This window comes from Anolis sagrei, chromosome 6 (assembly GCF_037176765.1).
Source record: "Anolis sagrei isolate rAnoSag1 chromosome 6, rAnoSag1.mat, whole genome shotgun sequence".
NCBI lineage: Eukaryota > Metazoa > Chordata > Lepidosauria > Squamata > Dactyloidae > Anolis > Anolis sagrei.
In genome coordinates this window covers 87,155,741-87,289,317 of record NC_090026.1, presented here as the reverse complement: position 1 = coordinate 87,289,317, position 133,577 = coordinate 87,155,741, and the positions used below count along the sequence as shown (strand labels likewise).

Genomic DNA, 133,577 nt, shown 5'->3' with positions numbered 1-133,577 from the left:
AGAGGAAACCAATGGCCAATCTCTTTTGAACAAACCTTACCAAGGAAACTCTACAATAGACACATTAGAGATTGAAAACAACTTGAAGGCAACCAACAGCAGAATCCTGCTACACACATTAATGATAATTGTCAGTTGTTTTATTTCCAAGTTCTGAGCATACTGGGAATTCTGAATCAAACAAGTCATATAATAAAATATTTATCCAAAACATAAGATTTAACAAAATCTGTATGCATCTGGTCAAATCAAAAGAAAGAAAGAAAGAAAGAAAGAAAGAAAACCCTACTCAGTGCTATATTGCTATTTAAACAAGTGAAAGGTATATCTCTTTTTAAAAAGGTGTATGTATGTAAGCTTGTTAAAAAAGATACATACATAATGAAGGGGAAATACTTCAAGAAAAAGATTAGAAACATATAAGAGGAAATGAGGGGAAAGGGCTAACCAAACCAGTCAACCAGAACTGCAACAAATCATCAGTTTCATTATGTATTTCCATAATGTAACACTCTAAATTTATGGAGCACTTCAGCCCTCTTACCCCATCTGTAGTGGTAGTTATCAACTGATTTATGAATCTAGCAAAGGCTGTCCCAAGAATAAATTTCTTTTGAACAATCAGCTTATTCACATCCATGTCTGATCATGCTTTTCTGCAAAGCAATCCTGGTTTTATTTAATAATTCATAAACATGTACTGGGAAACTTCGATTTTCTCTCCCTTCCCCCAAATGTTTAATAGCACTAATTGCATTTTAAAATGAAAGTTAAAACATGTTCAGGGTTAGCCGATCCACTTCAATGAATTTTGATTGTACAGCTTCACTATGCAAAGTAACATGAGATATTATGTACACAAAGCTAGACTCTCAAGAGATAGCAAGATTATATGCATTTGTTTAGTATATACAAATAATTATATATAGCCTCACTCCCAGCTTGCAAAGAAATGCTCAAACTTATATTGATTTACAGGTATGGAAAACCCAAGAGCAGTGACATCTAAAACTTTTTAAGAGCTAGAAACCATTACAAAATAATAATATTTATCTTGATGCTGAGATATCAAGAATGATCACTCTGGAAGGAAAGGAAGGAAGGAATGTATGAACTTTTTCTAGATCAGTGTTTCTCAACCTGGGGGTCGGAACCACTGGGGGATTGTGAGGGGGTGTCAGAGGGGTTGCCAAGGACCATCAGAAAACACAGTATTTTCTATTGGTCGTGGGGGTTCTGTTTGGGAAGTTTGGCCCAATTCTATCGTTGGTGGGGTTCAGAATGCTCTTTGGTTGTAGGTGAACTATAAATCCCAGTAACTACAACTCCCAAATGTCAAGGTCTGTTTTCCCCAAACTCCACCAGTGTTCACATTTGGGCATATTGAGTATTCGTGCCAAGTTTGATCCAGATCCATCATTGTTTGAGTCCACAGTGCTCTCTCGATGAATGTGAACTAAAACTCGAAAGGTCAATGCATTGCCCACCAAATCCTTCCAGTATTTTTTGTTGGTCATGGGAGTTCTATGTGCCAAGTTTGGTTCAATTCCATCGTTGGTGGAGTTCAGAATGCTCTTTGTTTTAGGTTAACTATAAAACCCAGCAACTACAACTTCCAAATAACAAAATCAATCCTCCCTCAACCCCACCAGTATTCAAATTTGGGCATATCAGGTATTTGTGCCAAATTTGGTCCAGTGAATGAAAATACATCCTGCATATTAGATATTTATACTACGTGTCATAGCAAAATTACTGTTATGAAGTAGGAACAAAAATAATTTTATGGTTGGGGGGATCACCACAACATGAAGAACTGTGTCAAGAGGTTGCAGAATTAGGAAGGTTGAGAACCACTGTTCTAGATGATCACCAAATAATTCAGTCAAGTAACATCTTTTTTTTAAAAAAAAAATGAATAATGTAAAGTCTTTTCCTAAAGGGTAATCAGCTTTTGTAGGACTGGTAGCCCAATTTGCATCCTGTATCCACACGAATTGTACCTTGTCTCCCTAAAATCTATGCAGAATCAAAATGTAGAGTTTGAAACAGAAAATCACTGGACATTCACTTCTAATTTCGGGCTGAGAGAAAGACTTGATTTCAGGCTGGAAATTTCAGGCAGGGTACCAACTGAAACTTGTATAGGTCTCCAAGAACAAAACCCCAGTTTTGATTTTGGAGGGTGGTAGTTCACAAAAAAGGGACTAGGAGATCTTATTATATTCTTACAACTCAGTATAAGATAACCCCCACTGATTTTGGACCGAATTGCTTACTACAACGATGCGCACTAAATAACTTCTTCCCTATAGGTTTGGTCTCGGAAAATTGCCACATGGGGAAATAACATTCCACAACTTCTGCCAAAACATTTTTTTCATAGGTAATACTGAGCTTAGAGCTCTATCACACTACATAATCTACTTTGCGTTTCAGCTTGTCTGGACCTATGTTATGTTTCAACATATCTTCTCTCCACTAGATGGCCTCATTTTCTGCAAACTTCTCATGAAAATACTGAACATAAATGAAACAAGTAAGGTTGAGTAATCCATTATCTGAAATGAAATGGGATCAAAAGTGTTTGGGATTTAGGATTCCCCCTGATTTTGGGCTCTATTAGCACATATGTACAGAATAATCTATCTGGGAGATGAAATTCAAGTCTAAACATGAAATTCATTTGTTTCATATGCATCATATACACTTAGTCTGAAGGTGATTTTATACACAATAGTTTTAATAATTCTATGCATGAAACAAAATCTGTGTGCATTGAACTATCAGAAAACAAGGGTGCCACTATCTCAGTAATCTCTATGCACTATTTTGGAGTTCAGAATTCCAGATCACAGATGCTCAGCTTGTATTAGAAAATATTGTTAATAATAATAATAACGTTATTTTTATACCCTGCCTACATCTCTCCTAAGGGACTCGGAGCAGCTTATAAAGGGACAAGCCCAGGGAGCACAAAGTTAAAAACATAACACAATAAGATAGCATCAAAACAAAACCAAATGAAAACATATCACAATAAAACATAACATCATAAAAACAGTACCATACAGAACAATAAAAGTGCTGAGTTCAAAGGGCTCTGGGTTTGTGGAAATTCCTAGATAGAGCTGAGGGAAAGTGCAAAATTCAGAAAGGCAGGGCTGGGAGGATAATGTTCACGGGCATGAAAATGTCAGGATTGTAGAGCGGAGGGCCATGCTAAAGTGCTGAAACTTAGGTAACATTGGGCCAATTCTTTGGAACTGCCTAGTCAAAGGCACAGTGGAACATCCATGTTTTTAGGTTCTTGCGAAAGGTGGACAGATTAGGTGCCAGTCTGATCTCCATAGGAAGAGAGTTACAGAGGAACCACTGAGAAGGCCCTCTTCCTCGTCCCCACCAATCGCGCTTGAGACAGGCGGAAGTGAGAGAAGGGCCTCCCTGGATGATCTTAGGGCTCAGGTTAGTTCGTAGGGGAAGATGCAGTTGCAAAGATAGACAGGGCCTGAACCATTTAGGGCTTTGTAGGTAATCACCTGCACCTTGAATTGGGACCGGAAACTCATTGGTAGCCAGTGGAGCTGTTTGAACAGAAGGATTTACCGCTCCCTGGAGTTTGCTCCAGTTAGTAATCTGGCCACTGATCTTTGCACCAATTGCAATTTCCGGACCGTCTTCAGGGGCAGCCCCACAGAGACTGCATTGCAATAATCCAATCTGGAGATAACTAGGGCATGGACCACCATGGCCAAGTTGGACTTTACGAGCTACGGGCATTGAAAGTGAGGTTCTAATTGGGAAAAGGAATAGTAAAGAAGCTGACGTCAGATCATTCAAATCTATATCTAAAAATGTTTTGAATTCAGATGAAAATATATTAACCAATATTATACATTGGCACAGTGCTTCTCAGGCCCCTTCCACACAGCTGTATAAAATTCCACATTATCTGCTTTGAACTGGGTTATATGGCAGTGTGGATTCAGATATCCCGGTTCAAAACAGATATTGTGGATTATCTGCCTTGATATTCTAGGTTATATGGCTGTGTGGAAGGGCCGTGAGTTAGAAAATTATTTTTTTCCAGGGACCATTAGTTTGAGTAGCACTGCACTGGGAAGCACATCACTGTATATTCCATTTTATTTTATTTTTTAAAGATCGTCCCACTGATCCAAAGTTCATAGCTAAGCAGTCCCTATGTTTATAGTTGTCCAATTATTGTATTTACTCGAGTCTACTGCGTTGTAAAAAAAAAAAAAGAAGAAGAAGAATTTGCTAAAGAAGGAAGGAAAAGCAGTTATCTTCTGCCAGGTAGAGGCTAGAACGTTGACCAGCCTCGACTTTATGAAGGCAATGCCAGCTGAGAGGCAAAGAAGAATGGACTTGGGGAGGAAAATGAGGCTATTCCTCTGTCTCTCAGCTGAGAGGTGAAGGAAAATGGTCTTGGGGAGAGAAGGGGGAGGCATTCCTCCGTCTCTCAGCTGAGAGGTGAAGGAGAACGGTCTTGGGGAGGGAAGCAGCTGCTCCACCATCAGGTTGAGACTGGCGAGTTTGCTAGGTTCAGCCTGATGGAGGGACACAGGCACCTTTTGGCATGCAGCTGTAATGCGCCATCAAATGTAATGTGCATCTCTATTTTGGCTAAACAATTAAGCCAAAAAAGATGTGCATTGCATTAGAGTAAATACAGCAATACCTGTTTATAGATGGGCCATTGGCCTCCCCCCATTTCTGTCCAATGGGGGGGGGGGCTTCTTTGGTAAATGTCCACGGAGGTCTTGATTTGTACTTTTTCCATATTCTGTATAGGGTATAGCAGGTGGCTCTTAAAATTAGAGACAATTAATTTTTTTTCATATATTAAATATCCATGCCATCTTTATCACACAAACACTTTCTATCCATTTGCCACTGACCTGACCCATCTGTCAAAATTTAAAACACAATATATCAAAAAGTTTGTCCATGCCTGATATATACACATGATATATAATATAGAATATAACATAATATGTATATAAATGTTTTTGGGGCCTCATGAGAAACTTTTGTTTCAAAAAGCGCTGTGTAAATTCAAACTCTGTTTAATATCATAAATATGAGAACAAAAGAATGGTTGCAGAGAGTTCTCATGGGAATCGCTTTCCATTTAGCCACTGTGTGTCCATGGCTCCATCTGCTTACAGCCCTCATCAGCTGTTTCAGGATTTTAAAATGTGCACATGTGCCGGAACAGTTCACATGTGCTGGAACAGTTCGCAATGAAATTCCATGTTTCACTTGAGTGCAGGGATATATAGTAATGGGAATATGCACATTTTGGGAGCAATCTCGGATTTTAAGCGCATCTAATTCTTAACCCATGTTTTTCAGCCGATGATGCGATTCAGGGCAAAATTTGGGGAAGCGTCATCTAACACACACACACCTTATCCCAGTTTCTCTCAGGTTTTAGGGCTTGTGTAGAAGAGCCCTGAGTGAATTTCACATGTTTCACATAGCCAGTGTGTAAGTCATACTGAAGCCATACATTCTTGACAGGCATTTAAAAGTGCCAGTTGGATCTTGAAGCCTTGGGGTCTGTGCAGGAAAAGAGGAAGAGGACTACACTATAGAATTAATGCAGTTTCACATCACTTTAAGTGCCATGGCTCAATTCTGTAGAATCATGAAAGCTGAAATGTGGTGAAGTGCCAACATTCTTTGGTAGAAAAACTACAACTCCATGATTCCAGAGCATTGAGGTATGGCAGTTTATTTTATGTGGAACCATATTCATTCTACCATGTAAACGCAGCTCAGGACTAGATTCCAGGCCAAAGCCTGGAACCATGAAGAGGAACGAAGATGGCCCCATCTTCTGACACTCATCATTCCACAGTAGGTTAGTAAGTGGGAATCCACACCTATATTCTAATCCACAGAATGTGTGACTGACTATAAATGTATAACAACAATTTATTCTCCATTAAGCAGCATTAAATATTTCTAAATAACATTATCCAATCAAGGAACTAAGGTGTCATTAAGTCATTATTTTTTTCACAATGTAAAGCTTCTGCTTCATCTGGTTTACTCTACACATTGTTTCTAATAATAATAATAATGCATTGATGAATGTGATAGTGCAGTGTTGAGCAGGTAATTCCTGTTTTGCCTGCCAAGCTACTTCCACAGCCATCTCATATCTAGTCCATTGCTCAGCTCTTTATCTTTTGCACTGAGTTGTTAGCTTTTCTTTCTTTCCATCTTCTTGCTCGATCTTGATAAATATAACAACATTTGCTTCCATGTCAAAGTGTTACAAAGTCACCTTCAGTTTAGGCTCGACATGTTTACTTTAAAAAACTGCCATGGGTATATTTTTATTCGAAGATGATATCATTTTAATTATAGTTACTACAGTAATATAAATGGCACAATTCCAACCGAATGTTACCGCAAAGGCTATGCGTCACTATGTTGGTTGTTAATTGCTATGTTAATTGCTTACAGGAAGTATATCACTGAGTTAACTAGTTTGTTATTAATTTCTTCCTCTCCTCTGCAATCAGTATTGGGAATTTAATGTGTTGCTATGAAACAAACAGTGAAGAAAATATCTAGTATGCTGTGTATATACCAACATCCAAGGACAAATTGGATTGTAACAATGCAAAATGCAAATAATAATAATAATAATAATAATAATAATAAACCTTTATTTGTACCCCGCTACCATCTCCCGAAGGACTCGGTGCGGCTTACAAGAGGCTGAGCCCAAATACAATAGTAAAAACAATAACAACAACAGCAAAATAACTCAAAAACAAAGCAATAACATTAAAAACACACAATGACGCAATTAAAATCAGTGGCAGGACCAAATGTAAGAATTTAAGTTAAATGGCGGTATTATTTGAGATTATTTGTAATGCATATAGATAAAATATGCCTTTCATGGAAATTATATTTCATGGGAGTTGGACTGGATGTCCCTTGTGTTCTCTTCCAACTCTATGATTCTATGATTGATTGAGATACATGCAATTTAAAAACAAGATGACAGAGATGGTATAGATGTCAGAAGTTAGAAAAATAACATCAATTATAAGTATCTCATTGAATACATTAGTTGAAATATACATTGAATCTAGTTATAAGATATGTATACACACACACATATACTAGCTAACCCCTGCTGTGGCCCAGTCTGTGTATATGTGTTTTGTGTGTGTGTGTATGTGTTTATATATTTGTGTATATGTGTATATATGTGGTTATACGCATGTGTTGTAATGCATTTTTTTTCTTTTTTGGATTTTCAAGTCTCTTCCATTGTATTTTCCAGTGTTTTTATGAGTGATGGTCACTTGTTGGCCTGATAGGTGTGTTGTGTCCAAATTTGGTATCAATTTGCCCAGTGGTTTTTGAGTTATGTTAATCCCACAAATAAACATGACATTTTCATTTAGATAGATACACATACACACACACTGTTTTGAGGTACTTAAAGATGTCTTCACTTTTCAAAAGCAGAAAAATAAATAGGTCAACAACTTTACACATGTCAAAATTACTGGAACTATCAGAAGATATGTATGATCTTAACAATGGCCCATAACATGAAAGACCAAATGTAATTTCTGACCTAAAATGAAGTAGACTCTTTTAATCAACTTCTAAAAGTTACATCAGTACTTGACTTCATACTTGTCTCACTGTCCCAATGGATCTACTTAGTTGAAACTAACACCAGCATTTACATCAAGGAAATATTTAGCACTTGCCTTTATGGATTAGAACACATTTTCTAAAACAACAGATTCCAGACAGGTCCTTGTTCCAGAAGCATCCGCGTTAAAATAACACTGATATTTCTGGGGGCCTGTCCATAACCCCCCCCCCCCCCGAAAGAACGCACTTTCTGGAGTTGGTTGTTCACACGCTATCTCAGGACTAGCCCGAGAGAACATGTGGAGGCCCTACCTCCCTCCACCAAGCCCCCAGACTCCTTAGAAAACTAAGAAAAACTTAAGTGCCCTCCATTTGAAGCCCCGGCGGGCTCTCCCGGCACATAGAAATAGCGCGCCAAGAAAGGGAGAGGGGAGCGAATAAATCCACTATCAAATTAATTCATTACAAAACAGGATTTTCCTGGTTTGTAGTGAAATAATGTGGGACTGTCCAGATCATTGTCTGAACAGCCCCGCCTTTATTTCGGGAGTTCTTGCAATAAAGGCCTTGTCTGGACAGGCCCTGGGTTATTTAAATACACACTCAGTTAATGTGGGATTTTCCACCTTGATATTCTGGGTTATAGGGCTGTGTGGAAGGGCCCTGGAAGAAATATATTGTAATCTATGATAAAAGATACTTCATCCTATGCATCTGAGAAAGTAGACCAAGGCCTCTTCCACACAGCTGAATAAAATCCCTCATTATCTGCTTTGAACTGGAATATATGGCTGTGTGGACTCAGATAACCCAGTTCAAAGCAGATGTTTTGGGATTTCCTGCCTTGATATTCTGGAATATAGGGCTGTGTGGAATGGCCCCCTATCCCAGGATCTGATCCCAGGTTTTCTGTTTTTCCCAGATTATCTGGCAGTGCACTCATATAATCCAGTTTAAAGCAGAAAACCTAGGATAAAATCCTGGGATATAGGGCCTGTCAGGAAGAACCCTCCTGTATCATCTAATGCCCACTTCTACACAGCTGTATAAAATCCACAATGAAAAGGATTATATGGCAAGGTCGACTCTAATCCAGTTCAAACCAGATAATGTGGATCATCTGCCTTGATATTCTGGGTTATATGGCTGAGTGGAAGGGTCAGCACTTTGAATCAATTTGGACTTAAACTGACAATCTAATGCAGTGGATCCAGCATCAGTCCCTCATGGATGTCTTTGAATGCTGCCTCCATATGAAGCCATTGCGGTTTAGTGCTGGCGTTGGCCTATAAAGCCCTTAAAGGTTCTGGCCCAGTTTACCTGTCCGAACATATCTCCTGCTACGAACCACCTAGGACCTTAAGATTGTCCGGGGAGGCCCTGCTTGCTGTTCCCCCACCATTGCAATCGTGTTTGGTGGGGACAAGAGACAGGGCCTTCTCTGTGGTGGCCCCTCGGCTATGGAATTCCCTCCCAAGTGAAATCAGATCCGCTCCTTTCCTCCTGACCTTTCGGAGAAAGGTGAAATCCTTGCTATCTGATCAGGCCTTTGCAGACTAGACCGACGTGATAGTTGAGCTATGGTTTAATGGACTGTGGTGGATTATTGTTCTAATGTTTTACTGTTTTTTATGATGTTTTTATGTTTTATACTGTTTTTACCGAAGATGTATATTTATGCTTTTGTAGTCAGCTGCCCAGAGTCCCTCTGTGGAGATCGAGATAGGACGGTTTATAAATGTCCGAAAAATAAAAATGTAATGTTCGTTTGTAGGATTAACATAACTCAAAAACCACGGGACCAATTGACACCAAATTTGGACACAATATACCTATCAGGCCAGCAAGTGACCATCACTCATAAAAACACTGAAAAACACAGCAGAAGGGATTTAAAAAGCCAACCCCCCCCCAAAAAAATTGCATTACAACACATGCACAAAACCACACATATATATATACAAACACAGATATATACAGTGTTGTGTTAGGCGATCCCTCGTAGTCCGAGGGTGGTGGTCCTCCAAGAGTGGTAACCGGAGGGGGGTGGATTCGTAGGTGGCTGTGGAGCCCTATTGTTGATCTGCATCTTCTCCCGCAGTGAGGGCATCGGTTTCCAGGTGGGAGGTGGTCCCAGTCGGGGTTGGCTTGACGCGCCTTCCTCTTGGCACGTTTTTCTCTTTTGCCCTCCATTTGTGCCTCTTCAAATTCTGCAGCACTGCTGTTCACAGCTGACCTCCAGCTGGGGTGCTCAAGGGCCAGGGCTTCCCAGTTCTCAGTGTCTATACCAGAGTTTTTAAGGTTGGCTTTGAGCCCATCTTTTAATCTCTCATATATATATATATACACACACACACACACACACACATACACACACAAAACACATACAGACTGGGCCACAGCAACGCATGGCTGGGGGCGGCTAGCAAATAAATAAATAAATAGCGAAGCAGCAGTACACCTTGGAGAAAGCTTTGTTGTTCATTCGTTCAGTCGTCTCCAACTCTTCGTGACCTCATGGACTAGCCCACGCCATAGCTCCCTGTCGGCCATCACCACCCCCAGCTCCTTCAAGGTCAGTCCAGTCACTTCAAGGATGCCATCCATCCATCTTGCCCTTGGTCGGCCCCTCTTCCTTTTGCCTTCCATTTTCCCCATCATAATTGTCTTCTCTAGGCTTTGCTGTCTCCTCATGATGTGCCAAAGTACTTCAACTTTGTCTCTAGTATCCTTCCCTCCAATGAGCAGTCGGGCTTTATTTCCTGGAGGATGGACTGGTTGGATCTTCTCGCAGTCCAAGGCACTCTCAAAACTTTCCTCCAACACCACAGTTCGAAAGCATCAATCTTCCTTCGCTCAGCCTTCCCTAAGGTCTAGCTCTCACATCCGTAGGTTACTACAGGGAATACATTAATAATATTACAATATAATGGTATAGTGCAATATAGTAATATATACTGATATTGTACTATGCTAATAATATAATATATTGCATGTATATATACCTTGTAAGCCGCTCTGAGTCCCCTTCGGGATGAGAAGGGCGGCATATAAATGCCGTAAATAAAGAAATAATAAATAAATACCATGGCTTTGACTATGCGGATCTTTGTTGCTAGTGTGATGTCTCTACTCTTTGGAGAAAGTTAGAGACCTTGTAAATCTGCAATTCCCATAATTTCCATAGCATTGAGCCATGGCAGTTATAGCGGCATCAAACTGCATTTAATTCTACACTGTAGACGCGGGTGAGGAATGACTGCACTTCAAAGGCCGGCACTCGGAAGTGCGGGCCCTTTAAGAGGAGACCGGCTCCGAAATCCCAAAGGGAGGGGGAAGAGGTTGAGACGGGAAGCGACCGCACTCCAGACTCAAGCGTTGCCTCCCTTTGGGCCCCGCCCAGCCATCCCACAATCCGTAGCGCGAGCCGGGCGCTCCTTCGGGCAAACAACGGCCTGAGGACACGTGACCGCGTTCGAAGCGGAAGTGTTCGAAGGCGGGCACGGTGACGTGGCGAGAGGCGGCGGCGCCGGAAGTGACGTGATTGTGTTTTGGTCTGGGAAGAGGAGGAGGAGGAGGCAAAGACGGAAGTTGGAGGCCGCGTTCTTTCCCCCCTCCCCCCCGTGAGGTTCGGCAAAGGCCCGCTCCCTCTTCCCCGACCGGAGCAGACGAGCCGCGGGGGCTTCTTTCTTCGCTCCTTCCGGGAGAGGAAGTGGCCGTTTCCCCTCGCAGTCAGGTATCGAGAGGAGGCGGGAGAGAGGGGACTGGGATAGGCCTTTGGGAAGCGGGCGGGCGAGCGGGGCCCTCGGCTCCCGCCTGCTCTTTTCCGCGGAGGGTGCGGCGTCGGCCACGGCTAAGTGGGCCATGGGCCGGCTTCCTTTCCACCCTCAAAATGGCGCCCCGAATTCTCCCACTTCCTCTTCTTCCCGTGTCGGCGAGCGAGGCGGGGCCGCCGCTGGGTTGAGGGGGGCCAGCGAAGCCTGGGTTTGGGGCCCAGGCGAGGGCCAGGAAGGGGACGGCGGCAATTTCCTCCTTCCTTCCTTCCTTCCTCTCACCCTCCCTAAGCTTGACTCTCCTTTCTCCAAAGAAGGAGGTCAAAGGGGGCTGTCAGTTTCCGGGGGCCCTTCCACACAGCCTTATATCCCAGAATGTCAAGGCAGAAAATCCCACATTATCTGCTTTGAACTGGAATAGATGGCAGTGTGGGCTCAGATAACCTAGTTCAAAGCAGATATTGTGGGGTTTTCTGCCTTGATATTCTGAGCTATAGGGCTGTGTGGAAGGGCCCCAGGAGACCCCAGAGACAAGAGATCCACTTTCCTTTCAGGCCTCCTATTTTAGGCTTCTGTAAACCGAGGGCCAGGAAAGGCATGTGAGGCTCCGTGGAATGAAACATCGGTGGAAATAGGGCATGTGTTTAGGCAGGACTTGTGTTTAAATGTAAAAGTTTACAGCAGAGCTTTCCAAACATTTTGATGTTGGTGCCACACTTTTTAGAGACTTGTCAGTAATGAGGAGAAATGGTTTGTATTGGTTTTATTGCTTTTATGGTTGTTTTTGCCTTACAATAATTATTGTTTTCTGTTAATTGATGTTATTGCTAGAATTGTTGTTTTCTGTTAACTGATGTTATTTGTCTTATTGTTGTTATGTGATGCGGGCATCAAATTGTGCCTTGCTTTTGTAAGCTGCCCTGAGTCCCCTCCGCGGTGAGAAGGGCAGGGTAGAAGCAACCGAAATAAATAAATAAATAAATAATTCAGTTTTACTAGCAAACCCCTGATAAGGGATATTGACACATGCATACATTGTAATTATGAAATGTGTGGGAACGCAGCATATCTTATGACAACATGTCATTTCTTGTTTAAAAAATATATGATTTATTGCTCATGTCACATAGATTCAGAGGTTTCTTCTTACGTTCACCAAACACATCCACATGCTGCAGCTGGCACACTAATGTGTCTCAACTCAGAGTTTGGAAAGCTCTGGTCTAGGGATTCTTTCAGGATTTGGTATAAAAGAGTTGACATCATACTGTAACTCTGAACATGAAAAATGCATTTTCAGAGAGTTCATGAGGTTTAATTGGTAGCTTTGAATCAAAACCCATTCTTCAGTGGTTTTTTAGGCAGTAAGCAATACGAGGAATGATCAGAGTCATGTGCAATAGATATGGATATTTGGATCGCCCATGGGCTAGGATTGTTGGATTGTGTGATTTTAATATTAATATGTTTTAAACTCCATGTTTAAAAGTTATTGCGTTTTTATATTTAATTATGTAAAGAAATTAATTATGCATGTTATTACTGTTTTATGTTAGGTTTTTATGTATGTGAGACATTGAATTTTGCTGTATATATGTTGTAAATCGCTTTGAGTCCCCCACGAGTGAGAAAAGTGGTATACAAATGAAGTAATTGCATTCTGCCATAGGGTTATCATTGCTTCTGGATTGTACTGTCTCTTCTATAACTAGTGTGTTTCTTTATCGAGAGTACCAAATTGTAGGATGACTTTTTGCTACTTCTGAACTCATGCCTCCAAGGGCAGAGTTAAATCTATATCTTGCTGTACACCAGATCTAGTTCCACTTTGTATCTTATGTTAGAAGGTGAGCAAGGACAGCTCTACTTCATACTTGGAGGAGAGATCAACAACAAATACCTAGGTTCTACAGGCAATATTTTAGGAAAGGAACTAGCAAATAAAATCATTGCCTAGGAAAATCCTATGAAATTCACAGGGTCACATACACAGTTGAAATAGTCCATCATTCAAATCTGTAGAAATGCAAAAAGGCAATGTTGGATGTTTTTTATCTTCTAAATATGATTTTCACATTTATATTTTTGTTCCTTAAAGTGTTTGGTTTGTTCGGATTTTTTTTTAAAAAAAATTAAAATATGCTCATTTCTGTTTTTACACATTTGCTGCCATTTATTAGTTGAATAAAAGCAAAACTACTTAGGAATTAATTTTTAGTCCCTATTACTTCAGAATTTCCCTGAATTGATCCATCAGTGCTGTATTATAGATTCTATTTGCTTAGTTAAAATTGATTAAATAGGACTTTTTACCTTTCAAAGCCACTTTGTGGTTTTAGTCTATTACTTTGATTTTGTCCAGCAGTCATATTGTTCCTAAAAATGATGCATATATATGACATAATTTGCTGTTGAATAAACAATTATCTGTAAAGTATCCAAAAGCTGATGTGAATTGGAATGCACATTGTCTTGTAAATCAAATGATTTTAATTGTAGTGAAACTTAACATTTCTGAGTAAATATGGTTAATGTATTAGTCTGCTAAAACCATTAAGTCAGTAATTTAAATTTAACAAATTTGTTCAATAAGGACATTATCACCCGGGCTATGACTTCACTTGTAAATAAAAACAGTAAGTCACGTGAACGTACTGTATATGTTCATGTATAAGTCAACCTCAGTTATAAATTGAGGGTAGGTTTGGCACCAGAATTATGGATTTCGATATGACCCATGGATAAGTCACGAGTCATTCCACAAAAAGGGAAAGGCAACTGCCACCTCTTGCCAGTGCTGCCATCGCTGTCATTTCCCCACCTAGGTATTACTGCAATGTTCTATTCTTTCCCCCATGCTTTCCTACATTTACATGAAACTGCTGGGCGAGGTCATCTGGAATTTTGGAGTTGAATGTCATCTCTACACAGATGACACACAACTCTACTGCTCTTTTCCACCCCATTCCAAGGAATCTCCACAGATCATGGACTGGTGCCTGGCAGCTCTGATGGACTGAATGAGGGCCAACAAGCTGAGGCTTAATCCAGACAAGACAGGTTCTCCTAGTCAGTCACGAGGACAATTGGGTTATAGGATGGCAGTCTGAACTTGATGGCGTTACACTCCCCCTGAGGACACAGGTCCGCAGTCTGGGGGTTCTTCTGGATTCAGTGCTGATGCTTGAAGGTGTCGGCGGTGACTGGTAGGGCCTAAGCACAGTTAAAACTGGTGCGCCAGCTGTGACCGTACCTCGAAAAGACTGACTTGGCCACTGATCTACACCTTAGTTACATCTAGAATGGACTACTGCAGTGCACTCTACGTGGGGCTGCCTTTGAAGACGGATTGTAAACTGCGGTTAGTGCAAAGGTCGGCAGTCAGATTGCTAACTAGGACTAGGCATAGGGAGCATACGATCTCCCTATTAAAGCAGTGGCTGCCAATAAGTTTCTGGGCCCAATTCAAAGTACAGGTTATTATCTATAAAGCCCTATACGCTTCAAGTGCAACTTGTCTTCAAGGCTGCAACTCCTCCATGAACTGGCACGGGCTCTAATATCTACCAGGGAGGCCCTCCCCTTGGTCTCACCTCCGTCTCAAACGCGATTGGTGGGGATGAAAAGGGGAGCCTTCCTGGTGGTGGTACTCCGGCTTTGGAATGCCCTCCCGAAAGGGATTAGGTTAGCTCCCAAGTTGAAATCTGAAAACATGGCTTTTCTAACAGGCCTTCAACCATGATTAGAATCTTAACTTAAATTCGAGGTATTTTGTTTCACTTTGTTTGCACTTTATGGGATTGATACTTGAATATATCCTATTTTATATCCGCAGCCACTTATATGATATTTATGTAAAATTGTTATGTAAATTTACACTGTTATTGTCTTATAGGCTCATGTACTATTGTGTTTTATGTGTGTTGCACTTTTGAGTGCTTTTGTGAGCTGCCCCGAGTCCCTTTGAGGAGATGGTGGCATGATTTTTCAGTATAATAGAATTCAAAATAGTGTTAATTACATAGGAATCTGGACCTCACAACAGGCTAACCTGACAAATGAAAGATCATTACATGTTTACGCAAACAAATCTCAGTGCAGGAGACAATGACATTATTTATTGTTTTGCCTTTTTAAAATTTTCATAGCTCACCTTATTAAAAACTACTTGTGACCCCATTTGGGATAGCAACCCATAGGTTGGGAACCATTGGTCTAAAGCAACCAAGAATCTTGTATTTTGTTCTTAAATTACTAAAAAGTATATTGGGTATCCTAGAACCTATACCAGAAAGTTCAAGTTTCAGACACAACTCTTTTCTTTTTGCAGAGGGACTGCACTTAAAGGAGGTGTAAGTGGTAGTAATTCTGTTGCTGCTTTATTTTTTTGTGAACAGGCTAATTGGTTCATCTGGATCAAGGAGAATCCTTAGTTTTCAAAATCCAGATCTACAGATGCCAGAATCCTTTGTCAACAACTGTGCTGTACAGAGTGGCCGAGAGACATGCCACTTCATCACACTAGAGAAAAAATCCACTTAAAATCTAGTTTCTGCCTCCTGCAGAATTCTTGGGTTTGTAGTTTAGTGCAGCTGTTAAAGGCTCCTCCCTAAACTACAAACCCCAGAATTCTGCAGGAGGCAGAAACCAGATTTTAAGTGGATTTTTTCTCTAGTGTGATGATGGTTATAATCTATAAACATCTGGAATAATAAGAAATTGTATTGGCTATTTACTCCCTCATTACTAAAGGTGGGGTACAACATTGTTAAAGTACATAGATACAACATAAACTAGATATAGTAAAAAAAAGAACAAAGATTAAAATACCAATACTAACAAAATATAAATTTCAGATTGATTACAATTGAATCAGTAGGCCTACCAGAAGAGATAGGTCTTTAATTACGTCTTAAATTTTGAGATCTTGTTTTGCTATCAAATCACTTTTGACAGGTCCTCCAACAGTCTTGGAGCAGCTGATGAAATTGTTCTCAGGGTGACAGTTCTCATTCAGGTTCTGGCTGGTTGGTGTAAATATCCCCCTGAGGATCTAAGTGTCTGTGGTGAATTGTACAAAAGAAGGCAATCCAGTAGGTAGCCTGGACCCAAACAATGTAGGCTTTAAACATCAAAACCAACACTTTGTATTTTCCCAGGAACCAATTGGCCAGCAGTGGAATGATTTTAGTATAGGTGTAATATGCTCACTCCTAGATGTACTCAAAGTCAATCTGACAGACATGTTTTGAACTAACTCTGCATGGTAGAGAGGTAGTCTAATGTACAGAGCATCACAGAAGTCCAAACTTGAGGTTGCCAATGTGTGCACTACCATCTTTAGGTCTTCTAATTTTAGGAAGGGGCACAGTTGGAATATCAGTAAAAGCTGGTTATAAGAACTCCTGACATCTACCTGGGCTGACATTTGGAGAATCAGATCCAGGAGCACTCTCAAGCTGTGAACACAGCATTATGGTTGACATGTGTTCAATTTGAGATTAGGACCTTTAAAGTCTGTGTCTCTGTTTTATCTGGTTTAGCAACATTTGTTTCGTTTTTTTCCTCATCCAGCCCATTACCTCCTCCAGGCATTCATTCAGAGGAGGTGCACTATCCTTAGCTTAGGCTGTTTTTGAAGTAATTGAGAAAAATATTTAGATATCATCAGCAAATTGATAGCACTCTGCTCTATGCCTCTGGAGGGTGTTTAATGCCATCTTCCGGAAATTGCCATAAACTAATCAATTTATGGCATTTTCTGAAAGATGGCATTAAAATACCATTTCTCTGTCTAGCCCAGCATAGGAAATTCTAATAGTTTATGTTCACAATTCCATTTTTTCACAGTGTTCTCAATGGCAATTGTGTTATAAAATTCCATTATCTTCTGACCAACTTTGAAGCATTCTTTTATGAGACTGCAAATTTTATCCTTGAGATTTGTAACTTTTAAGTATTTTTATCAGTGACTTCCTCTTGTTATATATACCTGTGTTGCGATTTTGTTGTTGTATGCCAATAAAGGCTATTTGTATCCTCTTCTCTCAGGACATAAACATTTAACATTTCTGGGTTACTTATGTAGATGTTAAAAGAAAATGATATGTTTTGATGAGGAATGCCTCATCTTAAAACAGATTAAAATTGACTATCCAATACCAAATTTCAAATTCAATAAATTAAAGTACAGTAGGTAGATTTTTGTTGAGAATTGCTTAGTATTTGTGCATGCCCATTGGAATTTGACATTTTTCTCAGAAAGGGTGTCTTTATGTTTTATCACATTTTTGAAACTTCAATTGGTTTTTAAAGCTGTTTCGCTATATGATCTGGTAGGGGTCTTTTTAATATCCTAATAGAGTTAAAAGGCCAGTCATTTATGTGACTTTTTGTACCTCAGTGATGTTTTATGTTGTATCCATAGGTTACAAATGGAGTTATGATATTCTGATAATAGATATTAGCAAGAAAATGCTGATTATTCAGAATAGTAAATAAAAATGATACTTTATGATGCACTACAAAATAATGAGCCAGTTATCTGTTCAGAGAATATGTAAGGGTCAGTTTTGGCAATGGTCAACCTTTGCCAAAATTGAGCAAAGATTTTTAATCTCATTGATAATGCTGCTCTGTGTATTGTTCTGACTTGTTATGCTTGAGGTTAAGCTGTAATTGTGATCAAACAAATGAGAGAAGGCACTGATTAAGATACTTAGAATTCAAGTTCTGTATAATGTTTGAAGTTAAAATGATGGCTTGTACAAATGAACTTCCCTTCAAGGGAGATTGCTGTGAATTTTCTGAATGTTTTATTAAGGTCAACGTGTAGAGAATCGAGACAGTGTGATGTAGTGGTTTGAATGTTGGCTCATGATTGTAGAGATCAGAGCTTGAATCCCCATTCAGTCACGGAAACCCACTGGCTTACTTTGGGCAAGTCAAATTCTCTCAGCCTTAGAGGAAGACAAATTTCCTCTGAAGAAATCTTGCTAAGAAACCCCACAATAGATTTGCCATGGTTTCCCCATTTGCTGGCCATGACTTGAAGAGACATAAGAACAACAGAACTGTAGTAAATATGGAGATTTTCAAACAATCATTTCTCCACAACTTGTTCCCATATACGTTGCAAGGCAGAAATAGGGATTTGCTCTTTGGTTTTCCTGATACTAGTCCTATAGTCTCTACGACACTGAACAAATTATATATTAATTTTATCCCTCTCCATATCCTAGGAGACATTCTTTACTATCCGCGAGGCATAGCTGGAAAGGATCCAAACATCCTTGGACAAGCATGGACTGAAAAACACTGAAGTTTGAGAACCCATGTTACAGAAAACTTTGAATGCCATGGAATCTGAATTATGCCAATACTTGGAAGAACTGAAGTTCAGCCAGTACTGCAACCTGAATAGTTTGAATGGTACCACCCAGGTTGTGGTATTTGCAGAACATTAGTCCTTCCAAGTATAGGTTTGCTTTGAGCGATTTTGGAAAGAAAGAACAGTTAAGTCAACATGGAGTTCTTAGATCTGTAAAGGTCTTAATTCAAAGTCGTAGGCATGAACAATTGCTCTTTTGGTGCCAGACCACTGGGATTTTCCCATAGGTGTTCTTAGTTTTGAAGCAGTCATCTGACAAATCAGTTTAAGCCTGGATCCTTTTGGTTAGTCCCATTTAAAGTGAATCTGTTAAATTCATTGTTGAACATTATTTTGACACTGATTCGGTGGATTTACTGTATTTGACATTAGCAATAGGATTTCAGCCATATTTAGATTTCCATATTGGCTCTTCGATTATGTTTATTTTGGTGTAGTAGCCTGTAGTGTGGTCTTTGATTAGTCACAATCCAAATAGAGTTTTATAGTTATTGATGTGTTTCTTGGGAGAATATTTATGGTGTGAGAAGCAGGTGTTATCTAGATCATTGCTCCTTAAACTGGGTGTCTTGCCCCCAAGTGGGGTCGTCTAAGTTCCATGTTGGGGTCACAGAAAATTTGGCAGCAGTAAAAGTCTTCTGAATGCCACTCGTTTACATAAATCTGGTAGTAACAGCATGCAGTGTTTTATTGTACTTTGCAGAACATGCTTCAGTTGTACTCTCCGGAGTCGGAGAAGACCAGAATATAAAACTTCTAAATAAATAAATAAATACTCCACAAAAAAAGGAAAAGCAACTTTTTTGCAAGACTTACAAATACTGATTTATTATCAGTAAATGATTGATTTTTATACTTATTTTATATATCTACACATCTGGGGGCACCAAAAGGGATCACAAATGGAAAAAGTTTAAGGAGCCCCATTTAGATGAATTGGGTTTTGCAAACCTACTCAATAAGAATCTGATTTGGCAGATACTTTGTACAACAGAACCGTTTAGGCTATAGAAATAATTTCATTCTTTCACATTTCTAAATAGCAATTAGAATAAGTGGAGAAGCAGCCAGAGGCTTGTTAACACCGATGCATGCAATGTGATGTCAACTTTAGTTTACTCAGGATGTAGACAGGTGGTGCTGAGTTGAGTAAGAACAGATTAATGCAGAACAGGATGCTGATCCAGTAAACTATTCTGGGCAACTTATGACTAACATTTGAATTGGATCTGCACTGCATATTTGTTTGTGAGTAAGTTGTCCTGGTTTCATCCAGATTTCCTCCATGGTAAATATGTTGGAGATTGCAGGTTTGGCTGCAAACTGTACACATAACAAAAACAACAACTTTATTTATACCCTTCCACCATCTCCCCAAGGGGATTCCGGGCGGCTTACACGAGGCCAAGCCCAGCAATACAATACATCAATATACAACAGAACACAACAATAAAATATAAAGAAATAAAATACAATACAAAAATTATTATAAATAATACAATAACACAAAGTAGAAATGCAACATTTAAAACACAGAAATCAATCACAGTGGGCAGGGCCGGTTTCAGTAGATTAAAAAATTAAAAACACTGGGTGAGACAGCAGTGTAATGTATCTGGACAGGGGATCCAGAGGATAAAGTAGGGTTTGATTGCACTAACAGGTAAAATAAAGTGCTTCCAAAGGCATTTGCAGGAATTGGTCAGGTCAGGGAATTATTGTTCATTCCTTCATTGAAGGCACACTAGAACAGCCATTATACACATTCATTTTGTGAGCACACTTACTGTGTGTGTGTGTGTTTTAAATCAGCCCCTTGGTATCCCATCCAATATCTGGAACACACCACAACTGGAGTAAAATACACATAAAAATATTTTGTGATATGGTGATGGTGAGAGGAAAGAAAAAGGGAACAGAATGGCAAAATACTCTATGCATTGTAATAGTCAAGTATGTAGACTGCTGTGTGAAGATTTAGTTTATGGTAGTTGCAATATAAGGCAGGTAAAATTCTGAAGTTATTGTAATGAAGTAGCTACAGATCTGGAATTATTTGCCACAGAGTAGAAATGGTAAATTAAAAAGGAAAGAGATTTGTTACTTCTCTTCTTGTCAGATCTCTTCCTCAGAGAGGACTATTGATAAGGCCTTTTGAGAGGACCATAGTCCTCAGTTTACAGCCACTAGTATAAAGAGGTCCCAATGCAACCCACTGCTGTTGAGCAACTTGCAGAATCCTAACAGATACTGAACTGTGATAACTAAGATTTATCTGTGCATTTTGAGATTGCTTGGCAGGCAGTCTGTATTCTCTTAGTCACAGTCTTGCTCTGGAACATGATTTACAGAGATCTAGTGATTTATTTTATCAGAACTGAGTGAACTGATGTTAGCTTGTTAAAATCACACTCATTTGCTTATTCTTTTTTCTTGTAATAGAGCCCTGCTCCTGGTTATAGATACATGTATGCTAGTTGCAGTAATATAAACGGCTGTCACAATGGGGGGAAAAGTTTGTGGGTTATCCCATCCTCAAAGAGCAGCTGTTGCTATCCAAATAGGCATTCATGTCATGAATTGAATAACTAAAAGATTTCACTGGTTTACAAGAGCTTCCTGACTTAATAAGGATGCAACTGGATGCCTTGAACTGGTGAACCATGACTGCATCTACAATATTTGACTGCAGGGCTGATGAGGGTAGCATACAACAGCTAGTATAATTATTATGTTCGAATATTTGTGGGAGAGGGGATTCAGTCCTTTCAAAGGCTCCTAATAAGCCTTCAGTTTGTGGCATAGAAATGCATGCCAAATTCATTAATTTAATAGTATATGTTGATGTTATATTTTATTGTAATAGGAATGTCAGTGAGCATCTAAGATATCTGCAAGTGTCTTTAGTGGCTGGAACAAAAGTGACAACTATAAAATGTGAATGAAGCTTACATTCTTGTTAGTATATTGACAATAAAATAAAATAAACCAGTGTGCATCTTTTCTTCAAACTTGGTCTCATAGAACTGAAATCATTTTTCAGTCCTGTTAATTGCTATAAAAGTCTTCAAGGTGAAAGCAAGTTTTTGTATATGTGCTTGCTCAACAAGAACATTACTTCCATTTACCTTGCAGGCTGTATCATTACCAAACATACAGGATCTCTTTTGACCTCCAGAGGCACATAAAAGAACTTTGGCAATGCTGGGTCAAACTAGCAAGCCTTTTCTACCCTTTTCTAGCTCCAAATGTGATACTAATCTTACATAGAGAAGCTGGGAAAACAGGGCAAGGGGTAGGCGACAGGAGCTGTAAGATTGCACTAGGCAAGTTTATCACAGCCAGCAAGAAATTCCAGACTCCTGCTTGCAGGTGTGATATAAACGCTCTTTTATATGAAGCAAGAAAGATTTTTTTTTATTCTTCACAATGCAGTCTTTTGAGAAATAATGGAATGGAATAGTTTTGCTCTTAGTACATGGTTATGAAAGTGGTAGGTTTTATAAGCATCTTTGGGCCTTGGTTTAGAAAAATGGCAGGTTATAAATTAAATAGATAAATCTGTTACCAGTGTCTAAAATTGTGATATGTCTGTATTAAGAAAATCAGGCTGTTTTTATGGTCTTCAGTGCTTTTCAAATTTTTCCTAAAGTGCTTTGTCAGTACACACTGTAAAATTTAAACCTTGATGGACTAAATCTATACTAATTTCGGAAGATAAGTGGAAAGTTTGAATTAATACATTTATGCCTGCAATCCTATCTCTAATATCTGAATTCTTTTTTTTTAATACAGGTTGGTTTGAGGTGAAGTCACATTGTGGTTCGTATTCTGAAATTTTCATTTAAAGCATCTGAAACAAGGGACTCCTTTCTAGTTTGGACATGGCCAACCGAGGAGCAGCTAGACCCAATGGTCCCAATGCTGGGAATAAAATATGTCAGTTCAAGTTAGTTCTTCTGGGAGAATCCGCAGTTGGAAAGTCAAGTCTGGTACTTCGTTTTGTAAAAGGCCAGTTTCATGAGTTTCAGGAGAGCACAATTGGAGGTGAGACAATGTGGAGCATATGCCTATATAGCAGTTCATATTTTAGCAGTAATATAATTAATAGTAAATAAGTAAATCCGATTTTGTCAGGCTTATTGACTGATTTCATTGGCTTTTGTTTTTATTAATACTGTGGAATTAGGAGAAAATTAAGCATTCTGTCCACTGTGCAGATCACTGGAGATGTTTGTGATGTAAGGGTGTTTTAAATCCTTTGTCAGTATTAAACATAAAAAACTCCACACCCCAACATGAGGCACAGAGTGTATCTACACTGTAGAATTAATACAGTTTGACATCACTTTGATTGCCAGGGCTCAATACTATGGAATTGTGTGAGTTGTAGTTTTAGAAACCTTTTAGCCTTCCCTGCTGAAGAGTGCTGGTGCGTTACAATGCTACAATTCCTTGAATTCCATAGCATTGAGGCATAGAAGCAAAAGTGATGTCAACCTGCATTCGTTCTGGAATGTAACTGTGCCCACAGAGGGAACAATGGTCACAACTATCTTTGGATTCATGTAGCAGTGTGGCTAGAAATGTGACCATGAATAAAGAGCATTAAAGTTGCTGTAAGACAAATATAAACAGATTTTTGTAGAAGATAGTTCTTTGATAAGCAAAGAAGTCTCTTAATAAGGATGCTTATATTGTATAAAGAATGTGTGCTTTTATTGCAGCTTCAGTGTATTACAAAAGGGGTTGTCCCCCTTTAGTTTACTACTGTGCTCCTGTGCAGTGGCCAGTATCTTTGGGTAGGATTCATGGGATCCTAAGCTGCTAAAGTCATGTTCAACTCTTTTAAATAGAGAAATAAGTAAAGATGGCACAATGCCCATTGTCAGGTCCTGGAACTTCTAGGAATAAAAGCCACACACAATACAGAGACACTGGAAACTTAACTTTATTATTCCTTTTACCAGAGTAGAAGAAAGACAGTTCTGCTGAGGCAGACATAATGGTGCGTTATATAGTCTCCTTCCTGCACATCCCCCTCCAACCTCTCTCAGTTCTCATAACAAAGGCCGACTGGCCTTATCAGCTGAGTCTTTCCCACTTTCCCCTCCTTCTTGCATTCCATGTCAGGTTGACCGATTCGGCCTTTTTCACACGACTGGAGTTGGCATCCTGATACCCATATTAATATTGATTGCAAGCCATTGAACCGACGTATGTTGAATACACTATTTGTTTGCCCAAATTGTAGACAAAATGTCAGTTGGCACATGTAATGAGAGATGTGATTTTCATTTTTGTTTAGCAAAATCAAATGACTGCAGCTAGTATCCTACCAGAATACAAGAGATCACCAAGTAGAAATTTGTTTTGGGAGAAGAACACATATCTAAAAATAACCAGGAGCCAATTATAATTATTGTGCTAAAAAGTTCAAGAGTCTTTAGTTCTGCAAATGAATTGTTGCTTTTCTTAAACTAAAACCTTCCTTGTATTTCTTCTCACTCTCCCTCCAAAGCAGTTGCATTGATGTATTGGAAAGTGGCATTAGACTCAAAACAAGCAGGTTTGAAAATTGGGGGAAAGAACATGAACAGTTAAACATATGCGGATGACACCATATTAGTTGCAGAAACTAGCAACAATTTAGAATGACCACTGATGGGAGTTAAGAAAGAAAATCCAAAAGCAGTGTTACAGCTGATTATTAAGACAAAAGTAATGTTCATAAGTCATCTATATAACTTTAAATTAAGTAATGAAAGACATTGAAATAGTTAGGTTTTTTACACTTTGTTTTAATTTTTAATCAAAATAGAGATTGCAGTCAAGAAATTGATATATGACTAAGACTTTGAAGGCAGTCTTGAAGGAATCAAATTCAATCCTCAAGTATAGAAACATATCACTAAATACCCAAATCATAATTATCCATTCACATAGGGTTTTTTTTATTTCTCTGTGTGGTTATGCAAGCTAGATAGTGAATAAAATCAACTAATTTAAGTGTAGTGCTGGAGAATACCTTCTGTGGATATCATGGAGTGCTGAAAAAAAATATGATAAGGTCTTAGAGCAAATCAAGCCTGGAAGTAAAGATGACTAAACAGAGATTGTTGTACTTCAACTGTATCATGAAACAAAGTGGCTCATTGGGGAAAAAATGATAATGCTGGGTGAAGTGGAAGACAGTAATAAAAGAGGAAGGTTGCACTGCAGGTTGATTGATTCAGTCATGGAAATCATGGTTCTGAGTTCACAAGATCTGAGTTTAGGACCAGGATTCTTAAAATGCAGTCACCATGAGTCACTTGACATGATGGTGAATAACAACAGAAATTCACAGTTGCAACATAATAAGCAGTTAAGAGGTTGGCAAATTCCTGGAGTCAATTTTTAAACTCTGAAACCCACTGCAGGCCAAAGTGGTTCCCTGAACAACATTGAAAGACACCAGAAGTTAATTTCCAGATTTGTAAACCAGAATTTACAAGGTCCCGCTGCCCTAGAAGTAATTCCTAAGGAGTATAAACTCTTCAAGAAAAACTGGTCTACTGCCAAAGATGCAGCTTTGTTGCATTTTATGCTGAAATCATTTCCTTGTAATATACCGTGAAAAAGCAAGGCCCATCTACCTTTTCTTAGTTCTGCCTGTTTGTACCTAGAACACTATACTGAAACATTAAAACATTCATAATCTGGGCCTCTCAAGATGTTTAGAACTGTTACTATTTCATCCCTCGTGTTTCATAATGAATGGGACTCGTGGCCTTGAAATTGAAGTTTAATTCTACATTAAATAGCCAGGTTCCTCACTGGAGTGGGGTACAGGGAGAGTACAGCTCCTCTGTTACGCCAGCTCCACTGGCTGCCCATTAGCTTCCAAGCACAATTTGAAGTGCTGACTTTAGCCTATAAAGCCTTAAACGGTTCTGGCCCAGTTTACCTGTCCGAACACATCTCCCTCCACGAACCATCAAGGACCTTAAGATCGCCCAGAGAGACCCTGTTCTTGGTCCCACTGCCTTCGTGGTCACGTTTGGTGGGGACGAGAGACAGGGCCTTCTCCGTGGTGGCTTCTCAGCTGTGGAACTCCCTAATGAGATCAGATCCTCCCCCTTCTTCCTGACCTTCCGGAAGAAGCTCAAATCTTGGATGTGGGATCAAGTCTTTGCAGAATAGACTGATTTGCTGGGAAATACAATGTTTTAATGGACAACAATGGGCTGTTTTTAGGATGGTGATTTGAACTGGCGAACTGTTTTAATGCAATGTATATTTATATCTGTCTTAATTTGTAGTAACCATTTTATTCTATGTTTTATTTTCTGTTGGCATTGAATAGTGCCGGTTGGTAGCTGTCCTGAGTCCCTTTTCGGAGGTTGAGAAGGATGGGATATAACTGTTCCAAATAAATAAATAAATGAATGAATGAATGAATGAATGAATGACTGAACTGCTTAGCTAACACTTTTTCATACTTTTTCATTGATTGCTTTTGTGTTCGAATATTCTTGAATGTAAATAGTCTCCCTACATCCCAAACTCTCTCAGTTTAGATGTTCTACAAATTGTAGGGTTTTTCAAAAAATGTTTTGGCTGTATTTCATTGAATTGGATCCAGCCTCAATTATGTTTTGCTTTGACCTATTAAAAAACACTTTTTAGGGCAAGCTGCAATCTCTCAGCTTCAGAAGAAGCCAAATGCAGCCCCCATTTGAAGAACTCTTGCCAAGAAAACTCTGTGATAGGTTTGTGTTAATGTAAGTTAGACATAACTTTCAATAACAGCAAATATAAAAGTTAGCCATTGCCAAAATATCTTCCCATAGTCCTTAAGATGCTTAATATTTTGGAATTAATTGTACAGGTCTGTTTCTTATATTAATTGCGTTCTTGCTGATATATCCTAATAGAAACAAGAATCCTAAACATGTTAGACCATATACAGAACTACAAGTCTCGTTGTTTCTTCTCCTCTTTAGCTGCTTTTCTAACACAGACTGTATGTCTTGATGACACAACAGTAAAGTTTGAAATTTGGGATACAGCTGGTCAAGAAAGATACCACAGTTTGGCACCAATGTATTACAGAGGAGCACAAGCAGCTATAGTTGTTTATGATATTACCAATGAGGTAAGTAAAGTTAGTCATGGTATAACAGAAGAGGTACATGTTTTAAAAGCAGTATGTTGATAAGTAACCTTCAAAGTTATTTTCCTTGTAGCTAGTCCCAGTTAGCAATCTGCCTGCAGGATTTTAGACCCAGTGTAATTTCATGTAGAGATTACAGTTTTTAAAAAAGCATTTTATCAAGACATGTCACAATGGCTAGATCTGCCTCTGCAGGAACTAGTGCTGTTTCCATCCCAGTTTTGCTTTGCTGTAGACAGCAAGAAATACATTACCTAATAAAGCATTGTCTGAAGAATCCAAACTTTATTCAATTTCAAAAGGCTCTGAGAGAAGAATTTTGACATGTTTACATTGGAAGAGATGTACCTGGAAATCATGACAAAAAGGCTTTGTACAACTTGGCACAGAGGTAGACGGGATCATGTAAGAGCAGGGAATCTTTGAATCCCCCAGTATCAAGCTGTTTAATACTGAACTAGATTGGGGTTTGGGTTGGGTTCAGAAACACAAAGATTGAGTCCAGACCCAATTGCATAATGCTGCCTGCTTCAAATGAGGAACTTAATTAGCAACCTAGCAGCAACATTCTGAGCCTCTGCTCTTTTAAGAAGGTGACATACAAGACTAATGGAGATTCATGTCTCAACAGTCATCAGTGATTCCAAGCAAACCTCCACTGATGTGAAGATTTTCTTGTTCCAAGTAAATATATTTACAGTTCAGTGGTTTGTGAACTTAGGTGTTCCTGTATCAAAAGATAAATAATTATGTTGAAATGTAATTTGTGGGCAGTGGATTTTTAAAAAAATATATGAGTCTTGTTTTTTTTCTATTTAAACAATTGACAGGAATCTTTTGCAAGAGCAAAGAATTGGGTAAAAGAACTCCAGAGGCAAGCAAGTCCTAACATTGTAATAGCTTTAGCTGGAAATAAAGCTGATCTAGCTAACAAAAGGGCTGTAGATTTTCAGGTGAGTTTTGGATCTTATATTTGATTTCACACCCTACGTTTGCTAGAATATTACATAGATCTGTATAGTTTGCTTGTTATTGTTTTAAGACTTTGTCAGAATTGTTCTTTATGTTATAAATTAGTTTTCCTAAAAGTGCCACTTTTTTTTTTTAAAAAAAGTGAATTAAAGAAGCTGAAAAATGGGGTATTTTGAGAGTTCATTCTACCACACCCTCACTGTCTTATAAGCAGAATGACCCAGTTTCTGACTGCTGTGAGAAGCCTATTTTCAGCAAGTATCATCTACAGTATCTGACCACTGATTGAAGTTAGGGATGAAGAAAGACTTCTTTTATCCACACACTAGTTCTGTTTGGATCATTGCGTTCTACAGTTTAACTGACTAGTTGAGCTCTAAAGAGACATGGAAGGAAAGTATGTGGACTACAGCTTTTGCATTTTAGTTCAGTAAACAAGGAAGTATAAATTATTATTAAGAAAGTATACAGGAAATTGAGATGAACATGGTCATGGCCAAGTTGAATGTTTGTCAGATTTGCAGCAACTTGTGAACTTCCTTGAAGCTATTACTCTTCTGATTTGTTCCCTTCTTTATTTCTTATTAACTGGTATTAAACAAATTTGCTAAATTTTATGAAATTTTCAGCATGATAACCTTTTGCTCTCCTTGATCGTAAAATCCCTTAGCAGTCTAAATATTTGATGATTAAATTTATGATCCTATAAATCATTGCCACACATGCTGTATGCTTCTTTTTCTAAGTAGTAATTTTTAGTTCATGAGAACCATCAATGAGTGATTTATGAAATGTTTGTGTTGGTACTGACTTGCACATAAGGCTTTGCTAAATTTCCTGGAGGTTGGCTTTTATGTTGGATGGTCTTATCAAGTTTAAGGTTGTTAAACAGCGTCATTTGAAGTTACAAAGTGTTCTATAATCTAGTACTACAAGAAGCACAATAAATCAGTTTGCTTAACTTACAGGATGCGCAATCTTATGCAGATGACAACAGTTTATTGTTCATGGAGACATCAGCTAAAACATCAATGAATGTAAATGAAATATTCATGGCAATTGGTGAGTAAACCTTTTAAATAAAAAACAACAAAAAGCAACATATACTTTGCTTTTACTGTTGTGTCATTTATTAGGGCAATCAAAAAGCACAAAATACATCACGTCGACTTTCAGAGCACACTAATGTCTCCATCAGACATACAGTAAAATCATTTATTGGGAGGAGTGGTGATGTCAGTGTCATTGATATGCACTTTCCTTAGTATGTTTAATAGGTCTTAAGATAGTCTTTCCATTGGTGTCTTCTGAAGAACTGTGGGAAACACCTATATGCATTCTAACTGCATAGCAGTTAGCACAAGGCAGCCTTTCTGAGCACTTTGTGCAGATTAAAAGAGCAAGAAGATTAACTAGAAGAGTAAAGGATAAATTGATGTGTATGTATATAAAGTATACAGCCACAGCTCATTATTGAAGCTTCTGACAACAAAGCTTCTTTTCATAAAGGCCTTTGTGTACACATGACTAGAAATTGGTGTCTTCCCATTTGATGGGAGAGAAAAGCCTCCCAGTGGTGCCAGCCCACCCTCCAGGCTTGAAGCTGTAGTGATGAATGAACTGCTTATCGGTACTGACAGATTGGATGGGAGAACAACTCTTTAGGTTGCTTTTTTTTTAATGGTAGAGAAACAGACAGCAAGTGGCTGTGGCGTATTTTCAGAACCCCCTCATTTGGTTACAGGTTAACTATTTGTATGCATGTTTTCAGTGACTCAGCTTGAATCCTTTAAGAGAAGCTCTGGATAACTGTATTTCTTTATTAGATTACTATAGGGAAATCCTACGTGTAGTATCTAACTCATCAGATTTATGAAAATTAAATATGCACATATAGATATTGGATACTAATTTTAGACTTTTGTTTTCTTGTAGCTAAAAAGTTGCCGAAGAATGAACCACAGAATACAGGGGCCAATTCTGTTAGAGGACGAGGGGTAGACCTTACTGAACCAACACAACAAACCAAGAGTCAATGCTGTAGCAACTAAACTTTCAGCTGCTTTAAACTGTCTTGAATATTCTTCTGCTTCCTAACTTGTTAATAACAATGGAATTTGGAGTGTTTAACCTGGCCCAATACAGCTTCCAAAATCGAAGAGACTTATGAAATAGTCATTTCTAATACAGAATGATTTTGTCCTAATTTTTAATAACATGCATGTATCACTGGCTGTTAAGTTTCAGGCAAAGGAGGGAAGGGAAAGGAAGCTGGATAGACCTGGCTTCAGTTGAAAGGTTTATAAATTGTAATACATGTCATTAGGGATAGAGACTGAACTACTCCATGGATCTGCAGCTAACCAGTTAGTTCCTTAAGCTTGGTTACTGTTAAAGTATAATGAACAGAACTGGGATTCTCCATTTGTGGTATGGAAAAAAAACATAACTATAACACACCTGAAGATCCTATAAGCTTATTCACAGTATTTATGCAAACTGTTGTTTATGTGGGTATCTACCATTTAAATATACATTCCACATTTTCATAATTTAACTGAAATATGTGCAGCATTAACAATTTTATTGATCCTGTGCTTGCGGAAACAATTGGTTTTTAGTTGTTACACTATATGTAAATTTGTCAGCCCAGTTTAAAGTTAAAAAATCAAGTTTAATTCAATTTTTTGTTTATAATACAAGATGACCAATGAATTCAACTCGTAATGCAACAAAGATTCATTCTTTAGAAATTGTCAATCCATGTACAACAAAAACTACGTATCTGATTTTGTTTTTAATCACTGTTGATCATAACACAATTATATTTCCCCTAAGAATAAAACAAGTCAGTGCACTAACAATTATGTACATTCAACTTGATTTTAAATTGGAATATTAATGTACTGTAAATAGGGTACTGCATTGTAGTCTACATCTGTTTAATACTCTGTACTATTTAAGAGTTGCTTAAAAGTATACAATATGTACAGTTACTTTAAAGAGCTAACATTTCTTTTCCCCACAACTTGAGGGGATTAAGTTCTTCCTTCATGGCTAGAACAGTAATAAATGATGCTCCTGTACCTGTAACATAAGTACTACTGTCTGTCTGTAATGAATTCTGCAACTTTGTTTTCCAAAGTCCATTTTATTTTGATCTGTCCAGTATATTGCACTAATTCTTTAGTTATTTTCATTATATGAAATTTACCAAGTGTCAGAGAAGATGATTTAATCTATTTAAATGTTGAACTGCTAGCAGAAACTTACTTGTGCAGATTGTAAATTTGCAGTCATTTGGGCTTAGCAAGGAAAATGACAGTTCACCAGTGTTTAGTTTTATATTGAGGTGCTCAGGTTTGAATAAAGTGGTATAAAATGGAAACTATTGTAATTAGTCTTCTTAACATCATTTTAAAAAATATTGTCAGTTTTTTAAAGCATAAGGGAATTGACAGCGACTTTTCAATCTCATAAATATTATAAATTATAGGTAGGTATCTTATCACATCCATTTAAGAGTACAACAAAAACAGTAATATTATCTCTGGAACCTGCTTTTAGTGCAGCTGTTACAAGGTGCTTGCTAATATATTTCGCTGCAAGATCATAAAATGTCCTAGAATTTCCTTCCGAATCTTTTGATATTTGTGAAGATTCATCACTTTTGTCATCACGTATTTTACTTGGAGCTCCAGATCCTACTCCATTCCTTACTCTTTCTGTTGTATCTTCAGAAGATGATAGACTGATAGAAGGTGGTTCTAAAGAGCTTTCTGATTCTTCATCTTCTGAATTTGTTACATAAACTCTTGACTGAATTGGTGTTTTCTCTCTTGTGACACTGTTTATTGGGGGCAATGGCACATTATTTTGGCTGAATGTTTTATCTCTGTCTTCGAAAAAATCTTCATTTGAATACCATAAATAGAATTCATCCTCCATGTCCCTCAATGGAAACTTTGAAATTTTGGCCCTGCGGATTTTCTTTAGTTGTTGTTGGTGATACTTTTGCAAATAAGCTGAAAACATTGTTAAAGTTAACAGTACTACTTCCCTTCTATCTAGAACTTCCCAAAGTCCATTGGTAGCTAAAATAAGAAACTGACACGAGTCATCAACAGGAAAGGAGATTGTATGTGGTACAGGAATAACTGTTTTTTTCAACTGAGGGTTTCCATGGTGGCCCAGACCACGAGTATTTTTGGTAAGTCCCTCTATCAATCCCTTGGGTTCATTACTGCTGATTTGTCCATCATTCCGAATAACACGTATCTTTTCCTTTCTAGAGTAAGTGGTGTGTTCTTTAGTAAGCCAATAACTCTCCCCGTTTTTGCATAAAACTGCATGAACATTACCTAAATTTAAAAAAATGTAGAGTAACAATTTTAAGAATTTGTTCAAAGGGTTCAAATGATAAAACAGTTTTCCCCTGCTAGAAATAAAAAAATCCACATTTCATAAAAGAGCTCTTTTGCACATTCATGTGCAGAGCTACTATATTATATAATTCCTAAACATTCTTGTATAGATGTGTAGCTCTTACCTGACACTCTATATAATTTACTTACCTTTCTTTTGTGCTTCTAGATTATGTACTATATTAATTGTGCTTTGCAATATATTTATCCATAGGCTGGAACTAGAGTTTTGTGGGCATACTGAGCTATTGCCTGGAATGGGAGACCTGTTTGCCTTTTCCCCTTTCTTTCTCTCTGATTCTTTCTAACAGAACACATGAGGTTGACAACCACATAACTGGCACCAAAATGATCATTGAGAAAAAGGTGACTGTCTCTCCACCTGTTTTGTTTGCTTCACTCGATACAGTCCCCTGACGACTGAATATTCCCAGTGGCTATGAGAAAGCACAGAATTATTGCTGTGAAATTAGGACTTCATCACACACAATAAAATCAGTGTTCCTACACATTTAAGAAACTGCTACCGACAGCCCATCACATGACACAAGCCCATACTATGTGTTTCAGGTATTTCGCCATTCCTAAAGTGTGGTTTTTTTCTATGCTTCCTGAGTTGATTTGCAATAGATTTCTTTTTTAATTCCCTGCATAGAGATTTGTAAAAACATGAAATTTAACATGTGATGGGGATTCCCCATGGTCCGCTTGTAAAAACAGTGACGTCGTTCTGGAGGGAAGAGCTAAGATGGGCAGCATAGAATCCTTTCTTCCACCATAATTTTTAGAACCAAGGAGGAAGGAACGATAATTTATACCTTTTAACAATGTAAATTCAATAGTTACATTTTGAATTGAGAGGTATCTGCACTTACAAATTGTAATGCAGAATAATATAGAATCGAAGAAATCACGCTTAATGTTTTCACATTAAAAAGTACTTCTGCGAGAACAAACGCAGGACTTCTTCAAGTAAAAAAAATTGGGCTGGAGGACCTATAAACACCTAGAGAACATATATCATAACATCGATCTCAAGCAAGTTGTATGGACAAAATTGGTCAAGTTCCTGTTGGCATGTTAATCAAAAGTTCCATAAGAAACATCAGCTACAGTACAGTCTCACTTATCCGACATAAACGGGCCGGCAGAACATTGGAAAAGTGAAATGTTGGATAATGAGGGATTAAGGAAAAGCCTATTAAATGTCAAATTACGTTATGATTTTACAAATTAAGCACCAAAACATCACGTTTTACAACGAATCGACAGAAAAAGCAGTTCAGTGCACAGTAACATTACATAGTAATTACTGTATTTACGAATTTAGCATCAAAACAGACGGGGGTTCTTTCTTTCTCCCACCCTGGACATTATTCTGGGCAGGAGGCAGACTGTGTCGGATAATACAGAACGTTGGATGAGCGAAGGTTGGATAAGTGAGGCTCTACTTTATATGTAAACTAGCTAGCTACTAGCTAGGTTGATATTCATTAAGGTGCATATGATAGTTCTTCTATCTACTCAGCTATATAATACGTCTTGAGCATCCCCAGTCATGAAGAGAAAATTGTAAACATAAGCTTTTAGATTTATGTTGAAAACATTATCTGATTTGTAGCTTCCCAGTTGGTGCTTAAGATTTGTTTCATTTGGCTGCTATGTCCCTTTTTCCAACCCATACTCACTCTAGTTGGTGTTTTTGTTGTTGGTTTTTTTTAATTGTAAGAAAGTTGCTTCCAATTTAGGTGGAGAACATTTTTACTTTCCTACTCCAAGTATGCATTTCATACAGCATTAAAACAGGTAGTTGTACACTGTTTCTAGGGGGTGTGATTTTCATCTAGGTATGTAAAACCTGTTGTTTTACAATAATAATAAAATAATAATAATGGAAAAAGAATCTTGACATTCCTGATCAGGGTTGATTCAGAACAATCCTATTCAGCTAAATCTTCCTATATTTTAAGCTATAATATATGGAATCACTATTCTTATATTTTATCATGGCTACTGAAGACATTGAACTAAATTGTAAATAGCTACTGCATTTTTTAAAACAGTACGCCGAAACAGATAGGATAATAGAGGAATTGCATACATACCAATGTTAGCAATATGAATGACTCCAGCACTTGGTTCATCTGAACGTTGAATGTTTTCAAGTGGATCTACTTCTTGAGTTTCATCTTTCTGATTTATGCTCTGCTCAACTTCTGCCTTTGTCATTTGCTTCTTTATTTCCCATGTCTCTTCTTGCAGCTCATCCATGGTGCTTTGCTCAGTTTCTCTGACTGTCAATTCAGTCTGTTCTTCTTCCTCCTGTGGAATGACATCTTGCTCTTTTTTAATGGCATTCATTTTTTCAGCTGACTCCATTCTTGGTTGCTCCATGATAATGCTCCTTGTCCCTTGTTCGATGTTACTTGTTCTATTTCCTTTGATTATCCTTTCAGGCAGTTCCTCCTCCTGTTGTACAACATTGTGATTCTCTGCATGCTCAGTCATTCTTTCATTTGGTTCCTCTCTTTGATAATCTGTGATACTGCCTCTCCCTTGTCCTGTGTTGCTTTTTGTCATTGCTCCAGTTATTTCCGACAACTCCTCTTCCGTTGGTGTAATATATTTTTCCTTTTTGTCATTCATATTTTCAGGTGGCTCTTCTCTTTGCATTTCTATGATTTCACCCAAACCTTTTTCAATGCTGCTTTTTCTGTTCTCTCTACTAATTTCTTTTGGCAGTTCTTTCTCTTCTTGTATCTGTTCTTGTTGTATCTGTTCTTCCTCTTCATTCTTTCTCTCAATTGTTTTCTCACTCTGCTGTTCTGTGGTGCCGCCTATCTCTTCTCCTGTGTTGCTTTCCTTCTGTGTTCCAAGTATCCTTTCAGACAACTCTTCCTGTAGTATATTTTCTTCCTTCTTGGCATTCATGTTTCCAGGTGGCTCATCTCTTTCCATTTCTATGATTTTACCCATATCGTATTCAGTGCTAGAGTTCTCTCCACACATCTCTTTTGGCAGTTTTTTCTCTCCTTGTATGCTGATCTGTTCCTCCTCATTCCTGCTCTCAATTAGCTCTTCTCTCTGCTCTTCTGTGGTGCTGCCTGCCTCTTCTCCTATGTTACTTTTTCTCTTTGCTCCTTTGATCCTTACAGGCAACTCTTCTTCCTGTTCTGTGGCACATGGTTGCTTTTCATGTATTAGTGTTTCAGAACTTTTCTCTCCATCTTCATCTTGTTTTTGCTTTGTATTGCTTATTGTTTCCACTAAACAAGTAACGGCTGTGCAGCTACTCCAACGAACTCTTGATGTTTCATTTCTCCCAAGCCGCAAAAGTCTGTCCATGCGCCAGAAAGACTTTGCGTATGCTCTGTGAACCCATTCATGAGTCTTAGGGCTAAATCTCTTTCTCTTGACACTTCTAGCAGTAAAAATAAGCTCTCTTAGTTTGTAATCTGCCCTAAAGATGGTGCAAAATGAATTCAGCACTTTTCTTTCAGCTTGACTCACTTCATAGGAGGAGTCTCCACGAGAAAGCTGGTCAAGAAGTAAGAGAGGAAATTCAGCGGACGTTGTCTGAGCAGCAGAAATTCCATTGGCACCATCAAAGAGTCCAAGAAAGCATGTGTCTTTCCTGTTTCCATAATTGTCTATCACAACAAATACATCTTCCAAATCTTGATGCCAAATAGCATTTTTGTCTTGACAAATTGCTATGGCTTTTATCAGTGGGTTGCTTACTACTTTAATTTGCACAGAACTTTGTGCAACACTCTTGATGCAAAAATATGGAGTATTCTTGATGGTTTCCTTGAGGAAATCATATGAACAGCCAATTTTCTCTATCTCTCTTTCAGGGTACTTAGCAATCTTTTTCATTCTCAAGATTAAGTGGTTTCTCTGGAGGTTTGTTTTCTTTATGTCTATGGGATCTATCCATGGTCGCCGATGTCCAAGTACAGCCTTAGCCTGGTGGGCTTTCTTATGGTGAAAAAGATGGCTAATGTGTACCGGTTCATCACATATGGAGCAAAGTACTGTAATGTCAAGGTCATCAACTTTTCTGAAATCAATATTAACCACCTCTGCAGATTTCTCAGTTTTGTAAGATTTAGACTTCTGTGATCCTGTTTTGTATGACATTCTACCAAAAAAGAGGCAAATTTATATAAATAATAATCATGTTTAAATTAGTGTTTTCAAACAACTGAGGGATAACTAGTTTGGACCCAAAGATACAAGCAATACATTTTGTATGCTCAGATACGTTTTTCACTTGTATTTCTTATGTATTCTAGGCTATACCAGAGGGCAGAAATTTAGGAATCTGTCTTAAGATAGACTCCTACTCCCATCAGCCCCAGCCAGCATGACTAATGTTGAGGAGCAGTTGCAGCTGTAGTATAAAAACACAGGACCACAGAGTTTTCTACCACATATATAAAAGTTTGTGACAGAAATTTCAAATATATGTCAAACATCTATGGGTAGGGGTTCAAAACAGAGGAACAAAATGTATAGCAAGTCTATTTTGGATTCCAGAAGGATTTCATTCATCACATACAATGTGATGAATAGAATCATTCTGGAATCCAAACTTCCCTCATTCTGGACACTATACCTCTATTGGTGCAACCTATAATAAGGTGAGCAGAAAAACATTCTGTTTGTGGTGGATTTCCATCTAACACCTTCCAAATACCATATGACAATTAGAGAAAGTTATTATTAACAAATTCTAAACATCTTGTTAAAGCCATCAGCAGACTCTTCACCAGCCTCTAAATCTGTGGAGACTGCTGGTAGGAGCTATTTTTAAAATACCAGTCACCACATCCTGTGTTATACCCATGTGATTCCAAATATATATGTCATATATATGTCTGGACATATCTCAGGAAGACATTCATTTTTAAAATGACAATGACTTTCAGGATCTACTGTATTATACAAAATAGCACCTGCAATAACTACTCGAACAGCTTTTTTGACTATGATCTCAGATTGCGTGATTTTAACAATGTGTTTTAATTTTTATATGGCTCTTAAATGTATGTTTTAATGTATATTTTGATTTTATATTATTGATGTGGCATCAAATTGTTTCCTGTCCAGTCCAACATTTAAAATTGGAAATGCACAACCTTTAACCTGACTCTTCTTCCCTCAAGGTTCCCCGCCAGTCCTTTCTCAGTAGTAAGAGTTTATGGGTGTTATAGGTCATATCTTTGGGGCATTTGGCTTACTAAAATTAGTTTTTTCCCCCAGATAGAACCTTTGAGTTTTTATACACCAGAGTAAGCTCTAAAAAACTTCAGGTGGGTTTCCTTGACCACCCTTGAGGATTCCAGTAAGCTTACTTTGAGTAAGGTCTAGAAATTTGCAGCCATAAACATATATGTCTTTCTGATGGTTTCAAGTGTTTTCTAACTATGTTTTATCCTCAACTTATTTACAAGTCATAGCAAACTCCATAATTTGGGCCCCAAATTCACCAAGTATATATGGCCTGTACATTTATCTTAAACAATAAGACTGCAAGACTTGTTATGAACAATTCATACAGCAGTTTTACAACTCCATAAAATCCATATTTAGTTTACATCTAAGTGTCATACATTGTTACAAAACTTCAGATAAATGTTCTGCTATAACCAGTTCTTTAAGTGAAAGATTTAAAAGATTTCAATTGTAGCTCAAAAAATATGTCAACTAATCCTGCAAAGAAGATGAGAGAGTTTTCAAAATAGCTAGAGGGAGCATTTTGATCATTATACTGAGGATCATATAGTATATAATTCTTTTAACACTGGTACACCACTTATGGCATCCCAATGAGGTATGTCATTATCATTCCTACTTTGCAAACAGTGGTTGCTCTGATATAGTGATTCAACAAATATATTATTCAATAAATTGCTATATCATTTATTGTTAAAGTTCAGCAAACATTCATGGCTATTCTACTGATTAAATAACTAAGTTATTAAATAATTAACCCATTAATTCATTTTGCTTCCCATCTATTAACATGCATCATCGCGCGCGCATGTGTGTAGCTTTACATAATGGGTATAGCTAATTTATTACTTCCATTAAAATTTCAATCCATCATGTACTTCTTTCATAATCTTTTAAAATCTCTGTAGAATCAAACTTCTTAAAACTCATTAAGCTAGCCTCAAGAGCTACATATTTGGAAGTCTAGCGTTTGCTTTTTATCTGTGTCAAATGGCAAAAGGCAATCAGTGGAGCTAAATTTATTTTACTTCACCTATTCCCAAAATCCTTCTAATCTTTTAATATTTTTTAAAAGAAACAATAACAATAGAATGCTAAAGAGTATGAAAGGGGAAGATATTAAAGAGCCATACATATGGATATCACTTTTCCCAGCTAATATACATTAGCTAATACTAATGAAATGACTGAGTCCATGAAAGTTTGTGCTCCAAATTTCTTCTTCCTAGTTAGGTTGGGAAGGTCAGTTGCGTCCATTAGCAGGAACTGGCAACACATCTGCACCTGGATGTTCTGCTGCAATCACCTCCATAATCTGGAATTTGGTATAGTTGAAAACTCACATTTTAGAACCGAATCATCCTTTAGTATGGAATCAGAAACATAGCCTTTGTTCCTTTCTTCCCATTCTCTCAACATAGCTGGCAAAATGCCCCTTGTGATATGCATGTGCAATGCACATTACACATTCTTTCAACTCCACCATCACCAGTTTTGCATGAAAGGGAGACGACAGAAGATATGCTCAATAATGTTATGAAAAATTGAAAGGATTAGATTCCCCAACCTAGCCAGGTTATCAGCCTTTCCTTAACCTGGTTAGATTACTCCTGAAAGGAACTAGGTTGAGGGATGCTGCACTGGATTTTGTAAAGAACGGGATAGAAGGAGTGATAACTTTCCCCCCATCAGTTTTCCTCCCTAAACTAAGCATACTCCGCGCTTCATGACAACTCTCTAGTAGAGTCATAGTCAAGGACTTAAATAGTAATATTTTCTGTTTTTAATCCTTGTGCAGTATTAACCACAAAGGCTTCTCTAAGCACAGTTTGTAAAAGATATTTTGTATGACAACGACCCAAATCTGCCAGCTAGTAAAATCATTGGATTATGAGAGCTGTAGTCTAAAAATGTTATTTCTCCAGGCTGTGCTGGTAACATTTCTTTCAGATAGTTTTCCAGAACCTAAGAACATAGTATGTTAATCACAGGATTGGATCCAGATCTGCTCTTCTAAGCAGAGGGGGCAGCGAGGTCCTAGTGGTTAGAGTACAGTAGGAAGAAGCAATCATTTGCCATTTTCCTACATAGCCTCCAGTTGCATCTCTCACATTATTTCAAAGCATCCCCAGCCCTCTGGAGCAAGTTTCTGGGGGGCTGCTGGGAGGGGGAGGTGCAATTAGAATAAGGTCCATTATTTGGTGGGGCCCACATGTATTAAAACTTTCAATCATAGTCATAAAGATAAGGGGGCAGTCCAGATTGGAACTGTGGCATATAGATGTCTTAATGATAATTTCCCACAGAGCAATGGACACATACTGACTGACAATAGGCAGTTGTGAGCATTGGTATCCAGTATCTCAATAAACCAAAGTTCTTCTATAGGAAAGTTTGAGGATGTGTCACTGTTGTCTATGAAAGAGTGTAAAGAAAACTGGCAATGTTTTGCTGAGATTACCAACCTTGATTTTGTCACAGTAGGTCACCCACTCCACACATCTTCTTGTATGGTTAGAATAGGGCAGCCAGCTTTAATTTCACCCTACTAGAAATACAATTAATACCAATTTGATGGACAGTTTTCATGTTTTCACAAAGAAATACCTAAGTTGTAGAAATCTATGAATTCTCATTTGTTTTATATGTTTGAACATTCTTCTACTTCTGGATCCATATTGCCCTTGTGTCTTTTAACACTTCCAACTCTTGATATCCAGGATCAATTCTTATTTTGAATCTTAGTCATCACAAGATCTTTGAGCATTTGTAATTGTCTCAAGTTAAGCAAAACAAAGCCAAAGGCAGAGAGCAGTGCCAGAGAAGTCTCTTATTGTGCAATTCAGCTGTCTCAATTACTGAATTTTGGGAGGGGCTCACATAGCATTGTAAATCTCTTGTACACTCCTGCAGTATGAAAGTATTATTTTCTCTAATGAGTATTTTAAAAAATGGAGGAAAAAGGTTCAGGATACCATTTGATTGTCAATGGTTCGTTCTGTCAGCATTTAGCTACTGTCTGATTTTATTTTATTGATTTATTATATTTATTTAGGGATCTTCTTTGGCTCATGGACCTCTGCTATAATACTAGACACACGTGTCAGTAAGCCTTAAGTTATAAAGTTACCTGAGAACAAGTCCAGCTGAAGCCAATGGGACATACTCCTGAGTAGACAGTAGTAGAAAGCTTTTAATACCTCTTTGTGAGTAAATCACAAAAGTTGAAGAGGCTAACATGTAGCCCTTCAGATTGTTCTGCCATTTCCATCTATCAGCATTAACCACCGTAATCAATGGCAAGAAATGTTAGGCCTTTTAGACCAAGTATAGAGATTTTCAACAGACTGGATCCAAACATAAGCATATCTGATGCAGCCTACGTGAAATCAGTGTGTATTAGACTAGCTGTTGTGAACATAAGTCTCATTATTTTCAGTCTGCTCTAAGTATGGCAAAATTTGGTGTATGAGAGAAAAACATGAGAGAAAAACAAGTACAGGTGTGATCAAAATAACAATAATATAAAGAGATATTTGATAGCTCCTTACAGACTATAACACTGTTGAGATACAGCATGAACAGAGGTTCTAGTTCTGATGATGGTGAAATTGATGACATTATGGCTACTAAGGACTGACCCTGCTTAGCCTGTAACACACAGGACAGTGGGTCTTTGATTTTTGTTGTTGTTTTTTAGAGAATACATCTCGAAGGACCTCTTCATGTGGCCCCTGGGGCCGTGCTGTTTTGCCGGTGAAAGGAAAGGTGTGTGGGGCGGCCCATGACACCATCCATCATATGGTGGGGACAGGACAAGGCGTGTTGGCCCCCTGTCCCCATCATATGGGAGAAAGGATGGCAATGTGCATTGCCCCATCGCCCTTTCCCCGGTCATATGGGGAAAAGAAGAGGAAAGTGCAGGTAGCTCCATTGGAGCCGCCCAAAAAAACCACTTTCCTCTCCACCATAGAGAAGGAAGCATTTTGCGATACTTCCCCTCCACTTCAGAAAGATTGTGGGCAGGGCCAAGCCAGCGTTGTCTGATGATACTCAGCACAACCCTTCTAAAAGAAGAAAAAAAGGGGCACAGAAAAGCTCCATGGGAATCTTCCAATATGACTCTGGCAGAAGGTGACCATAGAGCTGTAACTCTTAATGAAATCTTAAACCAATTACATTTGCTTATGCCAAAGCAAAAAAACCCAAAACTTCATTGTTTTTAGATTATACAAGCCATAGCTTAAACTCTGTTTTCCTGTGTGAGAAAAAAGAGGGAAGCCTTTAAAATTGTACTTTCTTTATATGGTTTTAAAACTATTATTGATACTTTTAAAAAAATCTCTGTTAGTTTATCAATTTTTTAAAAGTTGGTTGATGTAATTATTTATTAAACACTGTAGTCATAGAGTAAACCAAGACGTCTGGGAACAGGGAGTAAAAAAATTAACAAGAATTAAAGAAGTTTTGTTTTCACACATGCAAAATTCTTACTCTGAATATATACAAAATAAAATGTTGTACACTTAACACTTTCAAAAACGTGACTTTTTAAATTCACTTTTATATAAATTTCTTCCCTCAGGATTCACATTGCCCATTGTTATGGGGAGCAAGATACATGTGTTATTTAAAAGACAACCAGCAGATGCCCTACCATCAGGATTTGTAACAGCTCGCATAGAATTATGAGAGTTGGTTGCAACTCTCATCATCCCTTGCCAGAATACCCTATGGTGAGCAGTGATGAAGCCATGCCAGGAATGTGTTCTAAATCACAACTATCCTTGCACTCCTTGCATTTTATGCTTTCTTAAAAAATAAATACCTTTGGATTTTTAGAAAGTGATTTGTTCTTTGGGAGCCATTTTTCTCTGTTGCTGGAACACAACAGTCCTGCCTGGATTGGTGGAAAGATTCCAGTGTTGTTTACAGCTTTCACTATGGTAACCGTATCCTTAGCCACTAAAATACTGTTCCGATTTGTCTGTTACACAGCAAGGTTAAAACCTGTGTCTGCATTTGCTATTGCTTATGCACAGCTTCTGTATTTTCCCTCGGGATGTGACCAAGAAGTACATGGTGTTCTTTTCAGCTGTTATAGTTCTCTTGTCATGCTGAGAGCACAACAATGGAAAGCTTTGCATAGTAGAAGCCACCCACCAGTGTGGCTTTGTCATAGTACCAAGACATTTATACTGCAAATTGCTACATTTTGATGGCATGGCCCTGTCAGTTCAACGAATTGGATCCAGGTTAGGTGTATTTAAAAGAGGCCCAGTGAAATCACTATGCCTTGCTAGTCTTCTGCTGTTTGCTGAAGTCCCATTGATATCTCTTTGCATGTGTAAGTCTGGGAGTGCATCCAGACTATGAAACTGATAGAGTTTGACACCCTTTTAACCGCTATGACTCAATGTCATTGAATACTGGGATTTCTTTGGCAGGGATGGCTAAAGACCTTGCAAAATTACAATGCCCATGATTCCACAGTACTGAGTTATAGTAGTTAAAACTGAATTAATTCTACAGTGTGAATGCACCCTGGATTTGACCCATGGTTCTGCTTCAGAACTGGATGTAGTTCTAGGTTTCTTCAAGACTTCTTTCGGTGCCAAACATATTGCTATAAGGGGCACATCTATGCTGACTCTGTGGTAACTTCACACTCAGACCTCACAACCTCTGAGGATGCCTGCCATAGATACAAGCGAAATGTCAGGAGAGAATGCTTCCGAAACATGGCCATACAGCTCAGAAAACTCACAACAACCCAGTGATTCTGGCCATGAAAGCCTTTGACAATACATTTAACTTCACAATGATTCTATGGCAGCTGCATAGTAACTTTGGTGGAAGAGATTCCTTATGGGGCCAGGCTTTGTACTGCAGGTTAAACTGCTAAGCTGCAGAAAATCCTAGGTTGGTAATTCGAGCCCTGGTTGGAGTGAGCTCCCACCCTCAGCCCCAGCTTCTGCTCAACTAGCAGATCAAAAACAGCAATATGAGTAGATAAATAGGTGCCACTTTAAAAGTGGGGAGGTAATAAAAGTCACCCGTAAGGACATGCTGACAATTTGATTGGGAGGACGTCTATGGATGACAAGGCTCCTTGGCATGAAAAATTGAGTGACAGCACACACACACATACACCCGGCTGGAGTCGAGCACAGCCAGATGTCGGAAATGGAAAAAGATGGGAAAGCCTTTACATCTGTTTATATAGTCCGTTCTTGTTAATTGTACAACAGCATTGAATGTTTGCCATATATGTGTTCTGTAATCCACCCTGAGTCCCCTTGGGGAAATAGAGCAGAATATAAATAAAGTATACTATTATTATTTCAATCAGGTTCAATATTATCCACGATTTTCATTTTCCACAGTATAGTACATTTTGGAAACTATCCTCCGCAGATAAGGGAATCATATGGTATAGTGCAAACACAAAAAAGTAATCAAAGTACATAACCATTATCCATCTCCTCATCTCATTTGTAATCGGAACTATTCAAGCGAACTGGCAACAGAGGAAAATTCCTTACCCAGACTGGACCTACACTGCTCTACATCCCAGGGTCTGATCTCAGATTATTTTCTTATCCCTGATTTTCTGGCACTGTAGACTCATACAATCTAGTTCAAATCAGATAATCTGGGATCAGGTCCTGGGATATAGAGAGCAGGACCAGTCTGCTCTCATATCTTTACTTATTCTCAAACTGGCAAGCCAATGCAAAAGAGAGAGAGAGAGAGAGAGCAATACAAATTAACCCTCTACCCTGGACATCTGTTAATATGTTGCCATGGTGCTGACAAGGACCTTAAAACGCATCTGGCTTGGAAGAGAGACCTTATACACTATAGTCAATATCCATGTTACATCATACAATGGTATCCAGTGTGGTTTTATTTCACCTCAAAAATGCCAGAGCCTAAGGATCTGTGAAATGGTCCAAGGCTACTGCAAGGTACGACTAAACATAAGGTGTAGAGCCAATTGGTGTACAGCCAATTAAAGTTTGGTTTTTTGACTTCTTTCTCCAAAATATTTTCAAGCCATTGGTTGAATCTGTGGGTAGCGAACCCATGGATGTGGAGGGTCGAGTGTACTTGCACATTTCCCCTTTATGGCATTAGCTTATAGAGCCACATAAGAATAATTAAATGTCCATTCCACCTTCTGTTTCTTACTGATTAAACTTGCTTGGATTAATTTATGACAGATGTAACAGCAACAATTTACAGAGATTTCAAAATACAGCTGCTACCTTATGAACCATTATTTGCCTTTTTGAACATATTACCTTGGTAGAGCTTAAGGGACTTCGCTGGCAGCTTAGTCTGTTTTCAAGCACAGTTCAAAGTCCTGGTGTTTTCTTTTAAAACTTATTCAGTTTTGAGCCTCGGTACCTGAAGAAAGATTTTGCTCATGTACCAATCATGTGTTGAGGCTGTCTTTGAAGGGCTTCCTGGCATTTGAGATAAGAAAGGTGGAAACCAGAGAGGGGGCTTTTTCACTTTGTGATTTCCTTTCCTCCTATCCATTCATGGAATTTCTTCCCTGGAGATGTGTGCATGGTGGCAGTACTTTTCGTGCCAGGCAAAGTTATTCCTGTTTTTAAATGCTGGGATTTATCACAATTAATCTCGATTTAGTTATCTCCTTAGAAGCATTGCTGAAGAACAGTGTATAGATTTTTAAACAAGCAAATAAGTAGCACAACCGCAGGAACTAGAGAGTGCTTTTATGACTTATGTTCATTGTGAACTAATTCCTACTCAAGAGTGTTATATTTACAATCGGCCCTCTGTATCCACACATTCTTTATCCAGGGAGTCAACCTTCCATGACTTGTAAAAAAAAAAGGGGGGGGGAGTGGGGAGCAAACAGTGGAAATGAAAAGCACAGATTTTTGGTGGACAAATACAGGTGTGTGAAATAAAATGTAACCCTGGAACCAAACTCCAGCACATACATATTTGAAAACAAGAATTATAATAGTAATAATAATAATAATAATAATAATAATAATAATACTTTATTTATATTCTGCTCTATCTCCCCGGAGGGACTCACAGTGGATTACAATATACAGATAGGAAAACATACAATTGAATAATCCCCACCCCCACCCCCGAGGGATACTGAAATGGAAGTTTGTGCCATTCGAATAAACTACCTAGAAATATTAAAGGATTTCTTTCACTCACTTTTCTGGGGAATTTATTGATTGGCCACCACAGTTTGAAACTTGCTTTGAACTGAATTCAATGGTCAGTGTAGATGGGGCCTGTATCATCACTATCCAGGTCTCCAATTGGTTTCAGGATATCCTATGTAATTATTTGTACACTGAAACCACTTTTTTCAATGCTGATTTGAAATTGCATTAAATGGTCAGTACAGATGGGGCCACAAACCACGGAACAGTGATGCACATTAAGGGCTTTCTTTCACACGCTTTTGTGGAAGTTTGTTGTATGTCCATTGCAGTGTGAAGCTAGCTTCGGACTACATTAAACCATCAGTGTAATGGTGCTTAATCAGGTATCGGCAAACTTCAGCCCTCCAGGTGTTTAGGATTTTTCCCCCTCAGAACAATAATTTTCCCTCAAGTTCCTTCATGAGGTCTACTGAAGTGAACATGTTGCCCTCAGAACAATCCCTCAGAAAAGTAGCCCTTTGAGGGCTATTGAAGTGGCAATTTTTGCCCTCAGAATGCATGTAAAGTTGTTTTTTGAGAAGCTCCTGCTGCTCCCTCTGCCACTGTAATCTTTCTCCCTCGAGCCTCTTAGTGAGGGCCACTAAATGGGACATTTTGTCCTCAGAACAGTAATTTTCCCTCAAGGTTCCTTTCTGAGAGCTACTGAAGAAGGTGTTTTTCCCTAAAACTCCCAGAAATAAAGCACTATTTTCTGAGAAGCTCATCTTGCCCTCTGCACCTTTGCAGATGTTTAGCCCTCAGAACAATCCCTCAGAAAAAAAGCCCTTTAAGGGATATGGAAGTGTAGGTTTTGCCCTCAGAAAAGTAGCATGTTGAGGGATGCGGAAGTAGAGGTTTCACCCCAGAAGAGTAGCCCTTTGCGGGATACGAAAATGGAGATTTCACCCTCAGAAAAGATGCTCTTTGGGGGATACAGAAGTGGAGGCTTTGCTCTCAGAAAAGTAGCCCTTTGAGGATACCGAAGTGGAAATTTCACCTCAGAAAACTAATCTTTTAAGGGATATATATATATATATATATTGTCAGGAGCGACCTGAGAAACTACAAGTCGCTTCTGGTATGAGAATTGGCCGTCTGCAAGGACGTTGTCCAGGGGACACCCGGATGATTTGATGTTTTTATCATCCTTGTGGGAGATTTCTCTCATGTCCCCGCATGAGGAGCTGGAGCTGATCCGCCTCTCCCCGGATTCGAACCTGCGACCTGTGGGTCTTCAGTCCTGCCTGCACAGGGGTTTAACCCACTGCACCACCGGGGCCTCTTTTGAGGGATATGGAAGTGGAGGTTTCCCCCTCAGAAAAGTACCCCTTTGAGGGATACAGAAGTTGAGGTTTCGCCCTCAGAAAAGTAGTCCTTCGAAGGGTATGGAAGTGAAGGTTTTACCCTCAGAAAAGTAACCCTTTGGGGGATACAGAATTGCAGGTTTTGCCCTCGGAAAAGTAGCCTTTTGGAAGATATGGAAGTGGAAGCTTCGCCCTCAGAAAAGTAGCCCTTTTAGGGATACGGAAGTGGAGGTTTCACCCTCAGAAAAGTAGTCCTTTGAGGGATATGGAAGTGAAGGCTTCACCCTCAGAAAAGTAACCTCTTGAGCAGGCATGGGCAAACTTCGGTCCTCCGGGTGTTTTGGACTCCAACTCCCACCATTCCTAACAGCCTCAGGCCCTTTCCTTTCCCCCCTCTGCCGCTTAAGCGGGGGAAAAGGAAAGGGCCTGAGGCTGTTAGGAATGGTGGGAGTTGGAGTCCAAAACACCGGAGGGATGTGGAAGCCACTGCGACCCTCCCTCAATCCCTCAGTGACACTCTGAGGGCGCGTCATTGAGGCACCCGGCGAGGGACGCCTCAGTGTGGTGAGTGCCGCCCGCAAGGCGCTCACAACAACAACATGTCGGCCTGCTGGCTGTGCGCGCTGCTGCCTCCTTAGCGGGCGCCTCCTCCTCCTCCTCCTCCTTTCCTGACAGGACCCGCCCGCGGTGTGCGGCCTGTCCCCTCCCTCCCTCCCGAGGGAGCAGCAGGCGGAGGCGCGGCTCCAGCGGGCGCCCGAGCCCGGCCCTCAGCGAGCCTGGCGGCGGCGGCGGCAGCGACTCCCACACCGCAACCCCGCCATGGCTGAGGCTGGCGCGGCCGGGCCGGGGGAGGGCGAGGCGGGGAACAGCAATGGCGGGGCCGGGGCGCTCCAGCAAGGCTCGCCGGCTTCAGCGGGGACGCCCGCTCGAGCTCCGGCCGCCGCGACTCCTCCTGCGCCCGCCGAAACCAGCCCTGCAGCGGGAACAGCAGCGGGAGGAGGAGGGAGCAGCAGCGGGAGCAGCACGGGCGGGACAGGCAGCGGGGGACCCGGCTCGGCTCGCATCGCGGGCAAGAAGGCGCAGCTCCGCTCCGCACCCCGCGCCAAGAAGCTGGAGAAGTTGGGCGTCTATTCCGCCTGCAAGGTAAGCACCGGCCCCGGAATCATCATAAGCCCCAAGACCCGGAGCGGGAGAGGCGAGCGGCGCGCTTCCCCGTGGCAGCCGACAGGGGGCGCCCGCTTGGGTGTCGGCGGAGGATTGAGTGACAGGAGGAGAGGGCAAGGGAGGGGTCGCGCCTGACTCCTTGGATTAAAAGGAGAGGATCAAAACACAGAGAATGACACGCACAATAGAGTGTGGGGTTTTTTCCCACTTGGTGTCTGGCTGGCAACAAGTTTCTCTCTAGAAGCGCAAAGTTGTTGTTGTTACTAATGTTGTTGTATTTACATCCTGTTTCCCTCTCCTAACGAAGCTCAAACAGTATGCGACCTCAGGCCCCATCTGCACTGACCATAGAATACAGCTCAATCTGAATTAGTAGTGAACATGGGACCACAGACTTGGTGCATGGAGTTAGTTTCACTTAATTCGGATTAGGTAAAGTAAGTCCAGTCATGTCTGACTCTGGGGTGTGGTGTTCATCTCCATTTCTAAGCCGAAGAGCCGGCGTTGTCCATAGACACATCCAAGGTCATCTGGCCAGCATGACTGAATGAAGCGCCGTTACCTTCCTGCCGGAGCGGTACCTATTGATCTACTCACATTTGCATGTTTTCGAACTGCTAGGTTGGCAGAAGCTAGGGCTGACAGCAGAAGCTCATGCTGCTCCCTGAAATGGAACCTGTGACCAGGCCGGTAGCCAGGATTTCGATTCGGGGGGAGGGGGGCTGAGTTTGTTTCGGGTGGGGGGGGCTGAGTCTGAGTGAAAGAGGGTCTAGCCTAGCAAACCTTTTGTATCGTTACCCCAATACCCCCATGCATATGGGATATATTGACTATGGTGATCAGATCATGATATGAATAAACAGTTTAAATAATGCACCAGTAAGGCCTTTTCGCAAACCACCATGAGAGTTTTTTTGGGGGGGGGGGGGGCTAAAGCCCCTCAAGCCCCCCCCCCCCCCCCCCCCGCTACATGCCTGCCTGACAGTAAGTCCAGTCATGTCTGGCGCTCGGATGTGGTGCTCATCTCCATTTCTAAGCCGCTGGAGCGGTACCTATTGATCTACTCACATTTGCATGTTTTTGAACTGCTAGGTTGGCAGAAGCTAGGGCTGGCAACGGAAGCTCACGCCGCTCCAGGTGCTTTGGACTTCAACTCCCAGAATTCCTGGCCTCAGCAGCTGAGGCGGAAAAGGAATGGGCCCAAGGCCAGGAATTCTGGGAATTGAAGTTCAAAACACTCAAAGGGCTGAAGTTTGCCCATGCCTGATATAATAGGTATTAAAATAGTTATATCACTGCAATGTTGTAGGTTTTTCGGGGTGTATGGCCATGTTCTAGAAGCATTATCTCCTGACCTTTCGCCTGCATCTGTGGCAAGCACCCTCTGAGGTTGTGAGGTCTCAAACAGCATTAATTGTACAGTGCACATGCATCCTTCCCAATGGTTACCACATATTGGGGGTAACTAATCCGAATTAAGTGAAACTAACTCCATGCACCAAGTCTGTGGTCCCATCTACACAACCTCTGAGGATGCTTGCCACAGATGCAGGTGAAACATCAGGAGAGAATGCTTCTAGAACATGGCCATACAGTCTGGAAAAACCTACAACGATGCAGTGATTCCGGCCATGAAAGGCTTCAACAATACATAGTTATATCAGCTTGAATGTAAAGCTTGGCTTGGAAGCTTTTATCCCTCACAGACAGAAATATCTCTCATCATGTAAGCTAAGTAGAGTCAGCTTTGGTTAGGTCTAGGATGGGAGACCACCAAGGTGAACCTGACAAAACCACTTTGAAGAAAACCCTATGAAAGTTATAGGATCGCCATAAATTGACAGACAGCCTGAAAGTACACACATTTGATCTAGGCAGAATCAGGTGGTAGTTACGTATCAAGAAAAACACTGTATTGTCGAAGGCTTTTGTGACTGGAATCACTGGGTTGTTGTAGGTTTTTTCCGGCTATATGGCCATGGTCTAGAGGCATTCTCTCCTGACGTTTCGCCTGCATCTATGGCAAGCATCCTCAGAGGTAGTGAGAAAAACACTGCCCATGTTTAGTATTAGTCGTGTGTCCCTTGTTACCTATGACTTGCAGCTATCAACCTCTCCCATTCCTCTCCTCACAGAATAACATTGCTCAAACTCTCATTGCCAAATTCCTCTTCCTCCCATGCCTCTCAAACTCAAAGAGTTTCCCAATTTATCCCTTTTAATTCCAAATCTAAGACTTGAGTTCAGTTTCCCCATTTTGCACCCATTTGTGTGACCTATTGCCCCATACTGATTTATTTTATTTATATTTATGTTTATGTTTATTATTATCTCACTTTTATCTCTTGATCAAGACACAAAATTAAAAATACAATTTAAATCCATTGTGTAAAAATATTAAAGTAGGATTAAACATACAAACCAATTAAAATAATTTAAATCACTTAATAACAGCTAAAATATTCATTTTTTTAAAAAAAATGTAAGTGTCCTACCTGATGACCTTGAGCCAATCCACAGTGCCATCCCACCCAGTTTGGTCTCCCTGATTTTCTGCTCCCTGTAAATTTCCCACTGGGTTTCCTTTTTGCACCCTATGTGGCTATCTGTGCTGGTACCTCAGGCATGCCAGGACTACCATGTGACATATGGATTCTTCGCCAGTGTTATTTCTAAATTAAGTACTCAATGCCAAGGTTGGCATAGAGATGAGGCAAATTTCTACATCAATAGGAAAGGAAATCAGTTTGTTGGCAGTAGCTGTAAAGCGACTCAGTGCGGAGACCGTCACAGAAATGAAAGGTCAGGGCATCTTTTGGAGAAAACTGACAGGTTGAAAGAGAACAGTCAGAAGATTTCATTTTCTAAAACCAGGGAAACTTGATGCCAGCCACTATTTACGACGTTTTATTTGCTTAGTGAAATAGTGCCACAGCTGCTTGTGGTGTAAAAACAGAATTCAGGCACTGAGACAAACTCTCCTTTAAGTGTCTGATGTGTGTGTTAAGAGATTAACAATCCACACATTTTTTTTCAAGATAGCCATTCCAGCACTCTGTACTCAGTTGTGCGCATTGCCAGCATACTTTGGGGAGGAGAGAGTGGTAGCTCCTCCTGTGCTGTTTCTCTCTTCTCCCCTCCTCTTTTCTCTTTGCCTTGCTCTTGGCAACAGAGCCTTTGTTTTGACAGGATGACAGCCGAAGGAGGTGGAAGATGATGGCTTGTTCCTTAGGAAGCCTGTGGTTGAAAAAGAAAAAGAAAGGGGAAAAGGGTCTTATCAATCATGTGAGGTCAGATTAATCAGCAGACAGGAAATGGATCCCAGATCTCTCTCTTCTGTCAGTGAAACCAGGCATAAATGAATATACAACCAGCCCTCCACATTTGCTGGTGTTTGGAGCATAGGACTCCCATGAAAGTTAAAAAAAAATTACAAATAAATACTGTGAATTGCTAAATTATTTATTTATTTACTATATTTATATCCTGCCTTTCTCGACCCCAAGGGGGACTCAAGGTGGCTTACAGCAGGCAATAATTCAATGTCTTAAAAACAGTATACATCCAATATACAATTAAATAAACATTTCAATTAAAAAATTAAACAAGATTAAGAGCATTAAGTCACATAAAACACTGCAATTACAACTATAAAACCACATGATCCGCAATCATAGTCAGGCCATTCCGGTAATCATTACACATAAATCCAAGTTCATCTATTGCACTGTGTTATTTGCCAAAGGCTTGATCCCAAAGCCATGTTTACCTGCTTTCTGAAGGTCAGGAGAGAAGGGGCTGATCTAATATTGCTGGGAAGGAAGTTCTGCAGCCAAGGGGCTACCACTGAAAAGGCCCTGTATCTTGTTCCCACCAATTGCACCTGTGAATGAGGTGGGACTGAGAGCAGGGCCTCTCCGTATGTCCCTAGGGCCATTGATTGCACTTTCAATGGTGTGATTCTGGTGGCGAAAGGAGACAGTGGAGACTGCAGCAATGGCCTTGGGCATACCTCCTCCCAACAAGCATACCATATTGAGTTGTACCGTAGTTTGTTTTATGCTATCGGAAATGTATACTGTTTAGGTTTAAAATATATTTATAATATTGTAATGTAATGCAATATAAAACTACTACTAATAATATGATATTATAATTATATATTTATACTACATGTAATATTACTAATAATATTACAGTATAATTGATATAGTGCAATATAGCAATATTTAAAACTGATATTGTACTATGTTAATAATATATTGTATGTATATATACCTTGTAAGCCGCTCTGAGTCCCCTTCGGGGTGAGAAGGGCGGCATATAAATGTTGTAAATAAATAAATAAATAAATAAATAAATTTAAAATAATAACAATAGGTGTAAAAACATTAAAGTGATAAATCTTCTTGATACCCAAAAAAGTTTTAGGTTGCTTTTGGAATACACAGTCTCTTTTTAAGAAAGGATGGTTGGCCATCTGTCCAGAAGCTTTGATCGTGTATTTCTGCATTGCAGGGTTAGGCCCTGATACTATGACTCTGTGTTTCAAACATTACTTTTGGGTGGTGTGTATGTATGCTGAGCAAGAGCAGCTGGAGCTTCCATGTCAGAAGTACAGTGAACATGCTCCTGTTGAACTCTGTAATATGTAAAATAGGGTTCAAACCTTGGATATTCACCACACCTATGATATGGATTTACCACCTCTGATTGGTAAGACTGCACTTAGTATGTAATGTGTGAATGAAACAAACATATATAGAACTATGTATGGTCTTGTATGGTCTTATAGGTACAGGATTAATAACATTACTCCATTGTCCATTGTCTATATATTCTGTGGCTAATTCTAGTTTGCTGCTACCCTTTGCCTCCAAATTTTAAATCTATATACTGTGTGCTTTGAAACTGTAGAGACAGAATTATAAAGTTTGCAGTGATACCTGCATTGTCACGTGTTTAAAGCAGATGGTTTTGTCCACATGGGATTTGGCAACACTGAAAACTTCATTTGCCTTGAATTTCGTAACATTACAAAAGCAAGCTGCTTGCTTGCTGTTCTCTATCAGGGGAAAAAACAAAAGTGGCCAAACTGGACTGTGTTTTGACCAAAGCACCAATGTCATGGAAAATATAATATTGGCATCAAAAATTTGTAAAATTGATAGAATAGCAGAAATGTGCAAAATGCCACCTGTGTCAATGACATTGACACAGGTTTCTGCTCCTAATAATCTATAATTCATTCCAAGATAATTAACAGAAAGAAGATGGGTTCCAGCAGGATGAAGGGAGAATAAATAGATTTATCCTCGGCTGGTCCAGAATTGTTCAGCAAGGTAGTAGTCCAGATAAGATAGCAAGAAGTAATTGTAGGCAGTCCAAGGTCAGGAAAACATAAACACCTAAAAGTACTGCGAGTGGCTAAGGGCCCTTCTACACAGGCCCAAAACACATGACCCATCATGGGTTAACCTGAGATGTCCAAACTACGACTCAGGTTAATCTGGATTAATCCAAAGTAAATTGGGATTTCCCAGTTTATTTCAGATTAATAAAATACCTCAACAGATTCAACTGAAAAGGTTTGAGAACCCCTGCTCTAGGCCATAGCCAGCTCATTATCGCACATGGATCCTCCTAATTATTAGGCTTTCATTGTTCACCACATCTGACTTTATAGCCTTTTTCTCCAAACAAATATAGTCAGACATGATAAATATATAAATTAATCTCAGTGGCTTTAGATAATAGCATGTATAATATTATAATCCATATCTTGCACTAAAGAGTAATACTGTATTAGAATAATGTTAATCATATAACAAATCATCATAAAACAAATCTATAGTAATTTATTTTCCAATGAGTCCGTCATGAAAGCCTAGACTCCTCATTGATTAGAGTTTCAGTTCAGTGAATGTAATAATACAAAGAGACATAATGATACTGAAGTTAAGTGCTGAACTGCAGTAGGGAAAACAAATCCTCAGTACTGGATTTTACTGGTTTAGAAAAAAGAATGCTCATGCTTTTACCAAACTGTAATACTCACTAGTCCAGTGAGAATTAGTGTGATGTAGTGACTTGTCATAGGGCTGAGAATTTAGGTTTAAATCTCTTGTTAACCATTAACTTCCTTAAGTAATTTTAAGACAACTACTATCGCTCAATGAAATCTTTTGCTCACAAATTTGATCTAAGGATTGAAGAAAGTTATACATGTTTCTTTGAACTCCTTGGAATAGAGAGATGATTTACGTGGCATGAAGAAATGTCATGTGTTTTGTACAGGTTGTTCTTCCATGGATCGAGACTGAAGTTACAGTACATATGACTCCTTTATCCACAGTTTCATTAATCTATACTCCAGAAAATATTCTGTCTTGGAAGTATTTGTGGGCCTCTCTAGATCCTTCAAGTGCTATTCTCTGTGGTTGCCCCCCGAGTTTGGAACACTCTCCCCAAAGACATTAGACTAGCACCCACGTTGGCAGTCTTTAGGAAGAACTTGAAGTCCTGGCTATTCCGATGTGCCTTTCCGGAATAGGATAACCCCCAGCACTATGTCCCAGAAGCACTTTATTAGAGTTTAAGACTCTCTGCACATTACACTTGCCCAGAAATCCAACATGCCACCTGCCACACCTATCACTTTTTAACCTGTACCCATCACTGGCCCGGTCCTGGTTTTTATTGCGTAATGGTGTGATGTTTTGTTATTGCTTATGTTTTTAATTTGCTTTGAATTGTTATTGTTATTGTTTTGCTGTTGTTGTGTTGAGGCCTTGGCCTTTGTAAGCCGCATCGAGTCCTTCGGGAGATGCTAGCGGGGTACAAATAAAGTTTAATAATAATAATAATAATAATAATAATAATATTCAGTGGTATGCTTCCAGCCTAAGTATGTACACAATACAGGGTTATCTGTTTCCATGGTTTCAAGTATCCATGTATGCATGTGTTTTGGAATGTATCTCCCATGGATAAGGAGATCACCCTGTATTCCACTGCTTTTTTGTGTTCACCATCTGGTAGCTAACTTTCTTGAGATCAGTTGCTCTGTATTTAGCTAGGCTAATCCTTGGACAGCCAACACAAGACCTTTCACAGAATCCATATTTGAAGCTTTGTTGATTTGTTAGTACCTGCCACAACTCGCAAGCCACAACCTTCAAAAGTCCAGGATCAACACTATGCCATAGTTACATGACATAACAAGACTTTGTGGAAGGGAGATATATACACACACAAATGCACACTGACTTACTACAGTTGTTGTTGTTCATTCGTTCAGTCGTTTCCGACTCTTCGTGACCACATGGACCAGCCCACGCCAGAGCTTCCTGTCAGCCGTTACCACTCCCAGCTCCTTCAAGGTCAATCCAGTCACTTCAAGGATCCCATCCATCCATCTTGCCCTTGGTCAGCCACTCTTCCTTTTCCCCCAGCATAATTGTCTTCTCTAAGCTTTCCTTTCTTCTCATGATGTGGCCAAAGTACTTCATCTTGGCCTCTACTATCCTTCCCTCCAATGAGCAGTCGGGCTTTATTTCCTGAATTATGGACTGGTTGGATCTTCTGGTGGCCCAAGGCACTCTCAGAACTTTCCTCCAACATCACAGTTCAAAAGCATCTATCTTCCTTCGCTCAGCCTTCCCTAAGGTCCAGCTCTCACATCCGTGGGTGAATATAGGGAATATCATTGCTTTAACTGTGCGGATCTTCGTTGCCAGTGTGATGTCTCTACTCTTCACTATTTTATCAAGATTGGACATTGCTCTCCTCCCAAGAAGTAAGTGTCTCCTGATTTCCTGGCTGCAGTCTGTGTCTGCGTCTGCAGTAATCTTTGCACCTAGAAATACAAAGTCTGTCACAGCCTCCACATTTTCTCCCTCTATTTCCCAGTTGTCAATCATTCTTGTTGCCATAATCTTGGGGTTTTTTTATGTTTAACTGTAACCCAGCTTTTGTGCTTTGTTCTTTCACCTTGATTAGAAGGCTCTTCAGCTCCTCCTTGCTTTCGGCCATCAAAATGGTGTCATCTGCATATCTAAGGTTGTTAATGTTTCTTCTAGCAATTTTTACCTCAGTATCCTTTCTCAATTATTTGACACTGAAGGCTGTTCTTCAAATATTTTTGAGTCTAAAATGATTTCATCTATCGCTCAAATAAACGTGTTTATTTTGTCTCCTTCACAATCTCATGTAGAATTACTAGTAACCTCTTATAAAACTCAGTAATTCCAGGAAACCCTGGTTGTGAAACCCTATACTACGAAATGGAATCGGAAAGTTCAGTTAACAAGCAAAATGTTTCTGTTTCTAAATTCCTAAGATGTTTCTTCCTAATTGACAAATGGAACTTAATGTTTCTTTAGCAATGACTTTCTTATTAATTGAACTATTAAGTTCAGTTTGTTAATTACTCTAAGATATCTATATTGTTAGTGATTAACTATATATCCATCAGGGATTCAGAACAAACTTGTGATAAGTGTGATTTGTTTGCTTTTAAATAATTATCTGTCTCTCACCCACACACATGACAACATAAATAATGAAGCCACTCCTCAGTGATACACATCTAGGAATTTATGCAGAAAGAAAATATGGCATATTACAAGCCTAGTAATTTAAACACAAATTGCTAATGTCCCTCCAATTACCATATAATCTTAACATCAGCCATGCATGTGTACTCACAAAAGAGTAATTTTTCTGTTGTGCATTTGTTGGAGCTTTTATACATTTAATTCAGGTTGCAATGCTGTATCCCTTTAACTAGTAGGGATTTGCTTTTGAGTAGATACACACTAGGGTTTTCATGTTAGAGATCTTATAGAAAAGGGATAGGAGCTGTTTAGCCTACCAGATATTGCTGAATTACAACTCACAGCAGTTTTAGCTATCATAGTCCATGTAAAAAGATTACAACTATTTTGTATAATGGAAAGCTGCAGAGGAACTTGAATATTTTAACAAAATAATTTTTTTTTATTTGGACACATAGTCTTTTGAAGGTATAGTCTTAGAACCCAAGCCATTTGACTATAAAGTTCAAATCATAGGGACAACTTTGAACTTTTCAATAGTATGTACTCATCATAGGCAACAAAGGTTCCTTGTAATGCTTCTTTCCAGAAGACCTAAATGCCCATTAGGTGCAGGAATGCATCTTGAATTTGAATGTTATAAATTTGTGTGTCTTCTGTGTGCACAGGAATTATTATTCTTAAAACTTTATCGAATGCCCTAGGTACAAATAGTTATGCAGTTCCCTGGCATTTTGAGTGAGTAAAACTTTGCTTTATAAAAGTATTTCCTACCCTACCTCCATCTGTCTACAATTCTTCCCCAGGCATCCAGGTTTTTTAAGGGAAAATTGTTCTGAGGAAATGGGGAGAACAATTTCCCTTTTCCATTATTTTGCCTTTGTATCTCTAAGCTAGAGTAGTAGGGAATGAATTATAACAGGAAGAGGAGTACATCTGATAAATACCCTGGTGTTGCATTTAGTTCAGTGGTGAGCATAAAACAGATAAATATATACTGATAAAGTTCTGAGTGATATTTAGTATATTCCCAAGGATGTCAGGACTCCTACTTGTTTAAAAATAACACCCAAGTTAAAGCACCCAAATTAATGAATAACATTTGGGAAAACAGCAATCGTTTTTTGAGAGCGTATGTGTAGGAACATATTCCAATTTCAGAGTTCACCTCTGATACTAGAAACATCTCTGAGTTTAGCCATATGCTCCAAAATACATAAAGTGCATAGAATACATCTATCCATTTTATGCAGTATTTTGTACTTGCCTCTGGCTGGTGGACCTTGGGTTTTTAATTAAAGAAAGAAAAGTAGACTTTATTTATTTATTTATAACCTGCTTTATCTCTCCATACAGAGACTCAAAAGAGGCTCAATATCAAAAACATTACAACTTAAAATATATAAAAATATAATAATAAAACAACATATCATTATATATTATTATATATTATCAGTAGTATAGTATTTACTATATTAGTATTATATGACAATATTATTATATATTATTATATTGCATTATTATTAATATTACGGTATATTGTATTCCATTATAATATTATTATTAATATTATCTGGATATCTAATATATAATTTTTTTCCATAGCCCAATATTAATATTATATTAGATCTGTTTGTCTTGAGGTCTGCTTGCACATGGCCTACCTCAGAAGTAACATTCAATCTTGGCCTTCATTGTACTGCAGTTTACAAACTAATCAAGACATGATAGGAAGCCATGTAGCCTTGAAGATACTGGGCTTCTACTCGCAAGAGGACTTTAAGTCCATCTGCATCTGGAGGATTACGTATTCTCATCCCTTGTTTAGAGTATACGGACTTAAGTTCATGTCATAAATTAGAGTGTACAACCAAAATGACTTTACAGCTATTACTTTGGTTTAACAAACTTTGCAGACTGAACTTTGATACAAGACCACAACAGAAAAATGGCATTCTTATAATGCATAGTCTTCCCCATACAATTTAGTATCATTTGATTTATATCACCTGGGACCAGAATTTCGAAAGACAAGGTCCTAGACTGTTGAGAGGGCTGGACCAAGGCTAGTTCAGACAAAAAGAATCATGGGGCTGGAGGAATGGTAAAGTGCAGAACTGGTCCTAGCAATGGCCATACTGGGGGCTGGGGCCTCTCATTTTCAGGACGTATTAAAGGACTATAAAAAGGATCTTGGCCAGAGGAAAAAGTGCTCTGAGAGTACAGAGACATGGGGTAATGAATGGAGTGCACGTCCAAGATAGATAGACAGACAGACAGACAGATAGGATAATAATTAAATAATTAAAATCAAACTTGGTTTTGAGTACATTTGACACATAGAAGTGATGGGCATTTCTTAGTCACCACTTACATACATGCTTTTTCATGGATCTACTCTACTTTGGTCTAAAATTGGATTTAACGCATGTTGAGTGTGATCTATCTAGCTCCTTTGTATCATATTATATAACATTTCTCCTTTGGAAAAGCTAATTATTTTAAGGTTTTTACCTCCACAACTTCTCGCACAACCTGAAGTTCCCAAGAAGATAATTTCACACATTCTTTACTAATGAAAAAAAGTAGAAGAGTGATGTTTTGTCTAGCATGAGAGAGTCTGAAAAAAAAATTGCAAAAAAACTCAAAGCAGCTTAAAGGGGGTGTGTGATTTAAGCTTCTCAGGAATGTACTCTCACTATTGAGTGTAAATGTGTTCACTGTTGAGGATCAAGAATGGAAGGTATACACTTCAGCAAAGATGGTCGCTTTTGAGTGTTCGTTGATGCTTCTGAACTTTCTTTGAACACTTCAGAAATTTCAATGGGCTCAAAATGCGACTGCTTTCTACTTGCTGATGGCAACACATGATTATCCTTGTTGTGTGAGCTATGGATGCCAGTGTGTTTCCTAACACAATTCAGAAGTTTAATTTTGACCTTTAAATAGGCTGGGCTCAAGAAACTTCAGAAATGGATGTACTTCCCTGGGTCCTGAGCTTTTTTAAAAGCTACAGCTTTGTGAATCCCAGGTGGCCACAATTACTGCAGAAATTTTGAAGTTGTTAGAAAGAAATGTTTCCAATAGGACTTAAATTGATGGAGGAGAAAAAGTACCTTCCTTTTCTGACCTATGATTTATTGTTTACAAGGCATGAACTGGTTAGAAATAGTGACAAGAGTAACAGCAAATGCACACTGTTTCTTTTAAACTACGCATTTTCTTTTCCTTAGGAAGCCTGGTATTAATTCTTGGCATTTTAGCCCTGTTGCCTACAATACTGATACAATCTATTTGTTTACATTGCTGATGCTAATTATTATATAGCACTATGTTTTTGTATAGATATTCAAGGGTAAAGCCAACTGCTAGTCCCAACTGGAGTAGATCACTTGAATTAGCAGTGGAATTTAGCTTTCAGCCTTCATAGATAATTAAGAGTGTGTGTTCATATCTTGGTGAATCATTTTGTTTGTCTCTTGCAGAGGTTTGTGATTGATAGATCTTTAACGCATTGTGATTGATAGATCTATAACAGTAAGCCTAATATTTGCAGACCTTGACAGTGATTTTCTCCCTAAGGCCCAATGTTTTTGTTGCAATCAGCCATTCTTTGGAAAAACAGACATCCATGCTGACATATAATTCACATTGGAGGCAGAGAAATATGTGAATACATTGTGATGATCCACAAATTTGTCGTGGTGTAAATGCAAATGGGAAAAAATATTGAAACCATTATAGGAAGAGTTGCCTCAACGCTACTGCTTTGATTCTGTTCTATTTTCGCATGTGAAAATTTACAGCTTCAAGTGATGCTGCTAAAATATTCAAACTAGGAGTGAGAAAATTGCAACCACAAGAGAAAAGCACACACACACACAACTTCTCAAAATACGAGTATGTGTTTTCTGTCCCTACTACATAATAGTCTTAATAATTGCGACACTTGGGAATTGTTGTCAAACAGTTAATACATAAAACAGCACATTCCAATTTGTTTAGTATAATCTATTTCCGTATTAATGCAAAGCTGTATTTTGCAATAATATATTGCCAAGGCTCTCATATTGCATGCTGTTACATTCTTCACTGTAAAAGATATCAAGGCAATTTAGTAGTGATACCAGATTCTGATTATTTGTTATGACTAGGGTACAGATCTGCAAAATACAGATCCTGAGGTAGAACTCAGAAATCAAATCTGGTATTATTCTGTAAAAGTTATGGAGGTCTGCACTGAAATTTGTGTGAGGTCCTTAGTAAAAAGAAATCATGGTTTATCTATACTTTAATCAGTCAAAAATTCTAAAATGCTGACATGTAATATTAATGCTGAAATTGTGGTCTATAATTTTGTCTGTTATGTAATGTTTATTTTATTTGGCAAAGTATCATTTGATGTATTATTTTAATTTTTTCAATGAATATGTTTTTGCAGCTAGGTATAATTGCTGTTGTTCATTATGAACTTTGGCTTATGACAATCCTATGAATGAGAAACCTCTATGGCCTCTAGTTATCAATTGCCTTATTCACATCTTACCCATTAAGGACTGCTTGTGAACAGAGGCAGAGAGGTTATTTTGTTGATTCCCAGCTTCTCATACCATTCTCCAGAATGTCTGCTCTCTTTTGGAACAGATTTTTGTATGTAGTAGACAGTTTATTGTGAGTATTAAAGAAAAGTGCTGTTCTCTTAAATAGAATGTCATTCACTGGATGTTTGGATCCAATTTATGCGTATGAGTATATTGTATATCTCAACAGAAAATTTCTCCTTTGTCAGCATCAATATGGAAATACTACTTTGCAAACATTCCCAGTTATTTGCAAAACATGTTCAATATTCAAACTCAAACAATTTCTGTCTTTGTGTCTCTCTCTGTGACCTTTTTACATTGTAGGCTGAGGAATCCTGCAAATGCAATGGATGGAAAAACCCTAACCCACCCCCAACTCCACCCAGGGCAGATCTACAGCAGGTGATTGTGAGTCTGACTGAAACATGTCGTAGCTGTAATCATCCATTAGGTAGGCTTTCTGCCTTTAATTCTGGAATTTCTGTATATTCATTTGAAATGTGTAATCTACTCACTCTCCAAAGTTTTATGGAAGGTGACAAAAATCTAACCAACATAACTCTGTCATTGAAATGTAAAATGTTCACATGCCTTTTCTTACACTTATTAAATTGAGTGATGTATAATACGATCCCCTCCATACCAGTAAGATCTATCTGTTTTGCTTACCTTCATCTGTACCTGTACTGGTTACAGCATTTATGTTTGAAGGGATCACTCATATGTAATAGGAAATAGAAAATAGGAAATAGAAGTAAACTTGTCAATTCCAACACTGGGGATAAAGTGTAATGCCCCTTATTATTTCCCCCTCTGTACACATGTGAATAATTTTTGGAAATGTGTTACCAAATTGATAAATAACAGTAAAGCATAAATCCTCAATAAATCTTAGGTCTAGATGCATTTGTTTTCCACACATAAAACAGATTGATTGAATGAACTGGATTTACATGGCTATTGATTTACCCTTTAGGAATTGATTCAGTAGGTCTAATCTAGTTGAGACTAGTAGTTGAAATTAGGTCATAATAAGTATGAAGACTATGCTGATATAAGCACTTCAATTGCTCCTCCTTTGTGATGTCTAGGAACAATCAAAACACTGGAATTAAAAAAAAACACTAAAAAACACACACAATATATGTTATGTAGTTACTTTGGCAGGAAAAACGAAATGCAAAGATACAGAATGGGGGAGGCCTGGCTCAAGAGCAGTACGTGTGAAAAAGATCTTGGAGTCCTCGTGGACAACAAGTTAAACATGAACCAACAATGTGATGTGGCGGCAAAAAAAGCCAATGGGAGTTTGGCCTGCATCAATAGGAGCATAGTGTCTAGATCTAGGGAAGTAATGCTACCCCTCTATTCCGCTTTGGTTAGACCACACCTGGAATATTGTGTCCAATTCTGGGCACCACAGTTCAAGAGAGATATTGACAAGCTGGAATGTGTCCAGAGGAGGGCGACTAAAATGATCAAGGGTCTGGAGAACAAGCCCTATGAGGAGCGGCTTAAGGAACTGAGCATGTTTAGCCTGAAGAAGAGAAGGCTGAGAGGAGATATGATAGCCATGCATAAATATGTGAGAGGAAGCCACAGGGAGGAGGCAGCAAGCTTGTTTTCTGCTTCCTTGGAGACTAGGACGCGGAACAATGGCTTCAAACTACAAGAGAGGAGATTCCATCTGAACATGAGGAAGAACTTCCTGACTGTGAGAGCTGTTCAGCAGTGGAACTCACTGCCTCGGAGTGTGGTGGAGGCTCCTTCTTTAGAAGCTTTTAAACAGAGGCTGGATGGCTATCTGTCAGGGGTGATTTGAATGCAATATTCCTGCTTCTTGGCAGGGAGTTGGACTGGATGGCCCATGAGGTCTCTTCCAACTCTTTGATTCTATGATTCTATGAAAAGTTCTAGACAAAGGGCTTTCCAAGCTAAGATAAGGAAGCTACTTTTTAAAGGGAGGATTGTATAGTCAAAGTCCAAAAGACAACTTCAAGCTCTGGTTTAAAGCTAGTTTTTCTGGTCCTGTTTCTTTTCTCTTTTTTTTTTTGGGGGGGGGGAGGTGGGCAATATCTCTCAGTCCTGAGTCTGACTGTGGGTTCCAGTGTTATTATGCATTCCTAGTTTGTTTTCCCACTTGTAGGAAGAGAGGACTAAAGTGGAGTAAATACGAGGGGTATTTTTAAGTAAGGTCTGTTTGAATATAAGTACACAACGAAAGTTTATTTCAAAAAAGTAAATTTATTTTCAGAAAGTACATACTTCACTCTATTTTTCGACATAGTTGCCAAGTTTGTTCAAACACTTATCATACCTCTGAACCAATTTTAAAATACCCTCTTCATAAAAACTTGCCGCCTGCTCTGATAACCAAGAGTTCACTGTAATCAAAGAAGGGCGACCAGAGCGGTCCTTATCATGGACGTTGTCACGGCCATCTTTGAATTGTCATACCCACTTACGCACTTTGCTTTCACTCATAACAGTATCACCGTACACTTCACAAATCTGTCAATGAATTTCTGCAGCAGGCAGGTTCCTTGCTGACAAAAAACGTATCACTGAGCGAACCTCACATGCGGTGGGTGAGTTGATAGTCTTAAACATTTTTAAAGCACAGAACAGAACCGTACAGGTTAGCTACAGAGCGGAAACTGAGCACAGTTGTTCCTAAGGCATGCCGGTACATGATGCACGCGCCCGTTGCGGTATGCGCACAAACTACTAGTGTCTACAACAAAACGGACCTTACTTAAAAATACCCCTTGTAGTATGTTGGTATTTCATACATATCATGTTTTGATACGATAGAATTCATAGTTTGCTGGGTTGTATTAATATGACCAGGGACATATATGAGTCTGCTGAAACTATGGATTTGAAAATATTTAGTTAGCTCTACAGGACAAAATCTTGAATCTAATAGCCATAGAAATTTCTTCCTTTTCTTCTTACAATCCCCCAAATGAATGAGTCTTGGCATAAGACTCATTGTCATTATGTTTAGTTTACTGTTTTTTTAATGTTTTGTGTTTATTTTTTATATGCTTATATGTCTTTTACTTTAATGTTATGTTGTTTATTTTATTGCAATTTGTATCTCATTGTATTGTAATTTGTTGTTCTGGCTTGGCCTCATGTAAGCCGCTCCGAGACCCGTTGAGGAGATGGTGGCAGGGTATAAATAAAGATTATTATTATTATTATTATTATTATTATTATTATTACTAGACAAGAGCACATTCTGAAAGACACTGCCAGGATATTCACCATAATGAATATAAGTAATATAATGAAGATTTATATTTAACCTGACTGTGTGTATCTTACTGTATTGCTGGGAGAGTGTGACTGCTTAACTTCTGTGTCACCCCAAACTAGGCAGTTGGCCACTTTATTTATTTATTTCAGACATTTATATCCTGTTCTTCTCACCCCCAGAGGGGGACTCAGGGAGGCTTACAACCAGCAACCATTAGATGCCAACAACAAAAAAAGCACAGTTAAGCATTAGTTAAAACACAATCATAAGTTTAAAAGACCATTTAAAAGAAACACGTCCAAGTCCAGACTCATAATTCAAAATCCATCCATTGTCAATCACATGTTTCCTTTATGATTGTTACTGCTGTGACTATTGCTCGAAAGCTTGGTCCCACAGCCATGATTTCAATTTCTTCCTGAAGGAAAGGAGAGAGGAGGCTGACCTGATTTTGTTAGGGAGTGTGCTCCATATGAAGATTTATACTTCCAATAGTGTGTCCAAGTCTTCCTCTGAAGCCAAGAGAGTATGACTGCACAGCTTCCAGAACAAAACAAATCTGATGCCTTTGAGTTTGTTAGGCCATGAGTTTGACCAGGCAGAACCTGGAGAGGGCCTCTCAGATACAGGGGAAAACCACATGGCCTCCTTCGAAATAGCCCCAGCCTGAGGCAGCAATATTGCCCCTAAGGCATAAAGCCCAACATGAGGTCTGAACAAAATGGAGACCTCCAAATGAAAGCTTCCTAATATACTGGCAAAGGCTATAAAGCAGAACATGAGGTCTAGAACAATGTGGATGCCTCCCAATATAATGGCAAGATTGAAAGTCTAACATGAGGCCTCAACCGCCCTCCCCGCCCAAATCTGATATAATCGCAAAATCTAAGCCTAACATGAGGCCAAAGCTTAACTCCTAGCGTGAAGCATACAATAAAATGTAGACCTCAGAATATGATTTTTTGTGTGTGTCAGGAGTGACTTGAGAAGCTACAAGTTGCTTCTGGTGTGAGAGAATTGGTCAGCGGCAAGGACGTTGCCCAGAGGATGCCCAGATGTTTGATGTTTTACCATCCTTGTGGGAGGCTTCTCTCATGTCCACTGTTTTCAGATTCGCACTGCTGACCTATTGGTCAGTGGTCCTGCCAGCACAAGCGTTTAACCCATTGCGCCACCGGGGGCTCCCTCATTATGTGGTGACACAGTTAATGAGTGGAATTGCCTGTGCCTTCCTTGGGCTGAGAGTGTGACTCCCTCCAGACAACAATTCATTAAGAATTATTTTTAATGAAGGAGTTGCCTGCAACCTTCCTCTGTGGCCTAGCAATCATGATTTGAGGCTGAAAGAGTGTGGCAACAATTTATTAAGAGTTTATTCTAAAAGGGGGAGGAGGGCAAACCACTGCTACAGGATGTGCCTTTCAGGAGGCGAACTCTTCATACCCAAACCTCCAGCCCTTATGTTCTGCTGGAAAATCCCTGCCAATAAATGCCAAGAAACTGCCCAGATTGTAGGGCAATTATCTGGGGCAAAGGCATAGCAATATGAATCCTACTATCCTCTGGAAAAGGGAAGAAGAGGAAAATGCCTAATCCCCCATTAGAAACCTGCCTCCTACCTAAACTTAAAGCAAAAAGCACAGCAGGGGAGTGGAGCAGCCTTAAATAGCCTGCAGCTTCTCCCCTGTCAACCACCCCCACCAAATCTGGTCTCCTTCATGAGGGCCTTCAAATTCTCCCCTGCGCTTTAGGCTTTGCCTGTCTGTTGTGGGTGGACCAACTTGCTTTCTTCCACTATATCTGTGATTGCTGCTTTTGCTATGTAAATTGGTGGAACGATACCGTAATGACAGTGAGAGTCAATTGAGCTAGTGCTTGCAGTTCTGGAGGAACTCTTAATTTTTGCTTCTCATAGACTTAGCATGAGAGTTTTTTTTTAATCTGAAAAATGGGGGGTGGGTGGGTGTTGAATCCCTAACCAACTCCTCCATCTACAGGCTTGCCTGGAAAGTAAAGTAAATTTATTCTTCACCAGTATCTTATATAAGTAATACAAATATAAGGGGAGATCTACTGACCATAAGATAAATTCCAGGCTCTTAATTAAGGTGATAATTTTATTAGGATAACTTGCTCAGACTTTGAAAGCTTAGTCAATGAATTTTGTACCCTTTTGGTTGAAATAATAAAGTTATTATGGAAGCCAGCTGGTCATTCCTTGAATTAGCCTTCTGTTAGCTATTCTGCGTTTTTTGGCAATTTACTTTTAAGCATTAGATTTATATGTTTGTTTTAGCTGCTCATGTTTCACATTTGGAGAATGTCTCTGAAGAAGAAATGAACCGGCTTTTGGGGATTGTTCTGGATATAGAGTACCTTTTTACCTGTGTTCATAAAGAAGAAGATGCAGATACCAAGCAAGTCTATTTCTACTTGTTCAAGGTAAGTTCTAGTTTTAATTGTTTTTCAAAACATTTTCAGTGCTGTTTTCCTGCAATCCTAATACTAGTAATAAAAAACTGGATAGTATTTGACCTCAAATAGGTTGTATTTTGCTAGTGACATTTTGCAGTTCTATCCCAACAGCTTAATCAAACAAGATATAGAAATTTTTGGACTACAGTTCTTGGATATCACAGGCAGCATATTTTTCAATATGTTTGTATGAGGTAGGGAGAAAAGGCAGATGCAATCAGAAACTTGTGAATTGATTCTTCTCACAATCAGCCTTAGTTTGCTTTTATTTCACTGGAAAAAGGATGATTAAATGAGCCATTATTTAGTTGCCTTTATTTTCTCTACTTGCCAGTAAACTGTCAGTTAGTGGGCTGTCCTGGTTAGAAAACCTGACTGAAAAAGAAGAGATTGAAATTCTAATGCCAAAAAGCTCACTTGGTCCCCTCACTGCCTCTCAACCTAATTGGCCTTAGGCTATAGTGAAGATATAGGCCACACCAATGCTGATTGTTTATCCTGAAAGCTGGTGGGAGTGAATCAGCTCCATGGTGGATGTACAACATACAGAGCTGATTTGGGTTAACATGGTCTTAACTGTATTAGGAAAAGTTGCAGATAGCTCTGAACTTTCCCCAAAAATATAGAGCAAACCACAACTTTGGGATAATATAAGCTGTTGGGCCAGTTCTGAGAGAGAATCACCACAACTGTTTACACAGCCATCTGTATTCTCCTGACTCATGCCACCCAGGAACACAGGATGGCACTCACCTGTTTTCCACAAAACAGTGGGCAGTGGCCATAATATGACATATTTATTGCTCTTCACCTAAAATAGCATTGGCAGGGGGTCCCAGAGCAATCAGAAAGGGGAGGGGGAAAGAAGAGGGCAATTCTTCATGTCCCCCTTCCCCTCTACCATGTTGCCCTGGCACCCTAGCCAACAGAAATGAACTATCTTGCGTTGCTAGCTGCCACTATAACAAGAACAAGAAGGGGGTAGTCAAGACTCCTTTCTTCCTCTGCAGCAGCTGGCAGTGAAAACCATCCTGACTCTGATCCAGAATTCAACACTCTGGATTGGTCCCAGCGTAAAGGATCTGCATTGAACCATCCTTGGCCTCTTAGACATTTTCACTTAGGTTATAGTGATAATACCAGCCATGTAAGTCTCCTCTGTGCTCCTTAAAGAAACTTTGAGATAAAAATGGCAGTAATAAACACACTAGTTTATTTGTGTATCATTTTTACAGTTAAAAGTTATTTAAATAGTAAAATTGTTTTATATTTTTCAACAGCTTTTGAGGAAGTGTATATTACAGATGGGGAAACCTGTTGTAGAAGGATCTTTGGAAAGTCCACCATTTGAGAAACCTAGCATTGAACAGGTAAAATACATAAGTGTTTCCTGATAGCATGTGTCTCCCTTTCTCTAGTTTTAATTTAAATAAATAAAATTTAAATAAATAAAAAATATTTTGATGCGCTTGGTGGGGTGAAAATATCACGTTTTGTCATTGACCCAAAGGAAAATTGAATATTTAAAGTTCACATTAGGATCGTTTTACTCTTCTTTTTCAAAATGCTAACAGCTACTTTAAATCAATTGCATGTTCACTTTCATCGGAATGTGAAATGATTGCATTTAGTTTAAGGAGTACTCTTTTTAATGCATTCTTTTGTACATGTCTGCAGAGAGGCCTTTGTTCTTTAGTTCAGTGCCCCAGGAAATTGGATGGAAAAAGCATCTTGTAAATTGGGAAATCCACCATTAGCAATACAAAAGAGGAAGTTTTAAAGGAAGCCAGTAGATGGTAGCAATTTGTATCACTACAAGATTCTAGGTAGGTAGCTATCATCTTTAGAAAACAAGGTCCTTATTCAGGAAGGTAACAATTGCAATTAGTTATCTGGGGATATCCATCTATCCATCCATCCATTGATCAGTCGATTGATAGATTGATTAATCAACAGATTGATAGATATAAGTAACTGCTGAAGTTTGAGCATATGAATTGTCTTCTTGCCTTGAAACTACAGTGATGACCTTTTAAAAAAGAATAATGTATGTTATTAATTACATAACTATTCCCATTTAAGTGGATTCATAATAACTGTTACTATGAAACAAAGTCCACATTTTATAGAAGTGGATGGGGGAAAGCTGGATTCAAATTCCATCATCCTCAACTATCATAGCCAACAGTAGGGGCAGATGAAAATCGCTATTCACTAATATCTGGAAACCCACATTTTCCCTATCCTTGTAATAGACTGCTGTCAAACAATTTTAATTGACATTGGTTTGACTGATGGAGACCAGGATTCACAAGCAAGAGTGATATTTTCTTGTTGTTAAGATAGGTCTGTTTTTACTAGTAGTGGGAGCCTAGTGCATATATGGACCTCTGGACAGTAATCATTGAGTAGGATCCAGCCAAGCTTAGGATTCTGTGCACAAGAAGAGCAGCTACTATGTGTTTTGGATCCCGATACGAAAGAAAGTATATAACTTTTAGAGCCTATGACCTTAAGAAAATTTGGAAGACATTTCTGAGCCCCACTATCTACAGATCTTTGAAAAATGAATCATGTAGGTTGGAAGATACTGACAGCTACAGTGCAAAAAAGTGACTTTTCCAATATGTGAATGTCTGAATATCCTGCTTGGTGTTTGATATCTAATTCATCCACCACTCTCCCAAGAAAACCAAAACTAGAATCAGACATCTGACACTCACTTCTAGCCATAGGACATTCATCAGAAAAATGTGTGACAGCCAATTGCATGTTTCTTAGCCAAACTACACATGTGTTTGCATAGCCACAATTTTATAAGAAGACACCTTGCTTTGCACATGTTGATGCAATGTCTAAGAAACAACTATGCAGCTTGGCTTCTCCAGCAGTTATTATATCATAAAGATGATGTGTGAATCAGATCTCAGCTATCCGGTGGAGAGAAAACAGAATTTGTATATAAAATGTTTATTAAAAGCTTAATATCTTCACAAGCAAAGCATCACATTGGTTTGCTAGTTGTTCTAATTAACTATTCTTACTTTCTCTTTCTTTTAAAAGGGAGTCAATAATTTTGTGCAATACAAATTTAGTCACCTTCCATCAAAAGAGAGACAAACAATAGTAGAACTGGCTAAAATGTTTCTAAATCGCATCAACTATTGGCACCTGGAGACACCTTCTCAGCGAAGACAGAGGTCACCTAATGATGACATTGCTGGCTATAAAGTGAACTACACAAGGTAACAATAACCTGCTTCAGTATTTTACTTGCATCTTAGAGGATTATTAAACTTTCTGTAGTACCTTATCTGGTCTCAAGATCTCTTAAGTTTTATAGTTGCAAGGACCGCATCCAGTATCCAATCTGAGGACCTTTGATGTTAAACTATCTTCTAAAATATGTGAACAGAATTGAAATGGCCTTTCGGCTTGTTTGCAAGACATGAAGTAAAAATGTAGGAGATTTATTAAGCACACTGCTATTTTAGATGGTACAATAATTTGTTCTGTGGTTGCTGTTAAGTGGGTTGTTAATGGGTTCTGACTCATTAACTGGTATGGATCAGTTGACTGGGCTAACATATTAATCTTTTCTCCTGCAGATGGCTTTGCTACTGTAATGTCCCTCAATTTTGCGATAGTCTACCTCGGTATGAAACCACACAAGTTTTTGGGAGAACACTTCTGCGTTCAGTGTTTACCGTCATGAGACGTCAACTTCTGGAGCATGCTAGGCAGGAAAAAGACAAACTTCCTCCTGAGAAACGGACACTAATTCTCACACATTTCCCAAAGTAATTATTTTTTTCTTCATTTCTGGATTTTATAATTGACTTGAAATCTGTATGTCTCTTTTTATTAGTATCCGTGGTAGTATTCCAAAGTTAGGATTATGGATGAAGGGATTTTGGCAGTTGCAATGCAACACAGGACTGGCATTCCTTAGATCAGGGGTGTCAAACTCATTTTCACCAAGGGCAGCATCAGCCTTATGGTAGCCTTCAAAGGGCCAGTTGTAATTGTAAGACGTATAAATGTAACTTTGTTTTTCTGGCATTGAAAGCCTCACTGGCCGCATAAAATGATGTGCTGGGCCAGACTTGGCCCGCAGGCCTTGAATCTGACACATATGTCTTAGCTCAACCATCCTCACATTAACGAAGATTGAAAGTCTTTTCAAAAGACTTGTTAAATCATAAGTTCTTCAAACTTTGCTGGTGCATGGTAATGTTAGACTATGTTCTTGTAGGTTTTTCGGGCTATAGGGCCATGTTCTAGAGGCTATGGCAAGCATCCTCAGAGGTAGTGAGGTCTGTTGGAAATAGGAAAATGGGTTTATATATCTGTGGAATGACTGGGGTGGGGCAAAGAGCTCTCTGCTGAAGCTAGGTGTGAATGTTTCAGCTGACCACCTTCATTAGCATTTGAAGGCTTGGCTGAGCCTGGGAAAATGTTCTGTTGAGAGGTGTTAAGATGTGCCTGGTTGTTAGACTATGTTGAAATAAGTGTATTCAGTTACTTAATAGAATGACACCAAGTGTGTAATTTGCTATATATAAATATTTTCTTTTGTTGCTTAAGACAATACATGATGTTGCTGCTATTGTTGTTGTCTTGTTCTTGTTATATCAAGTTATATCAAACATATGGTAACACCAAGACAAACCTTATACTGGTTTTATTTGGGGCTGAGGGTATGTGAGTCTCCCAAGGTCACCCAATGAGTTTCCAGGTCTGAGCAGGAAATTAAACTTTGGTCACCAGAGCTGTAGTCCAACACTCAAACCACTACACCATGTTGGCTGCTATAATATTTAGGAATACACCCCATATTTTATTGGTTTATATGTTTACATGGTATATTTGATTTCTTGTACACTAGTGATTTTTAAGTTACTTACTGTTTCCCTTTTGTGAATGAACATAAAGTTACTGGCTTCTGCTTTTTGAAGCAGTTCATTCACATTTGTGTAATGCAGTATATTAAGCTGCTTGTGACTTTCTAGTTGCATGTTATATTTTGTAGGTTGGCAGTAAAGCCATGAAGATTTCAGTTTACATACGGTAACCATTGTGCAATATTAGATATAATATATTCATGATTACGTATATGCCAGACACATTAGTTGAAGGATATGTAATTCCTCCACCCACCCAGTACACGCACACACACAAGCTGAATTAGCAAAGAAAAAATTGCTCAGCAGCAAGAGCTTACCATCAGAGGCATTGGTGAAATGGTGTGAACACACACTGAATTGAATACGTACTTTCATCTTTCAGGCAACTTGTTGAGTAACAAAGGGTTGCATTAGACTATTCTGTCACAGTGCCAAATTCTAGTGGTAAGATTTTTTTCGTTATAAATGCTACTCTGGCACTAATTATGGCAGCATTAAACAAGCCTTACTTATCTTCATCCTGGGAAGAAATGACTAGTAAGGTGCTGCAGGAATCTATCCTATTTCCAGTGCTGTTCAATATCTTTTTTAAAGACTTGGATGATGGTTATAGAGAGCATGCATATCAAGTCTGCAGATGACACTAAATTGGGAGAGATGGCTACCGGCAATTTTCCTATTGGATTCAGTGGAATTGCCATCCTGCTCATGTTTACTCAGAAACCTGTCTGCTGTATTCAGTGGGATTTACTTTCCACTAAGTATGTCCAGGATTCAAACTTACCTCATGTGAGATACATTCAGTTCAGTGGAGCTTACTCACAGGTAAATGGTTCTCAGTCTTGTTGGAATTTTTTTCAGCTGCATTGGAGTTTTAGTCAAGAAACACAACTTCTTTGCCATCAGTTTTCTCTAAGAAGAAAGCTTATATAAGCTATCAGTGTGGGGGAATTTGGAATGAAAGCTCAAATAATATCAATGTTATTTATCTCTGCAAATAACAGTTTCTTTCTATAACTATTTCCTGTTACCAAAACATCTGCTGAAACTGCCATTTAGAATTCTGAGTGGATTCTTATTTTTCAAAGTAAGGTTCTCAACAGACTACTAAAGAAGGAATTCAGCAGTCATATCATATCTGAGGGTATATGAGATTATTTTTCCTTGATGAGTTGTTTAGCTTGACAAAATATTTTACTATTTCTAAGAAAGCTCCATAGTTTGATTTCCCAAAGGTGATCTGTAATATGTGTATAAACATATGTCTTCAGAGTTTAGATAGATGTTTTGTAGCAGTAAAAGGAAATGCTGTATTGCCAGGGTCAGTAGTGAAGGCTTTCCAGTATCTGTTAACATCAGGGTTGTTTAGGGATTTGGTGGTTTTGTCTCTTTTTATGTTTAGGTTGCAAGCAATATTATGAGTATTTCTTGCAGAAAGAAAGCCTTTATTATGTATTTTGACTTACTATATCCTCCTCCCATTTCCAGTGAGGTTTACATAAACTTCTGAGCATGCCAACATTCTGTTTATTCACATATTGATTTTATATCTTGCTTTTCTGCCAAAACACCCCCGACAAAACAGCTAAGAACAGAAAGAGTCATGTAAAAAGAAATGTGGTTCAAATCCAAAATCAGTTTTATGTGTATTTCATGGTTAAGCAATAAAAAATAACCTTCCCATTAGGAGTTAAACACCCATATGAATACAAAGCTCTCTTTGCCTGGGAGGAAGACAACATAAGGGAAGCCATCAGTGGCCACGAGTAACTACCAAAAATCCCTCATCCACAAAATGTGGCTGAGTTTGCCGTGGAATTAAGAGAAGAGATTTCCCCAGAGATCTTAGAATTTGAGAAGAATTTCAGAGAAGACAACGGTCTTTCTTCTGCAGTTACACTGACAACATTGGCTTTACAAACTTGTTTGCTTGGAAGTTGACTGAAATTTACTCTTTGTGGGTACAAAAGAGATCATAATCCCAGGGTGAGCTTTGTCTCAGAAAGTCTTTGTTTTTTTTTACATATAATTACAGTCTAATGATTTATGCCTGCCATTTTTACCTTGGAACACTCATTACTTTGGAGGTTTTCTATCATAACAGAGAACTTGTATAAATACTAGAAAATCTGCCATAACTAATGTCTAAACTTCTAAATTTGTTTATATAGTAGAGATACAAAAGATGTATCTCCATCTCAACTTTTTTTTGTAAAAAAAAAAGATGTTTGATGAGAAATACATTCTACTGGTAGAAATGTTTTATACACATTTAAGAAGTACATTTAAAAATACTGAATATGAAAGATGTCAAAGCTGTGTTTTAATTTATCTTAGTGCCAATGTATGTGCTTGGCACATAGAAAAGCCTAAATTCAGTCTTGAGTTGAAGGTTAAATAAAGCAGCCTGAAATAATGCTACTACTTTAATGAAACATTTGGAGAATTGCTGTCAGTTAGTGCAGCCAGTAGTGAATTAGATAGGCCAGTAGTTTGATAAGATCTAAGCCAGGTTCCTTTTATCTCTATTTTTGCTCTCAATTGTTTTTGGATGTTATTGTTAAAAATTTACTACTAGCATTTTGCCAGTTTTCAGCTTGTCAAAGAGAATGTGCCTGAATTTGGTTTTGTTTTGATATGTGACTGAAGGAATCATATAATGGAGGAAGTCTTGTTTGTCTTGGTAGATGACGCTCTGTAGGTTAACACTGCTTGCTCACCTTGTGTGTTCAGGTTCCTATCCATGCTGGAGGAAGAGGTCTATAGTCAGAGTTCTCCCATCTGGGATCCAGATTTCATTGCATCTTCTTCTCGAAATGCACAGCTAGGCATCCAGGCAGGTAAATGTACATGTAAGGCATGACAGTGTGAAGACTAACGAAATATGTTCATTTCATAAGTGGCAGATGGAGGGGAAGTACATAAGCTTTGGGTTATTTGGGAAGGGGATGAAGAGATGATTGTTTTTTTCCCTTCTGTGGTCTCACAGAAATCAGCTCCCCAAAGCCACTTCATTTTGGTGTTAATGAAAACATCCCTTGAATTCCAAAGAACAGCTTATGAGAGGCATTTTTTGTCACGAACTCCTTCCATTTCTGTACTCTGAAGACTGTTTAGCCTATTCCCTTAAGGGTTGCCAGGTTTTTTAAAAAAACCCAAAGCAAATAGGGATCTTGTACCTTTAATGATTGTATGAAAGAGAGAATTTCAGCTTGTGTAACAAGAAACACCTGCCAGAATTCCCACTTTTGCTAAAGTTTTGTAGGAATAGGAGCCTTGACTTGTTTTCACTTGGCAATTCCACAGCTGTGATTCACATACCACAAAAATCTCCATGTTGATGACATTGGAACAAACAGCATATGAGGTTTGGTCCTAGGACAGTTTTGCGCCATAAAGACATACAATCTTCTTAGTGCAATTCATGTTGTTTACACAATCCTCTCCAGCTGTTATTTTCCTATGTTGTGATTATTTTGCTTTTTTAAAGGTGTTTTGGTCTACTACTGCTTGTTCAGGAACATTCAGAAGAATGCATAATTGGTTTTGTTTATACAGCTTTTGCATAGAAGCAAAAGGACAAATTCTAATGAATTTACAAAGTGTAGCTGTCAGACGGACTACACAGGACTGAGTTCAAATAAACTGTCAACCATCTGGTAACATTAGTGGATAATGAAACTTAAAATGTAATACAGGATTTTCTCCTGAGAGCTCAAGATCATAGTACTTCTTCAGAAATCTTTCACAGATTATATGTTTGACCATTATTTTTCACTTGTCTCTAACCTGCTAATTTTCATTTGGTCAAATAATTGGAGGAGTGCTCTGCAAAATAGCGGAGTTGCAGGTTTTGAGAGTGGGAAAGCTATAGCAATGCTCACTAAAAAGTTTCCTCTAGTCTTGTACCCTTCAGCTGTATTGAACTACAACTTCCTTAAAAACTGTGGCCCAAAACAGGTAGATGTCACAAGGTTGTGAAATGTTGCACTAAAATGTAATTTTAATGACTAGCTGAATGATCTAAAATTGAGGAACAACAGTCCTCTGAGGCCACAGTGCAGTTTATCTGAGATATACATTCACATGCTACACCTTGAATACAGCATGGATTGCCTTTGGGTCAGAGTCATTTGACTGCTGCCTCCAGTCAGATTAGATAGTCTTGAACTAAATGAATCATTTGGTGTGGCTTAAATGAATCTTTTTGGGGAGAGAGTCCATAGTAACATAAGCTTAATGCAGAGGATTTTTCAGTCCAGAAACTCAGATCATTTAATTCATAATCCCTGGAAGTATTTATATTTTTTCTAAGGTAATGCTGGACAAGGATGAGTTTAATCAGACTGTTGGTTAGGATGAAGATACCTTTTTTATGTTACACTTCATTGAAAGTTGTAAATTCTTGTGCTGAATCGGCACTGCAGCTTGCTCTCTGATAGTTGCATTTTTCTTTTCTTTCTGTGCATCTACAGTTATTAGCCATCCTCCTGTGGTGAGGTCCGCTGCATGCAATGCAAGCCCCTCATCTCTAGAACAAACCAGTGGGGGAAATATGAGTCCTGTTTGCAAGGCTATTTCTGGCCTGGACCAAAATCTAGGTAATGTAAAGACTAATGGATTTTTACTTTTTTTCTGTGTGTATACTTTTGTCTGCAAAGTCTCAATCCTCAGCCAGTTTTTCTTGATCAAGGCTTTTTGAAGTGCACAGAAGATAGAAAAAGTAGAGCTAAGGATAGCTACTATGGAAGTATTGCTTTGTTATACTATGAAAAAAATTAAGTGGTTTGGATCCTACTGGTTTAGGTTCAGTTTACTTAGAGGCTTGCATTCTTCTGCACAATCTGCCCTTTAGGACACTTAAGTCCTCTGTCGGATGATTACTCCAACCAGCCAGAATCGGACTGGCAAATGTCAGTCAGAGGAACTTTTCATCAGCCACCCCAAGACTGTGAAATAACCTGACAGATGAACTCTGACAGCTAAATTAGCTATCGGAATTTAAAATGCAATTGAAGACCTATCTCTTCCAGCTGGTCTTCCCAGTCAACTTTCAATCATGAGTTTTATTTACATTCTACTGCTACAATATGTCAATTCTGTATCTGGATTAGATGCACGTTTTTTATATTTTTGTGTTTTTATCTATATAATTGTATATATTTTATCTTTGTATGTTTTTGAATTTATTGTACCCCACCTCAAGCCATGAGGAAAGCAAAACATCACAGCAATAGAACATAATATAAAATAATAACAGCATTATATTAATCAAGTAAAATTAAATATAACAAATAAAGACATATAGCAGGTAATCAATAAACAAATACGATTTAAAAGCATTGTCATCAATAAGACATGCTCAACAACTACTACTGGGAGGGGCGGGGGAGGGCGGACAATCCCTTTCAAACTAATAGTAATGTGCTCTGTAACATAACACCCCTTTGAAAAATACTTCTATTTAAAATTTTAGATCAGGTGAGTGAACTGTGCAGTTCCGGGAACACCCACTGATTCCACTAACACCATCCTTTTCACTGAATAAATGTGTTTTCCAGCCATATAAAGTTCCCCTCCTTTTTAGAAAACTTGCAAATGCCTTGAAATGCAGTTTCAAGGATTATACTGAAGCAGCACGACTCCCTCTTGAAGGGTTCCAGACATCATTTCCATGTGCCCAGAGCAGTGAATCTGATGGTATGGCACCATCAGAGATCTGGAAGAGGTTAATGAATACTGTACAGCCATCTAACCTCTGAATTGTACTGTCTAGTTTAGGCTGTCTTGGATGGTTGCATTCCATCTCACATCTAAGTGGTTAGGCTATTATGTTTGCAGGAAATCACAAGAACCAGTAGTGATGGAAACCAGTCAGGATAAATAAGTCTGGGCTTTAGTGGCTGGGAGTTCATTTGTTGTTGTTGTTGATTCGTTCAGTCGTCTCCGACTCTTCGTGACCTCATGGACCAGCCCACGCCAGAGCTCCCTGTCGGCCGTCACCACCCCCAGCTCCCTCAAGGTCAGTCCAGTCACTTCAAGGATGCCATCCATCCATCTTGCCCTTGGTCGGCCCCTCTTCCTTTTGCCTTCCACTTTCCCCAGCATAATTGTCTTCTCTAGGCTTTCCTGTCTCCTCATGATATGGCCAAAGTACTTCAACTTTGTCTCTAGTATCCTTCCCTCCAGTGAGCTGTCGGGTTTTATTTCCTGGAGGATGGACTGGTTGGATCTTCTCGCAGTCCAAGGCACTCTCAGAACTTTCCTCCAACACCACAGCTCAAAAGCATCGATCTTCCTTCGCTCAGCCTTCCCTAAGGTCCAGCTCTCACATCCGTAGGTTACTACAGGGAATACGATTTAAAAGCATTAGATTAGAGTTCATTAGACTGGTAGAAATAGTTTTTTTTAAGACCATGAAGGTGGAAAGAGAGAAGCACATTTCCTTTAGTCAGCTGTGAGAAAATGTTTCTTGTGTTTCAAATAAGCATTGAACCAAAGCAAACATCTCATGTACACAAGAACACAAATCTATTTTTCTCTTACCCTCAAATGCAAAATCATCTAAAGGCAGAATAGAAGCCAAGATTCATGACTCTTCCTTTTTTTCTTGCCCAACTTCTGTTCGTGTCCAATTGCCAAAACCTAAGCCACTATATAAAGTTGTCAAAGCTTTTCCCTCCCTCCCGGTTAGGATATTTGATTATACAGTCATTATCACTTGCAGCAATTAATGAGGCAACTCAAAATATGGTTATTTTTAGTTATCCTGGGCCTGAAGTGCCAAGCTGTCTCCCTGCTGCTTTTAATGCCATGGTTTCAAAATGTTCTACAGTGAAAGCTTAACTGCCAGAACAGTTGATTCATGTGTCGGAAGACAGGAATTGCTCTTATTGGTTCTTAATACGGTCTTACTATTATAACATTTTTCCATACTGAAACACACAGCTGGGGAGAAAGAAGAAGCATTTTCAGTGGAAAAGTAAAGTCGTAGGATAGAGTTAAGGATGGAACTCTTCCTTTGTTCACATAAATCTTCCACCTTAGTAGATGGTCCATATGGCACCCTCACCCCACAGTCTGAGTTGATAATTGTAGACCTAGTTTGGATTCTTTTAAAGATATCACAGAGAAGAAAGGTTGGTTTTAGAGAAATTGTTAAGGATCCAATCCCCTATTTTGGTATCTCATGCCAGTAGATTTGTAGCTTTTACCCCTCTCCCTCCAATACAGACCTCCTTGGTACTAAAAGTCTGCTCCAGAGAGTTTTCCAGTAATTCAGCAGGAGGTGGAGGGGAGGAAGGAGGGGCAAGATGGTTGGTTTTGGCAGAGGCAGTAGGCTATAGTACGCTATTGGATCTTGGCCATTAAGAAGCTGCTTTTGTTAAATGACAACAAATAGAAGTGCCCACATTGGTGATACAAATTAGCTGAGTAGTTTTGAGCCTGTTGTGATTAGCTGTTGTCCATGCTGGTGTGTATCAACTGCTTTGTGAATGATCACTGTAATTATTTGATATATGTAGAACTATACATAATTATAACTGCCTGTATTATTATTTTTTATATTTAATTCACTTCTGAGCCAACATCTAAATTTCCCCTGCTTCTTTTTTGCATTTATGCATGAAAATAATTGCCAACTCAAGATAATGTTGAATGCATGGGTTGAAACAATGCTTGGTCTGTAAGTGACTAAATTTGTCAGTTGTCAAGGTGCCCCAAGATAATTTGTTGCCATTTGTATGTTAGTTTGGCTGTTTAAGTTACGTTATATAACAAATAGAGTATTTCTCTATTATGAATTAAGCAGAATTATCACACATGATAACTTTCATTCTCACTCTCTATTCTCACAGTTTGGGTTTTATTGAAGAAGTCTTACAGAATACTTTAGATCAATAATATTAAAGCATTTATACATGATTACAGAGAAGTCCTGGAATGTTATACTTTCCAGTCAGAACTGATTTCTTTCTCATTTGTTTAACTGGTGGGGTTCTGTATTTACATGTGAGTAAAAGTGTCTCCTTGGATTTTTGAGACATAGCAATGAGACAACCTCAGTCCTCATGTTCATCCTCAGTAGACTCATACAGTCTACTTCAGGGGTCCTCAAACTTTTTAAACAGAGGGCCAGGTCACAGTCCCTCAAACTGTTGGAGGGCCGGATTATAATTTGAAAAAAACACATGAATGAATTCCTATGCACACGGCACATATCTTATTTGTAGTGCAAAAACCACTTAAAAACAATACAATAATTAAAAAGAAGAACAATTTTAACAAATATAAATTTATTAGTATTTCAGTGGGAAGTGTGGGCCTGCTTTTGGCTAATGAGATAGGATTGTTGTTGTTGTTGTGTGCTTTTGAGTTGTTACAGACTTAGGTTGACCCTGTGTGGTGGCCGGGTAAATGACCTTGGAGGGCCGCATCCGGCCCCCGGGCCTTAGTTTGAGGACCCCTGGTCTACTTGATTTGCCTATGTGTTACTCACTTTTCAGTTTATTAATTGGTTTTATTCAAGTTGCGACAAACTAAATAGTATATTGGTGATTGCACATGTCATCTAGATTTCATGACTATATGTCTTTTTTTAAAAAAAAAGTTAAATAGATGGGTGGGAAGGAAGCATGGGGTGAATTTATTGGTTACATTTAGCTTGTGATAATAAGAAACATTGGTAACAACATGCCTGATCTACTGACTTAATAAGGCCATGCGTGTATCTTATCAGTACAGCATTAGACAGGTTTACAGAGCCCTATCTGATATAGCTAAGGTGGGGGATAGTGGGGAATGCAGTACAGCAATACCTGAAGTGCCACATGACTCCCATCCCTCCTTTAGTTTTTTATGCCTTCTATTTTATGGTTTATGCAGATGTGATGCTCTTCTAAGAGTCCATCTTTTGCATTATGTTGATATTGAAACAATGTTTTCCTACTTTAGGCTCATGCACTTACAGCAGACATGGGCAAACTTTGGCCTTCCAGGTCTTCTGGATTTCAACTCCCATAATTTCTAACAGCTGGTAGGTTTTTAGGAATTGTGGTAGTTGAAGTCCAAAACACCTGGAGGGCCGTAGTTTGACCGTGCCTGACTTTTACACCATGAACACTGATTTAAATAACTAGGTCACATTGTAAGAGAAGGCTCACTTAGTCTTTGAATGAATGTTAATATTTTAAAATATTTAATGTTATAACGTTATAAATTGTTTAATTGCTTTTAAAATATTAATCATATTTATATTGTATTAATTACTTCGTATACTTTTAAATCTGTATTGTTTTTAAATATGTTGGGTGTCTTGAGTCCCATTATTGGGAGAAAGGCAGTATTTCCATTAGCTGTACTTGACATTGTTACCCATCTTCTATGAACATGATGGAGACAAATAATGTATTCAGGGCTGATTTGTACTGAAACAATAGGCTCAACTGACTCTTTAACTATGACTGCTGCCACCCGTTTGCACCCGCATCAGAAAAAGCAGACATTATTTACATGCATAGTGTTATTATATTGCTCAATAAAGGGGAGTGTTATCATAGTACATGTAGCTTAATTTGACATTTTCCATTTCAGTAATGTTGACTCTGTACCTTGTAAAACAATTTATATGCTAGCAGTGGTGACATCTTTAATTTTTAAACAATTATTTCAATTTCTTTTTTAATTTCACAGGAGAGAAGAGAAAAATTAATGAGCCTTATTCTGTAGAGGATGCCAAGAAGCCAAGAGTGGTAGGAGATATTCCTATTGAGCTTATTAATGAAGTGATGTCAACCATTACAGATCCAGCTGCAATGCTGGGGCCAGAGGTAAGAAGTGTAACTTTGGTATGAGCATTTATGTCAAGTTTGAATACAGCAATTAACTTTATTAGTTTGTTTTTATCAAGTTTACTTTGTTTTATGAAAGATCTCCATTAAGGCAGGAAAAGACCCAGCATAGGTTAGTGAAATCTAAGATCCATCTCAAATGAACCTGAGAACAGTAGTAGATATTGAAAATATTATGTTATTATACTACAACTCCCAGAATGCTCCAACAAATATGGCCAATGACCATGCTAGTTGGGGGAGTCTTACACCAGATTTTTGAAAGGCAGTTTTTCCAGTATAACAGGAACAATGCAAGAGAGAAGAAAAGGAGAGGAAGAATTTCTGGTTTTGGCCTAAAGCCTGAAAGCCATTAGCTGCCATCTACATCTCAGACAATATACATTTTCCATTGGAAACATGGAGAAATCTGTGATTGTTTGCAGATTCTTAGAAAAAAACTGAACAGAAGTTCTCATCCATCCTATATTGATATCGGGTTTCCCATTTGTGGTTTTGATTGCTCATGAGCTTGTACCCCCATTTCCTGAAGTTTCTGTTTCAAGAAGTACCTCCTTCATTTGCCCAGGCAAAACAGACACTTGCAGCAGGAAGAGGAGAGGAGCTGGCCCCGCATGCCATTTCACTTCCTCTGTGGATGTGGCTCATTTTCTCTTTCCTGTGTGTTGCAAATATTTGTTCATCTGGGTTGAAGAAGGGAGGTACTGCAGGGAATAGAAATATATGGCACACAGGAAGAGGAAGAGCAAGCCGATTCACCAATGGGGGGCTGGTTTCTCCTCTTCTTCCTGTTTGTCATGTATTCTGCCAGGTATCTCCTTTTCTTTGCCTGGGTGAAACAGAAAAGGAACTAGGATGCACAGAGTAAATTAAATGGCATGTGAGTCTGGCTTCTCCTCCCCTTCCCCCAGGACCATGTTGCATACTAGTTTTTAGCCATTCCTTCAGGCAACCTGACTTCTCCGTTTTGTTCAGGAACGGCAAGGGTCCAGCCATTAGGAATTCCCATCTGAAAAGGGACCATGTGGCAGTTCTCCCTTATTCAGTATCACAGTTGAATCTTTTTTATTTTCCTGATTCTTTTTATTTAGTGGGACAGGGAGTTGAGGACCTGAGGGACGGTGGGTGTGGTGTGTTCGCGTGTGGTTTTGGGGGCTTAGAGAGTCATCCTTTTAGCTTCTTTTTCTCTTTCCCTTCCTCTCCTTCAGGAAATACTTCTAAAAGATAATAATTAAATAGTAGTAGTAGTAGTAGTAGTAGTAGTAGTAGTAATACCACCTAGTTACCTCTTCTCTAGAGTAGAAAATAAAAACAGCTTTAAGGAAGCATTAAACTGAAGCAGAAAGGAGATTGCAGGCAGCAGAGAAAACAGAGGAGTATTTAAGGTAGTCCATGGAGGATACAAATAGCTTACTGAGTTCCAGGACATCATCGCTCTTACTTTCCTGGGCTTCTTTAAAAATGCCTTGGAAAACTGTGTGGCCTGTTGCTGGTGCCGTGAGAGAAAGTGTGTGTACCTGCCTCTCCTCTAGAGTAGAAACAGCTTTAAGAAGCATTAAACCCATTTTTCTCTACAAACAGAAGGGAAAGGATCCAGAAAGAGTGGTATCTTAACTCTAATGCTTTTTTAAATCCATAACTTAATGCAGGATATGGAAGGGGAGCCTCTGGGAACCCCCCCCCCCAATAATGGGCTGGATAGGGTGCTTTCTTAACCCCATTGCTGACACTAAGGCTCCCTTGAAGGGAACAAAGGAAAGGCTCTCAGGGGAAAGGGAAGCCTCAGAAGTTCCCCATTGCCGCCAATGGACCAAAAAGAGCCACTTTTTTTGGATGCGGAACTAAAATGCCCTAAAATGCGGTTCGCCTGTTTTCAGGAGGCACACAGAAACGGATATGGGGGGCTTCCAGTATCCGGCAAATAGAAATGGATAGTGATTCACGCATACTGTACAAGCCTAGTGAATACCCTTTCTGGGGACTACAGAGGCAGCATCCCCCCCTCCCCCCAGATATTTGCAATTTTCCACTTTTCCAGGGGAGCTGTGATTGTACACTATGGGACTTTTCATGCTACATAATACCTACAATTCCACGATGTCCTGTGGAGTTCTGGAATTTCCAGTTTACAGAAGGGTGTTCAGAATTCTCAGCCACAGCCCTCTAGTATTTCACTGAACCAGAAGATTGCTTAATATGTAGCCATGGTTGATAATGTGGAATCATAGTGCTATAACTATATGATGAGAGATGTGTTCAGATGGGATGGAATTCCAAGTGTGTATGTGAAAACAAAGTAAAGACTTCCAAATGTATATTGAATGTATGTTAATTCTTTTCCATAATGAAGCAGACCAACTTTCTATCAGCACATTCAGCTCGGGATGAGGCAGCAAGACTGGAAGAGCGAAGGGGAGTGATTGAATTTCATGTCGTTGGAAATTCCCTAAATCAGAAGCCAAATAAGAAAATTATGATGTGGTTGGTTGGCTTACAGAATGTATTTTCACATCAGTTACCCAGAATGCCAAAAGAATATATAACTCGTCTGGTCTTTGATCCGTGAGTATCTCCCCTCTACCCACCTGTGGTAACAAAGAAAAAGAAAGATGATACTTTTTAATTACATGAACTAGCTTCCAGAAACTGAAAGCAATATTTCAAACCATGCTTGAGTTATAAATTACATATTCAGAGAGGAATGGACGCACTCCACTTTTAGAGCGTTGTTTTAAGTTCCTGTTGTTGTTTATTCTTTCATTTGCTTCCGACTCTGTGACCTCACGGTCCAGCCCATGCCAGAGCTCCGTCAGCCGTGGCCACCCCCATCTCCTTCAAAGTCAAGCCAGTCACTTCAAGGATACCATCCGTCCACCTTGCCCTTGGTCTGCTCCTCTTCCTTTTTCCTTCCATTTTCCCCAGCATCATTGTCTTCTCCAAACTTTCCTGTCTTCTCAATATGTGGCCAAAGTACTTCATCTTTGCCTCTAATATCCTTCCCTCAAGTGAGCCGTCGAGCATTATTTCCTGGAGTATGGATTGGTTTGATCTTCTTGCGATCCAAGGCACTCTCAGAATTTTCCTCCAGCACCACACTTAAAAAGCATCTATCTTCCTTCGCTCAGTCTTCCTTATGGTCCAGCTCTCACATCCATAGGTTGCTATGGGGAATACCATTGCTTTAACTATGCAGATCTTCATTGCCAGTATGATGTCTCTACTCTTCACTACTTAAGTTCCTAAGTTCATTTTAATTTATGATGGAATGGAATGCTTAGAAAATAGGCAAAGGAGAATTGGTGTACCAACTATTTGCTACCGACTCCAATAAATGACTTCACAAGGACTGTGGCAAAGCTTGGCTGAACAGAACTGTAAAATTAAGCATCGGTGTTTGCATGCTTTGATTCTATTCTAGATAATACAGGACTGGAGATTTCTATAGCCCCTCAAACCATCCCAAAGCCCTGCATTACCCAATTATTAAAAAAATCTGCTGGTTTTTCTTCCAGAATATGATCAGAATGCCCCAAATGGCCCCAGGGGTTTTTGTTTGTTTTAACCCCTGGCCCCCAAAGACACCAATGGCTAGAACTCAGCCTGAAATGAGATTGGCTTGTTGAAAATACAGCAATGGTGTGTGCCAGGCAAAATTTATTATATTTTAGATAAGTGAAGTCATGTTGATGTTTCATTGATGAAAGGTCCCTGTCAGTGGAATAGAGAAAAGCTTTATAAAAATGATCCATGTTTGCCCCTCCCACTTTCCCGGGAATCTTCCACTTTGGAGGTTTGGGGCCCTTTCAGAACAGCACTGAAACAAAAACAAAGCAAATGAGTTTTTTTCCTCAGGATTTATACATTTTCACAATTTGTACAGTTATGACAATTTACTAAGTTTTTATTTATTTTTCTCTGGAATAAGATTGTTCTTTGCTTATATGAAATGCCGAAGCATGGCTTTATGCTGGAAATTTACTCAATAACTAAGAGAAGTACTAACTTTCTATGTGTTGCAAATGTCTTTAGTCCCATTAAGTTGTCTTTCTCTTTTCTCTCTTTTCTCCCCCTCTTTTCTTTTTCACTGGTCTTTTCTCTATTAGTCTTTCCTTCAAGGCAGTCTTCTTTGCCTCCTGCTGAGAATTATTTTTCTCTCTCTCTCAGGAATATTTGAATTTTGGGGTTTGGGGCTATAAAACTGCCTGGAGCTTTATGGAAAACCTTTTATGTCTACTACCAGCTTTGTCTTCTCTGTTTAGTGAAAGTCTGACATCCAGTAGCTCAAGATGGTATTTCAGGATACAGATTTCAATTAATAAAAAAATGAATTAAACAGTTTTAAGAACAAAACAACTCTTGAGATGCATGCTTTCAGGCTCCACTTAGTAATTGTGACAAATTCCATCTGCATCATTTTAATGATGCTGGAGCTATGGTAGAGGCATAAACAGATCAGATGCACACCTTTTTTTATTAATATAGGAGATATTTCTGTTTTGAATAAATTAATAGTTCTTCATCATAATCTAGAAAGTAATTTACTATGTGATTGAAATGCTAATTTGAAAGGGTACTTGGGAAATACATTCAGAGAACCCTGTGTTTATAATTTTCTGAGAATCTTCTCACTTCTCATCTCTGATTAATGATGTTTCTAAATTCATGTATTTTTTTCCATAAAGAACATAAGACGTTAGCACCAGATATGCACATACATGTGTTTATGATTTATTGATGCTGTTATTTTGATGATAGCTCTGATGTACGTAGTGCATATAGCTTAATGGTGAAACAGAATTGACCTAAGTAATTCCTGCCTATAATTGCAGGAAACACAAGACCCTTGCATTAATAAAAGATGGACGAGTGATTGGCGGTATTTGTTTCCGGATGTTCATGTCTCAAGGATTTACAGAAATCGTTTTCTGTGCTGTGACTTCCAATGAGCAAGTTAAGGTAAAGACAAGGCATGATATGAATTCATTGCAAAATCTGCAGGCATAATTGGATTCAGCAGGGCCAGATCTCACATGATAAAGACAGCCTTTTACCTGGGTTTGATTTGGTCTGTGTTTCACAGACATGTGTTCACTGAAATTTTATGTGCTTTGGTCCATGAATTATTTTTGGCTTTTGCAGCTTTGTGGTAAAATAAAAGATAATCAGAGAAAAGCTGCTGCTGGTTAAGATGGGCATTTGTTGCATTTTGTCTCAATCACCATTACATTCTCTTTGGAAACCTGGTTTTCCAAAGGAGCAGAAACTCTGCATACATATGTGCCTAAAAGGCATAAAGCAAATCGCATGGAAGGAATTGGGTTTTCTTTGTCAGTTACTGGCTAATAACGCAACTGTGGAAATCTTTATTCTATATCCAGCTTAGGCTCTCTGCAGATTATAGCAGAACAACAGGAGGGGGGAGAGGAGTCTGTCAGGAAGGAAACGAATACACTATTGGAATTATTTTTGTCTTTGCTCATTTTAAACTGTGGTATACCTTAAGTCCATAAATCCTTTAAATAGGACATTTATTGTTGTGATTGGGGGGGGGGGGCTTTTATAGTAATGTGAGTCTAAAAGCTGGAACATTCTTCACTGAAGTCTCCCTTCAGCCGTGAAATCACTAAGCAGCCTCAGGCAAATCACTGCTCTCCTAGCCTCAACTTCCTTCTGTAATACAGTGATGCTAATGCTGTTTCTTTTACCAAGATGGTGACATGATTACTGAAATAATAGATATGATGTACTTTGAATGCTCTGGAAGGGGCACTATATTAAGTCTGGGGATTCCGAGTCTTCTGTATGCACACAATGAGTTTTTATAGCCTTACCGTGCTGGCTCTTAAGCCTTCCCCTGCTTTAGAGGATAGGCAGGATACAGAACGGTATGTCCAATTGAAAGGAGAAATTATTCTTCCAGAGTAGACATTTTCCACTATAATAATATTGTTCTTGGGACTCAACCTGTTTCTTTGATTAATGTTATTTTCCCCCTAGATTCTTAAAAAAAAGTTTTGTAGTTTTATTGCATTGCATTCCTCATGAGATAAATTGTCCTAATGATTTCTGCACAGGGTTATGGAACTCACTTAATGAATCATCTGAAAGAATATCATATTAAGCATAACATTCTCAATTTTCTTACGTATGCGGATGAATATGCAATTGGCTATTTCAAGAAACAAGTAAGTGGTTTTTTGAAACTGTTTTAAGTCTGGTTGCTGTGTGCCTTCAAGTCATTTCCAACCTATGGTGACCCTAAGGTGAACATATCGTAGTTTTTCCGGCAGATTTGGTCAGACGAGGTTTACTGTTGTCTTCCTTCAAGCCTGAGAGAGAGTGATTTGCCCAAGGTCTCCCAGTGGGTTTTATGGCCGAGCAAGAGTATAAACTATGGTCGTTTCCTGTAAGGAACTCAAACAATAGTTTGGAGGCAATGGGGTAAGGGAAAACAGCAATATATCCCTTCACTCAGAAAAATATTCTTTCTCAATGCATGCTGTGCTATAGTTGTCAATGCAGTTATCATGTGACTTCTCTATACCGCATGTTTTCCCACCAGCCCCACTTCCAATAGGACATCCAGTATTTGTGAGGACACACTGCATTTAATAAGTAGTAGTCTATGTAGCTGTTTTTAGCCTTTAAGGCATTTCTGACTTATGGTTACCCTAAGGTGAATCTGTCATGGGCCTTTTTTTGGTATCATTATTATTTTGCAGTAATACAAAGGAAAGTTCCAAAAATATTTTAAATATGCATTGCAATCCTATTCATATCTCTTTTAGAGTTCATTGATAATTCTTTCTTGCGAAGTGTATATAGGATCACAACCTTAGAGAATACTGCTAACAGATATAAACCCACCAAAAATCATTGGGTTTATTTTAAATTACGTGTATTGATGCCCCTCAATATTGCCCCCAGACATATGATAACCTGTGACTTATTGAAGACACTTGGTTGAAAAAAATGTGGTAAAATCCTTCTCCATTCTCTCTAAAAGGAATGATTACATAGCCCAGTTCTTCAAAGCTGAAAGTGGTACTTTCAAATATATGTTATTTTCTAGGAGATAAGATTCTATTTCAGTTTCCATGGGAGCAGCCTTCTAAGTCTAAAATGGGAGAACTTTGTGGCACTTTAAAGGCACAGATACATTTTGTTTGGCCCGTGTTTTTGTGGACTGGGCCCCATTAGCATAAGATGAAATGGGCTGTAGTCCAGCGACACTTATGCCGAATGATGCTTGTTGGTCTTTAATGTGCTGCTAGTCTCTTTATTAGCTTTGATTCTGTTTCAAGAGAGCTGCGCTGCTGTCCTGCTTTAGGGTGCTCAATCTATCCAGCATACCTTACTTGTAAGTCTTATCTAGCAGAAGAAGTTCTCCTTTAAGTTCAGTGGACTGTTTTCCTAAACTTCTGTCATAGGGGTATTGCTCGTTTGTTTTGGCTTTGATGTCTTATTGGGTTTTGTAAAGCATTGGCAGAATCCTGTATGACCATTCCATACTAAGAATCTTAATAACAATAGTGTTGTGTAGCGGATCTTAGGCACAGACTCCTGCCCCAAATCCCATGTATCAGTAAGCAAATGCTGGAATCAAAAGGGGGACAATTCCCCTATTGATTTCCATCCCATCCTATGGAGTAATCTTCAGTGTGATAAGAACCTGTCACAAACTTGCCCCTCGAATAGGCAAAAGGGAGTATGAACATCAGGCAGCCATTTCTTGATCAGCAGGGAAGCCTACTCCCATCAATTTCAGAGACGTTTTACTGGTAGATGGGATTTAGGAGGGGCTAAATAGGGATTGTGAATAAGGAGCAGTTATAAATACATAACTGTAGGTTACATATTTGAAACTGCTTAATAAAATTCCAGCCCATATTTTTAAAGTCCCATATAAAATACATGATGACTCCGAGAAAGATGCAGATGTAAGCTGCTCCCAGAGGAAACATTACAGTATCTTATTTCAATTCAGAAGTACATCAATTGGCAAACTAGGCACTGATGTGTGCTAGTTTGGCTGCAGAATTTCTGCCTCCAAGCATGTGAGGAAAAATTCACTGATGTATCCCCAAATAGTCACAGTGGCTTCAGAAGGCTGTTGGAAAACACACAATCAAGGTATATTGACTTTTCTTTTCTCAGGGTTTTTCTAAAGATATTAAAGTACCAAAAGCAAAGTACGTTGGCTATATCAAGGATTATGAAGGAGCAACTTTAATGGGATGTGAATTAAATCCAAGGATTCCATACACTGAATTTTCAGTCATTATTAAGAAGCAGAAAGAGGTAATTGTATGTACTAATCCAACATTTATTCAAAATACCCAACGATTTAGTGCCTACAAATACTTTTGAAAAATAAGACCTTTTTTTTGCAGGTACACAATATCAATGTATAAAAGGATATTTACCATGTAGCTGTGAAGGGGGCATGAGCCATTTCCCCCTTTATATACCTGCCTCATGGGCTGGATGGCCTCTCTTGACATGAACAGAAATGACAGTGTCACATTCAGTTTTGTGTATTACCCAAAGTATGGGCAGTGCTTGCGGTCTGGGAACTTGGCAAAGGACAAAGGGGCTTAAACCTCCTCAATTTTTTGTTTCAGATTGAATGTTTTAAATACGTTTTTGAATCATTAATCTTAAAATTTTCAAGGAATTTGTTTTAATGTGCTGGAGGACTTTGAGGGTTTCCAGGGACTGCAGAACAGGCCCCCAGGAGCATGTGGTCTGCAGGCCGCAGTGTCCCCCACCCCTGCTTTTATTGATAAGTAAATCTGATATGACTTCTTTTAAAGTAGTTTCCAGTAGTCTTGTTGCTGTAGTGGACACAAACATCTAAAAAGGACAGAATATATTTTCATATAACAGAAATCTGATGATTCTTCTACTACTGTTTGCACTGTTATTGACTATGAATATTTTCGAATATCCAAATACACAGAAATTAAATACGCAAATGTATAGAATTATAGCCTTCAAAACCAAATCCAGCAGTATCATGTACTGGAGAATATGTGGCACTCCAGATTCCTACTGGACTGAAACTCTCGTCATCCCTCACTATTGGCTAGACTAATGGGAACTGTAGTCCAATAATATCTGGAGGGTGGCATCCTTTCCCACCCCCAATATAGAAGTGGCCCAAATATCTTAACAGAAGAGGCAACTTGTGCCTGTGGATCAGGCCATGCACAATGCTCCCACTAAGGAGAAGTGGGTAGTAAATTAAAAGCATACTTTTATACATGGGTTACTTAGAAGTATCATTCCGTTCAGTTAAGGTCATTCCCAGGTAAATGGAGATAGGAGTATGTTGTAAACATTCTAATTTTTATGCCACTTCTTACAGATTATTAAAAAATTGATTGAAAGAAAGCAAGCTCAGATTCGGAAGGTTTACCCTGGTCTTTCTTGCTTCAAAGATGGAGTACGTCAGATTCCTATAGAAACAATTCCAGGAATCAGTATGTATTCATTCTATCATTTATCTTTGAGTTTGATTTCATGCAAAGTGTTTTTAGTGTTTTTATTGTCATGGTTTAATGATGTTGTTGGATTCTTTTCTGTTTAAGGAATATGGTACTAGTTTCTTCATAATTTTTATCCTGAATAAAAATGTAGAAAGTAGTTCAAAACATTTAATATACATTCTTTAGTCACAGGCAACTTTTCTGACTTTCTTTGTAAGCAGTATTTACTTTTGATGCATGTTTTGTGGTCTGGTATTGATTTTTCAGTGCTATTCATTGTATTCAAAAGCAAATTCAATGTATCACAGTAAATGTATATAAGATCCCCCCTTTTTACATTATTACACCTCTTTCTACCAATGAGGTTTCAATCTGCTCAGTTGAATATGTTCGTTTGTCTTTGAATAGCAGCCCAATCTGCATTTGGAAATCTTCATTACTTTTAATCGTTGGTGGGTGTTGGTGGGAGGTGGTGTACTCCTCCAAACGCTTAACCAAATCTGAATCTATAAAACTACATAAGTTTTTAAGTCAGCTTTGCCCAACCCAATGCCCTTCAAATGTTGTTGTTGTTATGTTTACACCCCACCTTTTCTCTCCACAAGGAAACTTAAAAGTGGACTATAGTGCTGGACTATAGCTCCCATAAACCCACAGATAGAGGGTGAAAGTGAGGCTGGATCTACACTGCCATGATATAGTTTGAAAGTGAAATATGTGATCATTGTCGACCCATGTAATGCAATTTAACTGCCTTGAACTGCATTATATGGGTCTACACTGATATAATGCCCTCCCACATAAGGCATTTTGAGATGACATTATATGGTCAGTGTAGACCCAGCCGGGGTCACCTTTAAAAAGGTCAGTTATTTCTGTTTGGAGTACTGACAGTTGTATGCTGGCCTGTGTCTAAAGCAAACTTGGTGAATTTGTGGCCTTTAAAAAACAGTCATTTTTGGGAAGGATATAATATAGTTCCCCCCTCCCCCCAGAAACTCATATTAACCCAGTCCTTTTTTTAATCAAATTTCTTCCTGTTTGCTGTATAGGAGAGACTGGATGGAAACCAAGCAGCAAAGAGAAAGGGTGAGCATTGTTTGGATAGAAAATGAAAAATGTCTACAATAGAGAGGTCACTTGCACCTTTAAAATATTAAAACATTTGTTGCAAAACTTGGATGTAACTGAAGCAATATTTGTAATGAACATTTTAAATATTCACAAAAATGAATCATACTACATTCCAATAACCCCCTTCGCCATTCATGTGCTTGAGGCAACATCTTCCCTCCAGGCTTTATCCCCCAATGACCATCATTAAAAACTGAACTCGCCAAACTCAGGTTTGAATTTCTATATCTGTCTGTATTCATACTTTACTTATAAAGGTCTGTTCCTAGGCAAGTCACTCCATGCCTCTGATGAAGTAGTTTTAGTCTATGAAACCCAGTGTTTAAGGTGGCACAAGATCCTTTTGTGTATTAATATTCCAGGATGATATGATTCTGTCTTTAAAAAATGAACAAATCATACATTTTAATCTTGTCTGGATTTTGTTTCAAGTAAAGAACCCAAAGATCCAGATCAGCTCTACAGTACACTAAAAAACATTCTACAACAAGTCAAGGTAAATAATACACTTTCTCTCAATGTTTTGAGACTTTTGATTCTGCAGAGCACTGAATCATTTTCTCCTTCTTCTTCAAAGAGCCACCAAAGTGCTTGGCCATTCATGGAACCAGTGAAGAGAACCGAAGCCCCTGGCTATTATGAAGTTATAAGATTCCCCATGGGTAATGGCATTAATTTTCTAAACAAGTGATTGAAACTTCCTTAAAGCATTATATGTTCTTAAATTCAATGTATAGGCTTTGATCCATATGGAATGAGGAAATGTGCTAGCACTATTTTGTGAACTGTTCCAGCAGGTAACTTCTGGTTGTTCAACACTATGCTACATACTGATGAAAGTATATAAATCCATTAATCTTTCAATATTGTTGACAAGTTCGTAGAAGAGCTTGTGCCAAAGGGATTCATCACCCTTCCCCCTATGCAATGATTTCTTGATAGGTCAGAAATTAGGCTTTTCATAAGTAGTTCCTTTCTGCCTGCAGAGGCACTTTTGAATCTGAGCAAGGATCGTCCCAAGCCAACATGGCATAGTGGTTTTGAATGCTGGGGAGCTGTGACTCCAGAAGTTCCTGGATGTCGGTGAACTACAACTCCCAGCATCCTCTGTCAGTGGCCTGCAAACCCCACCAGTAGTTAAAAGTTTGTCATGATGGGTATGTGTGCCATGTTTGGTCCAGAACCATTGTCGGTGGGGTTCATAGTACTCTCTGAATGTGGGAAAACTGTAACTCCCAACATCCCTGCTCAGTTCCCCCAAATCCTGCCAGCATTTAAAGTTGGTCATGTTGGGTATGTGTGATACCCAAGTTTGGTGAAGATTCACCATTGGTGGGGTTCACAGTACTCTTCATATATGGATGTACTAGAACTCCCATTGCCCTCTGCCATTGCCCCACAAACCTTGCCAGAATGTAGTTGGTCATGGTGGGTATATGTACCAAGTGCGGTCCAGATCCATTTTCAGTGAGATTCACAGTACTCTTCACATATGGATGAACTGTAACTCTCAGAATTCAAGGTCAGTTCCCTCTAAATGGAAGACAACTACGTGACTGGACATGTTGCACTTGCTCAGCCTTGGCCAGACGTCTGAATACCTTTTGCCAAGATAATTCTCTAAAAGGGTTGCCATAAGCCAGAGCAAACATGGGGCTATATAACAATGTAATTGTGTCAAAAGAACTTTGGTAATTACAAGAAACTGCCTTGAAATGTCAGGCATGTCGTTATTGGTATGGTTATGTTTGTTAGCATCCGATTGGTGACTTACAGCAGCATAAGGATCTACTGTGCCAATGTAAACTACTTTTTTGAGTGACAGATGGTAGAGAAGACCTAATTCATTAGAAGATAAAAAGGTCCTCTCAACTCCCAAGCAGATCAGGAGCAGACAGGACAGGTCTGCCACCTGACAGTAACAGCTGTTGCCTATTACTCTTCCAAAATGGGGAGGGGGGAGTGCATTTTCAGGGGTTATGAAAGCTGGGGGTTTGGGTGGTTTTGGTGGAACTGAACTGAAGACCGTTGTGATGTTGGCTTCCCCCGTTTATATCCCATCTGCCATAGCTCCATGTTTTAAATAATACTTTCCTCAGTATGTGATGTCATCCAGAGCTTAGCACCTCCCACCATAGAAAATGGGGAAAAAGAGAAAAAATGTACATACCATTCAACTCCCATGCCCTCCAAACGCATTCTGCAGACTGCACCAATATTCTACTTCTGAACAGTTGGTTAGAAATAAGACCTGATTTGTGTTATTTTACAGACCTGAAAACCATGAGTGAACGACTGAAGAATAGATACTATGTGTCTAAGAAGTTATTCATGGCAGATCTTCAGCGAGTCTTCACTAACTGCCGAGAGTACAACCCACCAGAAAGTGAATACTATAAGTGTGCCAATATACTGGAGAAATTCTTCTACACAAAAATTAAGGAAGCTGGGTTAATTGACAAGTAATAATTGTCTTTCTCCCATGCAGCCAGGATGCCTAATTGAGGAGCAGCATATGCAGTTATTTTTCAGTGGAACTGGGACTGGTGTTTTAAAGAATTTTGTTTTCTGAACTAGCACTTTTAAAAACTGTAAGATAGAAGAGTTTATTTTATTAAAAGTCTTTTTAAATGTACACCTGCATGCCCTTTTGCAGTGTATTAAACTTTTATTAGATGTATTGCACAGACTGTTTGGAGATTTGAAAAGGAAAGTTTTCCAAGCAGTGAATGTTTAAGCTTAATGTAATGCAGTATCAAATAGAAAAATAGCTTTTTATTTTTTACAGCAAAGTTGCTGATGAAGGGGAAAATGAGTTTTATAGATATATTTTAATTAATGAAACACTCAACTTAGAAGGTGCTATGAGAAAGCAAGAAATCACTGCTTTAAGCTGCAAAGATGAAAATCCCAAAACAGGTTTCCTCTATAGATTTGGTTATAAACATTTACTTTTGTAAAGAAAACCTGTTTTAAAATGTAGCATCACACTAATAGCTGTGTGAGTCATGTTCCCAAAATACTACAAATGACACCTTTCCTACTATTCTAGTTTAGGTGTTTAATGCACTTTTATGGCATAGAAAGCCATTCTGTCTTCATTTTCTGAAGCACTACTGTGAAGAGATGAAAAGAGATCAAAAGTTCACATCTGGAACTATGTGCTACCTAAAACTGACTATCACACTAAAGCATGCATGCAGGTTCATGTATGGAGAGAACCAACACCATGAGATCGTGAGCAGTAGATATGCATTCCTTCATGCAAATGGGAATGTGTGACTGTTGTGCCTTCCACTTAATTATGACAGGTGCTACTGCTTTTCTGTCAGTCTTAACCATGCTTAGATCACACTCTAAAATCAATGGGACAAGTCATGACTTCTCTTACTGATTTTAGTGTTCAATGTGACAGCATCTAGATCTAATACAATACATGCATCTTTGTTTGGATCAGCACCAGAGAGGACCTGCTCAAAGGTTTCATGAATCTTCTTAAGGAGTTGTGCATGCATTCTTGTCCCTCAGTGTAAACATATGGAACCTTGTGTTATATATTAGTTAGCCCTCCACATTTGTGGGTTTACCTTTTGTGAATTTGATTAATATATTTGCAGGAATGTGTAGGTTTCCCAGTGCGATTCTATGTTCAGCTTTCATTAGAAATTGATTATAGAGCTATGCTGGAGGACCCAGAGATTCTTAGAGAGAATACCTCTCTAGGAATCTCTAAGACCTCCTGTACAACTATATGACCAATTTCCAGTGACAGCTGACCATAGGGGACCTAAAGAAGTATTCTCAGGTTTTAAAAAAATGTGGTATTTGTAAGATTGGTGTTTCTACTTTCACAAAGGTCTTGCAACCCTAACCCCAGCAAATAGGGAGGGCTAATTACTTCAAACAGATGAGGTGAGAAATTAGTGACTCTCTGGGTGTTTCTGAACTAAAGATATTAATAATCTTATCAGTTATGATGGAGAGGACCATGCAATTCCCAGATCTGAACTAGATTTTTCAAACAACATTCTATGGCAAGAACAACCAGACCACTACTAATCACATAATGATATAAGAAGATACTTCTTATATACATAGAACATACTTCCATTTATGTAACTGGCTGGGTTAAGCTGGAGACAGATATGCACTAACCATGTAGTTCTACTATTTTACCATACTGGCAGGGAAGGAATAAGGTATCTAAATGGTCTTCATTTCTTTAATTTCATTCCTGCGGTGGCATTGGAGAATTTGAGTTTCATGCTTTTTTATATGTGCGGAAATACTTCACTAACAAGTCTGTGTTACAAAAGGATTATCATTATTTGCAAAGCACCTATATTAGTTTGTTCTAATTCTATGACTAGATGACCCTTGATAGATGGTACAAAAATAGTCAAAATGGTAACATAGAAATGCCTTAGTGCTTTATATAAAATCAAGATTTATTTGGCTTTGTATTTAAGGTACAACGATGCAACTGTGTATTAGAGTATTTAAGTAGTAATTTTCAAGTTATTTTGTAAACTGGGCCAACGGAATCACCTCTTAAGCTTGATAACCTGTGAAAGTGTTATTTTCAAAGATTCTTACTGTCTTGAAATTAGAGTCTCTTCTATATTGAGAACACCTGGTTTCTAATTTAAAAGATTATTTTCATAGATATTGTGCAATAAGGCTATATAAAGTACAATGTGTTTTCAATGCTTTAACTGAAATTTTACATTTGTAAAATTATTTATTGTACCAGTATAAAATGGATTTAAATTATATGTTTAAAATCTTGTGTGCTATTTTGTAATTTGCATATAAAAATACCTGAAGTATTCATTTTTGTCTGTGCGGCCTTCATATTACTTTCAGATTTGTTACCTTCATAATACGGTAGGTAAGTGTGTCCTCTGACCTTTGGCCATTAGGAACTGGGATCTACCAAACTAAAACAAACCCTACATAATTGCGTCTTTGCTAATTTTTTTTACAAATTCATTAAAAAATAGTCTTGAAGTAAGATGAATCTATTGAAGATCTATAGTCAACCTCAGTACGTTGTCTACAAATGTAAGATTTTTGCCCCTTCAACAGAAAAGTGTCTCAAAGTAGCTTACAAAGATCAGCACAACCACACTCCCAGGATATACAATTTAAAATACAGAACATAATATGTCAGGGGAAAACATGAAGTCCGAATACTTCAGTTTTTAAAAAAACATAAAACCAGAAAATGAAGACAATTCAAGGAAAGGAGAAGCTAGTGCTGCTTGGGCTTTCAATTGAACTGATGAACTGGTTGTTTTTACTCCCTCTGCTGTAAACCTGATGTAATGGCTGTTGGCAGGTGACTGTTGAAGGGAGGGGCCTGGCTGAATTGAGCAGAATGAAAAGCACGAGAAGTGCTAGCTGATAATCGGGAGCATTCCAATCTATACCACAAACCACCATGTCAAGTTGGTAATAAAATGGATTTAACTGCAGGTCCAGTTTACATAGTCACCAAAGAAAGTTTCTCAATGTTCATTGTGGTTTATTTCTAGACAGGTGTACAATTTGCAACATTACAGAAGATCTTTGCTATTGTCTCTGTAACTAAGAAACATTCAGAATAGTGGGAGATGAATAGCATCTAAAACGAGAGTACTGCCAAGCCAAAACAGAATTATCATTTTTAGTTTAAAAAATATTATAAATTGATTCTACTAAGAAGCTCAACAATTACGTTTGAAGCAAAGGTTAAAACATCTGCACTTGAATACTCATACTAATACTAATTTGTTAATAAAACCTAAATTATAAGCTAAAAATAATTCCTGCACTCTGTATAAACACTTCCCCAAATTTTATGGCATAATTACTAAAAGCTATATACCAAAAATGTCCTAGTGGCCCTCCAGATGTTTGGGCCTCCAACTCCCAGAAGCCAGTTTCTCCAACAACAAGGAATTCTGAGAGCTGAAGTCCACAACACATGGATAGCTATAAGCTAGACACCACTGCTATTGACAGTTTTTACATTTGTCCGCTTAATACATTGCTCAAGATCTCTTCACATACAACTTGGAATTACATGAACCGCCTATGTGTTTTGTGGTGACGATCAAGAGAAGTGTTGCCAAGCTGTAACTTTGAAGATCATTATGGTGAAATAATGTATTTTTCCATCTTGATGTTTACTAATATACTTTACCATTGTAACACATTTTGTCCTTTGAAATGATCTTAGCGGCAGCCAACAAAAGCTTCATTGTATCTGGACAGTGATTTCTTTTTAATACTCTTCCTGCTCTTTTTCTCTTTAAAAATTGGAGAATTCAGAAAACCAGTGTCTGTATAAGGGTCTCCTCTTCTGAGCTTCCTATCAAAACAAATTGGCAAAAATTTACATCCTCAGATGTATATTATGGACCAAGATCTCGTATACTTTTAGTATGGTGTTAAATATATGCCAGTAGATGTGCTAGATCTATAACTGAGCAACTGATACCAAGCCTTGAATTAATTCATTGAAAAATGGCTACGCTCCCCATACCCAACTCAAAAGTAGAGGCTTCATGTGCTCTTGTGAAACAATTGGCTACATTACGGATTGTACTAACCCATGTGCTGGGAAAATGCAATCACCTCTGCAACTATGTTGCATTAGTGTGCTCTAGATTTAAGTTGCAATTCTTGCCTTGTTGGCATAATTAAATTTACATCAGGAAATAATGTTATTTTCAGAAGAGACCTATATATAAAATATGCTACTTTTCACAACCCCTGGTAACTGGAAACAAATACACTAACCTATTGATACTTGGTTCCTTGTAGCTGACAGAAATAGTACATCGACGTCTATTATTTGAAGTATATTTTTCTTCAGAACTGGGGAGTGAGTGAGCAGCTCTGGTATGGCTAGATGATGAAGATGCAACATTGGTAATATTGCCAAGATGGAGACGTTCTTGGGGAGATGAAGGTGGCTCATCTGTTAAAAAAATAAAGGTGTTATTTCTGTACCCATTGTCGGTTCCTGCTATGGAGTAGAAGAAGTAACTCCCTTTCTTCAGGCTCTAGCTCCTCCAGCAAGACTGCTGGAAATAAGAGTCCATAGTATCTTGGAGGGCCTAAGAATATTTTTATAATCAAATCCATAACAGTCAAATCCACAAATCTGGAGGGTCAACTGTACCTACAAACAATTTAGGTTATATACTTCCCTAACATGACCAACTAAACATTTCTATCTACTTATGATACGGATGGATGGATCTTGGATATTCATGGAAAGCTGGGAGTCTTACACCTTTGCCTAGCCTGTGATCAAGCTACCTTAGGTGAGGCAGACATATCAGTCTCTTGATCTCTCTATACCATGTGAAATTTTGTTCTATTTTCTTGAAGCTTTGGCACTTCTCCCAAAATGATAATCCCCAGAGTAACTGTATCAACATTTCTGTGACTCCTTCACAATACTGACCCCTCCAATAAATATAACAACCCAACCCTTTCATAACTCTCATTTACCTAGAGGGACTATTCCTCTCAGCTGTGTTGTGCATTCTCACATTCTCCAATTGTGCTTACTTCAAATAGCACAATTATAATGATCACACTTTTTACTTAATTTCAGCAAAATAAGTCAACTTTTTGCACCACCCTCTGTTATCAGCCTGGCCATGCTTTAAAGCCATCCAAGGAAGTTCTTCCTTCTAAAAGAATATAACATTATTTAATAATAAAAGAATTCCAACTTGGAACATCCTTCCATGGTCATACAACTAGCATCATACTATTTTCAGAGCCTGATCAAAACATATAATTGAGTGGTGTATTTAATTTAAAATGTATCTTCTGGCTATTAGTGTTACGATTTTACTAATTTTTTCTTACTAATTTGAAAAAATGCCCAGATGGCATAAGGTGAATAGCAGTATATCAATATTCACCAACTAAAAATGAAATTACTAAATTACTACATTAGACGTGACTGCCAAACACATCTAGGTGGATTCTGGTGACAAACAAGCATATAAATGAATATTACTGCAGGGATGAGGAATGTAAAGCTCTGGAACAGCACTGTGGCCATCAAAACTGTTTTTATGGCCCTTGGCCATTCTGAACTTTCTAGACCACCCCCTTTTCTGACCAAAAAAAGGAGTGAATTGCAGGCAACCTGAGCCACCACAGAAAAAGGCAGGAAGAAAAGACAGCATTCTCTGGGACCTCTATCAAGGGAGAGCAGATCCCAGGATGGCCATCTGCCTTAGAAGCAAGCAGCAAATGGTTTGGAGAACATTGTCAGGGTTGAACAAAAGCTTTCTCCAACAAGGGAACACTAGGAGAGAGACCAAGAGCTCACAGCAGCAAAGTAATAACAGAAGACCCTTAAAGGCAAAACAGGACCAATAATCCTTTGCAGTTGCAGCTCTGTTTTTCCTCACCCAACATACTTAGGTAGAAGACATGGGATAGACTAAGGAACTATCTGGCCAAAAAAGGATTTCAAATACCAGCCAATAATAATAATAATAACAACAACAACTTAATTTTTATATCCCGCCACCATTTCCCTAGGGGACTCGGGGCAGCTTACAAAGGGAAAAGCCCAAAAATTACAGATAAAAACAGAGACACAGTTAAAATCAATCAACAAAAATACTAAAACATAACACAATCATAAACAGCATCATAAAACAATATGGCTGAGATAATGGTCATAGTTGACCTTTATTCAGGCTCAATGAGTGCAAATAATTCCTAAAAGGAGCCAATGCAAAGTGGGGAAAATTGAATGAACAGGGGCTAGGGAATACAGTTGGCGAAAGTATCAAGGTAGCCAATAAAAGGGCAGACATAAAGTGCAGAACTTAAGGTGGGGACAGGATTGTTCTCTGATGAACTGCCTAATCAAAGGTACAACTGAACATCCAGATTTTTAATTCCTTCTAAAAGGAGGCCAACATGGGAGCCTGTGTGATCTCCCTAGGGAGTTTCAAAGCCAGGGGGCCACCACCAAGAAGGCCCTCTCCCTCATCTCTATCAGCCACACTTGGTACAGCGGCGGAAGAGAGAACAGACTCCCCAGATGATCTCAGGATATGCACTGGTACATAGGGTAAGATGCGATCGCAAAGATAGGCAGGTTCCGAACCATTTAGGGCTTTGAAGGTGATCACCTTCATCTTGAATTGGGACCGGAAACTTATTGGAAGCCGTGGAGTTGTTTAAACAGAGGGGTTCACTGCTCCCTGTAACTAACTCCCGTAAGCAGCCTAGCTGCAGATCTTTGAACCAACTTTAGTTTCTGGACTGTCTTCAAGGGCCAGATCACCAACTGCCTTAAGAAACAGCAGGAGAGGGGATTCAATAGAGGGTATTGCTAACTAAAGACTCCTCTCTTAGTCCCTTTACTGTAATCTGAATAAATGAAAGAAAACCTTCTGCAGTTTCATTATGATCACCATATTGAAACTTTAACAGACTGTTCAGGACAGCAACAGCCAAAAACAAGTAGCAAGTGGCCAAGACTGAAAAGTCATTAATTTTTAAACATTGTTTTTAGGGAGAAAAAAGATAAAATCTTATATGTGTCTGTAACACACAAACAGTGAGATACCTGCTTCAATCCTAGTTGACTCTTTCGGATTTATCATATATCCAAATTTTACATGGACATGTGATTTTAAAAAAAGTTGGGTTTCCCAGTACAATTCAATGAGGGAGAAATAGGAAACCCTGAATCTGAAGTTGAATTTAGGACATCGCTGGCTTGAGAAAAAATGGCTTAAAAGATGAAGCCAACACTGGGGAGTCATTTTCTGAAGTTGCAGAGTTTTCTTGTTTCAGGGATTAGGGATCCATGAAGTCAGAAGGAACCTAGAACTTGAGTTGATAGTACCAAGTTCCAGCTAGAAGTTGTTAAGAGTTTCCTGTTGCATTTCTCAGCTGATAAACACAAAGAACCTCATGGACAAGTGGTAATATTTTCTTCCTCTGGGAGATTATCAAAGGAAAGAAACACCAAATCCAGCTTTTTCACATTGAAATAGTAGCAGGGTACAATGGCCACATGACCTCCTTTATAGAAATCACTCCAGAAATGCATCAATGGCAAAGGATACATTGGGATATGGGTTATTTATATGTAAAGATGCATCATCGTTATTTTAGATATGAAACAAATAGAGGGGATGTCTGCACACTATTTATAAGGTGAACTGTCTTTTCCCCTGCTCCTTTTATTTACCAGTTTCAGAGGATTTTGGAGGCAATATACAACCCACATACAAGTATTAATTTAAAAGCACAGTGATAAAATATAACTCACCTGGCACAGTTTTCTTGTCCAAACAATTTTCATCTTGTGTAGCACTGCTGTTTTCCTTGTCAGGATTTTTATCATGTTGCTTACTCATCATCTTGTTTAATCGTGGTCTCCTGTGTACTGGGCTTACAACACGTTCACAGCATGATTGGTTTCTAGATTTTGATTTTTTGATGCAAGGTAGGTAGAGACTGTCATCAGAGTCATCTTCAGAAAGGGATGAGTCACTACTACATGTCTCTGTTTTTTCTTCTATGTAATCTTTGTCATCAGCCTTATTTTCATTTTCTTTGTTCTGTCGGAAAGGTGTAACATGGACACTCTCCTCACACATAAAATCATAAGCATCATTGGAACCAAGTGATGCATCTGTTCTTTCTTTAGAACAGTGCTCTTCAACATGGTTCCTCTTTTTCTTGGATCTTGACTTGGATACATTTTTTAGTGTTTCCAGTTTTCTCTTTTGTGTTTTAAGATTTCCAGAATTTTTAAATTCAGTTTGCTTTGTGGCTGCTGTCAATGTATTTGTTTCAGTCAGCATATCTAACAGGTCCGGATTTTGATCAGAGTTTATCTCATGCGTATTCTCTTTGCAAACAGAGGTTTCTTCGCATTGTTCATTATTTTCCTCCAATCTTGTCTCGAGTCCAGTTTTATCTTGCTGCCAAGGATCTGTTATTTGCTCAGTTATTTTCGCATTGTCATCGACACATATAAGCAGTTCATTTTGCCTTGTAATCCCCAAATGGCGACGACGGGTAGATACATTTTTTGGTAAGGAATTACCAATTTGCCCTTCACAGTCCAAATGGACTTCATTTTGCCAACCTGGAAATTTAAAATAATGGGCATAAATATTAGGTGGTACTAGATTTAAAGAGAGCAAATTTAACACCCATATTTCTAGAGAAGTTTAAACATTAAGTATTTTAAGAAATTGACTATATATTTCCATGTTGATTAATGAGAATTACTAAAATACCATGCGATAATTGGACATGACAAATATGGTTAATTAAGATTGTAGAATGGTCCACTAGATAGAAGAGTTATGATTAACATGTAATATTCCCTGTACGTGATAGAATTCCAGTATAAATCATTTATTTCCCACACTCAGAAACATCAAACCGTTAGAAGAGGGAGAAATGTTCTCATTTAAATTCTTCCTTTTACCCCATCACACGTTATTTGTAACTGAACAGGAAAAATGTCTCTAAGAGAAGGGAATGGGGAAAAAACAAATATCTAGATCTCCAAAAGTTAGTGATGCACTGACTGTGAGGGAAGAGAACAAGGCTGGACTCAGCTTGATTGAAAAATTCTGTGTGAACTTCTAAGTCTCTGTGTATTCTCTATATATGACTTGTTTCACAAGGGAATTGAGGGTGGCTATATTAAGATAACCTAGTAAAAAAACTGAGCAAAATCTGATCAGTGGAAAATATCAACAGCAGCAGAATAATATATTATGAGACTCCTCCAGAAACAAAGATAACAATTATGATCAACGAGGACATAGAATGACATGGTTTAAATAGTACAAAGCCAGAAACTGACACTTAAGAATACCCAGCAAAAATGCAGAAAAGAAAAAAAAGAGTAAACATTACAACCTGGACAGTCAAACTTGAAATAAGACCAAAAAAATTACCCTGCCCCCTTCATCATAAACCAGAATTAAAAACAAGTTATTGTAACTTCTCAATAACAACAACAACAATAAACAACTTTATTTATACCCCGCCACCATCTCCCCCAACAGGAACTTGGGGCGGCTTACATGAGGCCAAGCCCAGGCAACAAATTACAGCAAAATAAAACCAAAAACACAAGCAACAAACATCATAATTGCATGAAAACATATGTGTGGTGAAGTGTAAGTTTTAATTTACAGTTATGTATAATAGCAGATAGGTGTTTAAAAGGGTAAGTATTTAAACTAGCATAACTGGGAGGATGGTAGCCAGCTCAACTCACTTTGAGCTGGGTTGCCATGGAAAAGGGGCAGAGCCAACTGCCACTTGGCAGGGCAGCCATTTTAAAATAGTTAGTCTGTAGTCAGCGAACTACAGGGAAGGCTGGTTCTGTTGTGTGTGGAGAACCAGTAAGGTAGTCTGTAGTCTAAGAACTACAGGGAAAGGCTGATTCTACTATATTGAGAATCAGGAAGGTTTTGGTTTTTAGCCTGTGTAGTTTAGATAGGTCGAGTTGACTTATTTATATTATTAGTCAGTGTATGAGCAAAAGGGGGAGAGAACCCTAATACAAATCTTTACTGCAACAGAAATAACATAAGGAAAGAATAAGCTTGTACCTGAAGTAATCTGTTAAAGAAAGAAACACATTTTGAAGGAAAATAAGTGTGAAACCTGTTTAGTGGAAGGAATAGTCCTCTTAAGAGTTGTTTTATGAAATGTTATAAATGTAACCACTGAAGAAATGTGCCTCTAAGAGTTAAGAAACATTGAAACCATCAAGCTTCTTCTATACTTCAATAAACTTGTTAAAGATCCTTCTAAAACCAAGTCTCTGCTACAAATACTTTCAAGTTAAGCCAAGCTACACATTGAAGAAAGACCAATATTACAAGCCATTAGTTGTGTTATCAATTTAGTAAGTCCTTACAAAGTGGTGGCTCCTTTACAAACCATTACAATAACACAATCCTCTTTGCAATACTGAAAAGGAAGTGGGCACATTCCAAAGTCACAGTACGTATTGTTGTTAATGTTACGGTATTTTATAGCAAGAGGTTTTGGTATTTTTTTCAGTACATGGATTGAAATTGCTGAATAAAATATAGGGTTGAATCAATAAAAACCCTTGTGATTAGCCCCAAAAGATTCCCACTTCAAAGCGCTCCCAATGTCAGGAGCCCCTGCTGAGTGGAGTGTAATGTATATGCTGACTTGCAAGCCACTTTTCAGTGAAACTTGGTCTTACACATTTAAATTCACACTAAATATTCTTCAATAGCTGAATCTTCAATTCAGGTTTTAGAACTGTAAACATGGGATCACCTACCTGTATCTGTCTGTGATGTCATTATTACAGATGCATTTCTAACATCTGAGGCATCCTTATTAATGTTATCCTGCATTTTGGTTTCATGTGTTTTATCTTGTTTACTTACATCTGCTGGAAGTCTTACAAGTGTCCTAAAAATGAGTTAGAGTAGACTGAATTAAAACAAAAAGTTTTTCACACACCATGAAAACTAAAGCACTTTTCAATATTTTAAATATATATTTCCATTTGTATTTATTTTTGAAGAAAAAAACTTTGACTTTTATGTGTTCATTTGCCTAAAAGAGGTCCCCAACTTAAAATATACAATGGATGATTGCAGAGCATATTTGAATCCTAGTCTCAACCAATGAATTTTCTGTATTGCTTAACTTAGCAATGGACCATTAAGGAACTCTGGAGAAACATATATTTTCTAACCAATCACACAAATCCCCCCATGGGCATAGAAGGATTTTTCATCATGTTTTCATTTCCCTAAGCTATTTTAGGAGATGACTTTAAAAAAGAAAATATATCAATTTCTACTTCATTATGATTATGATTATTTTTAAAAAGCTTATCCTAGACTGAAAATAGCCCAGGGAGAGTGAAACCATGGTGAAATTGCCCTTGTGCCACTGAGAGGACATTTTAGAGGCAAAATTTTTCCCAGTTTTTTTTTTTTGGGGGGGGGGGGGAGGTTACATTTTCCTCGTACCTCTAAAATGTTTAGATTCATAATATGCTATTGCTTTCTGCTGAATCACAATTTCACCATTATATGAATATTTTAGAGCTTTCTGCTGTTATTTTTTTTCTTTTTGATAGATCTTTTAAACTCTGACCACTCCATTTTAATATGGATACACATGGAAGTCTGAAAGCCCACCCATCCTTCCCTTTGTTAAGTCTAGCACCATCCTAATTTAGACTTGATGTTGTAAAAGAAAATTACAATTTTCAGTGTATACGTTCACACTTTTCATACCCAAAGATTTTGGTAAACTGATGGACCCTATTTGATCAATTGCAGATAGATCCTCCTGGCAGCAAGAGGATTTAAACAAATACTGATACTTCCATCTGTGGAGTGCTTAGCATAATTTATTAATATGAACTCCAGTATGTGTCTGCTCGATTAGATTAATAAACAATTATTTCCTTTTTGACTACGACGTCTGTCAGGGGCAAGAAAAGTCTAGGTCCAAATATCAAGATTTCTCAAGACATAACATAAATAAAATGCAACAACTACCAGTAAAAAAATGAGGGAAAATGCATTTCAGTGACCAATTAGCTATCGTAAGTGTAGTTCTGAATATATCACATTTTAAAATGTACATTCCTGATAGAAGTTTCCCCAAATTTTTGAAAGAACAAGCAACAGGAAAATTGTAAACAAATAAAATCTACTTACATATAATCTTGGTTTCTTAAACTGCTGAAATCATGCTTTTCAAGATCTGCGGAACATAAAACCTCATTCTGCAAAATGGAAAGATAGAATGGAACCTTTTATTTGGTGGAATATACTTTGTGTGTGTAGGGAAGTCAGATGTCTGGAAACTATATAGAACACTAAGTTCCTTTATGAGATATTCCAGTGGAAGGTAACACTTCTACAGCCAAACAGTGATCAAACGAGAAGTCAATTCCCTAAAGAGGCTTTTGAGGAGGCACCATAGAATCTGATGGTTCAGCAATGAAGTTATTATTACCCTCCTTGATACCAATTCAGGCGCTGTTGTAATTATTATTATTATCTTTATTATCCCAAACTGAGTCTCAAATGCACCCACAAATCAAAGGAGAGGAAAACAGACTTACAAAATCTGTGGTACACTGATCATTTGCAGGACTAAGATGATTTCTGGCGCACAGTAGATCTCGAACCACTTTAGAAATTATCTTCTTCACAGTCAGTAATCTAGACTATTGCAGAACAAAAACTCAATTGTTGTAGTTGTACAAAGCAATTAAAAACATACAACCCACTAACATTTCTATATTCAAAAGACTTCTGTGGATGTAAAACCAGATGCCTCTTCCTCACGGGCTAAATTATCAGTGTTAACACGTCACTTTTATTTGGTTACATGTTCTTGTAGTCTTCTTTGTTAATACCATTAGTTTACCCAACAGTTTGAAGAAAGCTATGTATATACCACAACATTCTACTTGTTTTAACTGCTTTAAGTTATTTCTTTAAGGTATTATTTCTAATTTAAGCGGAGGTTCCAAACTTTGGATTGTAAGCAAGGCCACATATCTTAACCAGCAAATCAATAAACTAAAGTTCAATCATTCTAAATCTGCAGGAAATTTAATCAATAGTCACAAAATGCCTGTTGTGTTTCATGGTTGTGATTCCTAATTAATGATGACTTGTCTTCATTTCCCAAGCTTAATTTCTGAAGCACTCTCTATTATTTTGTAGTGAAAAAGACTGGGTGTTATTATATTGATAACACTCTTCCACTATACCAAATATTCAAGGGTGCTTCAAAACTTAAGCTTGAGAAATGAAGAAAAGTCATATTGATGACAAAACAAATCTGTTATGTATTCTCGTCATACAATTTAACTGCTTATTCATTTTCTTCCCTTCACTTCATGCACTCAGAAGTTACACTGTAACAATCTAAACACGCATTTTGTTGTAAAATTTACATAGAAGTACACTATAATGCAAATTTCCTAGGTATGTTATAAGACCATGAATGCTACCGCTGAATCTTAACTGAACCCACAGAATCCCAATGTTTCAATGAATCTTCCTTAGCTGAACTATTATCATTATCATCATCATCATTCCCCACCTTCTCTCTGCCAAAGGAGACTCAATGCAAAGACAGTAACGTGCCCAATGTCTTACTGATTACTTTTTAGGGACCAAACATCGTGCAGAAATACTAAAGGGATACTGTCAGTAGGTTGGCCTCAGAAATTGCTTTTCAAAGATGAGGTAGAGGTCAGAAAGCTTACAAAATATCTTGTATTGTAGTTATATACGTTTTGTTTTATTCCACATTGTATCTTTCAGCTCTGGGTGTTTCAGTGAAATATGCTTTATCTTGTAAACATTAATTTTATTTGAGTTGTAGGACCATCTTTACATTGGGATGCTCAGTGAAAAATATCCCATGACACTATGTGAATAAATGAATGAGATTTACTGAGAACTCAGCAAAATCAATCTGAATGACTGAATGTAAAAAGTTCTACTTCAAAAATTATATATCTGCAATAAATTTTCATTTTTAATAAAACAAATGCACATGTGAAACATATTAAAATAAATACCTCATTGTGTTCTTTTTCTTGTTGCAACCCTAGCTTTCTTTGCAAGGCAAACACCTGAAATTGCAGCTGCTGATATTCTCGTTTTAAATGTAGGATAATATCTTGTGCTTCCTTCAGTTTACCCTTCTCCACTTCTAAAGCCAGAGCTAATGCACGATTGTTTTCTTGGAAGCTTTTAAGCTGCGCAGAAGAGTTGTCTGGAAGAAAATCAGAGATAGTCAGTTCCTGTCACTTCTGTTTCTGAGAAAACTTGAGTAGAATATTCAAAAATTACCTGTAATTTTAGCCTTGATAGTTAAAACTTGGTTTGTTTTGCCCAACTTTGCCCATTTATTATTTCTCTTCTCTTTCATCCGTTCCTTGATATCTTCCAAGGTGTCTTTAAATGACTTCTTCAAGCACCTTTCTCTAACCATTTTGGATCTTAGAGCATAAGGAAAGAAGTAAAAATTTAGAGAAAATAAAAAGCACCCTTAATCTCTTCATAAAGTGAATCTCACGTATATAACATAGCATATCCCCTGAATTTGGTGAAACACTGTCCAGTTGTTTCTGTTTGATGTAATATGAAATATAATTCTACTTATGCAGGTGGCTCAAAGTTACCCAGTTTCCATATGCCCAAATATGAACACAGATGGAGTTTGGGAGAAATAGACCTTGACATTTGGGAGTTGTAGTTATTGGGATTTATAGTTCACCTACAATCAAAGAGCGTTCTGAACCCCACCAACGACAGAATTGGGCCAAACTTCTCACACAGAACTCCCATGACCAACAGAAAATACTCAAGGCCATCCAGTCCAACTCCCTTCACCAGGGCAAGAAAACGTAATGAAATCCCTCCTTTCAAAGAGCCATCCAGCCATAGATATAGATAGATAGATATGATTTACACAGAGATATAGTATCATAGATTTGAAAGGGACCCCTAAGGACAATTATATGTTGCATGTTCCAGAGTAGGCAAACCAGACACTCTCCACATCAACACTGACAAAGAAACAGCAAGAATGCACACATACATATCAGATCATAAGAAACTAAGCTAAGCAAGATGGTACTTTGATGGGAGACTGTCAATGAATACCAGGAGCTTCAATCTATACGTCAGAGGAAGGAATTGTCAAAAACCACCTCTCGAATATTCCTTGCCTAAGTAAACCTATTAAATCCATGGGGTCATCATATTAGGTGAATTGAATACACACATTCTGACCATAGAACCCTGTCAAAGAAAAATAACACACAAATGTTGGTGTCTCAAATGTTAGACCTTTTGGGGGGGGGGGTAAATCTGACCTGCTGATTCCAACGTTGGCACCAGTTCTTCCCTAGCAGCTCTAGTTTTTGAGATACAGAACATATGTCATATACTAGTCTTCATCTGCTTGTCCTCAAAATACTAAACACAAAATAAAGTAATAACTGTGTCAAAGAAACTAGAGCTGGTGCAGTCTATCAGAGCTAAAAATAAACCCAGCAACAGGCCTAAAACCAAGTTACCAAGAAAAGTCAGACCTCGGTAGCATTTGAAATCATTTATGTTCAGTCAGAGAAGGTAGTTTTATTTCCACAATACCCATTTTGCTATCTAAATTGGTTTGGATGGAACAGTGAATTTGGCAAATCTTAACTTGAATCTTAACCCACTTTCTTAACCTCAGAGCCTTCTGAATAAATTTGCCAAGAAAACCCCACGGTAGGTTTGATTTCGGGAACAGCATGGTGCAGTGATATGAAGCCCCATCTACACTGCCATATAATCCAATTTCTGATATCAGTTTATCTGCTTTGGATTACATGGCAATGTAGACTCATAAAATCCAGTTTAAAGCAGATAACCTGGGATCTGATATTGGATTATATAGCAGTTCAGATCCATCTTGAATGTTGGGACTATGACTCTTAGGTCCCATCTTCACTGCCATATAATCCAGTTTCTGAAACCAGATGATCTGTTTTAAACTGAATTATATAGCAATGTAGACTCATATAATCCAGTCATCAAAGCAAATAATCTGGATTCAGAACCTAGATTATGTGGTAGTGTAGATTTAGCCTTAGGCCCCTTCCACACAACTGTAAAAAATCCTACATTATCTGGCAGTGTGGCCTCAGATAATCCAATTCAAAGCAGATATTCTGAGTTAGATGGCTGTGTGGAAGGGCCCCTAGACTCTGAGTTCAAATCCCAGTTCAGCAATGTAAAACGATGGGATCACAGTCTTGGCCCCAAAAAACACTGTGACAATTTTGCTTTAGTCACTGTAAGTTAGAAATCATTTGATGGCACAGCAATGAGAAAAGCATCCCTGGACACAACGTGAAGGTACACAACAACAAGGTAGTGCTTCTTTTAACAGTGTTTCGTTAAAAATCGTCCTCGCCTTACATGATCCCTTTTTTGCAATTGACTGGTTGATTTTTGATACTAACCATCCAAACAAAGTAATATACACTCAGGACCCTTCCACACAGCTCTATAGCCTAAAATATCAAGGCAGGAAATCCCACATTATCTGAGTGTGGACTCAGATAGTCCAGTTCAAAGCAGATATTGTGGGATTTCCTGCTTGATATTCTGGGATATAGAGTTGTGTGGAAGGGCCCTAATATACACTCAGAAAGAGAAAAGTCATATAAAATAAAGGAGATATAGCTAAAACACAGTAGGGCTCCAAGGCCCCTTCTACACGCCCATATAATCCAGATTGGGTTGTTGTAGGTTTTTTTGGGCTATATGGCCATGGTGTAGAGGCATCCTCAGAGGTAGTGAGGTCTGTTGGAACGAGTAAAGGGGGTTTATATATCTGTGGAATGACCAGGGTTAGAGAAAGGACTCTTGTCTGATGGAGCTAGGTGTGAATGTTTCAACTGACGACCTTGATTAGCATAAAATGGCCTGACAGAGGAAAAGTGCTCTTGTCATACATCAAGGGAACCACTGACCGCATAGGGAAGCTGATGAGGAAATACAACATACAAACTATCTACAGACCCACCAAGAAAATCCAACAAATGCTACGTTCAGCAAAGGACAAGAGGGATCCTCTCACCTCTGCAGGAGTCTACCGTATACCATGCAGCTGTGGACAAGTCTACATAGGTACCACCAAACACAGCATTGTCCAACACGAATCAAGGAACATGAAAGGCACTGCAGACTACTTCAACCAGAGAAGTCAGCCATAGCAGAGCACCTGATGAGCCAACCTGGACACAGCATTTTATTTGAGAACACAAAAATGCTGGACCACTCTCACAACCACCATGTCAGACTACACTGAGAAGCCATTGAAATCCACAAGCATTTCAACAGAAAGGAGGAAACCATGAAAATGAACAAAATCTGGCTACCAGTATCAAAAAAACTCTAAAATTACAACAGCACAACAACAGAGAGGAAACAAACAAGGACATCTATGATTTTATTCTGACGACCTGGCCTTATGTAATTATATTTTAAGGATTAGTGTATTATGAGGTTGTGATGTTTGTATACTATTGTCTATGAATCTTTTGTTGTGAACCAGCTTGAGTCCCTCAATGGGACTCAAGTGAGAAGAATGGGTTATAAAGGCTTTAAGTAAATAAATAAATAAATAAAATCACCTCTCAACATAAGTTTGCTCTAGGCACTGTCAGGTCATTATATGCTAATCAAGGTGGTCAGTTGAAACATTCACACCTAGCTCCAGCAGACAAGAGTCCTTTGTCTCACCTTGGTCATTCCACAGATATATAAACCCTTTTTCCTAGTTCCAACAGACATTTGAGGATGCTTGCCATAGATGCAGGTGAAACGTCAGGAGAGAATTATTATTATTAATTATTATTAAACTTTCTTTGTACCCCGCTAGCATCTCCCGAAGGACTTGATGCGGCTTACAAAGGCCAAGGCCTCAACACACAATATAACAATACAGAACCAAAGCAAATTAAAACAATTCAGTAATATAAACAACCAGCAATAAACAATAACAAAGACATAATAAAATTGGGCCGGGCCAAAGTAATGGGTACAGGATTAAAAGTGCTGGTGTGAACAGGTGGTATACAAGGCATTATAGGGCAAGTGCAGTGTGCGGTGTACAGCAATCTTAATTCTAGTAAAGTGCTTAAGGACTTGGTGATAGGGATTTCCTAGTCTGGGAAGGCACATCGGAACAGCCAGGTCTTCAAGTTCTTTCTGAAGACTGCCAATGTAGGGGCCTGTCTAAGATCTTTGGGGAGGGTGTTCCAAAGTCGGGGGGCCGCCACGGAAAAGGCCCCGTCTCCAGTCCCCACCAAACGTGCTTTCGATGCAGGCGGGATCACGAGCAGGGCCTCTAGACCACGGCCACATAGCCCGAAAAAACCTACAATAACTCTGTGATTCCGGCCATGAAAGCCTTCGACAATACATAATCCAGATTATCAAAGCAGACAATCCACATTATCTGCTTTGAACTGGATTATAGGAGCCTACACTGCCACTTTGAACTGTCATGCATGGCACAAGGCTCAAGGCGATGGAAACATGGGGGTTGTCGTTTCACAAGGTCTTTGCCACAGAGGCCTGGTCTGTGTCGCGCCAAACGGCAAGCCCCGCGATGGCGCAGCACTGAGAACCATGAAGGTTAAAAGTGGTGTGAGGCGGCCTTGATGATGCCAGTGTGAATGCCCCACAGGCGCTGCCCAGGCTGGCGAACGGGGAAAGGTGGGTGCCAAGGAGGCCCTTAAGAGGCCCCCATCCCCGGAGCCACCCCGAGGCCTAGCTGCAATGTTGGCCGCTAATAAACAAAATAGAACCTTGGCTCGTTCGGTTCCTCAGCGACGTCGTCCTTGGCTTCTGCTGCGTCGAGCCGTTGGCGATGTTGTTGTTTCCCCTCCTTCCCGCCCGTTCGAAATTCTCCGCTGCGAGCCTTGATTGGCTGGTTGGGTCATGTGAAAAGGGAAAGCGGCGTGTCAGGGCGCATGCGCGGCCAGGCCTGCTTTACCTCTGCCCGCTGTTTTGTATATTAAATCCTCCTCGCTCTTCTCCGTCCTTCGCACTCTCAATTGATCACTTTTGTCTCCTTCGGCTTTCCATCCGCTCAACCCGCCTGCTCCTTTAGTAGCAAGTATTGGGCAGACGCGCATTGCAACGATGAGGCCTTCAAGAGAAACCAATTGAATGATAGTAGGCCGTATTACGCCAGAAGTTCCCGGATGTTCTTGCCGACTTGGCTTCTTTGCCCGGAGAAGGTCTGTGCTTCAATGACGCCATCAAGGTGTCCCTCTTGGGAGAATAGGTCTCACTCCTACATACGTAGATACAGGAGAGCAGTCATATTCTTCACAGTATTTATTTATTTGTCGTGTCAGGGCAACCAGTCAATTGTATTACATTTCTTAACAGAACAAAACAAACAGACAAAACAAAAAAATTGCAAGTTTGGTAGTTGATTAAATGTCCTTTGACCAGTATCTGGCCACCTGGAGTGCTTCTGGTGTTGCTGCAAGAAGGTCCTCCATTGTGCATGTGGCTGGGCTCAGGTTGCATTGCAGCAGGTGGTCAATGGTTTGCTCTTCTCCACACTCGCATGTCATGGATTCCACTTTGTGGCCCCTTTTCTTGAGCTTGGCTCTGCATCTCGTGGTGCCAGAGCGCAGTCGGTTCAGCGCCTTCCAAGTCGCCCAGTCTTCTGTGTGCCCAGGGGGGAGTCTCTCATTTCGTATCAGCCATTAGTTGAGGTTCTGGGTTTGAGCCTGCCACTTTTGGACTCTTGCTTGCTGAGGTGTTCCAGTGAGTGTCTCTGTAGATCTTAGAAAACTATTTATATGGGGAACATGAGAGAAGCCTCCTCACAGGATTGCAAGATATCCGGGCATCCCCTGGGCAACGTTTTCATAGACGGCTTATTCTCTCACTCCAGAAGCGACCAGATTCATCACAGTGCTTTTGATGCATTTATTTCTGCATTCTGTTGATTTGTATTTCTGTTTATTTGTATTTTTCCTGCAATTTGCATCAGTTGCATGGTGTTCTAGGCCACTTCCACAGAGCTGAATTAAATCCCACATTTTATTTATTTATTTACTGTTTTTGTATACTCCCTTTCTCAGCCTGTAGGCGACTCAAGGCAGCTAACGGTAAAATTCAATGCTTACAATATCATAAATACAATTAAAAACATAACATATAATAAAAATTAATCATATCAATAAAATATAAATTCATAGTGACTCCTTGTTAAAAACGTCAGGTCTCATTATCGTCATTCCATTTTCCTATGTCAGTTACTCTGCATTTGGAAACGCTTGTTCAAAAAGCCATGTCTTGACTTTTTTTCCGGAATGTTAAAAGGGAGGTGGCCGATCTAATATCTATCGTTCCACAGCCGAGGGGCCACCACCAAAAAGGCTCTGTCTCATTTCTGTCAAACATACTTGTGACAAAGGCGGTAATGAGAGCAGGGCCTCCCCAGATGATCTTAAGGTCCTAGATGGTTCATTTTATGTTTTGAATTGGGATATCTGGCACTGGAGGATGAACAAATTGAAATCCCAAGATGAAGGCACGTCAAGCCAACCCCGACCGAGACCGCCTCCCACCTGGAAACCACTGTGGGAAAAGATACAGGTCAAGAATAGACCACAGCCACCTACGAACCCACCCCCAAGACACCGAACTTGGAGGACCATCATCCTCAGACTATGAGGGATCGCGTAAGTAAGTAATGGCACTGTGGACTCAGATAATCCAATCCAAAGCAGATATTGTGAGTTATTCTGCCTTGATTGTCTGGGTTATATGGTTGGGTTGGTTCTGTGGGACCTCTCAGCAGCCTTCAACACTGTTGACCTCGGTATCCTGCTGGAACGCCTTGGAGATACTGTTTTGCAGTACTTCCGGTCTTTCCTTGAGGACTGTTCCCAGAAGGACACCTGCTCGACCTCACAACCATTGACTTGTGGGGTCCTGTAGGAATCAGCATTGTCCCCTGTGTTGTTTAACATTTCCATGAAGCCACTAAGAGAGATTATCTGGAGTTTTAGAGTGAGATGTCATCTGTATGCAGATGATATTCATCTCTATCACTCATTCCCACCTGTTACTTAGGACCCTTCCACACAGCCCTATATCCCAAAATATCTGCTTTGGACTGGGTTATCTTAAGAAGGCTGTTCATGTTTGAACCAGTGTTTTGCAGCTGTGACAGTCTGGATGAGGGTGAACAAATTGAAATTGAGCCTAGATAAGACAGAGGCCTTCCTGGTCAGTCACAAGGCTGAACAGGTTACAGCCTGTGCTGGATGCAGTCACACTCCCTCTGAAGATGCAAGTTCGCAGTGATCCTAGGGCCCTTCCACACAGCCCTATATCCCAGAATATCAGAAAATCCCACAATATCTGCTTTGAACTGGATTATCTGAGTCCACACTCAGATAATGTGGGATTTTCTGCCTTGATATTCTGGGATATAGGGCTGTGTGGAAGGGCTCCCAGACTCATCACTTATCCTGGAACTCCAGGTCTTTGTGGTGGCTAGGGGAGCTTTTGCACAATTAAAACTTGTGTGCCAGTTGTGCCCATACCTTGGGAAGTCAGACTTGGCCATGATGTTCCACACTCTTGTTACATCCTGAATGTATTACTGCAATTCACTCTATGTGGGGTTATGTTTGAAGACTGCTTGAATACTCCAACTAGTCCAACAGATGGCAGTCAGGTTGTTCACCAGAATGGCATACCAAAAGCATACAACCCCTCTGCTATGCCAGCTCCACTGGCAGCTAATCTGTTACTGAGCACAATTCAAAGTGCTACCTTTAGCCTATAAAGCCTATAAAAGCCCAGCTTACATGTCTGAATGTATCTCCTACTATGAACCATCATGAAGTCTAAGATTGATGGGAGAGGCCCTGCTCTCAGTCCCACCACCCTCACAAAAGAGACAGGGCCTTCTCTGTGGTGGAACTCTCTACCCAGTGACATTAGATTGCCCCCCTCCCTCTTATCCTTTAGAATGAAACTCAAAACCTGGCAATGGGACCAAGCATTCGAACTGTAGAGGCAGCAATTTAGAATGAGACTCAATTTGTGTGAATGACAATGGACTGACCTGAACTATGATTTCAAACGTGTGATTTCAAACAATGTTTTAGTAATTTTAAAGCATTAAAGAATTGTTTTAATTGCTTTTATCATTTATTCTTGTTGTTGACATAGAATGAATGCCTCAGTCCTCCTCCAGGGGTGAGAAGGAGGGGGATACAAATATGCTAAATAAATAAATAAATGTGGAAGGGCCCAGAGATTTCATTCAATCACAATATCAAACAGTATGCTCTTGATTTTTAAGGGTACATCTTTACACTTGAGGATCTCATCTAGTTCTTTCATAAATAGGAAATACTGTTGCATGGTAAGAGGTGAAAATAAAAGGTCTGATTGATTTGCTCTCCTTGGTGTATTATTGGGACACTGCATCAAGGCAAGCAAAGAGATTAAGAAAGATTTCTGATGGCACAGGTTGGAGAAAAGAAGGCTGAGAAGGAACATGACAGCCATATTCAAATATTTGAAAGGATGCCACACTGAGGAGGAAAAAAGCTTTTTTTCTGCTGCTCTGGAGTCTAGGGGCCCTTCTACACAGCCATATAACCCAGAATATCAAGGCAGTACATCCCACAATATCTGCTTTGAACAGTGTTGTTTGAGGCCTTAGGCCCCTTCCACACAGCTTTATAAAATCCCACATTTTCTGCTTTGAACTGGAATATTTATTTATTATTTATTTATTTACTTTGCTTATATACCGCTGTTCTCAGCCCGGGGGCGACTCACAGCGGTGTACAACATAGGAAGAACAAAATTCAAGACACAGTATAAGAACAATTCACAATCCAGCATTATACAAAAACATCGTCATTACTACGAAAACCATTCAGCGTTGTCTCATCGTCCAAACCACAATCCAGTATCATTTTCCGTTGTTCCATTCCTATAGTCATTATCAATCATTGCACTTCTTGTTCGAATGCCTTCTCGAACAACCAAGTCTTTAATTTCCTGCGGAATATCATCAGGGAAGGAGCCAGTCTAATGTCCACGGGAAGGGACTATATGGCAATGTGGACTCAGATAACCCAGTTCAAAGCAGATACTGTGGGATTTTCTGCTTGATATTCTGGGTTTTATGGCTGTATGGACGGGCCCTGAGTCACACTGCAATATATCTCAGTTCAAAGCAGACCAATGTAGGATTTTATTCAGCTGTATGGAAGGGGCCAAGGACACAAAGCAATGGATCCAAATTGCAGGAGAAAAGATTCCACCTAAACATTAGGAAGAACTTCCTGATGAAATGAGCTGTTCATTAGAATATGCCACCTTGAAGTGTGGTGGAGACTCCTTCTCTGGAGGTTTTAAAGCAAGGCTGAATGGCCATCTGTCAGGAGTGTTTTGATTGTGTGTTCCTGCATGGCAGAAGGTGGTTGGACTGGATGTCCCTTTCTATGGTTTTATGATACACTGATCAAGTAATGTGGGAGGAAAATGGCAGAGGCAGAAGCAAAGCAAATGTGCAACTGATCAGACATAAAGCACAAGGCAGGTGAAGGCTTTGACACACTGAAGTTTAATCTCCATTGATAAAATCATAGAGAAGATGGGTGATAAAAACTGGATAAAATTATTAGATCTCTATAACTAACTCAAACAAGGAAAATATGAAGGAAAAACAGAGAAAGAAGATAAATCAGGAAAAATATTTTTAAAAATGGAAAAATAAAAAAAGGTTAACAAGTAATATACAAATTGATGGTTAAGGACTATATGATAAGAACAATACAAAATAAGTGGCAAAGATAATGCCCACTTATGAATCAAATAATACAAGATTAAATGAAGGGATGAAGAAATCTAAATGGAGAAATGTAAAAAACTGGAAAGGAAATGTATACTAAAATGATATAGGATCCCAGCCCAATAATCCTATTTGATAAAATGATTAAGTCCAATGTGCTAGTACTGTGGGAAGAATAAGGAATGGTACTCACATATATGGTGGGAATGTTCAAAAGTAACCCCCTTCTGGAAAATGATAACAAAAACAATGGAAAAATACCGTATATTCTGGCATATAAGACGACTGGGCGTATAAGACGACCCCCCAACTTTTCCAGTTAAAATATAGAGTTTGGTATATACTCGCCGTATAAGACCACCCCTCTTCCATCGCACACCAAATAAAAATAAAAAATAAAAACATCAGATTTGATTTCAAATCCAAGACTATCAAAGCAGTATCCAGCTGTTCGGCTTAGAAATGGAGATGAGCGCCAACCCCCAGAGCCGGACACGACTGGACTTAACGTCAGGAGAAAACCTTTACCTCACCTGTAAACTCCTGTATGTTTATTATTTATTTAACAGTTGTGTTTCCATGGAGCATAATAAAGTTCTATAAATTTTTACCTTACCTTACCTTACCTAGAGTGAGACCAGGGCTGGGTCCAATGTCCTTTCCCAACAACAACAACAATAATGGAAATCTAGAATTGGAAGGGACTCCAATGGCCATCCAGTCTAACCCTAATTCTGCCAGACAGGAACACATGTCCAAGCCCTCCCGACAGATGATAACAACAATAATAGCAATAACAACAGCAATAATAATAGAAGGGAGCTCAATGACCATTCAGTCCAACCCCATTCCTACCAGGCAGGAAGACACAATGCAAGCCTTCCTAACAGGTGGCCATACAACTCTGCTTAACAATAACAACAACAGAACGCTAGAGTTCTCCAATGGCCATCCATTCCAACCCACTCACTCCTGCCAGGCAGGAAGACACAATGCAAGCAGCTAGTGGTAAGCTGAGGGGACAGAATTTGTCATAAAGCCATCTTGTGCAGCTTCCAAAACCCAACATGTGAGAACATTTTGCACTGCAGCCAGATATTTCCAAGGTCATGCCCAAAGGGTTTGATGAATATACCCTTTTTGAGATAGATCTAAATCAGGCATGGGCAAACTGTAGCCCTCCAGGTGTTTTGGACTTCAACTCCCACAATTCCTAACAGTCAGTATTTGAGAACACAGAAATGCTGGACCACTCTCACAACCACCATGTCAGACTCCACAGAGAAGCCATTGCAATCCACAAGAAGCATGTGGACAATTTCAACAGAAAGGAGGAAACCATGAAAATGAACAAAATCTGGCTACCAGTATTTTAAAAAACTCCTCTAAAATCAGGACAGTAAATAAAAAACAACACTCAAAAGCAGGGGAAATCCAGACAATAAAAAATCAGGACCAACTAACACCTCCCAACAAAAGATTCCCCCAGGCAGGAAGCAGCCAGGCTTTGAAGCTGCAAGGCCATTCAATGCTAATCAAGGTAGCCAATGGCAACATTCCCACTTGCCTCAAGCAGACAAGAGTTCTTTCTCCCAGCCTGGACATTATTCCACAGATATATAAACCCCACTTGCCATGTTTCCAACAGATCTCACAACCTCCAAGGATGCCTGGCATAGATCTGGGCAAAACATCAGGAGAGGACACTTCTGGAACATGGCTATACAGTCTGGAAAACTCACAGCAACCCAGCCAGTAGCTGTTAGGAATTGTGAGAGTTGAAATTCTAAATAATCTGATAGAAAACTGGGACTTGTAGTTTGGTATGGTGCTGGCTCTCTTAAACAGGGAAGGCTAAGGACCTTGTAAAACTACAACTCCTGTGATTCCATGGCACTGAATCTGTGGCAGTTTTTTTTGGGGGGGGGGGGATTCCCCTTTAAGAGTGGATGGCCCTTGCACTGGGACTTCCCCTTTAAGGCTGCCTCGTTCTTCGGATGCAGAAACAAAACCAAACGGGGGAAAGAGACCTTTTTCTTCCTCCCTCTGCAGGCTAGTGAAAACTTTTAAAACTGAAGAGTGGCTGTTCTTTCAGAGGGAGCTGAGCACAGAGACAGGAAAGAAACCCCAAAGAGGGGAGGGAGAAAGAAGAAGTTCCTCCAGCAGGACTTTCTGGGAGGTGCCTTTGTTTGGACTCTCCTTGAGTAGCACTGTTTGAGGAAGGAGAGGAGAGGGAGAAAGAGGCCGGGAATGGGAGGCTTGGGGGCAGCCTCTTCTGCCCCTTTTTCCTTCAGGAGGAGGGCGAGGAGGAGGAGGAGCGGCAGTGCTGCCGGGGTGATGGCCAGCTGGGCTTGTGCAAGGGCAAGAGCAACAGGCCGCGCTGCTTGGGAATGGCGAGGGGGGAGGAGGAGGATCATCGGCAGGTCTGCCGGGAGTGCTGGCTAGCTGAGCTGCGATACCAGCAGGCTCCCTTTGGCCTCTGATGGCTGCTCGCATCCCTCGCTCTCGGCATTCCCAAGTGGTGGAACTTATAGCCGGCACACAAGACGACCCCCCCACTTTTAAGATGACTTTCTTGGCTTAGAAAGTCGTCTAATATGCCGGTTTTTACGGTATTTAAAATTCCTATACAAATAAATGTAGACATGATACTAATGGGAATATTAGAAAACAAGAGAATTAACGAAAAGGAACAAGAATTCTTTAAACTATGATTCAAGCAGTAATCTTATGGGGGTGAAAAGATGAAAAAAATGGATGTTGGAGAGCTGGAGAATATGTGAACAGGTTCAATTTCAAATTATGACAAGTGTAACAAAGGAAGATAGATAACAGGATAAAATAGAAGAAATAAAAAACAAATGGAGGACATATATAGAATGGGTAACAAAGAATAAATCCAATACAACTATTATAAAGAAATTAAGAGAATTGTGCACATGGCTAAAGATAACATTATAGTTGAAAATGTGGTCGGGGAGTTGGGTGATTGTGGGTGGGGGGATAATACAGGAGCTTCATTTTATTAGTCTTTATTACTTTTTTCTTAAAAATCAAGTGGTAAATGTGAATAAAATAAAGGCTGTATAAAAGATTAATAATCAAACAAAAGAAATGAAAATTATCTAGGAATGCTGGCTACAAAATGTACTAGATGTACTTACACCAAATAAAAATAAGCACAAATACTAATCATAAGATTTCCAAATGCCTGTCCACATTTAACTGAAAGAAGTGTAAATAATATGATGAAAGCGTATTAAGAAGTAATGATAATAAAAACTGCCTTGGGGAAAAAAATACATACTAGAGTGTTTTGCATCAACTGGGTTCCAAGATTCATAGTATCCACAGATTCACAGCTGTGGAGTATTTGGGTTAAAAAAAAAAAAAGCTGTTCCGCACCCCAGTGTGCATGTCTGGATCATGTGTTCCTTAATACATTTCACCATGTGATGGGGTTTACATCCATATGTGCTGTGCACATTATTGCTTTCGGGTCTTTTAGCATGTTCCTACATACATTATGTGAACACCGCATATCAGAGATGCCTTCGGTCCTTATTAAGTGTGGTCAGTGTAGGAACGAAAATCTGTAAGATTTTTGTGGACTATTACAAAGATTTCACCAATCCAAGGAGTCTTTGGCAATGCATATATTTATGTACACTTGTACAGAAATGCTGCTTCAACAATGGTAATGAGGCATTGAGTCCTGCTCTGAGAAATACATATTAAACACATACATGGATTGCTACAGCACATTAGGGTAGTTGCAATCATTTATATGGCAAGTTTCTAATGGGGGTCCCATTGATACTGTCATATAATGCAGTTTGAAATGGTATTATATGGTCAGTGTGGACTCACACAGTGCAGTTAAATTGCATTATATGAATCTACACAGACTATACAAGGCAATTTTAGCCTGCTTTACATTGCAGTATAGATGAGACCCACATTCGCAATTTGCCATAACCATGAATTGGAGCTCATCAAGGTCCCTTCTACACTGTCCTTATATCCCAGGATCTGATCCCAGGTTATCTGCTTTGAACTGGATTATGTGAGTCTCCATTGCTATATAATCTGGGATAAGCAGATAATTTGGGATCAGGTCCTGGGATATAAGGACAGTGTAGAAGGGGCTCAAATTATTACATGGCAGAAACACTAAAGGCACTACTACTAAAAGACAGTGTGGCCTTTTCTTTATGGCAAACCAAAATACCCTTTGGACTTTTATGAACCTGCACTGTTACTGGTCTGTGGTTTTTCTATGAAAGGCTGACTAATTCAAACCTTACTGTGCTCCTTCTAAATTAATGAAAACCCTGCTGGGAAGCTGGGAAAGTCTATCAGAATATTATGTAAGCTATCCCACACCTTAAAGGAGATTACACAGTCACTGTTTTGGAAAGCAATGAAGAAACCATGTATCAACAAAGTGTAAAGTTTGCTTTTCTTGGGTAATTTGTATCAAGAAAAAGATTTCTGCTTCAGATAATAACAACGTGGAAAACGTTACAGCAGAGCATTCATGACAAAATTCAGATACAGTTTCTGTTGGTACAGGGATACTTTATTTCAGGGAATGTTTTGTTGGAAATGTATCACTTGTAGATGTCTCATGTTTAGTCAGTTCTCAAGATAAACATTACAGTAAAGTATATTGAAGAAAAACTTTGACTTGCCTATGAAAAACTTCAGCCCAAAGAGTGGTTAGTATTTCTCAGACTTTTACTCTCCCCGGCACTGCTAACACAAGTGTGACCAAAATAAAGATGGCAAATCACTTTGAGAATTAAGAAAGGCTAGGGAACATTACACACAGTAATAATATAATGAGAACAGTCTTTGTCAACCTGAGCTTTAAGCAATGCTGTGTATATATTGATGTTAACTTCTGTGTTAATTCCCCCCCCCCCCCCGAGAATCTATATGAAGTGGATGTGTAAAAATGATGTAAGAGCAAAATATGTATTTGAAGCCAAGAGAACACAGGCACAGTAAGCTGCAGGTAAAGGCAATGGCTAGGGGAAAGCCTATTTTGTTCAAAGCTATAGCCTTTTAGAAACAGCAACACGGAAGCTCTGTTGCTGCAGTCAGTATCAAAACGTCCAGGTCACAGCTGTCTCCTTATGAAAGGTCTCCTCTCCATAAATGTTGTTCAAAGTCAAAAGAGACAATCAGAGGCAGTCATTTTTGTCATCTCCACAGGAGAATGGTTCTAGTACCTTTTAATAACTTGGGTTTCACTGGATAAAACTTATAGCTAGAAAGTAAGAGATTGTAGCTAAGGAAAAGGACCAAAAGCAAAGCACTCACAAATTCTGTAAAACATTATTGAGGGTGCATCTACAATGTAGAATTATTGAATTTAAATGCAATTTTAACTGCTCTGGCTCAAAGCGATCAACTCCTGGGATTTGTCATTTGGTGAGACACCATTGCTCTTTGGCATAGAAGGCTACAGACCTTGTCAAAAGTACAGCTTCCATGATTTCATAGCATTGAGCCATGAACAGTTAAATTGGTGCCAAATTACATTTCCGTAGTATAGGTGCATTCTCAGGCCCTTTCTACACTGCCAGATAAAATCCAGATTACCTGTTTCAGACTGGATTTTATGACAGTGTAGACTCAGGTAATCTAGTTCAATGCAGATAATTTGTATTATATGGTAGTGTAGAAGGGGCCTTAATCAGCATTCCTAACAGGTAATTAAGGCATAGTGACTATCTTGACTTTCTTTTGGTCTGTCACTTGCACATCTTGCCCCACAAAACATTATGCAGGAAGGTGGAGCTGGATGATATTTTTGCAGGTACACAATTAAGCATTATTGTCACAAAATGAATAATTGCAATGGGAATAAGTGCATGGGAAGAGAATATTATAGAAGAGTCCAAGATGTCATGTATATTCATTCACTACATTTATATTTTGCCCTTGCTTCCATTGGCAATGTGCACAGAAATATTCTCCCAAATATGTATGGACCTCTTGATATACTCTAGCTTGATTCTATCATATGTTTCCAGTGCAAGTATAGTCAAAATATAGGGTTTCCTATTATCCAGCTTGAGATATTGGGGGGAGGGTGTCCCGGAATGTATCTCCTGTCATACTGCATGACAGGGGTCATACTGCATAATCAAAACAGGCTTGTTCTAATTTGGTTGCATGAATTTCTACTGATTTTATTGACACATCATCCCTCATACAAAATTCTTTAGGACTGGATAGCTACATGGGGATATGTACATAGCTGACTAAGAATGAAAGCACTTTGCATAATGGTGGCATATACATCTGAAATGAAAAGTGAAAATATATCTTGCTCGGGGATAGAAACCACTTCTGATGATGTGCAAAAATTTTGCACAGTGTTTCTCAAACTCTGTACCTCCAATTGTTTTGGACTTCAGCTCCCAGAAATCCCAACCAACTTACTAGCTATTAATTGTGGGAGCTGAAGTCCAAAACATCTGGTGGTGCAGAGTTTGAGAAACACTGATTTAAAAATTTAGAAAGTTACTTTTTAAACCTCTACATCTCTGTCTGATGAAGAAGCCCTGAAAGCTAATGTGATGCATTTTACATACTTTGGTTTGCCTAAGGATATTACTACAGAAGGGATTTTGGATATTATTGTTCTCTCTCTCTTTTTAAAATTACCTTAAGTGAAATTTTGTGTACATTCAAAAAGTAAACACTTACTTGGGAGTAAGCCCCATAAAGTTTATTGGCATTAATTCCTCAATAATCATAAACATGAACATACCATAAATTATATCAAAGGTAATTCACTGCCAGTTTGAGTCACTGCCATGTCATTTTCATAAGAATATTATTTGCCTTTTCTTCATTATCACTTGGAAACACACGGCATCAAAAGTTCTGCCAAGTCATTTCTGGCATTATAAAACAGAAACCTGAAACACAATTATGCTTTTCTTTATCTGCTAGGAGTGAAACTTTATCTTTTGATTGCATCTTATCTTGTTCTGTTTTCTTGTGCTTATTTTTCATAGTCTGGGCTACCTAGAAGATTGAAGTGTAGATTTTAATAAGCATAAATAAAAAAAAAATGCCTATCGCTATATTTATGGATGAAACAAATTATCTGGTTTCAGCCTGGCTATGGAACAGAGACAACTTTGGTTGCCTTGGTGAATGACCTATACAGAGAGCTAGGAAGGAGGAATGTGTCCTTGTTGGTTCTCCTGGATCTCTCAGCGGTTTTAGATACAATTGACCATTGTATCTCTCTGTGTCGTCTCCCTGGGATGAGACTGGGAGGCACTGTTTTGCAGTCCTTCCTGGAGGGCCAAACTCAGTGCTGGGGTTTCTATCCTTTGGGGTTCCTCTGTGTTCTGTGCTGTTCCCCATGCTGTTTAACATACATATGAAACAGTTGGGAGAGGTCATCCAGAGTTTTGGACTTCAGTGCCACCTATATGCAGATGATGCCTAACTCTACTACTCCTTTCCATATAAGACCAAGGAACTGTCATGACCCTAAACCAATGTCTGTCATTAGTAATGGACTTGATGGGGGCAAACAGATTGAAACTTAATCCAGACAAGACAGAGTTACTCCTGGTCAGTGGTGAGGCAGGTCAGGGAATAAGTACTCAGCCTGTGCTGGATGGGGTCACACTCTCCCTGAAGACACAGGTTTGCAGTTTGGGGGTTCTCCTGGACTCGGCATTGAACCTGGAGGTCCAGGTACCTGCGGTGACCCGGAGGGCCGTTGCACAATTAAAACTTGTGCACCAACTGTGCCCATTCCTTGAAAATCCAGATCTGGCCATGGTGGTACATGCCTTAGTTACACCCCGTCTTGACTACTCTAACACACTCTATGTGGAGTTGCCTCTGAAGAGTGCTCGGAAGCTTCAGCTGGTCCAAAGAGCTGCAGTCTGGTTGCTCACTGGGGCTTCCTTTAGGGAGCGGACAACCCCTCTGTTGAAGCAGCTTCATTGGTTGCCAGTCTGTTACTGGGCACAATTCAAAGTGCTGGTTATGACCTTTAAAGCCCTTGATGGTTCAGGTACAGGCTATTTGGCTGACCACATCCCCTTGTATGAACCTGCCTGGGCTGTGAGATCCCCAGGAGAGGCCCTTCTCTTGGTCCCACCTCCATCTCAAGCTCGGTTGGTGGGAACAAGAGAACAGGCTTTCTCGGTGGCTGCCCCGTGACTCTGGAACAACCTGACCAGGGAAGCCAGAATCCCTGTTGTCCTTCTGGTGAAGGTTAAACCCTTATTATACAGGCAGGCTTTTGAAGAAGACAGTTTTTAAGATTGTCAGGGGCTGCTGTGATTTTATATTCTTTTAATGGTTTAATACTGTTTTAATACTTGCATATTTGTATATTTTAAATTGGATTGCAATTATCATCACCATCAAATTCAACGGTAATATGATGGTGATGATACCATTGTATCATCACAGATACCATTGTTTTTTTTAGCCAGAATCCCACAATAACAACATAATCCTATACATATCTATGTAAAAATAAATGCTGTTGAATTCAGTGGGGTTTACTATACTCACTTATAAATAGACTTTGTGTATTAGTCAAGGGCAAGGGTTGTTTTTCCTGGTGGGGTGGGGAAGTTATGGATTTTGGTGTGACTTGTGAATGAGTTGCTGGTCATTTGGGGGAGAAGGGAGAGTACCAGTGCTGCCTCATTGTCAGCTGCCCCTGGCCACAGCTATTTTCAGCACAGGCATTCAAAAAACGCCAGAAGTGACATTTGATGAAGAAAATAAAGGGAGCCAGTGATTCTTTTGGGACAGATTGAACTCTTACCTGTCTCTACTCTGCTCAGATAAAGAAATAGTTGCTTTTTTATTTGAATTAAGAAACAGTACTTACACTGAACCATAACTAAGTTGACTCTTAAGTCTTATGAAAATGAAAATAGGGCAATCTCCTTCTCTAAGCAGAGTGGCGAAAGGCAAGAGCTTAGTGTGTCCTGGGAGAACCGGAAAGAAAAGCTGCCCCTCTCTGTTTTCTCCGTTATTGCATTGCTTCTGACATTTTTAAATACCAGGGTAGAAAAATGACTTTCTCTTCTCCATGGAATGACCCTTGGGGTTATATCAAAGTCCATAATTTTGGACTCAGAACTTTCCCTTGACTTTATAAGAAGCCAACTTATACTCGAGTATATATGGTAGTTATAATGTTTCTCTGATCAAAAGCAATGTTTTAGATTAGAAGATAATGAAAAAGATTGCATTTCAATTATGATAATTAGACATCTTCTAGGATTTAAGAAACATAAAGGCTTTTGTGGACAATCAGGCACATTTATCCTTGTTTCAAGCAACATGATGATATTTTATTTGAATATTTCAGCCTCAGTTTATCATCTTTTCATCTTGTTTACAGAACAGCAATTGCAGAATAGGTCACTTGGTGGTGCTAGATTACTCTTCAAATGCAGCATGCTTTTACAGCAGAATGCCGAAGGAGAGATCAATGCCAGGGCTGACAGCCTGGTGAGAAGAATTTCACAGCAAAACTCAAGGGTGAAATTCCGAAATAATGTGACGGTTATGAAGGGGAGGGTGGGAATGGAAGCCCTTTCTTTCCCTTGCCCTGATATTCTTCCTGTGAGGCAGATGCTGCCACTTCCCAGTAGGTAATTTCTTTGGAAGATGGAAAAGGTAATGGGAAGCATATTCATTGGCTAGATTCTTACATAATCTTTAGTTCTCTGTGTGAGAGATTTTCAATTTGTATTATATAAATGCACTGAGGATTAAACCTCATTGAGAATTTTAACCAACCATTATTTCAATTGGAAGTGGGAGCCTGCTTTTGGCTGATGAGATAGTCAAGTTAATTATGAATGTTGTTGTTGTGTGCCTTCAAGTCATTTCAGACTTAGGTCAGCCCTAGGTCTCACATTTAGGGAGGGCCTGGGTAAATGGAGGACCACATTCAGCCCGTGGGCCTTAATTTAGGGACTCTGGATCCACACCATTATTATACATCAATTTCTACTTCTAGTATAACAGTTCTCATATTAGTTTCCACTCTCTAATCTTAACCTGATGTGCAAATCTAGAAACTATGATTTGGATGACAACAACTGTGGCCTTGCAATTCTGAGATGAGAAACCTTTGGAAAACATCTGTATGCTAAGATCCATAATGGAAGGCTTTTGGTATATTAATGTAATAAGTGCACAAACATTGTATATTCACAAGCGTATAGCCAGAACAATACAGATCCCCAATCACACATTTATTTCTTTTTATTATAAAAGATGAGACAACTTAATTAATAGTTTGTTAATTAACTTTTGGATTGGATTTCTGTATTATTCACAAGACTACTTTAGGTAGAAATTCTGTTTAAATCCTTGTTCGCCATTTGTATTTCAAAACCTACATTACAGCAAAGTGTGATTTTTTATTTTATTTTTTGCTTTAGGCACCCATATAGCATTGGTCTGGAGATATGACTGTGCCATAAAGTCCTGACAACTCTACTTAAATTAATCAAAGCACTTTTTACTATTTGATGAAGGTATCCAGTGACAGAGTGAGGAGACTGATTTTCTTATTTTCACAAGAAACAGTTCCATCTGACATGTTTCCCACAAGAGACACTTCTGTTCCCACAAGAGGCCCTTTTGTTCCCACAAGAGACCCTTAGAAGGAATCATTCCGTTGCCTTCTCATTGGATCCACTCTAAATGCTACACTGGAGTACTTTTTTCACTATCATCACAGCCTTTTCTCTAATTTTCAAGTTTATTTTTTCCTGTGGTATTGAATCAAAAAGGAAATTGGAAACTTGGAAGTTATAACCGAAGTTGATACATTTTTCACTGAACAGGTTTCTCCTGTGCCACAGATATTGCTTTCTTAAAATGTTGTAATTCAACATTTGAAAGCAACAAAAATCCAAAAGATTGTGGAGGAAGTCACTGTGTCTTTTACCGTTTATTCAATACACCTCCATTTTCCTGATTTCCAGATGTACTCTTTAAGCCATGACAAAAACAATTACAGAATTGGTTTGCTGGCTCAAAACATATTAAGCTCGACTCCTTTTGCTTCCTTGTATATTCCAAATAGATTGAATTTTATTATAGATTTGTTTTTAATTTTTATTTATTTTATTTATTTACTTTATTGGGCTCCATTTTATTCCTTCTCATTTCATTTCTTCTGAGCTACCTGGTCAACAATCAGATTTGATTCTTGTCAGCTAGAGGGCTTGAAAAGTACACTGGGGTCATTTATTTTGCTGCTACAAAGAAAAGTTACATGCCATAGGAATGTTAATGTGGGCTTTGTGTCATCTTTTTATCTTGTTCAAACCAAATAAAGTTTTTTTAAGAAAACACTTTGATTTAATAATGGCTCTCTAATAGGAGTACCTGAAGGCCCTCATTTCATATGACACATTAATTGACTTGTAAGCTTGAGGAATTGAGTTCTTACTCTCCCCCCTTCCCTTTTGTTCTACCCTCAACAAGTTTTCCCGAATATCATACACAAATGTCACCTGTTCATGCATGCTTCTTCATCCAGGTTAAAAGGCAGAGACACTTAATCAGTCAGCAAATCCCTAGTCTCTGTATATTCAGTCAGCTCCAGATGCAGCTCTATTAAACTTGGCGCTTGGGTTGTTCACCAGAGAATCAGCATGCAAGCAAAGAAATGAAGCAAACAAATCTATGTTGAAAGGACTTCTGCAGGTTGCAATCATATGCACACTTCCTTTGAATTCAATAAGATGTCTTATTTCAGATTGCCACAGGACTGTGATATTAAGTGTATGAGAAAAAAAGAGTATAACAATCAAGTGTGTTAAATAGGTTCTGGTAGCAGTGCATGTGCTTTGATTAAAAATGGCTATAGAAATGAGACCTAGATTTTGCAATAGGATGTAGGGGGCACCTCAGACCCAATCTGGCCCCACTGGAGTTCCCCAAATAATGCTGATTGAGTTTGTTTATACTTGGCCTTTCCCCCTAAAGTTGGGGGTCAAGATGGCTTTGAGATTAAGTGCAATGTCACAGGTCAACATTAAAACAAAACCAAATCATGCACAATATGAAAACAATGTAAGAGATTCAATTTAAAAGGATAAAAACAGTTTGAAAAACATGTTACAGTGGGTGCTTCCACAAAAAGCTTAAACCCACGATGAAGTAGGTTTAAGAAAGCTGCTTCATTGTTGGTTTAAGTCCCCATGCCCAAAGAAAAGCCCGAGCTTTCCAAAGGAGATGTCCTCATTCTAGTGCAGTATTCACCACGCTGGAATGGAGCCACCTGAACCCCTCTTCAAATCAATTCAAAAACCTTACCGGGTTACCATGAGGTTGCTCCGGCAGCCCTCCAGGTGTGCTAAAATGATGCACCAGGAGGTGGGCCAGTGGGAGGGGGGGAGCAAATTTGGCGGTGGGGACAGACTCCTGGGACTGTGGAAGCAATCCCAGGCATTTTTCTCCTCAGGGCCAATGCTTTCAGGAAGGACCAGGTCTAATGGGTATCTAATTAATTCAGGACAAAGCGGGGTTTTGCTGCTTTGTCCTAAATTAATCCTGTTTTACCTGAGCCATTGTTTGGACACCTCAGGTAAAAGTCCAACAGGGCCTGCATTTTGGGCCCTGTATAGAAGGACCCTGAGGCTCCTTCTGTGCTGCCATATAAAACCCAGATTATCTGCTTTGAATTGGATATTAGCTTATACTGATATATAATCAAGTTCCAAGCAGATTATCTAGATTTTATATGGCAGTGTAGACATTATACAGTTGAACCTTTGGTATCTGTTGGGGTTAGGTTCCAGACCCATTATATGGCGTAGTAAAATCATACAAAATGGCAAAATCAAGATTTGCAAAAAATATTTTCAAGACTTTGATGGGGTTTTTTCCTGTCTCAGGAGAGACTTGAGAAATTGCAAGTTGCTTCTGGTGTGAGAGAATTGACCATCTGCAAGGATGTTGCCCAGGGGACACCCAAATGTTTTACCATCCCATGGGAGGCTTCTCTCATCCCTGCATGAGAAACTGGAGCTGACAGATGGGAGCTCACCCTGCTCCCCGGATTTGAACCACTGACCTTTCAGTCCTGCCAGTACAAGTGTTTAACCCATTGCATCAGTCCTGCCAGTACAAGTGTTTAACCCATTGCAAGCTGCTGATGGTGGAATCCATGGATAAGGAGAGCTGACCATAATGTCTTCTTGAAAGTCCTTACTTTAAAAACCTTCAGTTCTAAAAGCTGGAAATTTTTAAAAATCTTCACCTGCTGACGGAAAGATAGCATTATGGTGTCTATTCCAAGCTCCTAGAGCCTAGGGGCAGTTGCTGAGAAGACTCAGTCCCCATCTACACTGCCATATAATCTAGTTTAAAGCAGATATTCTGGATTTTATAGGGCAGTGTAGAAGGGGTCATCAGTTTAATGGTGGTGGGACTGAGAAGAAGGACTTGGGCATGGTCATCCAGGGAAATTGGTCTATCAGATAGCCAGGATCTCTAAAGCCATTTTGTATTTTTAAGATCATGCCAGTGCTTTGAATAGAGGTAGTTATTTCTGTACTGAAAGTTTTCTAATAATTCATTATTGGTTTTGATGGCCAAGGCTAAAATCACCCAACTCCTAAAGATCTACAGTATGTGCTTCCCACCTCTGAATGAAAGGGCATATTGAAATATTACAGGCAGTCCCCAAGTTATGAACAAGATAGGTTCTGTAGGTTTGCAGCTTTGGACAGCAGAGGGAAGTGTTAACACCCCTGTGGTGTTTGTTTTGCTGTCTGTGCCCCTGTTCAGAAAATTTCTCCTCACTTTCTGTCCCTGTGATAGTAGGACTTTGAAAAATTTGGCTTGTTGTGGAAACAAGGATTGGCGATAAAGCTTCAGTGAAGACACCTTTTCCCTATGATAACTCTTTCAGGAGTGAATTTCCCTTCCTAGGGGTAGATTTCTCTCACTTTCTGTTATCTCACCCCCATTTGTAACTATGAGTTGTTTGTAAGTTGGATGTTTGTAACTCGGGAATTGATTGTACTCTGAGTCACATAGAAAGATTTGGCACAGAACAGCAGATAAGAAGTGTAATCTGAAAAGTTTTGGAGGGCATACATATAAATATGGACATCTAAATCAAACTAGACTTGCTTTAGTTTATTTCAGAATTGATGGTAAATGGCTTCTTTCCTTGGAATGCAGCTGTCTCAAATGGTCTTAGCATGAGATGTTCCCACATTTATGGCTTTTGCTTTTAGTGCACAATTAGATGGGTGGAAAACAATCCCAGGGAGAATGAACCAACATGGTTGAAGTTTTTCATGCACCTTCATATAGGTAGATATTTGCTGCCAAAAGCCCTTCCATCTGTTGTGCAACCTGATGACCCTAGACAAGCTGAGAACAGCTGTGGCATTGTGTTTGAGTTTGAAATAGAGCTTGGAAAGCTACTTTTTTGAAGAATTAAAATAATTAATTGGTGAGGCCATCCATAACAGAGCAGCAATAGGATCATGATTTTGGCTCCAGCTTTG

At 38.9% G+C, this 133,577-nt stretch overlaps 4 protein-coding genes across 7 annotated transcripts; 2 read left to right on the top strand and 2 right to left on the bottom strand.

Moving 5' to 3' along the window:
- Positions 1–11,182: 11,182 nt before the first annotated feature.
- Positions 11,183–31,343, top strand: RAB5A (RAB5A, member RAS oncogene family). Its single transcript, XM_060781952.2, has 6 exons — positions 11,183–11,398; positions 22,621–22,872; positions 26,814–26,965; positions 27,814–27,936; positions 28,924–29,017; positions 29,891–31,343. Exons 2-6 carry the CDS (start codon positions 22,710–22,712, stop codon positions 30,004–30,006), a joined length of 648 nt encoding a protein of 215 aa, XP_060637935.1. The 5' UTR covers positions 11,183–11,398; positions 22,621–22,709; the 3' UTR covers positions 30,007–31,343.
- Positions 31,100–36,522, bottom strand: PP2D1 (protein phosphatase 2C like domain containing 1). Its single transcript, XM_060781950.2, has 2 exons — positions 34,485–36,522; positions 31,100–32,316 (listed from the first exon to the last, which is right to left on the bottom strand). The coding sequence occupies exons 1-2, from the start codon at positions 36,520–36,522 to the stop codon at positions 31,439–31,441; spliced, it is 2,916 nt and encodes a 971-aa protein (XP_060637933.2). The 3' UTR covers positions 31,100–31,438.
- Positions 36,523–47,703: 11,181 nt separating this feature from the next.
- On the top strand, positions 47,704–97,392 carry KAT2B (lysine acetyltransferase 2B). Of its 3 annotated transcripts, none has more exons than XM_060781946.2 (18): positions 47,704–48,274; positions 61,761–61,887; positions 66,998–67,143; positions 68,457–68,546; positions 70,240–70,421; positions 70,785–70,976; positions 74,817–74,923; positions 76,559–76,684; positions 81,777–81,913; positions 84,288–84,496; positions 86,764–86,890; positions 88,009–88,119; positions 90,092–90,235; positions 91,305–91,419; positions 92,478–92,514; positions 92,992–93,055; positions 93,137–93,221; positions 94,832–97,392. In XM_060781946.2, the coding sequence occupies exons 1-18, from the start codon at positions 47,951–47,953 to the stop codon at positions 95,023–95,025; spliced, it is 2,517 nt and encodes an 838-aa protein (XP_060637929.2). In that variant the 5' UTR covers positions 47,704–47,950; the 3' UTR covers positions 95,026–97,392. The 3 variants fall into 3 exon arrangements, with proteins under 3 accessions (XP_060637929.2, XP_060637928.2, XP_060637930.2); XM_060781945.2 differs by having other exon boundaries at positions 84,285–84,496; XM_060781947.2 differs by having other exon boundaries at positions 84,285–84,496; positions 92,997–93,055; positions 94,832–94,920.
- Positions 97,393–98,065: 673 nt separating this feature from the next.
- Positions 98,066–114,346, bottom strand: SGO1 (shugoshin 1). Of its 2 annotated transcripts, XM_060781949.2 has the most exons (10): positions 113,978–114,346; positions 110,486–110,588; positions 109,458–109,606; positions 109,184–109,380; positions 107,708–107,812; positions 107,298–107,365; positions 105,896–106,029; positions 102,872–103,696; positions 99,346–99,526; positions 98,066–98,914 (listed from the first exon to the last, which is right to left on the bottom strand). In XM_060781949.2, the coding sequence occupies exons 3-10, from the start codon at positions 109,597–109,599 to the stop codon at positions 98,779–98,781; spliced, it is 1,788 nt and encodes a 595-aa protein (XP_060637932.2). In that variant the 5' UTR covers positions 109,600–109,606; positions 110,486–110,588; positions 113,978–114,346; the 3' UTR covers positions 98,066–98,778. The 2 variants fall into 2 exon arrangements, with proteins under 2 accessions (XP_060637932.2, XP_060637931.2); XM_060781948.2 differs by lacking the exon at positions 110,486–110,588.
- Positions 114,347–133,577: the final 19,231 nt, after the last annotated feature.

What these genes read in the sequence shown, in the direction of transcription:
- RAB5A (XM_060781952.2), top strand. Translation starts at nt 22,710, where the DNA reads ATGGCCAACCGAGGAGCAGCTAGACCCAATGGTCCCAATGCTGGGAAT. An exon ending in TCAGGAGAGCACAATTGGAG is followed by an intron (nt 22,873 to 26,813) that starts GTGAGACAATGT and finishes TCTCCTCTTTAG; the next exon opens with CTGCTTTTCTAACACAGACT. An exon ending in TTTATGATATTACCAATGAG is followed by an intron (nt 26,966 to 27,813) that starts GTAAGTAAAGTT and finishes AACAATTGACAG; the next exon opens with GAATCTTTTGCAAGAGCAAA.
- PP2D1 (XM_060781950.2), bottom strand. Translation starts at nt 36,522, where the DNA reads ATGTCATACAAAACAGGATCACAGAAGTCTAAATCTTACAAAACTGAG. An exon ending in CATTCATATTGCTAACATTG is followed by an intron (nt 32,317 to 34,484) that starts GTATGTATGCAA and finishes TTTTAAATTTAG; the next exon opens with GTAATGTTCATGCAGTTTTA.
- KAT2B (XM_060781945.2), top strand. Translation starts at nt 47,951, where the DNA reads ATGGCTGAGGCTGGCGCGGCCGGGCCGGGGGAGGGCGAGGCGGGGAAC. An exon ending in TCTATTTCTACTTGTTCAAG is followed by an intron (nt 67,144 to 68,456) that starts GTAAGTTCTAGT and finishes ATTTTTCAACAG; the next exon opens with CTTTTGAGGAAGTGTATATT. An exon ending in TTGGCTATTTCAAGAAACAA is followed by an intron (nt 88,120 to 90,091) that starts GTAAGTGGTTTT and finishes TTCTTTTCTCAG; the next exon opens with GGTTTTTCTAAAGATATTAA.
- SGO1 (XM_060781949.2), bottom strand. Translation starts at nt 109,599, where the DNA reads ATGGTTAGAGAAAGGTGCTTGAAGAAGTCATTTAAAGACACCTTGGAA. An exon ending in GGACAAGAAAACTGTGCCAG is followed by an intron (nt 99,527 to 102,871) that starts GTGAGTTATATT and finishes TTTTTTTAACAG; the next exon opens with ATGAGCCACCTTCATCTCCC. An exon ending in AAGGAACCAAGTATCAATAG is followed by an intron (nt 98,915 to 99,345) that starts GTTAGTGTATTT and finishes TTGTTTTGATAG; the next exon opens with GAAGCTCAGAAGAGGAGACC.